The 144,179-nt window shown below is 39.1% G+C and overlaps 2 protein-coding genes across 5 annotated transcripts; one reads left to right on the top strand and one right to left on the bottom strand.

Annotated features, from left to right (window-relative positions):
* Nucleotides 1–15,936: 15,936 nt before the first annotated feature.
* On the bottom strand, nucleotides 15,937–113,669 carry GALC (galactosylceramidase). 4 transcript variants are annotated; one of them, XM_057543202.1, is made up of 20 exons: nucleotides 113,392–113,669; nucleotides 96,723–96,791; nucleotides 96,399–96,462; nucleotides 88,923–89,036; nucleotides 86,791–86,930; nucleotides 84,856–84,894; nucleotides 80,732–80,862; nucleotides 73,023–73,178; nucleotides 71,968–72,092; nucleotides 70,465–70,592; nucleotides 65,608–65,697; nucleotides 64,806–64,892; nucleotides 62,599–62,749; nucleotides 61,413–61,593; nucleotides 57,304–57,467; nucleotides 55,817–55,893; nucleotides 49,003–49,387; nucleotides 46,724–46,779; nucleotides 16,753–16,862; nucleotides 15,937–16,000 (listed from the first exon to the last, which is right to left on the bottom strand). In XM_057543202.1, the coding sequence occupies exons 1-17, from the start codon at nucleotides 113,584–113,586 to the stop codon at nucleotides 49,241–49,243; spliced, it is 2,058 nt and encodes a 685-aa protein (XP_057399185.1). In that variant the 5' UTR covers nucleotides 113,587–113,669; the 3' UTR covers nucleotides 15,937–16,000; nucleotides 16,753–16,862; nucleotides 46,724–46,779; nucleotides 49,003–49,240. The 4 variants fall into 4 exon arrangements, with proteins under 4 accessions (XP_057399185.1, XP_057399184.1, XP_057399186.1 ...); XM_057543201.1 differs by lacking the exons at nucleotides 15,937–16,000; nucleotides 16,753–16,862 and having other exon boundaries at nucleotides 44,950–46,779; XM_057543203.1 differs by lacking the exons at nucleotides 15,937–16,000; nucleotides 16,753–16,862; nucleotides 113,392–113,669 and adding an exon at nucleotides 113,156–113,308 and having other exon boundaries at nucleotides 44,950–46,779.
* A 13,405-nt stretch (nucleotides 113,670–127,074) lies between these two features.
* GPR65 (G protein-coupled receptor 65) lies at nucleotides 127,075–135,396 on the top strand. The gene is made up of 2 exons (XM_007188714.2): nucleotides 127,075–127,176; nucleotides 133,911–135,396. Exon 2 carries the CDS (start codon nucleotides 134,371–134,373, stop codon nucleotides 135,394–135,396), a length of 1,026 nt encoding a protein of 341 aa, XP_007188776.1. The 5' UTR covers nucleotides 127,075–127,176; nucleotides 133,911–134,370.
* The last annotated feature ends 8,783 nt before the right edge of the window (nucleotides 135,397–144,179 follow it).

The following is a 144,179-nucleotide window of genomic DNA, read 5'->3' on the forward strand; positions in this document are numbered from 1 at the left end:
GACCATTTACTGAGTACTTCTTGCAGAGAGGCAGTGGAGGACAGTGGTTAAAATCTGGGCTCTAGGGCTTCCCTGGTGGCGCAGTGGTTGAGAATCTGCCTGCTAATGCAGGGGACACGGGTTCGAGCCCTGGTCTGGGAAGATCCCACATGCCGTGGAGCAACTAGGCCCGTGAGCCACAACTACTGAGCCTGCGCGTCTGGAGCCTGTGCTCCCAACAAGAGAGGCCACGATAGTGAGAGGCCCGCGCACCGCGATGAAGAGTGGCCCCCGCTCGCCGCAACTAGAGAAAGCCCTCGCACAGAAACGAAGACCCAACACAGCCAAAAATAAAAATAAATAAATAAAAATTTAAAAAAAAAAAAGCTGGGCTCTAGAGCCAGAAAGGCTTTGAACACTCGAGATTTTGAGAAAGTTATACCCCTTCTCAGTTCCCTCATCCTCAAAAATGGGGATACATCCATCATAGAATATTTTGAATATTAAATGAGTTAAAGTATATAAAGTGTTTAGAACAGAGATGGTATACAAATGCTATATAAGTATAATAGGCCTGTCAGTTTTGGGCTAGAGAGTATAAAAGAGAGGAGTGTCAGAAGAATGGGAGAACCCCAAAAAGAGTAGGAGAGGGGCTCAACTGGCTTGTGGATTAGTACAAGTTGGCTGAAACATAACCCCAAGAAAATGCAATTACAGATAAAAAGTTTGCTGAGTTGAGATGAAACATTACAGCACAGGGCAGAGAAGAAAAGAGAAATTCTTTCATTTAGGGGTGGTACAATTTTCCCTATTGTCTTTCATTTATAATCAGTTTCTAAATGCTCACGTGTCCCTCCCAAATAGGCGTCCAGCCAGTACAAGAATCATGCTCTACCATTCCCCGCCCCCAAGATATCCATGCCCAAATCCCCAGAACCAATGAACATCACTTCATATGGCAAAAAAGGACTTTGCAGGTGTGATTAAGTTAAGGAGTTTGAGAGGGGGAGATTATCCTTGGTCATGCAGGTGGGCCCAAGGACTCACAAGTATCCTTATTAGATGAAGATCTGAATACAGAAATAGACAATTTGATGATGGAAGCAAGAGACTGAGTGCTGGGAGGAAGGGGTCACAAGCCAAAGAATGCAGGTGGCCTCCAGAAGCTATGAAAGGCAACAAAATGCATTCTCCCCTAGATTCTCCAGAAGGAACCAGCCCTGCCAACATCTGAACATTAACCCACCAATTACTTAAAATGGTTAAGTAATTTGTCCAAAGCTGTAAAGCTAATTCCTAGCCAAACGGGACTTCAAACCCAGTTTGAGTCCAAAAATAATTACATTGAATTTAACATCTAAAACTATGTAAAACTTAAATTTTCTCTCAGTGGTCTTTCTTATACTTTGGGAATCTATTATCACATGTCTCCTGGTGTGTGCTAGCAGAGGACCACACAAAAGAACTAGAAAGAATTGATATTAACAGCAAAACTCAGGATCATCAATGCCCAAGATGCAATTGCTTAATTAAAAACCCTAGGTATTTGGACCTGTAATTATAATGTTATCATGTTTTATGGAATGTACTGTTTTGTTATATTCAATATTTTTAAGCATTGTAAATGGGAACAGATAAGAGGTGACTTACATGCAAAGATGCTCATCATTGCTAATTATTAGAGAAATGCAAATCAAAACTACAATGAGGTACCACCTCACACCGGTCAGAGTGGCCGTCACTAAAAAGTCGACAAATAATAAATGCTGGAGAGGGTGTGGAGAAAAGGGAACCCTCCTACACTGTTGGTGGGAATGTAAATTGGTACAGCCACTATGGAGAACAGTATGGAGGTTCCTTAAAAAACTAAAAATAGAGTTACTATATGATCCTGCAATCCCACTCCTGGGCATATACCCAGATAAAACTCTAATTCGAAAAGATACATGCACCTCTCTGTTCATAGCAGCACTATTTACAATAGCCAAGACATGGAAACAACCTAAACGTCCATCGACAAATGAAGATGTGGTGTGTGTGTGTGTGTGTGTGTGTGTGTGTGTACATATATATATACATACATATAAAATATGGAATATTACTCAGCCATAAAAAAGAATGAAATAATGCCAGCAGCAACATGGATGGATCTAGAGATTATCATATAAGTGAAGTAAGTCAGAAAGACAAAAACAAATACCATATGATATCACTTATATGTGAAATCTAAAATACAACACGAATGAATTTATCTATGGAACAGAAACAGACTCACAGACATAGAGAACAGACTTGTGGTTGCCAAGGGGGAGGGGGAGTGGGGGAAGGAAGAATTGGGAGTTTGGGGTTAGCAGATGCAAACTATTATATATAGGATGGATAAACAACAAGGTCCTACTGTATAGCACAGGGAACTATATTCAATATCTTGTGATAAATCATAATGGAAAAGAATATATATATATGTATAACTGAATCACTTTGCTGTTCAGCAGAAATTAACACAACACTGTAAATCAACTATACTTCAATAAAATTTTTTAAAAATAAAAAAATAATAATAAGGTGTGCCTTTTGAGGTTGCCGTTTATGTAGAAGGCCCCAGGCCATGATAAACATTTAATTATAACAACTGTACAAATACACCAGTGATTTTTATTTTCCTCATTTTACAATTGGGGAAACTAAGGCTTGGAGAGCTTAAATAACTTGCTTAAAGTCACCCATTTTATGAGTGGCAGAGCCTTGGGTGGAACCAAGAGCAGTCTGCTTCCAAAATCCACTCCCTCTTCTGTAACCCCACTGAGCGGGGAGAAAACTATCAAACTCTATCTGCCTTCCCCTCAAAAAACTGTCGTCCAGAAAAGCGTTCCACCCCATCCTCAGTCCCTGATGATGACTCAGTTTGAGGGTAGCATAACAACTAGCTCTGGGGAGAGATGGGGCAGAAAGGCTGGAGGCAGAGTGAGAACTGCTCAGCCCGTCGTTTTGTGCTGCTCTGCAAAGAACACGATGACTTCTTGGGATGAGCTAGAAAAGCATTCATTTTGTTGAGCCCAAGTCTGTCTGCACATGACCTCAACCCCGTTCCCATTCCCCGATCTCTGGGGTCACAGAGGACAAACCTATGTCCCCTCCAGGCAATGCAGCATTCCTGCCTCCTCCCTGTTTTTCTTTGTCTCTGAGCTAATCACATTCCTCTTTTTCAACCACCCTTGGTGAGACCAGGTTTCTGTGTTAGGATCTGTCAGAACCGGAGATGACTCCCTAACTAACTGGCTTCCGCCTTGATTTGATTCCTGCCATCTCAGCAAGACAGACGCCTCAGGACACAGAGAGAGAAACTGGTCACAGATTTGGGGTTTGTTCTTCTTTTCCTTCAGTTACTACTCAAGACAGTGCAATGCAATATCTAGCTCTTCTAGTCGCTGCTTCCAGCCCAAGGTCAAGGGAGTGATGACTTGAAGGAAGGGCAGCCGTGGTCCCCTAAGCTGACACCGCTCACTTACACACAGGGGGCGACACACAGTGGTAGCCCACACCCCGCAGCCAACCCCATGCATGACCAGGAAGCTGCTTCAATGGGGTAGGGGGAGCATGACCTTTGGTTTCCTCCCCAGGGCAGAAACATTCCTGTCTCGTCCAAGGCATTCAGGGGAGGTTCCTCTCCATCTCCAGAGATGCAGGCAGACATAACTTCCAGGCACGGAGCCCCCTGTCGCAGGAACGCCATAAATATCCCAGGGGAAAGGCCCTGAGCAAAGGGATAGTGACCATGCTGGGTTAAGCCAATTTGTTCTCATGAAAAAGGAAGAGTTCTTCCTTCCAGGTGAGCCCCTGTGGGGTCTTCAGGCCCCTGAAGGGAATCTGACCCCTGATCTCCTATAACAGTTTCCATTTTCGCCATCTTGGCTCTCCTGTGGAGAATACCATTTACGATGCCCTAATTCACAAAGCAATACAATTGAGGTATTTAAGAAAATAAATGACTCATGTCGCTTCTTCTCTAAGAAAGGTGGCACCACCTCCTCCAAACAAAATCCCCTGAAGCATACCTGTGCTAAAAGAAAAGCGCATAGACTTGATCTGGATCTTATCACAAAACAACCGATTTCAACACACATTGACCTAGGATGATGCTACCACCTTGCAAACCAGATGCAGGGCTGCTGCCAAGAAATCTCTGACTTTCCAACAGTACGCTCTGGGCTCCAGGGTCCTCATGGACTTTGCTTCCGTAACCATTTCCACCAGGGTCTGGGAGCCCTGAGGTCTGTGGAACAAATAGAATCAGGAATCTGGGGCTCAGGTCCTGTCTCTGCTTGTTTTCATTCTGGGATTTTGCACAAACCCCTCAGGCTTCTGAGCTTTGACGACCTCATCTGTGGAACGACTATCACTTCCCACAGCAATACTTGCCCCCCGGGTTATTGTGAGAAGTAATGATGGAAGCACTGTGTCACACAAACATACCTTGTGGGATATGATCAAGGGGCAGATTCAGTTCTCACCAGCTCTATGGGTTCATCTCCCAGAACTGGTTTTTTCTTGCCCCTGTATCAGATTTAGGGCAAGTCTCATGATTCTTCCAGACACCTTAAAGTAATCAAACAAGTCTTGGTTGGGTAATTCATATCTTTGGGTCTGAATGGATAAATAAAACTTTTCACTTCTTTGTTCACTCACAGCTTCTCCGTGTTCACTGTGGGCAAGAAGGTGGGCTGCCTGCCTGGGAGGAGGTAGCGTTTGCCTTCTCTTTCCCATCTTGCACATTCATCCCTTCTCCTCAAGCTTGTTAATCATGGTTTCTGACCCTTCTGGATCAGAGCTTGAGGGAGGGAGAGAAGAAAAGGAGTTTCATCTCAGGATGACCTGGCGTGAACCCCTAGCTTCCCTCCTGGGGCTCTCCCTTGAGCCTCTGAAACATGCCCTCCCTGGCCCCATAGCTGGGGGTCGCTCTGCTGTAGTTCTGTTGACTTGGACAAATGCCTCTCTTCCAGCCGACATTCACGCATCCTGCTTTAGCCCCTGGAAATACAGACCCCCCACTCCTCTCTGGTGGGAGCCACCTCACCCCTGCTGGTTTTAACATCCTGGTTTAAACCTAAGACAGCCCCACCGTCCACAAGCTCGGCCCCATCTGCTCCATAGGGCCCACTTCCTTTGCCTAGAGAAGCGCTGGGAGTGCAGCTGACCCCAAGGCAGCCGCAATCTCTCCATCACTCCATCCTCTCAGCAACTGGCCAGTCTCTCACCCTCTGGGATCCTGGAGATGAGTTGTGTACCAGTCTGTGGTATCCACCAAACTGCCAGAGACACATAGTACATTCTCTGGGTAGACTCCTTACAGCCCTCCTCTCTGGACCTGAGGTGAAGCACCCTTATGAGACCAACTCACCACCCCCCAACAACTCCATCTTCAATTCTCTTTCTCATCTCCTACCCTCTTGCCCATCTTTCCAACCTCTTTGAGGCTGGAGGTGAGTGGTCAGGAGGAAGTCAGAACCCAAGTTTAGTTCACAGTCTTGCCTGTGGTTTTCCACCTTATTTTGGATGGTAGCCTCTATTAACAATAATAGTAACAATGGCAGCCAATACTGGTCACTAAGATGTACTGGGCACTGGACCAAGTGCTTTATGAGTATTCTCTCATTGAATCCTCACTACAACCCATGAGGAAGTTGTGCTGTTTGCCTCACTTGACAGATGAGGAGACTGAAGCTCAGAGAGGACCAGGTGACTTGGCTGGGATCACAGAGTCCATAAGGGGCAACGGTTGGATTTAAAAGCTCATTCTGAGGCCAGCGCCCCAATCACTCTCCTCATTAGACACTAGAAGGCTTGTGTAACCATCAAATCAGTCATTTATTTGATAGTCTATGAGAAAGCCTTTTGTAAAACGATAAAGTATTCTTCAATTATTTATATTGTTATTGTAGTTGTAAAAAACAGTAATTTTTATTATTCCCTTCTATTGGTATGGCTTTGGGCTGCTTATATAAGACACATTAAACACTCCAAAATGATTTAAACTGAGGCTGGGAATTGGAAGGTGATAGAATAAGTGTTACAGCAGCCATTAAAATGTCTTAAACATTAAGATTCCTAAAAATGGAATATTTAACTATATTAAGATCGCCAAGTGAAACTGGCTATTTTCCCAAGCACAATCTCTAGTAATTGCCACTTGACTGAATAGTGAACCGAACAAACTGACACGTAGGCAACACAAATGATGTTCAAGCCCCCCCATACACACACCATTAGGTACATGGAGCTTCACTGATTGTTCAGAAAAGATAACGCCTATGCTTTGTTTTGGATACATACAAACATCAGAAATATTTGCACAGGTTTCCCCTCTACCTAAAAGAATTTAAAAAGAAAGTTTTCCATTCAACCATTACATGGGTGAAAAGGATAATAATGTCAGCAGCTAACAGGAAATGAGTCGCTGCTCTTTGCCGGGCGCTGGCCTGAGCGCATCAAAAGAAAGGCTTCCTTCAACCTTCTCAATAATACTCTGAAGTAAAACCAGGAGGATTCCCTAGTTACAGAGGAGGCTTAGGATAGTCACCATGGTAGGCAGAATAATTCTCCCCAGAGATGTTCACATCCTCATCCCTGGAACCTGTGAGTAAGCTACATGGCAAAAAGACGTTGCAGATGAGATTAAGTTCAGGATCTTGACATGGGGAGATGATGATAGATGATCCAGGTGGTAATCACAAGGATCTTTGAAATCACAATGGAATCACAAGGAGACTTAAAATATGGAAGAGGCAGGCAGAGGGTAAAGTCAAATTCAAAGGCAGATTTGAAGATGTTACATTGCTGGCTTTGAAGATGGAGGAAGGGGCCATGAGCCAAGGAGTCCAGGCAGGCCCTAGAAGCTGGAAAAGGCAAGAAATGGATTCTCTGCCAGAATCTCCAGCAGGAACACAGCCCTGCTGACACCTTGATGTTAGCCCACTGGGACCCCTTTTGGACTTCTGACCTCCAGAATTCTAAGATAGAAAAACTGTATTGTTTTAAGCCACTACATGTGTGTAACTTGTTACAGCAGCAATAGGAAACTAACACAGTCACCTCACATTAATAAACGATGGAAGCTGGATTTGAACTCTGGTGTGCCTGACTCCAGAGTTCATCCTGTGCTTTCTCACTGCTGTGGTTTGTATTGTGTCCCCGCCTCCCTACCCTCAAAAAAAAAATAATAATAATGTTGAAATCCTAATCCCCAGTATCTGTAAATGTTACCTTCATTAGAAATAAGGTCTTTGCAGATGATCCAGGTAAATTGAGGTCATTAGGGTGGGCACTAATCCAAAGTGATTGGTATCCTTATAAAAGGGGGAATTTGACCACAGACGTGCACAGAGGTAAGATGATATGAAGAGACATAGGGAGAAGATAGCCATCTACAAGCCGGGGAACACCTGAGGCTACCAGAAGCTAGGAGAGATGCCTGGAACAGTCCTCACGCCTTCAGAGGGAGCATGGCCCTGCCAACAACTTGACTTTGAACTTCTGGCCTCCTAAACTCTGAGACAATAAAACTGAACTGTTCTAAGCCACCCAGAGTGTGGTACTTTGTTTCAGAAGCCCTAGGAAAATAGCACACCCACAGTGCAGGACAACCTCAAGGCACTTGAGTCTACAGTCTAAGGGAGACACATTCTCCACAGGCAGCATTAAGGAAGCTATTAATAAGAAACTGGAAACAATACCAACTTACTTGTGTGCATACGTTTTTATTTTATAGGCACTTTTTACCAGTATAAACTTATCTGATCATACCACAATCATGTAAGCAAGGCAAGGATTGTGTCTCTAGCATGGCTCTCCCATAGTAGTATGTATGTTTCAGACACCAGCCTTAGACTGTGCAAATCCTGCCCCAGTCACTGACTCAGGAAAGTTACTAACCTTTGATAATCCTTGGTTTCTTCATCCATGCAATAGAAATCATCATAATAGTTCCTGCCTCATGAGGTTCTTGAGATGGTTAAATTAGAGAACACATGTAGAGTGTTCATCCAGCCCCGAAGAAGCCCCCAGAAAACCCTTTTATATGATAGGAAAACTGAAGCTCAGAGAAGTTAAGTGATTTCCCTAAGGGCATTTGGCTTCTAAGTCACAAAACCAGGACTAAAATCCAAGGCTTCTAAATACTAAGGCAGGGGCTTCCCTGGTGGCGCAGTGGTTAAGAATCCGCCTGCCAATGCAGGGCACACGGGTTCGAGCCCTGGTCCGGGAAGATCCCACATGCCGCAGAGCAACTAAGCCCGTGCGCCACAACTACTGAGCCTGCCCTCTAGAGCCCATGAGCCACAACTGCTGAGCCCGAGTGCCACAACGACTGAAGCCTGCACGCTCTAGGGCCTGTGCTCTGCAACAAGAGAAGCCACCGCAATGAGAAGCCCGCGCACCGCAAGGAAGAGTAGCCCCCGCTCACCGCAACTAGAGAAAGCCCATGGGCAGCAGTGAAGACCCAACGCAGCCAAAAATAAAATAAATAAATAAATTTATAAATACCAAGACAGAACTCTTTGCACCATAGTATCCTGTCTCTCTATTACCTTTCATTTTCATTATTCTTTGGGTTTAAATAAATCTGAACCTTTTTATCTTTTGAGCAATTCTAAATTTAGTTCTGCTTCCCACGCCCACCCCATCAGTCAAGAAAGATTACAGTTTCTATAAACCACTAAGTCTTCTTGCCCAATTCTTTTACGAGACCCTTTATGCCAAGAACTAAGTCATCTTATTGCCCAACAGCAAAGTAGTTCTCTCAAGATAATGCCTTCTCTAGATAAGACACCGAGACGTAAAAAGATGGAAGACACCGCAGCCCCTGCCGCCAGCCCCCAAACTGCTGACTCCCCCAGACCTGCCATATTGTATTCCAGAGTCACCATGGTTTGGCAAGGCAACCCTGATAACTCACGAGTTCTTCTGGTGTTTGTAAATAAAGTCAGCACCCTGCAGATTGAAAAGCTGCCTTGGGACCTCACTTCCCCCTTATTACATTTTCTGCATTTATCCAACCATCTCAGAAAGTGGTTCTCCTTAAAATTATGAGATGCAGAATGAAAAACCCATCGGGATTTAATGACCATATTTCAGTATCTTATTGCTTAAAGGAACTTGGCTTTTTCAGCGCTTTTGCAACTGTGCAAACAGGAAGCAGATCAAAAAGGTACAGGGAGAATTTGATTTTTTTTTTTTTAACCTCCACAAACCACCCATCAAAGTTAAACTATTGATAGGGAGAAAGGAGAAGGTAGGAAGAACCATGGGTGAGGAGGATTGGAGAATATTAAAAAAGACAATCTCTCAGTCTAATAAAATACAATTAACTGAATTTCATCAAGGCCTCTATAAAAAATACACAAAGAATCAATATTAGGCATAAAATCCAAAAGTGGGTTGTTATCTCTAAACCAGAGAAAACATTTCATTAGGCTGAAGGGTTTTATACTCCCATTGGGAAAATTGCTTTTTCCTCACACCACTCCTTTGCTCGCTACAGAAACTCAATTGAAAAGTCAATCATCGAAATCACTTAGCAAATGTCAAAAGGTACTGCCACTTTCTAAATATATTTGTTTATGGAAAATTCAACCCCTAGAAACCCTGGCACCTTTCCTCTGAACTGACTCACACCCCTCCATCATTTTGCTGTTTTTACTTTTTTGCAGATTTCTTTTTCTGTTTGCTTGTTTTTGTTGTTGGAAACAGAAAGCCCGTTTTATAAGGTTATGGCGAACAGCTTTTCCCTCTAACACTTCAATGTTCTTTCATAGCCACTGCACCGCCGAGCCCTCCTGCTGCCCCGAGTTATAAATAAGCATCGCTCTTAAGTCCAACTCGCCACAGCAAGAAAAGCCTGTTCCAGGCTAATCACATGCAGGGTAGTCCTTCCATACATCTTCTCTGGAAAAACCTGTTGTTTAATTTACCCTCTGCCCAGTAACAGTGCTGGTTTGGTTTCAGGTCCTGCCAACCCCAGCTGGACAAGGCACGCCCCCTCCTTCACGACTCACCAAAACACAAGTGGAACAGATACACAGAGACCCCAGGAGCAGAATGTGAAGATCAGGCACACACACACAGTCAAAGCTAGAACTTAAAGAATCACCTGGAGACCTCAAGTCCTAAAGTCTTGAACCAGATAGAGCATGATGTAAGACTGCTATGCCTGGATACCAATGACCTGACTCCTAGTAAATAGTAGCCACAGTAAAATAGCAATTGATGGGGTACCTCCGATGGGCACTTGACATGTTTTATCCTTCTACTTCTGAATTCTTTCTTCACTGGCAGCTGGGGCAGATTGCTGCATTTTCTGGACATAGTGTTGTTAAACTCACATGTAATACATCTGAACACGCTTTATCAACTATCAAGTGCTTTAAGACAGGAAAGAATTATTTTGCCTAGCACAACTTGCTCTATTCGTCACCAGTCTGTGTGTGTATTCATTTATTCAGCTAACTAATTCACCAGACTGTCTACATATTTCGAACATTTTGCCTTGTCCATGTGGATGTCTCCTAAAGATGACAGATGGTGACAATAGCGGACAGCTGCAGGACAGTCCTGGCCCCTAAAGAACATGTCTGGTGTCAGTGTTCTCCTAATAATCCTTAAACTTGGAAAGCCACCTCTGATGCTGTCAGGTCCAAACCCTTTTCCTCATCACCCAGCTCTTTCCAAAAGAACTTTCCATCATCAACAGGGAAAGTATCTAAATCTTAAAAGGACTTGTAAAAAAGAATTTACTTAGTACTGAAGGATGTACTTTACCTACGTGTCGTGGTATATTTCATTAGCGTGTAACCGCCATGAAAACCTTGGTCTGCATTGCCAACAGCTCACACACGACCTGGCACTCAGTGAAAACATAATGACAACATATTGCATCCATGAAATATCAAAAATCGGACTATAGTTAATATTAAATTGTGGTAGAAAAAGAAGCAATTGACTACATCATACAACTGAGTGAAAATCAGGATTGACCAGTAATTAGCAGGATCACGGAGGTGTGGCTAATGTACACTAAAGCCATTTAATAAATTAGCATTTTAAGAACAAAGGCAAACGTTGGGATTATTCAAGTAAGGGTGGTGGCAGCCAGCAAAGGACTTTTAGTCATAGCATTAAACCTGCCTAAATCACACATGGATCTGAGTAATGATAATATGAATTATGGTAAGAAAGCCAATATGATACTTCACACAATAATAGTAAGAATTATATATTAGATATATGTAAATATATAGTTTAGTTTATAATATTTTAACAGCATATTCGTATGCATAAAACCTTTGACTTCCAACCTCTGATCAGAGTAATAAATGCCCTTTTCCATGCCAGAGAAAGCTACTGAGACTTTAACCATAGTCATGCTGTCATCTAGTGGACATCCCTTAGAACTGCGGTTCTTCCATCTCCTGGAAATTGTTAAGAAAGGATTTAAAGTGCTAAGGTTCATGTCAGACATCGCTTTTCCCTTAGGAGGCTAATTTGTGGAATTCCTTTATAGATTTCCTTGAGTGTATCTCAGAGAATTCTTACACTATCCCTTTCTCCTGTCTTGGTAGAAAGATATTTTCAAATATGTCAGTGACATTCGGTGAGTCAGAATAGAATTTCTGTTTATCTGCTTTTGTCTAAAAATGAGAAGCTTCTCACAAGAGAAAAGATGTCCCCTGGAAAGAAGCACCATCAGAGGGGCAATCGCCTGCCTTTTGTTGAGCTCCATGGCGTGTCTTTGAGGAGCTAGACTTCAAACGGAAACTCTGGCCAATCGCTTCTTCTTTTTTTTTTCTTTTTGTTGTTGTCCTGAGACATTTATGAACATTGTTGTGTGACAAAAGTGCTACTGTTTGGAAAGAGATGTTTTGCTTTAGCCCCTTTACATGCATGGCTGCAGGACTGGGGTCACACCACGGAGGAGGAAGGATGTGAATGAAAAAGCAGAGAAGCTGGGCTCCTTCCTCAGCTGTGCACCCTGAAGGAGTCATCTCTCCGAGCCTTAGTTTCTCCTTCTGCCAAAAGGGCAGGGGCATTAGATGATGAAAGTAACTCCTCGCTCAAAAGCACATTCAGGTACACCTACCTACATAGGTGAGCTTTACTGCCCTATGAACAAAGCAAGTACTGTGCCAGGATTACAAACATATATAAATAGATAAACATGTAATATGAATAAATACATAACATACACAAAGTATTAATTTATACATTGCTTGCTATACATAAAATAATATATAATGTATAAATATTTATATATATATGTATTTGCCAAAGTGATAAGCCAAAAAATGCTGTCTTTTTATTATTTTAATTAACCTATACATTTTCGTGATATCTCCTGTGCACTAGAGCAATGCAAGTCTCACATGGTGACCATCAGAATGCTTTGGTTGACTTGGTCTCCGCTTGGGAATGGCAGCTAAGGTGGCTTCCTTACCACAAACTGCTAAAAAGGCCCTTCTCCGTGGATCCTGCAGGCTTTGCAGAGGTCCTCAAGGGAAGAACTGTTTTACCCGCACACCCCGGGGTGCTCTGTTCTGAAATTCATCACCCTCCAAGGCAACACTCCTGAGGATGTGACCAACCACTGCTGAGCCCCTGGTGGCCATCTTGTCTCTGTTTGCTCTGCGGTGTCCCCATTCACTCAGCAGGAAAGGCGAGCTTTTGGTTTTAATTGTAATACAGAACTGGCCCTTTACTGGTCGAAGGCTGTTCACAGGACTCCCAGAGGCACTCAGATGGGTGCCCCTTAAGGATCTGCAGCTCCCAGCTTGGGGAAGCCTGGGGAGCTGCACACACACACACACACACACACACACACACCCAAGGTGCCAGCTTCTTGACTTGGGCTACTTACGCCACCTCTCTGTGCCTTACTTTCTGCAAATAGTACTTTACAGGATTAAAAGAGCTCACTTCGGAAGTAGCAGAAGCAGAGGCTGCCTCCAAGATGCTGAGTCCCTCTTCTCCTTACTGGAAGGAACTTCTGCCCCTGTTCCCTGGGTCTTTTCCTTCTCTGCTGAAGTGAGTAGGTCCACCTAGAAGGCAACCTTAAGGTTCCCTCTGCCTCTCTCCATAACCTGCAGCCTTGTATGCCAGCCCAGTGGGGTGTTCTCCTTTGGAAAGCCCAAGCCCACCCCCACTGCTGCTGCATCTAGAAGCACTCAGGAGCCCCAGTCTTCCCTCTTGAAACACCTCAGCTACAAAGCGCTCTGCCCAGCCCCAAGCAAAAGGACCCAGCTCTTTCAATTCGCCAAATCTAGACTCCCTTGACTCCTTCTACAAAGGATATTCATCTTAGGTGGCCGAAATAGCTCAGTTGGGAGAGCGTTAGACTGAAGATACTCATCTCTGCCATGTATATAAAAACCAGAAGCGGGCTTCCCTGGTGGCGCAGTGGTTGAGAATCCACCTGCCAATGCAGGGCACACGGGTTCGAGCCCTGGTCTGGGAAGATCCCACATGCCACGGAGCAACTAGGCCCATGAGCCACAACTACTGAGCCTGCGCGTCTGGAGCCTGTGCTCCGCAACGGGAGAGGCCGCGACAGTGAGAGGCCCGCGCACCGCGATGAAGAGTGGCCCCCGCTTGCCACAACTAGAGAAAGCCCTCGCACAGAAACAAAAACCCAACACAGCCAAAAATAAATAAATAAATAAAATAATTTAAAAAAAAAAAAAAAAAACAGAAGCAATCAAAATGACTAAAAACAGGGACTATTAGATTAGGGTCCACGACCTCAACTGAATGTAACATGGCCACTAAAAATTACAATTATGAAGCCACATAAAAATACAGTACATTTTACAAAATTGCAAACTATAGAATAATGCTTTGAAGACTGATTATGACGATGTCAAAATGTGCCTATACATGGGCAAAGGAATCCAGAAAGAGGAAAATTGCTTTGTTGTTAGGATATAAGTATTATGGCGAATTATTTTAAATTTTTAAAATGTCCTTTCCATTGTTATAATGTGTTCTTATAACAGATAAAATTTGACCTAACAAGCATGAAGAGCAGAATTTATTTAAAATTTCCATCTTAAATGGTTAAAATAAATAGAACACTAAAAATAACAGTGTTGAATTAAATACACGTACTACAAGTTTATAGTAATGATAGCTCTCATTTCCAGAGTACTTAGTATATGCCATGCATGCATAATCTCATTTAACCTGATAACCATACTTACAGGATTAATTTACCTAGTTTCACACATGAGGAACCTGCAGCCCAAAGAAGGGAAGTGTTGTGCCCAAGATCAGAGAACAAAAGGCAGAGGTGAGGGAGGTCTGTTTGGATTTCCAAACCCAACGATGGGGGGCAGGGGGCGGTCACTTATATTGCATAATTCATTGCTAACGCGGCCAAGCACCTATGGAGTATTAACATAAAAGTTTGGTAAAGTTTTCTGCATTGTTTAACAGTGCAAGCATGCCCAAATACTTCATTTGGGTAATTTATATTAGTGGAAAATGCTTAAAAGCAGATTACACTTTTCACTTTGCCTATCTCTGAAACGCAGTAAATGGGCTACAGGTAAACTATGTGATACTTATTAAAATGACTTTTATTGCATCCTAAATAGCTGTGGTAGCTTCACTGTGAATTTTAAATGTGCACTGCTTTTATTTTCACTCTGAAAATACAGTTTATATGATTCCTTGCTAATCCATTTCTTATCTGATTAGTATTTGATGACTCAAGTTCAGCGGCTGACACATACTAATGATTCTGTCTACAACAGTGGAATAGGGAAGGGGTGGTGTGACCCACATGAAAAGAGTGCCTGTGATGTTCTAGACTAATCCACATCTGCAAAGCCATTTAAGCCTTCAAGAAAACACTGTACTCATGTTTTGTCATTTGGCCACTCAGAACCTTGCATGAAAATATAATTCATCTTACACAACTGGTGTCCTAGACGTTCCAAGTAAAACAAGTTGCTGTTATTGAATTATACTTTTTGGCCCCCGAAAAGTATTGAAAGGGCCCTGCATCCCAAGCCACTACAGAAATCACACCCTCACCCCCAACAATTTTGTCTGCTAAAATTAGGTTAAAGTGTCTTTGATAAATGAGGAGACGGAAAGTTGTCATAAAGATGATAACTACAGAGGAATATAACGGTAGCAGAACAATCCAGATTATTTGCTTTGTTGAGAGTGGAGGGCAATTATGGTCAGATTATCAATCTTTTAGCCTCAGGCCTTTATATTCTACCAAAAGTTAATGGAAAATCCATAACACATGGATAATTCATCACTGGCATCACCATGTCCCTGATAATCCAGACAAGATTGGCTGTAACTCCCATTTCATTTCAACCATCCACAAGATTTCTGGGGATTCATGCCTTTCCACGGCCTCTGATTTAGAGTCCTGCTTCTGCCGAATTTGCTAAATTTCTGGATTATCTCCTCATCCGATACCTGTTCTGCTCGGCACCAACCCTCCCCGGGGACATCGCAGTTTCCTGCATCTGCACAAACCACCTTTTCTCTTTTTCTGTCTCTCTCAATTTCTCTCTCTCAGACACACACATGCTTACATACATCATACATGCATACACACAACCATGCCTGCATTCACATGCACACACATGCATGTATACACTCACACAAGCACACCACATAGAAAAAGCATACGCTTGTGTGCACAATATACTTCACCAAAGATTTCAACAAATTGGAAAGGGGGGAGAGCTACATTACTAACATGCAGCCCCTTGCTGTTAAGCATTTGTCATCTCTGTGCATAAAATCCCTTCGAGCTCCTTACCAACAGGGGTACCATGATGGTTAACTGTATGTGTCACCCTGACAAGGTCACAAGATGCCCAGATATCAAGTTAAACATTATCTTGGGGTGTGTCTGTGAGAAGGTTTCTCAAAGAGATTAGCATTTGAATTGATGGACTAAGGCAGATGGCCCTCCTCAGGTGTGGGCATCATCCAATCTGTTGAGGGCCTGCATAGAACAAAAAAGTGGAGAAAGGTTGAATTCACTCAGCCTGACTGTTTGAGCTGGGACATTGGTTTTCTGTCTTTGGTGCTCCTGGTTCTCAGGTCTTCAGACCTTGACTGGAAACTCCATCTCTCAAAGAGCAGATCATAGGATTTCTCAGCCTCCATAATTATGGGAGCCAATTCCTTATAATAAATCTCTTTCTAGATTTACATATACATGTACATGTACATATACATACACATCCATATCCTGTTGGTTTTGTTTCTCTGGAGAACACTGACTAATAGAATAGAAGCACTTCATACTTCTTTGGCCTCTGGCCCCCTCTCCAGCTTCACCCTCCCTTCTCCTTCTCCCCAAGTCCTGATATCTATACCCAACACTTTTGAAATTCCTTGGGTTGTCTTGACTCCTAAAAACCCTCAGTGCTTCCACCTTCATTCCCAGATGACTTCTCAAGATACTTTCCTAAAATAGCTCCCTTCCTGGGAATATTTCCAGTAGCAGATGTTAAAATAATACATTCTTTCCCTACATGCTTCTCTCTTCCCTACTTTTTTCATGCCTATTTTCTCCCTGACCTACTTTGTCCTGGTAGCCAGGACAATAAACAAAAGCCATATTCTGGATTTGTTAAAGCCCAGTAACACAAAGAATCATTAATTAAGTTTAAAACCATTCTATCTTTATGGGTATCCCACTAATCTAAAGGACTTTACTGGCCTAGGTTGTGTTAAACACAAAGAGTTTACCTGTATATTCCTTGGCTTGGGATCCAAACCATCCAGAATCCCCATCGATTCCATGGTACTCAGTTCTATTCAGGGACAGCTGGTCAACCCTCAACCACAAGATTTGAAGCCTAGAAGGCAGATGTTCAGTAATCCAAGAAGAAAGAAAAATTAAGAAAATAATTCCATTTACAACTGCATCAAAAAGAATAAAATACCTAGAAATAAATCTAACCAAGGAGGTAAAAGACTTGTACTCTGAAAACTATAAGACATTGATAAAAGAAATTGAAGATGATGCAAACAAATAAAAACATATATCATGTTCATGGATTGCAAGAATTAATATTGTTAAAATGACCATAATACCCAAAGCAATCTACAGATTCATGAAATCCCTATCAAAATATCAAGGGCATTTTCCACAAAACTAGAACAAATAATTCTAAAATTTCATGGAAACACAAAATAACCCAAATAGCCAAAGCAAGCTTTAGAAAGAACAAAGTTGGAGGTGTCACACTCCCTGACTTCAAACTATCAAACTATACTACAAAGCTGAAATAATCAAAAAAATATGGAACTTGGGGGGAACCTTCAAGATGGTAGAGGAGTAAGATGTGGAGATCACCTTCCTCCCAACAAATACATCAAAAATACATCTACGTGTGGAACAACTCCTACAGAACACCTTCTGAACGCTGGCAGAAGATCTCAGACTTCCCAAAAGGCAAGAAAATCCCCACGTACCTGGGTAGGGCAAAAGAAAAAAGAGAAAACAGAGACAAAAGAATAGGGACAGGACCTGCACCTCTGGGAGGGAGCTGTGAAGGAGGAAAAGGTTCCACACACTAGGAAGCCCCTTCACTGGCGGAGATGGGGGGGTGGGCGGGGGGGAAGCTTCGGAGCCATGGAAGAGAGTGCAGCAACAGGGGTGCAGAGGGCAAATTGGAGAGATTCCCGCACAGAGGATCAGTGCCGACCAGCACTCACCAGCCCGAGAGGCTTGTCTGCTCACCTGCCAGGACGGGCAGGGGCTGGGAGCTGAGGCTCAGGCTTCGGAGGTCAGATCCCAGGGAAAGGACTAGGGTTGGCTGTATGAACACAGCCTGAAGGGGGCTAGTGCACCACAGCTAGCCGGGAGGGAGTCCAGGAAAAACTCTGGACCTGCCTAAGAGGCAAAAGACCATTGTTTCGTGGTGCACGAGGAGAGGGGATTCCTCCCCTGTGTGCCCACAGAAGTCAGAGCACCGCCTAAACGAGCTCCAGAGACAGGCACAAGCCATGGTTATTAGCTCAGACACCACAGATGGGCATGAAATGCTAACGCTGCTGCTGCAGCCACCAAGAATCCTGTGTCCAAGCACAAGTCACTATCCACGCCCCCGCAGGAGCCTGTGCAGCACACCATTGCCAGGGTCCCATGATCCAGAGACAACTTCCCCAGGAGAACACACGGTGCAACTCAGGCTGTTGCAATGTCATGCCAGCCTCTGCCACCACAGGCTCACCCTGCATTCCAGTTATAACTACTGTACCCCATCCTCCCCCCAGGCCTGAATGAGCAAGAGCCCCCTAATCAGCTGCTGCTTTAACCCCATCCTGTCTGGGTGGGAATAGATGCCTGAGGGTGACCTACATGCAGAGGCAGGTCCAAATCCAAAGCTGAACCCCAGGATCTCTGCAAACAAAGAAGAGAAAGGGAAATTTCTCCGTGCAGCCTCAGGAGCAGCAGATTAAATCCTCACAATCAACTTGATGTATCTGCATCTGTGGAATACCTGAATAGACAATGAATCATCCCAAAATTGAGGCAGTGGACTTTGGGAGCAACTGTAGACTTGAGGTTTGCTGTCTGTGACTGATTTCTTTCTGATTTTTATGTTTACCTTAGCATAGTTTTTAGCGCTTGTTATCACTGGTGGATTTTGTTATTGGCTTTGTTGCTCTAAATTTTTATTTTATTTTTTAATTTTAATAATATTTTTTCTTTCCTTTTTTCTCCCTTTTCTTCTGAGCCATGTGGCTGACACGGTCTTGGTGCTCTGGCCTGCTGTTAGGCCTGAGCCTCTGAGGTGGGAGAGCTGAGCTCAGGACATTGGACCACCAGAGACCTCCTGGCCCTATGTAATATCAATCAGTGAGAGCTTTCCCAGAGATCTCCATCTGAACGCTAAGACCCAGCTCCACCCAACAGCCAGCAAGCTCCAGTGCTGGATGCCCCATGCCAAACAACTAGCAAGACAAGAACACAACCCCACCCATTAGCAGAGAAGCTGCCTAAAATCATACTAAGTTCACAGACACCCGAAAACACACCACCAGAAGCAGGCCTGCCGACCAGAAAGACAAGATCCAGCCAAACCCACCAGAACACAGGCACCAGCCCCCTCCACCAGGAAGCCTACACAAGCCACTGAACCAACTTCACCCATTGGAGGCAGACATCAAAAACAATGGGGAATATGAACCTGCAGCCTGGGAAAAGGAGACAACAAACACAGAAGTTAAAAAAATGAGAAGACAGAGAAATATGCAACACATAAAGGAGCAAGGTAAAAACCCACCAGATGAAACAAATGAAGAGGAAATAGGCAGTCTACCTGAAAAAGAATTCAGAGTAATGATAGTAGAGATGATCCAAAATCTTGGAAATAGAACGGAGAAAATACAAGAAGCGCTTAATAAGGACCTAGAAGAATTAAAGAGCAAACAAACAGTGATGAACAATACAATAAATGAAATTAAAAACTCCCTAGAAGGAATCAATAGCAGAATAACTGAGGCAGAAGAACGGAAAACTGACCTGGAAGAAAAAATTGTGGAAATAACTACCCACAGAGCAGAATAAAGACAAAAGAATGAAAAGAATTGAGGACAGTCTGAGAGACATCTGGGACAATGTTAAACGCACCAACATTCGAATTATAGAGGTCCCAGAAGAAGAAGAGAAAAAGAAAGGGTCTGAGAAAATATTTGAAGAGATTATAGTCAAAAACTGCCTTAACATGGGAAAGGAAAGAGTCAATCAAGTCCAGGAAGCACAGAGAGTACCATACAGGATAAACCCAAAGAGAAACACACTGAGACACATATTAATCAAACTATCAAAAATTAAATACAAAGAAAAAACATTAAAAGCAGCAAGGAAATAACAACATAACATACAAGGGAATCCCCATAAGGTTAACAGCTGATCTTTCAGCTGAAACTCTGCAAGCCAGAAGGGAGTGGCAGGACATATTTAAAGTGATGAAAGGGAAAAACCTACAACCAAGATTACTCTACCCAGTAAGGATCTCATTCAGATTTGAAGGAGAAATTAAAATCTTTACAGACAATCAAAATTTAAGAGAATTCAGCACCATCAAACCAGCTTTACAACAAATGCTAAAGGAACTTCTCTAGGCAGGAAACACATGAGAAAGAAAAGACCTACAAAAACAAACCAAAACAATTAAGAAAATAGTAATAGGAACATACATATCGATAATTACCTTAAATGTAAATGGATTAAATGCTCCAACCAAAAGACATAGACTGGCTGAATGCATACAAAAACAAGATCCATATATATGCTGTCTACAGGAGACCCACTTCAGACCTAGGGACACATACAGACTGAAAGTTAGGGGATGGAAAAAGATATTCCATGCAAATGGAAATCAAAAGAAAGCTGGAGTAGCAATTCTCATATCAGAAAAAATGACTTTAAAATAAAGACTATCACAAGAGACAAAGAAGGACACTACATAATGATCAAGGGGTCAATCCAAGAAGAAGATAAAACAATTGTAAATATTTATGCACCCAACATAGGAGCACCTCAATACATAAGACAAATGCTAACACCCATAAAAGGGGAAATCAACAGTAACACAATCATAGTAGGGGAACTTAACACACCACTTTCACCAATGGACAGATCGTCCAAAATGAAAATAAATAAACACAAGCTTTAAATGACATATTAAACAAGATGGATTTAATTGATATTTATAGGATATTCCATCCAGAAACAACAGAATACACTTTCTTCTCAAGTGCTCATGGAACATTCTCCAGGATACATCATATCTTGGGTCACAAATCAAGCCTTGGTAAATTTAAGAAAACTGAAATCGTATCAAGTATCTTTTCTGATCACAATGCTATGAGACTAGATATCAATTACAGGAAAAGATCTGTAAAAAAAAATACAAACACATGGAGGCTAAACAATACACTACTAAATAAACAAGAGATCACTGAAGAAATCAAAGAGGAAATCAAAAAATACTAGAAACAAATGACAATGAAAACATGACAACCCGAAACCTATGAGATGCAGGAAAAGCAGTTCTAAGAGGAAAGTTTATAGCAATACAACCCTACTGCAAGAAACAAGAAAAATCTCAAATAAAGAACCTAACCTTACACCTAAAGCAATTAGAGAAAGAAAAACAAAAAAACACCCCAAAGTTAGCAGAAGGAAAGAATCATAAAGATCAGATCAGAAATAAGTGAAAAAGAAATGAAGGAAAAAATAGCCAAGATCAATAAAACTAAAAGCTGTTTCTTTTTTTTTTTTTTTAATGGAAACATGCAGTATCTGTCTTTCTTCTTTTTTTTAATTAATTTATTTATTTTTGGCTGCATTCGGTCTTCGTTGCTATGCACGGCCTTTCTCTAGTTGCAGCGAGCGAGGGCTACTCTTCATTGCACTGCGCGGGCTTCTCATTGTGGTGGCTTCTCGTGTTGTGGAGCACAGGCTCTAGGAGCACGAGCTTCAGTAGTTGTGGCTTGCACGGTCTAGAGCACATGCCCAGTAGTTGTTGCGCACAGGTTTAGTTGCTCCACGGCATGTGGGATCTTCCCAGACCAGGGCTCAAACCCGTGTCCCCTGCATTGACAGGTGGATTCTTAACCACTGCGCCACCAGGGAAGCCCTAGAAGTTGGTTCTTTGAGAAGATAAACCAAAATGATAAACCATTAGCCAGACTCACTAAGAAAAAATGGGAGAAGACTCAAATCAATAGAATTAGAAATGAAAAAGGAGAAGTAACAAATGACATTGCAGAAATACAAAGGATCATGAGAGATAACTACAAGCAACTATATGCCAATAAAGTGAACAACCTGGAAGAAATGGACAAATTCTTAGAAAAGCACAACTTTCTGAGATTGAACCAGGAAGAAATAGAAAATATAAACAGACCAATCATAAGCACTGAAATTGAAACTGTGATTAAAAATCTTCCAACAAACAAAAGCCCAGGAACGGATGGCTTCACAGGCAAATTCTATCCAACATTTAGAGAAGAGCTAACACCTATCCTTCTCAACCTTTTCCAAAATATAGCAGAGGGAGGAACACTCCCAAACTCATTCTGTGAGGCCACCATCACCCTGATACCAAAACCAGACAAAGATGTCACAAAAAAAGAGAAAACTACAGGCCAATATCACTGATGAACATAGATGCAAAAATCCTCAACAGAATACTAGCAAACAGAATCCAACAGCACATTAAAAGGATCAGACACCATGATCAAGTGAGGTTTATCCCAGGAATGCAAGGATTCTTCAATATATGCAAATCAATCAATATGATACACCATATTAACAAACTGAAGAATAAAAATGATATGATCATCTCAATAGATGCAGAAAAAGCTTTTGACAAAATTCAACACGAATTTATGATAAAAACCCTCCAGAAAGTAGGCATAGAGGGAACTTACATCTACACAATAAAGGCCACATATGACAAACCTACAGCTAACATCATCCTCAATGGTGAAAAATTGAAACCATTTCCACTAAGATCAGGAACAAGACAAGGTTGTCCACTCTCACCACTATTATTCAACGTTGTTTTGCAAATTTTAGCCACAGCAATCTGAGAAGAAAAAGAAATAAAAGGAATCCAAATTAGAAAAGAAGAAGTAATGCTGTCACTGTTTGCAGATGACATGATACTATATATAGAGAATCCTAAAGATGCTACCAGAAAACTACTAGAGCTAATCAATGAATCTGGTAAAGTAGCAGGATACAAAATTAATGCACAGAAACCTCTTGCATTCCTATACACTAATGATGAAAATATCTGAAAGTGAAATTAAGGAAATACTCTCATTTACCATTGCAACAAAAAGAATAAAATACCTAGGAATAAACCTACTTACAGAGATAAAAGACCTGTATGCAGAAAACTATAAGACACTGATGAAAGAAATTAAGGATGATACAAACAGATGGAGAGATAGATCATGTTCTTGGATTGGAAGAATCAACATTGTGAAAATGACTATACTACCCAAAGCCATCTACAGATTCAATGCAATCCCTATCAAACTACCAATGGCATTTTTCACAGAACTAGAACAAAAATTTCACAATTTGTATGGAAACACAAAAGACCCCAAATAGCCAAAGCAATCTTGAGAAAGAAAAACGGAGGCGGAGTAATCAGGCTCCTGGACTTCAGACTATACTACAAAGCTACAGTAATCAAGACAGAATGGTACTGGCACAAAAACAGAAATACAGATCAATGGAACAGGGTAGAAAGCCCAGAGATAAACCCACACACATATGGTCACCTTATCTTTGACAATGGAGGCGAGAATGTACAATGGAGAAAAGACAGCCTCTTCAGTAAGTGGTGCTGGGAAAACTGCACAGCTACATGTAAAAGAATGAAATTAGAAGACTCCCTAACACCATACACAAAAATAAACTCAAAATGGATTAAAGACTTTTAAGGCCAGATACTATAAAAGTCTTACAGGAAAAAATAGGCAGAACACTCTATGACATACATCACAGCAAGATCCTTTTTGACCCACCTCCTAGAGAAATGGAAATAAAAACAAAAATAAACAAATGGGACCTAATGAAACTTCAAAGCTTTTGCACAGCAATCGAAACCATAAACAAGATGAAAGGACAACCCTCAGAATGAGAGAAAATATTTGCAAACGAAGCAACTGACAAAGGATTAATCTCCAAAATTTACAAGCAACTCATGCAGCTCAATATCAAAAAAACAAACAACCCAATCCAAAAATGGGCAGAAGACCTAAATAGACATTTCTCCAAAGAACATATACAGATTGCCAACAAACACATGAAAGAATGCTCAACATCATGAATCATTAGAGAAATGCAAATCAAAACTACAATGAGATATCACCTCACACCAGTCAGAATGGCCATCAACAAAAAGTCTACAAACAGTAAATGATGGAGAGGGTGTGAATAAAAGGGAACCCTCTTGCAGTGTTGGTGGGAATGTAAATTGATACAGCCACTATGGAGAACGGTATGGAGGTTCCTTAAAAAACTAAAAAGAGAACTACCATACAACCCAGCAATCCCACTACTGGGCATATACCCCAAGAAAACCATAATTCAAAAAGAGTCATGTACCACAATGTTCATTGCAGCTCTATTTACAATAGCCAGGACGTGGAAGCAACCTGTGTCCATCGACAGATAAATGGATAAAGAAGATGTGGCACATATATACAATGGAATATTACTCAGCCATAAAAAGAAACGAAATTGAGTTACTTGTAGTGAGGTGGATGGACCTAGAGTCTGTCATACAGAGTGAAGTAAGTCAGAAAGAGAAAAACAAATACTGTATGCTAACACATATATATAGAATCTAAATAAAATTTAAAAATGGTCATGAAGAACCTAGGGGCAGGATGGGAATAAAGACGCAGACTTACTAGAGAATGGACTTGAGGACACAGGGAGGAGGAAGGGTAAGCTGCGACAAAGTGAGAGAGTAGCATTGACATATATACACTACCAAATGTAAAACCTATAGCTAGTGGGAAGCAGCCGCATAGCACAGGGAGATCAGCTCGGTGCTTTGTGACCAGTTAAAGGGGTGGTATAGGGAGGGTGGGAGGGAGACGCAAGAGGGAGGAAATATGGGGATATATGTATACATATAGCTGATTCACTTTGTCATACAGCAGCAACTAACACAACATTTTAAAGCAATTATACTCCAACTAAGATGTTAAAAAAAAAAGAGGTACAAACCGCTTATAATAAATAAGTCACAGGGATGTAATATACAGCATAAGAGATGAGTTCAATAATGTTGTAATAAGTTTGTATGGTGACAGATGGTTACCAGACTTATCATGGTGATCATTTCATAATGTATGCAAATGTCAAATCACTATGTAGTACACCTGAAGCTAACATATATTATATGTCACTATATTTCAATTTTTAAAAAAGACTTCAGGTATTAGAAATATCTGGTAAAGAATATAAATTATATTTGATGTTTCTCTAAAAGTAGGAATTGAAACATAAATAAGAATAATCTAACAAAATGACCAGCATAAAATTTTTTAAATAAATTAAGAATATGCTCGTACTATTAAAAATATTACCTTGTGATGATGGATGTTCATACATTAGGTTTAAAAATAATCTTCTCTCCAGAAAGCAGTTTAGTTTTATTAATTTGGGGGGGAAAAAAGCATCCCTGTAATAGTTTATTTAATGATTTAAAAGATAAAATTCCAATTTTCATTTGTTTCTTTAACTTGCCAGCCAAAGAAACACATAGCTGTTACATTCGCTTCTTCATAAGTATGCCAAAAGTAAGTGTATTGGATATAAATTGAATAGCCCGAAATACTGAATTTAACGGAAGAGATTGTTTTAAACAGGAAGACACGTGATTATCTTCTGTGAGCAAGCTTATGCTTTTTTCCTTTCCTGTTCTATTGTCAGAAACGTTGTCCCCAAACACATGTGAATTCTACATCTCTGACCAAAGACCTAAACTCTTCTCTGTTTACAGAGAAATAATTCCCTAGGTTAATGCCTGCAAATTACATTTATTAAATCAAAAAAAAATCCAAGAAGACTGTTGGGGGGCATGGAGTGCCAAGTGCATGATTCCGTGTCAGAACAGAAGGCTGCCCCAGACTCTTCTTAGGGGGAACCAGAGGGGATCATGGCAGCAGGAGGGGTTTCAGGATAATTCAGGAGGAGTGGGCATGGAGGGGACAGCTGGAGTGTCGCTTTCAAACCTCAGTCCCTCATGCCAGACACCCGAATAGAACAGAGTAGGAAAAAATAGAACAAAAGCATGAGCAGATGTGAGCCCAGAATGCCAGGTGTCATCTTTGCTGTGATGGAAAAAGGAGAGAGGAAGGAGGGGACCGACTCCCTGGATCCATGACCTTAAACATGGGGCCAGTTCTCGGTCACAGATACTCAAGATGATACACAAAAAGCCTGCCACCTCCAGTTTCAGGGGTTTTGCCTCGGTCTTTCTCCTCTCGCCGGCCTCCTCGGGCCCCCGGGCCCTTCTCTCTCACCTCTGTCCACCCTCCCTCTCACCCCACATTTGCTCTGTGCACACGATCACAGGCTCAGAAAAGACCATTCCTGTTGCTCCTGCCTCCGTGGGAAACTGAGGAAGCTTCCCACAGCCCTCAGGGGAGCTGCGTTTTCACCCTGTAAGGGGAAAGCTGCTCTCTTGGCCAGGAGAGTTCACCCTGCCCCAGGGCATAGGGAAAGGGGGTGGAGGGTATATGATGTGCCTGTAGTTTTGTTAGAAAATGTTCCTCTTTGTTCCAGAAATCATTCTCTGGCTCTGCTGGCTTCCTTTTTTCAGTACAAAAGGAGTCAGCTTAGCCAAGGATTATGAGCAATTTGGGAGGTACGATTTCTCTGCCAAGTTGCAAAGAAAATGCAACTGGTGAGGCAATAAAAGGATCAGGGAAGAGTGATGGCCCGGGAGTTTGCTGAAAGCAGCAGCCAGAACCACAGGGGGACATGAAATGCAGAGTCCAAGAGGCAATGCAAAGAGCTGTCCGGCTGAGCTCCAGCATCTAATCACAGGAAGCCCCGGGTGCAGGGCTTAAGAAGCAAATGTTCTCAGCCTGCATCCCGGTAGCCCCACCAGCAGCATCGGGCATGCCATGCATGTCCCCCGCCCTGAGCCGGCTCTCCCTTGCCTCTCTGCTATCACACTGCCCCCCCACCCCACCCCTCAGCCTCCTTTGCTGCTTTCTCCTCTCCCTGCTCTCCTCTTCCTGACCTCCAAACTCAGAACATCCCAGGGCTCAATCCTTGGACCTCTCTTCCACACAATTCTCACTCTTTAGTTGATCTCATCCACGCTGCAAGGACCATCCACATGCTGATGACTCTCCCCTTAATCCCCGACTCATCTATCCACCTGCCTGCTCAGCAGCTTTATTTGGGTGTCTGACAGGCATCTCAAACTTAATATGTCCCAAACAGAACTCTTGGTCTTCTGACCAAAGCCCATACCTCCTCCCCTCTTATTCATCTCAGTAGATGGAAAAACCATTCTTCCAACTGCTCAGACTAAAATCTTAGAGTCATCCTTGAACTTCCCTCTTTTATTTAGACCATCAGCAAAGCCTACTGGTCAACTTCTAAGTCAATCTAGAATGCAACTGCTCGTTACCACCTCATCACTCCCATCCCGGTACCAACCTCCACCCTTCTGCATCTGGACCATCACAATAACCTTCCTACTGGTCTCCAAGTTTCCACGCTTTCTGCAATGTGCTCCACTGGACCTGGGAGTCAGAGCAGACCTTTTCCCTGTTTAAATCTTCCAAGGATTTCCAATCTCACTCAGCATAACTTCCTGCACAATCTGTCCTCTGCTGTCCACCATGTCTTGTTTTTATTCTTAGCACTTTGTCATACCTGCCATGTTAAATATCTGTTTTATTGTCTAGAACAGGAATCAACAAACTACAACACCCAGGCCAACCATCTGTTTCATAAATAAAGTTCTGTTGGAGACAGTCATATCCACTCATTTATATTTTATCTATGGATGCTTTAGTGCAGAAACAGCAGAGTTGAGAGTTGTACCCAGAGACCCATGGCCTGCAAAGCCTAAAATATTTATGGTCTGACCATTTACACAGACCATAAATATATTGGCAGACAGCCCCTCATACAACTCCCAGAATTCCCCTGGGGAGGGGACGCCTATGGCTTAGACAGTGCAGAACATTACAGTGTGGGTACTTGAAAAGGAAAACATGACCTTATTTTGGATCACACCTTTGAGACCAGGACATTTAGCTTATAATAAAATTAGCAATTTAAAGGTTATTATTTTAATGATCACCATCGAGTATTCATGTATTTATTCATTCAATATATATTGATTGAGTGTCTGCCATGTGCCCATTATTGGGCGGGTAACAGAGATAGAATAATAAGCCCAACAGACATGGCTGTGTTTTGGGAAGCTTGTGGTCTAGTGGAGAAGGCAGACAAAAAACAGAAATTAAACAAATGTTTATGTGCTTGTAAATTCTACAAAGGAGAAGCACAGGGAGGGAAACACAATGAAAGAAAGAGAGGGAGGTAGGAAGGAAGGGAGGGAGGAAGGGAGGAAGGAAGGGAGGGAAGGAGGGAGGAAGGAAGAGAGGGAGGGAAGGAGGGAGGAAGAAAGGAAGGGAGGAAGGAAGGGAGGGAGGGAGGAAGGGAGGAAGGATGGGAGGAAGGGAGAGAGGGAGAAAGAAAGGAAGGAAGGGAGGGAGGGAGGGAGGAAGGAAGGAAGGAAGGAAGGAAAGGAGGGAGGGAGGAAGGGAAGGGAGGAAGGAAGGAAGGAGGGAGGAAGGAAGGAAGGAAGGAAGGAAAGGAGGGAGGGAGGAAGGGAGGAAGGAAGGGAGGGAGGAAGGGAGGAAGGGAGGAAGGGAAGGAGAAAGGAAGGAAGAAAGGAAGGAAGGAAGGAAGGAAAGGAGGGAGGGAGGAAGGGAAGGGAGGAAGGAAGGAAGGAGGGAGGGAGGGAGGAAGGATGGAAGGGAGGAAGGAAGGAAGGAAGGAAAGAAAGAGAGACGAGAGATGGAGAGGAAGGGAGGAAGGGAGTAAGAAATGAAGAAACAAGAAAGAATGGATTCTGCAACTTCTCCACACTCCTAATTTCATCCGACCCACTGTGATTTTCTGGTCTAAGGAACGTGCCCTATTCATAGCTAATTGGCTGGGTAACTCCATCTTACATTCCTAATCAATCTCCTTCCTTTGATCAGGAAAAGGACCCCACTCTTTGCAGGCCCCCAAGGCCCATTCCACACAATCATGACACCACACCCATACAGTAAGGAGAGATCTTCTCCTCCCAACCTCATTCACCAGACCGGGTGACTTCTAGGGGACTTGCTAAAAATGGGAAGATGATCCAGCCTCCCAGCAGCCTCCATGACCATGACAGTACAGTTCCATGGATTCATTAGCTGTTTTATAAATATATCCAAAGAAGCCAATTCTCTGGTGGTCCCACTCAGTGGTGATACGAACATGGAATGGACTTATTTTCTCCAGTAACTTCCCTGCCCAAAAGAATCTGCTCTGCACATATCTCCCTGCTGGAGAAGGGGACTGTAATAATATCTCAGGCCGTTCCATCACTTTTTGGTCACTTTTCAATTATTAGAACAATATAGTTCCAGTTCCTGAAGACTCAATCTTCATTTTAACTCTTCAGACTCATACTTGATTCAAAGCCCTCTCTGCAAGGCAGCCTAGACCCTCTGCCCTGTGGGTCCCCCCCCCCCACTCTCTCTCTTTTCTGTTTCCTACTGCTGTGGTGTTGGAAGAGGAGGACAGAGAGCTGCCTGGGGCCGAGGACCAGCCCCTCTCAGTTGGTGGCCCCTGTTTCTCTGTCAAAGCCTGACTAGACATCAGTCATCTCCAGGGGATGGGGCTTCAAAACGGACTCTCAGGAGCACATTTGTGGATTCTTGTGAGGGAGAGTAGTCCTCAGGGCCTCTCCCCCCAGGAAGTCCTGCTGGGTCTGTCCTTATCCCAGCTCCCTCAGCACCCCCAGAGGAAGCACCCCAGGGGAGGCTGCAGGGACCCATCTCCAGTAGGTACTCTCTCTCAGGGAGATCTGAGAAAGGCAGCCAGCCACCCCTTCTGGGGCATGTCCTAGAACAAAGGATGTCCCTGCCAGGCCCACAGAGGTTGTGCAGGCAGCTTCAGCGGAGCTGTCTCTGGGAAGTCCACCTGCACAGCCCAGCAGCCTGGGAGCCCAGGCGGAGGAGACCACTAGTTCCCACACTAGTGGGAGATGGGATGGTTTAGACTCCTTCTTTGGATTTGGGAGCCTCCTTCCCCTTATTTTGGGAAAGAAAGCAAAAGGAATACTCTCTCTTCACCAATAATGCTCACATACATATACACATCAAGAGGCTGCCTCTTCCTTGCCCCCAGCCCCTCTCCACAAGGAGAGGGTTAGGGCGACAGGATAAGGCCACTTTTCCAGCTGGTGTTCTCTTGGAAAGCCCTGCAGAGAGGGGCTGGGTCCACGTGCTAGCAGTTCTCTGAATATGGAACATGGGGTCCTTAGCATCATTGGGTGTCAGCCGTGGGGCTTTGTGGGCAATTCTAGGGAGAGATGATTGCACTCCACGGCCAACACCAGCCTGTTACACTATTTTAACAGCTCAAGACCAAATGGGTGAGAGCATCAGAATTCAAACATATCACACTGAAAAGATGGGAAAAGCCTAAGGGGGGACCCCTGGTTCCCTGGTTGGAGCCCTCAAAGCTCGGTGACATCTCAGCTGGTGACAACTCATCTCTCAGCAGCTCAACCACACACTCACTAACAACCAACAGAACAGGAATGTCACCTTAGGTGGCACCAGCAGGGGCACCAGACATGGGGGCTTGTCTCCCTGTTCTCAGTGCCAGCCACACCGATCATTCGACAGTTACCGAGTCCCAGAGTCGGATGGGCACTTGAGAATCAAAGATGGACGGCACCCCACCACCACCACCTTGAGTGACTGTGAGCCTTAGGGGGGAAATGGATCCAACAACAAACCCCCTCGCCATAGGGGAAGGCGTCACAGCAGAGGCTGGCAGCTCCTAAGAGAACCAAGGAACCTTCTCAGAGGCATAGCATATGTCCTGATTTTTGAAGCATAGCTAGATCAAGAGGGAAATGTCAGGAGGAGATGAGCCGAGGAGACAATACATCAGCTTTTCAAACAAGACCATAAGGGGGTGTCTGCTTCACCTTCACATGCCCAAGACCTGAGGACCCTGGAAATCCCCTCCACAGACAATAAATGGATACCATTATCCAAAATGGTCCATGCCAGCCACCTTTCTGTATTTGAAAAGCTTTGGAGTGGGACAAGAATTACACTGTCTGGGAGTTGATTCTGACCTAGAATTAGAAACAATTGGTGGCAGTTCTAGAAAGGCAGATTTGGGGCTCAAAACAACTAATTTCTAATGATTGTAACTTTCCTACAATGAAGACATCTCCAGGCAAGTAGGGACACCTATCATTAGAGGGGTCAGGCAGAAGCTAAACCATCACAGGTCAGAGCTGCGAAGCAGGGGTTCTCCTCTCATCCAGCCTCCGAAGCACCTTCCAAGTAACTCGAAGATTTGCTGATTCTGTTCTGAAGAGAGTACCACTCGTTTGGATGCCTCATTTCCAACACGTGTATTGAACAGTAATCTCTAGAGTCCACAGATCATCAGAACAGGAAAAATCTGCCAAAGAGCACTGTTTATGAAAAGAGCTTATATGTCAAATTATTCATTATTTGTCTGCACCTATGGCCAAAGGACTGGAATTCTTGCTTTGAGGCTTCAGTGATGGAGGAAAGAAGGTTGCTGTCAAAAATAGTAAAAATATAACTTCTTATTTTTATGTCAGTAATGATAAAGAGAGGTGCTTTCTTCCCGCAAAACTACTTTTTTTAACTTTCCATTGTGGTTGCCATGGTGATTTGAGCTGGTGCCTGACTCCTGCTATGAGACCCTGGCTCCCTGCTGTGGTCCAGCGTGTTCATGGCTGACACTCCCAGTTTCTCTTCAGGGACCTTGGGGTTCTGTTTGAAACGCTACATGGTACATTATAAACACACATACATACACATACACAAATACAAGACAGTGCAAACTAAGTAAAATCGCCAGAAATCCCATTCAAAGAGGACTTCTGTTAATATCGTGAACATACTCTGGAAAATTCTCTTGTTGCCTCTATTATTTAATGTGTGTGGGCTCACGTGTACACTGCTTTTTACATAAAATGGATCATAATGTACTTGATCTTTTGAAACCTTAATTTATCACTTGAAATGTCATGCGATGGTCATTGATCTTGAGCAACAAACATAATAACATCTAATATTCACTGAGAGCTCAAAAGGAGACATTGTATTAACTCATTCAATTCTCATAAAACCCCAGCCAAGAAGGTTATCTATTATGTCTACTTTGCTGTTATTATCTCTATTTTTCAAATGGCAAAAATGAGTACATTCCAAGATCTCAAAGCTAGTAAGTGGTAGAATCGGGGTTCAAACCCAGGCTCTCTAGTTCCAAAGCCTGTGCACTTAATTGCCACATGACACTGTCCCTGAGAATGCCCCTCTTCTTCAAAGGCTATTTTGTGGTGTAAATGCACTGCCATTTATTTCCTCAGTCCCCATTTGATGGGCATTTAGTTTGCAATATTTTGCAACTGAGAGCAACACTCTGATAACAGTACTCTGATGCTTGGATATGCCTCCTGTTACCATCATGAGATGATTTCCTTCTTTGGCAGAGACTCCTCAAAGCAGGATTGCTAAATCAGGGGATTGACCTGCCTTTTACAAAGGTTTTCTGACCTTACAGTGGAATGAGAGTGCCTCTTCCGCCCACATCCTGGCCGATACCAATTTTGTCATTGGTAATTTCAGTTGCAGTTTTTGACTGTAATAAGGTTGACAGCTTTTCATTTCTATTGACCTCCTGGTTTTCTTCTTTTGAGTTACATGTCTTTTCCTTTGCCTGTTTTTTAAATTAGCACCCTTATCTTTTCCTGGTTAGCTTCTCACAGCTCTCACTGTGTACGTGCCAGGGGGCATCATTATGGGCAGTAGATTGGCTCCTTCAGCACCTACCCTAAACTCCTCCTGTTCCAGGGGAGCTGAAAACCACACTTTCCAGACCCCCTTGCAGCTAAGATTGCAAATCTGCTATCGTGCTACCCGTGGGACATGCTGGCAGGAAACTTGGGAAATTGAGTCGGCACACCAGGCACATGTGGCACTCACGTTTGTTGCTCTGGGGTCACTGGGCTCCATGGGGCTTGTGAATCAACAGTGCTGGCTAAAGCTTCCTGATCTTTGTCTCACAACGGTGACCCTGGGATCCAGTGACCATGACAGGAGACAGCAGCTTCCTCTGCAGCTTCCTGGGTGAACCAGAGCAGCAGTTGCCCTGGCAGGCCAGCTCTGAGATCTGCCCTCCCAACAATTCAGGAACCGCTTAATTCCTTGTGTTAAATCCCTTCCTGCTTAACGAGCCAGAGTGGGTTCTATAATCTGCAACTGAACCACTAAATGTTAAACCATGCTAAACATGTCTTAAAATATTTTTCCAAGTTTGCCATTTAACTTACAATACTGTTTCTGCTGTTCCCTTGCCATTTAAACAATATTTTGTTTGTAGTCATATTTTAAAACACTTTATCTTCATTTATGGCATCCCTGGAAAATGTTTTTCCATGGCAAGTTGATAAATGCTGTATTTTCTTTCAGTACAATTATTACTTACTCTTTGCAATTTGTATGTGTGTATTGGAGGAGAGAGGGGCACAAGAACTATGAGAACTGCTGTAATCAAATAATCCCGGTGATTTTTAAATGTCATCTATAGACACTTGAATGCAGACTTCATTCTATCACAAGGGTTGGCAAATTTTTTCTGTAAAGGAACAGACAGTAAATATTTTTTTGACTGCTCAAATGGTCTCCGTTGCAACTACTCAGCTCTGCCTTTGTACCATGGAAGTTGCCATAGATTATATGTAAATGATGGGCGTGGCTGTATTTGGCCTGCTAGTCTTAGATTACCGACCCCTGTTCTACATCCCCTATTTGTTTATTCCTGGGCCATTATCATGCTCACTGCATGACTACAACTTTAAGTTCTTTCTCATTATACTTCTTTACAAATCTGTTCTGGCTATTCTTGAATATCTATTTCCCTAGAGGAACTTTAGAATTGTTTTTTCAAGTGAAGAAAATCTTACCGGAATTACAATCAGAGAATTGCTTAATTCATTAATAAATTTAGAGGGAATGTCATCCTTACAAAATTATCTTCCAATCTCCATTTATTCAAGTCTCCTATTATCAAGAATTTTGTTCCTAAAGGGGCAATGTAGGCACAAAGTCCAGTCCTAGTTCTATCACTTCCTGGCAGTGTGACTTTGGGCAAGTTACTTCTCTGTGCTTTTATTTTCTCATCAGTAAAATGTGAATAGTAGCATTTCTCTTGCAAGGTGTTGGGAGAATTCAATGATTTGCCTGGAACATAGAAAGCACTGTTCACCTGGTGCTCTAAACTTGTTGTCACATCTGTTAAATCATAGTGGTTATTGCTGTGGGCATCCCATCTATTTCTAACTTTAAAAACTGGTTCTAGTGTTTCACCATCAAGCATAATGAAAACCTATTGAAATTTCCCTAATATGATCTATTACTATTTTACTGTTTTGTTTATCCAGAATATATATTGACTTTTATCAAATGCCTTTGCCACATCTATTGAAATCACCATACTTTTCCCTCTTCTTTATCCATCAAAATAGACAATTACTTTAGCAGATTTCCCCTATTGATCCATCTGTGATTTGTTAAAATGAACCTCTCTAGGCCACGGTGCTAACCTTTTATGCATTGCTATGCTTTAGTTGCTTATGCTTTATTTGGGAATTTTATATCAATGTTCTTAGGAAAGATTAAATTGCTTAACTAACTTTTGGGTTTTTTTTAAACATATTTATTGGAGTATAATTGCTTTACAATGGTGTGTTAGTTTCTGCTTTATAAAAAAGTGACTCAGCTACACATATACATATATCCCTTTACTAACTGTTTTTAAGAGATACCCTCACCCATTATTTTATACCAATGGTGTGCTTGCTTCAGAAAGATAATTCAGAAGCTTTACTTCTTTTTCTCTGTTCTAGAACCCTTTTAAACAGCCTTGGAACCATCTGGTCCTCAATATTTTAAAATTATCCAAGCGGACACTGTTTGTGTCTGATGTTTTACAGCAAATGGCTCAATTTCTTCCATGATAATTGATCGCTTTCTTTTTTCTTTTCAATTCATCTTGAGTCAGTTTTATTAAGGTCATTTCTTACAAAAGCATTCATTTAGCCTATTTTTTCCACTTGTTAGAAGATAATCTGTGCTCAGATTTACTGGTTACAGAAAAGCCATAAAAATTTTCTAGTTCACATTTGTTTAGCTTTAATTATTTCTTTCCTTAGGTTTATTCATTAAGTTTTAATTAAAAAGAAAAATAGCCCACTGTTATATATACCTCACTCTGTGATTTCATACAAGCCTTCCGTGCCCTGTCCTCCGCACCCCAACCGAATGCACAGTCTTTAACAGTCCTTACAAATGCCGCCCAATATGAGCAGAAGCCCCCAGACTACATGAGCCAGGACACAGGAAGGGGAGAAAGGCAAAGAAAAACAATGGTCACTGGGGCAGGAGCCTACAGAAATGACTCTCAACGCCGACTACACATCAGAATCACCTGGGATGCTTTTAAAATAAATGCCAGGGCCTGGACCTCTCTCCAAACTAGTTAAACCAGACCCTTAGGGGTGGAACCTGGGCATCCATATTTTAGGTCTCCTCAGATGATTCTATGTGCACCCATGGTTGAGAACAACAAGGCTCTAGAAATATGGAGGGAGGGAAAAAATAAAACCTTTAAAGGAATGTGGCATTATGGTCTCCAACCCACATCCACTCAAAGACTTGAGCCCTAGATCAAGTCAGTCCCGTGGATCAGCTTTAGGAGTTCTGTTCCAGACACAGTGGCTTAGGTCTCGCCGTAGGAGCCTGAGAAACAGGATCTCATCCTCACCACCTAACACAGACTTCTGGCATTAGTAATGCCTCAGGGGGAAAATAAAAACTCCCATACACAAAAATCGAAAAATTCTGTCCCAACAAGGTGGAAGAGCAGTGCCTGAGGCATAGAAACCAGAGTCAGTTCTTGGGGCTCACTGCTCTCCTCTGCGTCTGCGCAAAGGCACCATTTCCTCTGAAAGGTTTAGCATCATGGGAATAAGCCCTGGAAATAAGATTTCAATGTCTCTCATCTATGATCTAGAAGTCATACGCCACAGGATGGCATTTTCAAACGGAACGTACGGTTCAGAAGAAAGTCCCTTGACTCTCAAACAAGATAAGGTAGAAACTTTATTGCACAATTATTCTCCACTCAACCTCATTCTTTTCCTCCCCAAATACCCAACCATCTTTAGCTAACCCAGCAGGTCAGTCTTTTCCTATTTTATTCTTCCATTATTTTTTAAGGCTCAGTAACTTATCTTTAGTGCTGGATAACATGTCAGCTAGTCAGGCTTTAAAAATTCCCCATATTTAAGCTAACAGTAGTTTTATACATTTCATATGATAATCAATGGCAACCCTGAAACCTCCAGCCTCCGTAGTATTTCAGGATGGAGTCAGACAGAGTAATCCAGGTCCTAACACTCACTATGTTTGTATCCTTGGGCACGTTTTCAAATTTTAGTTTTAAATATTACCTACCTCATGGGATAGTTATGAAGATGGAATGAGATAACTCATGAAAAGTGCTTCACACAGTGCCTGCCGCCTCGTAAACACTACGTCCACTCATCCAACAGCTATTTATTTGTTGTGTTCTGTAGTACGCATCACGGACTGGGCTAGGCACAACGGATAGAGTGATGAGGAAAATCAAACTTGATCCCTGCTTCCATGGAGCTTACAAACTAATTCTCAATAGATGCCGGCTTTTATTATTTCAAGATGCTAAGAGTGGGAATGATCCTTTCGCTGCTAAAAATAAATGGTGTGAGCGGTACAGCAAGAATTTGCAGCTTTTTACTTGGGCTTGCTTATTCCCAGATGGCAGGTATTTGTAGAGTTAAGTTTCATGGAAAGAAACAAATGCAGCCCTGAAGGGCTGGATAGCTTTCTGACTTCGATTAAACTTGAAATGACAGGGTTTGGGGCGGGGGGTGGGTATAGGTAGAGGCTGAGACAACCAACTTCCTGCTTCCAAGAAGTCTTCGCAGTGCATTATAACTTTTAAGTCACTTCGCGTCTCTGTGCTTTAGTTTCTTCCTCCGCCAAATGAAGATAATGTGCCAGACTCTAAGATCCCTGCCAGCTCCAACATTTTCCAGTAATTTTAAGTGTGTGTATGTGGCTTTTGTTTTACCCTAAAAACAATGATGATTCAGGTCTGCCAGATTTAATATAGCAGTACTGAAAATCACTAGGCAAAATGCTTTTCCACAGATTGAGATCTTAAATAACACTAACAAAGATAAGCACCAGGTGGCAGAGGCTGGTAGCTGTTGGCCCCAATATTCACTTGCCCTTTCTCCTGGGCAACTGAACCTAAATTTATTTGGAGTGTCAACATGCACAGCTAAAAGACCTTAATTCCCAGCCTCTCTGGTGACTCTGGCTAGAATGTTACTAAATTCCAGTCAATGACATGTCCATTGGTCTTTCCAGTACATCTTCTCAAATGGGAAGGGCCAGGCCCTTTTTCCCCTCAGGAAGAGCAGTCAACAAGAAGCATATATGGGAAGAAAAATGCTACTGAAACATGCAAAAGAGTAATTTTCAAAAGTCAATTATTTTTAGCAAGCTTTTTACTTAAACATCACCATAAGCCAACAAGCCATATGCACTCTCTTTAGAGGATTAGGTAAATGGTTCTTACACCCTTTATACTGCTAGGGGAGGGAAATGTCATCACAGAGTAATTGTAGGCTTTTCATTCGACTTTCATTCACAAATGTTTATGATCATTGAAGGTTTCCCATGCACTCTTCTATCCTCTATAAAAAATAGCCAAAAACCCTTGTGTCTTAAGTTACATTTTTATTAGAAAATGTAATGCAGTACTCCAAATGGAAGATTTTATCTACTTCCATTTAAGAATGCCAAAATGCACTTCTATGATAAAGGCATCTCTATTAGAGCTCTCCAGAGAAACAGGACCACCATGATGTATACATCTAGAGAGAGAGATCTATTTTAAGGAACTGGCTCACACACCTGGGAAGGCTTGGCAAGTCCAAAATCTGCCGAGTAGGCCAGCAGGCTGGAGACCCAGGGAAGAGTTGCAGTTTGAGTCCAAAAGCCATCCACTGGCAGATTTCCCTCTCCTTCAAGGAAGTTCAGTCTTTTTTTAAATTAAGGCCTTCAGCTGACTGCATGAGGCTCACGCACGTCATGGAGGGTAATCTGCTTCACTAAAAGTCTACTCATTTAAATGTTCGTCTCATCTAAAAAATACCTTCACAGAAACATCTAGAATAATACTTGACCAAATATCTGGGTATCATGGCTTAGCCAAGTTGACACATAAAATTAAACATTCTAGCATCTTAGGTAATTTTCTTTGCAAACCTTAATTATTTGCAAAGGTAATCACAGTTTATGTAAATCTGTCACAGAGGGTATGCAGGAAGAGACTCTGGGAGGCTCTGTGGCCTGGACTGGCCAGGGGAGGCTATACCTGAGAAACTGATCTTCAACTTACCCAGTCTTACAGGAAATTCTCAGATGATCCTGGGGTTCTTACCAGTTACACAGAAGGAGTAGCCAGGCACACCTCTAGTCTCCAGAGCAATTGGAAAGAGACAAGAGCGTAGAGATACCCTGAATCCCATTTGTAAACAATCTGACCATATTCCCACCCGTTAGACAGTATCACAAGCAGCTGAGAAATCTTATGAGCCTTCAGGGCCAGAAAGTGTGCAATCCCACCTGGGAGGATGCCATAGTGTCCCCCACACTGAAGAGCCATACACAGGTAAGTTTACTATCATTTACGTACTTTAAGGGAAATTGTATCCTCTGCCTATGTCTAGTAGGGTCTTGCAATTGATTGGCTGACAGCCTGTTTGTTATCAAACAGAGCAGTAAATCCACTGCAGCAATATCATAAATGCCAAAGTCCACACTGATTCCCAAAGCACATGATACCACCTTGCATATCAATCTTTAACACGGGCTTAAAAACACTCCCCACATTGTGTTCAATACCTACCGCACAATTCAAAAACATTAATCAATGCAATCTGTTAAACAGATGCAGAAAGTAATAAACTGTCTTTCCAGTATAATCTTCAAATCGCTGAATTTCATGCTTCCCTCCCTCAGTGAATGTGAAAATCATAAATATCCTGTTGGAATAAAATCACTTCAAGCTTCTCGCCCAACAATCCCCACAATTCCTCAAAGTGTTTGCATTTTTTTCTAGTTGAGTAACAATTATCAATTATATGGAGCATCAAGTTCAATTTTTTTGGAGAAGGAAGGAAAGAGGGAGGAAGAGAGAAGGAAGGAACAATAAGGTGGAAAAGGAGGGAGAAGGAGGAGGAGAAGGAAGAGGAAGGAGAAGAGGGAGGAGGAGGGGGCTGAGGAAGAAGGATGAGGAGGAGGAGGGGGAGGAGAAGGAGGATGATGATGACGTGATGATGAGGAGGAGGAAGAGGAGGAGGAGGAGGAGAAAAGGAAGAAGAAGGAGGAGGAGAACGTGTTTTAAAACAGTTTCAAACTATCCATGGGCTAGAATAAAGCAAAAAGGCTATTTTCAGAATAATACAATCAAATTATAGTACTTCCAACATACAGCGAAAACAAGTAGTTCTTTCAAGTGAAAGAAAAATATCAAGATAAGAGAAAAATCAAGTGTTAGAAAGAATCCACCTATGAGCAAAACTGGGGCTTCTAAATCATGCCTCTTGATTACCGCTTGACTCTAGTCTAACTTACCACAGTGTTTGGACGCCATGATAGTTTGAAATATTACTAATAGTCCTGTGAGAATGATAAACTAGCCTTTTTTAAGGTCACATATCTCGAAGAATGGCATCTGCCACAAAGCTTATCTATATTACTTTAGGATGAAGTAAAATACCATTTGCAAAATGATTTCACTCGAGGAAGCCATTTTGCTGGAGTGAAAACGTACAAGGCATTGTATGGTCATCTGCACTATGGGAAACAATGGATAGCAAACCGTACTGATTTGGAAAAAAAGTTACCTCTTCAGGTAAGCAAGATTTGAATTAAATAAAGAAACGCAGATTTACAAGCCACAGAATTACAGAGCAACAGCTGGAAGGAGTCTCAGCAAGCAGCCTCGCTTCTCTGCTTATAGAAACAGCAGCTTCAGCCCAGAAGGCTTAAGAGATTCAATCAGCCAATGAGTAAGAGAGCAGGCGTTGAACCCAGACCTTAGGACTCACGTTCAAAACCGTTATCGTGGCGCTCCTCCAAGTGTGACTTTTAGGTGCCTGCTATGATCTGAATGTTTATGTCTCCCCCAAATTCATATGTTGAAATCCTAATGCCCAATATGATGGTATTGGGATGTGGGGCATTTGGGAGGTGATTAGGTCATGAGGGTAAGGGATTATTATTTTCATAAAAGGGCTCCAGAGAGATCCCTAGCCCCTTCCACTGCATGAGGACTCAGTGAAGAGCCGCTATGAGCCAGAAGGGGAGCCCTCACCAGAAGGGGAGCATGCTGGTGCCTGGATCTTGGACTTCGCAGCCTCCAGAACTGTAAGAAATAAATGTTTGTTGTTTATAAGCCACCCAGTGTGTGGTGTTTTGTTCTAGCAGCCAAGTAGCTAAGACAGTATGTGAAGTAACTTTAGCCATTTACAAAGTGTTTTCATCTAGAGGCTTGGTTTGTCTGCTTTGATAAATACAATTCATGGTTCCCAGTACCCATATATAAACACAGTGTATCAAATCAAACCTGACCAGAAATCAAGTCCTTGCTGAGCACCTACTAATACTGTGCACCAATACAGGGAATGCAGAAGCATGAGACATTCCTCACCCAAAGGGTTAAAAGCTACTTGAGAAGATCAAGCTGCCACCTGAAACAGCGTCAAAGTTATAATGACATGTGGTTCATATTATTAGTGTTAAAAGATTTTGGAAAAGACCATGAAGGCTAAATATTAAATTAAATGAATTGAGAGTTCCATTTTCAGCCATGAAAGAATAGTAACTAGAAATGGACCAGTCCTTCTGCTGTAACCGGCTGTTTCAGAAAGTAGACAACACACCCCAGGACTGTGATCCCTGAAAGAAGGGAAATAAGTGAGGCAAGCCCTGTGATCCCCTATTTCTACATGGAGGAATTTATCAGATTCCAGTACACAGAGGGGAAATACAGAGTATGGGGGCGGGGTCTTATAGAGCCGTGGAGATAAGGTTCAGAGTTGAAGGAGGCTGAGACACCTGAAATTTGCAGTGCAGAGCACCTGGGAGAAGGAAGCTACGCAGAATGAGGTCCAGAAATCTGCAGAGGGGTTCATTTGCATCTTTGGCTCTAGGCTAAGCTATGTATTCATAGTGTGAATCTCCATGGGCCAGGCAAAGCATCACCAGGGAGAGAATAGTTACAAAGGACCTAGTAGCTGAACAACCATTAAAATTCTCACAGAGCTGGGAGATCCTCAAGATCTGAACTACAGTGGAGCTGTATAGTGGTGAACTCATTCAACTCCCAGAGAATTCCACGCTTTAAGAACAGGGCTACTCCAGACCTGGAGTAAAGGCTACTCTGGATCTGCCCTGACAAAGCTCTAAAAGCTCCAAAAGAATCAAACTGTCAGAGCTGAAAGGAGAAATAGAAAACACAATTGTATTCAGACACTTTAACACTCCCCTCTCAATAATTTATAGAACAAGTGGACAGAAAATCAATAAGGACATAGACTTCTTAAACAACACTGTCAACCAACATGACTTAATATTTTGAAACATTACAGTCATACACTGCAGAATCTGTATTCTTTTTCAAGGGAACATCAACTAAGATAAATTGGGTCACAAAACAAGTTGATATATATTTTAAATAATTGAAATCAAACAGAATATTCTCTAACCAAAGCATATTCTCTAACATAATTTAGTTAAACATCAATAATAAAAAAGAAATCTAAAACATTCTCAAATAATTGGAAATCAACCACCATGCTTCTAATTAACACAAAGTTCAAAAAACACAAGGGAAATTAGAAAACACTTTGAACTGAATGAAAATAAAAACATGACATATCAAGATATGGGAGATCCAGTTACATTAGTGGTTAGAGAAAATTTTAGTATTAAATGCCTATATCTAAGAAAAAGAGGATCCAAAATCAAAAATCTAAGCTGACATCTTAAGACGCTAGAAAAAGAGAAAAAGAGAAAATTAAACCCAAAGTAAGCTGAAGAAAATAAATAACAAAGGTACAAGCAGCAATCAATAAAATAGAAAATAAAGAAACCTAAGGAAAAAAATCTAAGAAACCAAAATCTGGTTCTTTGAAAGATAAATAAAATTTACAAAACTCTAACTATACTAATATAAAAAGAGAAAATGCACAAAGTGGCCATATCAGGAATGTCTTACAGACAATAAAAAGGAAATACTGTAAACCAGTTTATGCCAATAGACAATTTATATAAAATGGACAAATTCCTTGAAAAACACAAATTGCCAAAACTGACATAAGAAATTTAAAAATTGGAGAACCCTGTTTCTGTTACAGATTCTCAGCCCCAACTCCTCTTCTTTGACCTGCTTTGTGATACTGGAGCTGGGGCCTGTAAACACTTCTCTTTTGCCAGAGAGCAAGGAGGGTAATGCAGGGACATTCAGAGGAAAGGAGCTTTCATCCTTGAGACCATGTGCTTTCTTCTTCCTGCTCCTGTGGTGTGGGGCTAATAGCAGTCCTGGGGACACCCTGTGATGCACCCCTTCCAGTGAGGGCTGGGACAGCCAGTACTTACCCTCCAGTGATTTTCACCAACACTCCAAGAGCTTTCCCAGAAAGTTTCACCAGCACCACAAAAGGTAACTTTCTAGAGAGTTTCAGCAGCATCCCGGGAGGCAGTTTCCCAATGAGTCTCAAATACAGCCCAGAAGGCAGTTTCCTGCTTGCCAGACCCAGTGCTCACCATCCCAGCAAACTCCTATGCCATCCACAGTGCCACAGCCGTACCGCCTCCAATGAGATCTGAATCCTGGCCTTGCAAGGAAGCCCTCTTCCAAATGTGCTCCTGCCTTGAGCACTCTGCCCCAGTCAAGGAAGTGGCTGGTCTCTACGTTTGCCATTTCTGTATTCTTTTGAGGTCTCTTTACCCCTTAGTAGTTAATCCTGTTACTAGTTAGTAACTCTTTACGTTAAGTTTTTCCTAGTGTAGCTTCTGCCTCCTGACTGGACCCTGACCGATACAACTGATGGATTCCATCTAAGATTTAAGAAACTCACAAACTCTTTCAAAAAATAAAGAAGAGGAGGGAACACTTCCCAACTGATTTTATAAAGCACCATCCTGTTATCAAAACCAGACAAAGACATTATACGAAAAAAAAAAAAAACTAGACCAATATTCCACATAAACATAGACACAAAAACCCTTAACCAAATACCCAGAAATCAAATTCACTACTATATAAACAGGGTAATAAACCCCAGTTGGTCATGCTATATCTCAGGAATGCAAAGTTGTTTTAATATGTAAATATCAAACGTGTGATATACCACCTTAATAAAATAAAGGAGAAAAATCATATAACTATGTTATTAGGTATAGGAAAAGCATTTAATACATTAAATCTCTATTCATAATAAAATTCTCAGCACACTGTAAATAGAAGGTAACTTTCCTTAGATAAAGGGAATCTACAAAAAAGAAACTCTACAGTTAACATCACACTCAATGACAAGACACTTTTCTCCTAAGATCAGGAATAAGGCGAGGACATCTGCTCTTACCACTTCTTCCCTACCTTGTACTGGAAGTCCTAACCAGTGCAATAAGACAAGAACATCAGAAATAAAGCAGACATACTGGAAATGATAGGGACAGAGTAAAGGGACAAACCAGGTAATTAAATAGTTAATCCCATTAGGGTATTGTAAGTAAAAAGAAAAAGTATGGGAGGACCCTGTAAGTTAATGATCACTCAAGAAAGCAGGTTTACTTAACCACAAAACCAAGCAGGCCCGCCTAGCAGCAAAACCATGCGACAAAAGCACAAGACATGCCCCAAAACAATAAAACAATGGTGGCATGAGACCCACATCTTGCCCAGTGAGTTCAGTAAGTTAATGATCCCTAGGACATGCTCTCTGCACACATAAAAAACAATAATTTATGGAAAGGTGCTCATTGTACAGAGACCTGAAATAATTTTTACAGTCCTGGCTTGACCATGTAGGGACAAAAAAACTCCCCTGCCTAACCTGGAGGAGAAGCTGGTGATGAAAGCATGACGTCTACTCAAGAATGAAGAAGAAAGTGGTCTTTTCCCCTCCCCACTTTTCCTTTGATTATAAACCTGTAGCCCACCAAGTTCTCGGGCACAGCACCCTCTTGCCCGCCCACTTGTAAGCCTCAAAAGCATCCTGTTCTAATAAACCACTTCTTATCTATCACTTTGCCTCTCACTGAATTCTTTCTGCACTGAGACATAAAGGACTGGGCTCCTCAGAGCCCCCCGAAATGACACCTATATGTTTCAGAAAGGAAGAAGTAAAACTATCTGTATTCACAGATGATATTATTGTATATGCAGAAAATTCTAAGGATTTTATTTTTTTTTAAATGCTACTAAAATAAGTGAATTTAGAAATGCAGTAGGACTGCAGGTTGACAAAAGAAAATCAACTGTATTTCGATGTATGCAAAACAAAGAACTGAAAAATAAAATGAGAAAACACCATTTACAATAACATCAAAAAATAAAAGATTTAAGGATAAATCTAATAAAATATGTATAAGACCTGTACACTGAAAACTACAGAAATTGCTGAGAGATATTATAGAAAGCCTAAAAACATGGAGATGGAACATGCTCACGGATTAAAGGGTCAATATTATTAAGATATCCATTCTCCCCATCTGTACTTCCAGTGTGATCCCAATCAAAATTCCAAAAAGGCCTTTGCAGAAATGAGTCTAAAATTCATGGAAGTGTAAAGGACCTAAATTATCCAAAACAATTCTGAAGAACAAAGTTGGGGGATTTAAACTGAGTTCAAAATGTACTATAAAGCTACAGTAATGAAGACAATGTGGTATTTGCCTAAGGATAGACACACAGATCAGTAGAACAGAATAGAGAGTTTATTATTGGTTGTACACATATATGGTCAATTGATTTTTGACCAAGAAAGGTCTTTTCAACAAATGATGCTGGAAAAACTGAATATCCATATAGGAAAAAACTGAACCTCAATTCTCACCTCTCATCATGTACAAAAATAATGCAAAGTGGATCACAGACCTGAATGTAAAAGCTAAATATATTACACTTCTAGAAGACAAAAGAGAAAATCCTTGTGAACTTGGGGCATACAAAGATTTCTTAGGACACCAAAAAAACACCTACCATGAAAGGAAAACATGATAAATTGGACTTCCAAATTAAAATTTTGTACTCTTCAAAAGATATAGACTTGGAGAAAACTGACAAAATACATATCTGATTTAAAAGAAAAATTGCACCTGGAATGTATAAAGAGCTCTTACAACTCAGTAATAAGACAGAGAACCACATTTTTTAAATGAGCAAAAGATTTGAACAAAAAAAAAAAGAAAAAGATTGGAACAAACATTTCACAAAAAAAATATATGAATGAGAAATAAGTCCTTGAAAAGATGCCCAGCAGCTAATGCACCTACTACAAACTCACAAGACAGGGTTAAAATTAAAAAGAATAACAATAGGAAGCACTGTCAAGAATGCAGAGCAACAGAAACTCTCAAACATTTCTAATGGGAGTGTAAAATCATACAATTATTTTGGAAAACAGTTTGATAGTTTCCTATAAAGTTAAACATACACTTTCCAAAAAGATCAAGCAATTTCACTCCTTGGTATTTACCCAGAAAAAGTGAAAACATATGTCCACACAAAGACTTGTACACAAATGTTCACAACAGCTTTATTTGTAATACCAAAAATTGGGGGGACAAACTGTGGTATACCCCTTCAATGGAATACTCTTTGAAATTAGGAGCAAACCTTTGATATACTCAGCACATAAACAAATCTCAAACACTTTATGCTGAGTAAAAGAAACCATTCATAAAAGGGTACAAAGTGTATGATGCCACTTTTATAATGTTTTGGAACAAAGAAAACTTATCAACAGTAATAGAAATCAGATTGATGGTTGCCTGGGATCGGGGTGGGGATGAGGGGAAATGACTGCACAGGTATACAAGAGAACTTTCTGGAGTGATGGAAATGTTCAATATCTTGGTTATATCCATTTATCAAGACTCATTGAACTGTAAACTTAAAATGGGAACATTTTATTGTATGTAAGCTATACCTCAATAAAGTTAATTTTAAAAAATATGTAGGGACCTAAACTGGAAATCACTTAGACTTGGTTTAAATTTTAAAATTTTCTCTGTAATCTGATTTACTCTAATATTTAGCTTCTTGTCTCCAATAGTAATACAAAACTTCATGTCAGTTTAGTCTACATTAAATCACTACAAATTCCAAAATTGTAGAATTAGTTCAATAGCTTTAAACTTTCATTATAAAAAATTCCAGAATTTACTTTATCCACATGAATAATTGATTTGCTTCTAGGAGGTACACTAATGATTAGATATAAATTATACTGCATGAGAAATATGCTCACCTATACTTAAATATATTTGTACTTTAACAAAAGAAATGCTTCTAACCACACAAAATATTAGAGGATGATCCAATTCTATGAACTAGATAGGTGTTCCTTTTATTCCAGGCATGAGGAGATAAAAGTGTTCATTAGTTATTTTAGTTTGTCACCAGTGCCACAAGAGAAGACAGACCATGAAAGGCACAATGAAATGAAACACAAGAAAACTGCTACAATTTTACCTTTGGACCCACTCACAGCACTGGCTACATAGGGTTTTCTTCCTCCTTCCAGTCACCTGGGAAAATGATCACAGAGAGTTATAAGGGTCACGAGACTAAAAGTCAGACCCAAGAGAATTAAAAAATGCAGATAACCCAATTAATCTGCTAATATTTATTACTGTAGAAATAGCTTTAGAGGTAGTTTATTAATGGGGCATTTTTCAAATCATCCCACTCCTTATATCCATAATTCAAAAGCATCATCTTAAAAAGGAAAAGAAAAAAATACTTTTTAGAGTGTAAGCATAACATGTTGAAGTGGTTTTCAAAAAGCAGAATTTCCAAATTTCACAATTTGTATGGAAACATAAAGACCGCGAATAGCCAAAGCAGTCTTGAGAAAGAAAAACGGAGATGGAAGAATCAGGCTCCCAGACTTCAGACTATACTACAAACCAACAGTAATCAAGACAGTATGGTACTGGCACAAAAACAGAAATATAGATCAATGAACAGGATAGAAAGCCCAGAGATAAACCCATGCACATATGGTCACCTTATCTTTGATAAAGGAGGCAAGAATATACAATGGAGAAAAGACAGCCTCTTCATAAGTGGTGCTGGGAAAACTGGACAGCTACATGTAAATGAATGAAATTAGAACACTTCCTAACACCATACACAAAAATAAACTCAAAATGGATTAAAGCCCTAAATGTAAGGCCAGACACTATCAAACTCTTAGAGGAAAACATAGGCAGAACACTCTATGACATACATCACAGCAAGATCCTTTTTGACCCACCTCCTAGAGAAATGGAGATAAAAACAAAAATAAACAAATGGGACCTAATGAAACTTAAAAGCTTCTGCACATCAAAGGAAACCAGAAACAAGATGAAAAGACAACCCTCAGAATGGGAGAAAATATTTGCAAATGAAGCAACTGACAAAGGATTAATCTCCAAAATTTACAAGCAGCTCATGCAGCTCAATATCAAAAAAACAAACAACTCAATCCAAAAATGGGCAGAAGACCTAAATAGACATTTCTCCAAAGAAGATATACAGATTGCCAACAAACACATGAAAGAATGCTCAACATCATTAATCATTAGAGAAATGCAAATCAAAACTACATTGAGATATCATCTCACACTGGTCAGAATGGCCATCATCAAAAAATCTACAAATAATAAATGCTGGAGAGGGTGTGGAGAAAAGGGAACCCTCTTGCACTCTTGGTGGGAATGTAAATTGGTGCAGCCACTACAGAGAACAGTATGGAGGTTCCTTAAAAAACTAAAAATAGAACTACCATACCACCCAGCAATCCCACTACTGCGCATATACCCTGTGAAAACCATAATTCAAAAAGAGTCATGTACCACAATGTTCATTGCAGCTCTATTTACAATAGCCAGGACGTGGAAGCCACCTAAACGTCCATCGACAGATGAATGGATAAAGAAGATGTGGCAGATATATACAATGGAATATTACTCAGCCATAAAAAGGAACGAAATTGAGTTATTTGTAGTGAGGTGGATGGACCTAGAGTCCGTCATACAGAGTGAAGTAAGTCAGAAAGAGAAAAACAAATACCGTATGCTAACACATATATATGGAATCTAAAAAAAAGAAAAAAAAATGGTCATGAAGAACCTAGGGGCAAGACGGGAATAAAGATGCAGACCTACTAGAGAATGGACTTGAGGATACGGGGAGGGGAAAGAGTAAGCTGGGACAAAGTGAGAGAGTGGCATGGACATATATATACTACCAAATGTAAAACAGATAGCTAGTGGGAAGCAGCCACATAGCACAGGGAGATCAGCTCAGTGCTTTGTGACCACCTAGAGGGGTGGGATAGGGAGGGTGGGAAGGAGGGAGATGCAAGAGGGAAGAGATATGGGGATATATGTATATGTATAGCTGATTCACTTTGTTATAAAGCAGAAACTAACACACCATTATAAAGCAATTATACTCCAATAAAGATGTTAAAAAAAATTATTTTAAATAAAAATAAAATAAAGGTAATACGAACAACAACAACAACAACAAAAGCAGTATTTCCAGTGTTCTTCAGCTTCCTGTTACAGCAGCATTACCCACGACGAGGACACCAGCTCACTAGATACACAGTCAGCATGAATAGATACATCACAGTGATGATCAGGTCCTTGCCATCTGCATGATCATGTGCAAATAAGATGACGAGAGCTACCTCAGCATTAACACAAGCCTTCGAGGTCTGAACACCCAAACCACTCTGCAGGATGGGACCAACGTACCTAGTGTCCTATCTACGGGACGTATCAGGTCATATTAAAGATTCATCTGTTTCCCCTTGGAATTCTAAAAAAAAAAAATCTTCAAGATGATCAAGCAAAAATATATTTTTCTCCTCATTTACTCTTCATTATTTGTAGCTTCCAAAAGCCTCCTATATTGATCCATCAAAACCAGAAATGGCTCTGAACCAAAACCAAAAAGAAAGAAAATCCAGAGAGTGTTCTGTGGCACTCTGTATTAGTGTATGGCTTCCACACGAAAGTTATCAAACTGTGCAAATTCAAAGGAGTGAGTTCCAATCGCAGCCCAGCCATTCTTCGGGAAGTTCACAGAGACGTTCTTCCAGAGAGGCTTGCCATTCAGCGTGCCAGAAGAGAAACCACCCTGGAGTGGGGAGAAACACATCCCTTAAAAACATGTGAAACTGATCCTCTAAAGTCTGTTTCTTAATGGATGGCCCACCTACTTAGTGCAACAAATATCCTTCTCACTTAAGATTTACCACAGCAAAATGATTCCACAAGTTTGAGCAAAAGTTTGAAATACAGAAAAAATTTTCTCAAAGGAGATTCTTAACTATTTATATAAACAGTTTCCAAGGTACAAGAATACCTCAATATTTCCTTGTACTCCACCAAAATGCTGTAAAACCTGCAGAAATGTAACACTTTTCATAACATTATGATAAAATTTTAGATAAAAGCTCACTAAAATAAAAAAACATTTGTCATTTACACGTAGTAGCATGTACATGCATTGTATTGACAGCTTACAGCCACCAGCTCTTCAGACAGGACTGCTGGGGTCAAAATGTTTTATTTATTTATTTATTTTAAAGGCTTTTCTTATTTATTTATTTATTTATTCATTCATTCATTCATTTGGCTGTACCAGGTGTTAGTTGCGGCTCACCTGCTCCTTAGTTGCAGCTCGCCAGCTCCTTAGTTGTGGCATGCGAACTCTTAGTTGCAGCATAGCATGTGGGATCTAGTTCCCTGAGCAGGGATCGAAGCCAGGCCCCCTGCGCTGGGAGCACAGAGTCTTAACCACTGCGCCACCAGGGAAGTCCCTCAAAATGTTTATTTAAGGTCTTCATTAAGGAGCCTCATCCCAGCTGGGCGAGGAGTAATTAACCTTCGTTTCATTGTTTTATCCTCATGTACAGAATACCACTTCAAAGTTGTATCAAGAGCCTACCCTTAAGTTAGAAAAACAGTAACCATCAGTTAAACTGATGACTGGGGAGAGGCGGGGGGTTGAGTGGATAGAAGAAGAGAAATATCCACAGGAACAACTTACTAGTCACTGACAGAGAAAGATAAAAATAATGTCCTCCTCAGACAGCTGCCATTCCTACTCAGCTAACCTGGCACACAGCTCTTACTATCATTATTATAGCATGCTTATGAGCATATATCCACAGCACACTCATTCCAGCTACATTTAAAACTAGCTAATTTCAAAGGGTGAAGAGTGAAAGATCCAAAGCACTAGGCCAAGAATCAAAATAAAATCTGCTCTTAAGTCATAAAATTATAATGGAAGGGGCCTTCATTTACTTCTTTTATTTTACGGATGGAGACACGGTGACTTAATGAGACTAAAAATCAAAGTCACAGATTTACCAGCAACGCTAGGACTTGAATTTGAGTTGCCCAACTCCACATTCAGAGCCACATACATTTCTGTTACTACACACCTGCACAGCTACCTTCAGCTCCAGAAGTGCTTATTGAACATCTTCTGCCACTTAGGGGATAGTGAATATTAACACTGAGCCAAGGAGCTTATGTACACAAATTATATTAAACACTAAAGCTCATCCTCCCCCCGCCCCTCGCCCCCCAGGTGTCAGCCAGCCTAGCCTCTGGCAGCTCGTCACACAAGGCCAGTCACAGCAATGCCCTGTGCGCAGACCGCTCTTCCCACCACTCAGCTCTCGGCTCAAACATCTCCCACTTCAAGAGGTCTTCCCTGACCTCTCTATCTAGAGAATCTGGCAGGGAAGCTACTTTATCTCATTATCTCATTTTTCCTTCATAATTTTGTTTATTTGTTTATTTAGAGCAGGAGTGAGCCAACCATGGCCCACAGGCCAGCCACCTATTTTTATAAATTAAATATTACTGGAACACAGCTACCCCCATTCATCTACCTACAGTCTACGGCTCCTTTCTCACTACAAAAGCAGAGCTGAACAACTGCAACGTAGACCATAGGGCTCACAAGGCCTAAAATATTGACTCTTTGGCTCTTTAAAGAAAAAAAAAAGTTTAATAATCCCTGTCCTAGAAGAATACAGGCTCTGAGAGAGCTGGAACCTTGTCTGTCTTGTTCACTGCTGTATCCCCAGTACTTAGAAGAGTGCATGTAACAGATGCTATTAATAAAAATGTGTCGAATGAAGAATAAAAAACATCTAACTCTAGAACAACCTACAGAGCTTACCTCCATTTTACAGATAAGGAAACAGAGGCTCAAAAACTTGAAATAACTTGCTGGAAGTCTCAGCATATATCAGTAAGGAAATATGAATGCTGACCTGTCTGGTTCCTAACACACCTACCTACTCCTAAGAATATTAACTTGACTCATTAAAGTGCTCACCACATATTGGGTACTGTACCAAACTTTCATGTATATATATTTATATATGATACCATTCAATCTGCATAAGGGTGTGTCTTCATGAGATTATGATGGTAAAACAGAAGCAGAGCAACATAAAATAATCTGCAAGTGACTATTAATAGACTTCAAAGTTTATCGTTCTAACCCCCACGCAACAGCACTAAGATAAAGCATCTGATGTGTGCTGAGAAGAATTCAAAAATGGCCAATTTCAAAATCATAAAATCCTCATATTAGCAGTAATTTGGAAAATGAACATCATAAAAGATGTTGTTTTGTTTTGTTTTTCATTTATGCAACAAATATTTATATGCCAAATGTTGCTTAAATCCCTGGGAATTTAGGATGAACAAGAAAAACAAGGTCCCTGCTCTTATACAGCTTACATTCTAGTAGAAGGAGACACACAAACACACACAATACCTAAGAGCTAAGCGATAAGTGGCATGTGAAGAATTAAAACAGGTTGATGTGATGATGGGTGCCTCAGAGACCGCTCTGGATTATGTGCACAGAGTTGAGACGCAAGGGAGAAGCAGAATGCCCAGAGTTGGTGGAACAAGAAATAATGGGGTAGGGGGTGGAGCAGGTGTAAGTCACCAATATCCCCGTCCATCCCAGTAGCAAGAGCGGAGCTAATTTCTGAAAGTAGTAAATCACTTTATATAAAAGACATACCAGAAGAAAACAGCTGAAATAATTCAAAGTGGCTGTGTCAGAGGAGCAGAACACAGAATGGGGTGAGGCGGCAGGAACAGCCGTGAGGAAGGAGGCAGGTGTTTTCGATAAGCCCTTTTTTTAAAACATGTATGCAAAATATCTAATAAAATTAAGGAAATTTACCTTTTTAAATCCTATTCAAAATTTCAAAAAATTCATAAAATTACTAAAAATAAGCCTAACAAGTAAGGTGGAAGAACTACAAAAATAAAACTGAAGGACATAGTGGGAGATCTTAATAAATGGTAAGATGCAGCATGTTCTTGCTACCATGTTCTTGAATGGGGAAACACACTATTCTTTTTTTTTAGAAAAAAAGGCTTTACTGAATTTGTTACAATATTGCTTCTATCTTATGTTTTGGCCTTTTGGCCACAAGGCATGTGGCATCCCAGCTCCCCAAACAGGGATCGAACCCATACCCCCAACATTGGAAGGTGAAGTCTTAACCACTGGACCGCCAGGGAAGTCCCTGGAAACACATTATTCTAAAAGAACATATTATTTTTGCCCAAATTGATGTATAAATTCAGTGTAATGCTAGCAGCATTTTTCATGGAATTGAAAAGATGTTTTAAAAATTCAAATAGAAGATGGGCTTCCCTGGTGGCGCAGCGGTTGAGAGTCCGCCTGCCAGTGCAGGGGACACGGGTTCGAGCCCTGGTCTGGGAGGATCCCACATGCCGCGGAGCAACTAGGCCCGTGAGCCACAACTGCTGAGCCTGCGCGTCTGGAGCCTGTGCTCCGCAGCGGGAGAGGCCGCGATGGTGAGAGGCCCGCGCACCGCGATGAAGAGTGGCCCTCGCTCGCCGCAACCAGAGAAAGCCCTCGCACAGAAACGAAGACCCAACACAGCCAAAAAAAAAAAAAAATTCAAATAGAAGAGTAAATATGCTATTGAAATAGCAAAGGTAATTTTTAAAAAGAAATAATGAGGAACTTGCCTCACCGGATAGCCACTCATTCATTCTACAAGGGCTCTTGCTCTGGCTGTGTGTGCACCAGGCACTTTTCTAGGTGCCAGAGAGCCAGCAGTGAATAAAACAGACGCCTGTCATTAAAGGAGCCTGGTTTTAGTGAACGGAGCAGGACAAACACACAGCGATCAACAGAACATGTAAGATGTCAGGAGGTTAACAAGAGCTTCAGAGAAAAATTAAGGAAGGGAAGAGGGGCAGAGAGTGAGACGGGGTGCTATCTTATATAAGGTGGTCAGGAAGGAACTCTGAAGGAAGTAAGGGAGTAAACCATGTAATCAAAGACTTTAGAAAGTAAACACAATTTAAGGTGTGATGTTGGATAATAACAAACAAAGCAATTAAACAGAAAAAAGGCTCAGAAATAAGCCTATGTACACATGATGATTTGTTATGTCGAAAACATGGCTTTTAAATCATGGGTAAAAGGACAGTCTATGTAATAAATATGATGGCTATCCACTTGTTTTTAAAAAATTATGTTGGGCTCTTCTTATGATCCACAAATACATTCCAGATGGATTAAAGACTTAAACATTTAAAAAAATCCTAAACTTTGTTTGGTTTTGGGGAAAAAATGTTCCTGACCTTGAGAAAGGGGAAGGCCTTCTTAAATAAAACATAAAAGCAATGAAAAGAAGTGAAATATATGACAGTAGCAAAATTTAAAACTTCTATTCACGAAACATACCATAAGCAAATTGAAATACATATGACAGAATAGAAGCAAATATTTGTGACATATATAACAGACAACGAGTTACTACCTAGAATATATAATGAATTTATACAAATCCATCAGAAAAAGACAACACAATAGGAAAATGAGGAAAGAGTGTGAATGGGTAACTTCAGAGAAGAAAAAACACAGATAGCCAATAAACATAGTAAGATGTTTAACCTCCCTAATTATCAAGGAAATAAAAATCATGTCTATTAATTTGAAAAAAATCTTTAAAATCAGTAATATCAAATATTATTATAACTGCTATAAAAATTGATATAGTTTGGCTAGCAATAGGGGCAGGATCTGTTAAAATTTAAAATCCAATTCCAAGACCTAATATCTGCCTAAACAAATAACAGCACATGTGTACCCCCAAGAGGCACATAAAAGATGCCTCCCCTCTATCTGCAGGTAAGCCAGCCCTTACTGCCTCAGTTCACTGCAAAAGGGAAGAACTAGGAACAAGGTTATGCCCATCAAGTGTGGTTATAGTTATATAAACTGTGTTACACCCAAACTGGATTTTCAGTACATATTGTTACTGCCAGAAAAATTAGTACTGTCACTTTTGGTGGTTGAGTAAGAGAAGAGAACAAGTTCAAAAAGTTATTTGAATTCCATTTTTTATCTCTATTGTAACCTAAACAAAATTATGACAGAACTGTCTTGGCAGAGAGCAGTATATTATACAGAAGAATTTCTCTACACAGCATCCCTTGGAAGCATGTCAATCAATAACGCATGATCAACCAATAATTTTGACAAATATTTTTAGATTTCCATGATACTACAGTCAATCTGGTATCATCTCTCACAAAGAGTCATGGAAACTAACTTCTAAAAAAGTGTGCTTATAGCTGAAAACCAAATCATTCTTAACCATCAAAAAATAAATGGTATTTGTAATGAGGTGGATGGAGTTAGAGTCTGTCATACAGAGTGAAGTAAGTCAGAAAGAGAAAAACAAATACAGTATGCTAACACATATATATGGAATCTAAGGGAAAAAAAAAAAAAAAAAAAGGCCATGAAGAACCTAGTGGCAAGACGGGAATAAAGGCACAGACCTACTAGAGAATGGACTTGAGGATATGGGGAGGGGGTGGGGTGAGATGTGACAGGGTAAGAGAGTGTCATGGACATATATACACTACCAAATGTAAAATAGATAGCTAGTGGGAAGCAGCCGCATAGCACAGGGAGATCAGCTCGGTGCTTTGTGACCACCTAGAGGGGTGGGATGGGGAGGGTGGGAGGGAGGGAGATGCAAGAGGGAAGAGAAATGGGAACATATTGTATATGTATAACAGATTCACTTTGTTATAAAGCAGATGCTAACACACTATTGTAAGGCAATTATACTTCAATAAAGATGTTTGAAAAAAATAAAAAATAAAAAAATAAATGTATGTGACTTTGCTTATACCTATTAGCTCCAATAATAGTCTTGGTTTAAGAAAACTTGAAAAAAAAATAGTTCAATTATTGACTCTGCCAATTACTCCTGAGTTTAAAAAACAAAAACAAAAACAAACAAACAAAAAAAAACACTGGGGGTGATAAAGTCAGCTGCTTCTCAGGTGGGTTTACCCAGACACACACTATCATCCCAGGGACTGGTGGTTTGCTGGTATCACGGCAGACTCTCTGCCTATTTTCCACTATTTATCTTACTTTCCCCCTTTGATAACCGAAAACGTTAGAAAAGCACAAGAAAAGAATATTTTTACCTCAGGCATTCTGATCAGCAATACTTACATTAATAGTTAAAGTGAGTGTATACCATTTTTTTGCTGTAACGTCAGCATGTCCTGAAGTATATATGATCCATCCAGCTGTAACACAAAGAGATTATCCCAGTTGATGTATTTTTAAAATCTAAATCACAGAATCCCGAAACTCAGTGGGGGTTCTTAGGTGCATTTGTATGTAGTAAAGTCAGCCTTGATAAAGATCGACATTTCCATACCTACAATTGACTTAAAACAAAACATCCTTCATTCAGGCATCCATCCAGCATGCAGAGAGGTCCTACTCTGAGCCATATGTGAGCTCACAAGAGAACGAGCAAAATAAACTTACAAACCAAGCATGGTGCAATGACGCATTAGCATGTATAGTTCAGGTCTGCATGTACACCTGGTTGGATTGAATATGGAGGATAAGGAGGAAGAGTCAAAACCTACCATAAGATTTCCAGCTAGTGTACCTGGCTACGTGGTAATAGCATTCGCTGAGAATTAGAGAGAAAATAATAAGCTAATTTTTGAATGTATTACATTTGAATGCCTGAGAGAAAGCCAGGATGAGCTGTCCAATGGGCAGTTTAAGACACAGAGCAGTGGGGACTGAAGTCAGAGATTTAAATCCCTAGTTCCAATTCTGCCACTACCTCATTTTGGGACCTTGGGTAAAGCAATTAACCTCTCTGGCACTCTCTTTTGGATTGGAAAATGCAAGGTACCTTCCAGATCAGTCATGCTATGATTATGCAATTCCTATTCTAATGTCCTCATTACCCACTCCCTCTTTAATTTTTATTTTATTAGTGGACCCCTTTTCACCTTAGGAAGAGGCAAAGGGGAACAAACTATAGGAGAGAAGATTTTTTATTAATGCAGGACAAAAGTCAAGAGACTATGAATCAAGAAGAGTCACCACCAATAAGGTCTAGTTTCAACAGAGCGGTGTGTACCCAAACCAAAGTGAAGTGGATGGAATTCAACTTGAACGGATTCTAAGCACCTATTCTGGATAAAATACTATTCTACATAAGACAAGGACTGTTAAGATGAATGAGAAAAGTCCAGCTGTTTTCAAGTTATTGACTAAATTAGGAAATAGGAATTCTCCATCTTAAGCAAATCAATCCTTCCTTTTGTATTTCCATAAGCACACCAGCAACATTCTTATAGTCCTGCTTTTATTTAGTGTTTCCTGAGTATTCTCTCCCTACTACTACCACCACACCCCAATCTCTGGTAATCCTACTCTGACAGCCTAGCTCAACTCTACAATACCCGAAAAGCTTTGCACAATTTTCTCTTTCACTGAGCTGCCTCTGTCTGTACTAATTAACACTATAATTTTGAATCGTTTGGCATTGGCTTACACATGTTGAATCTCTTCTCAGTTAGATGTTCGAACACGATGAGGTATAAAGCTCCTTCATTACTCCCATAAGTAACAAACAGATATAGCAACGTATCACATAGTAACCATGTGCTATAGAAGAAGCCACTTACCTAGATCACCTGTAACTCTGTAGATTCCATTTGCAAATATCCAGAAGAAAACTCCCCTGGCACTTCTAATCAAAATACCACCTTTATTCACTCTTCCAGCAATGAACACACCTCCCTTCTCAGGGGTCTCTATGTACACATCACACTTTACAGTCAAATTGGACCTGCAGAATCAAAGTGTTAGTGCTTTTAATTATGTCATTTCAAATGTAGCACAAATGGTTCATTTCACAGTCACATGCTTCCAAACTTCTAATCAAGGTATGTGATTTGCTAAGTCCACACTTATAAAGGGATAGGCTTCATTGATGATGGTTTTTTTAAGTTTTACATGACTGAAGTCAAGTCATTTCATTGTCTCTTTTAATGACTTACTCTTGGAAAATAATATTTACTGTTTTTAAGCTTCTTAAGAATATATTTCCTATCTTTCTTAATAAAATAATTTCTCATTCTAAGAATATAAGAAGAAGCCATTTTTTCTAGGAATACGTAAAAGATAAGTTTCCACATAATTCTGAACAAAAAGGTTTATGACATTTCCATCAGCAAAGAGAAGCAGTGGAGACTATGAGGAGCCTCTGGGAGAACAAAAGCTGCTTTGAGGCTAATTTTTACATTTAACCCTAACAAGACACAGCCAACTCTATGTTGACTCTACAGTAGGGCTTTTCAGGCTTGGGCAGTATTGCAGTCACCCTGGAGGGCTTATTCAGTTCAGTGTGGGGCCCCACCCCTCAGGGTCCGATTCAGTAGGTCTAGGGTGGGCCCCTCGATGTGCAAGTCTAACAAACTGCCAGGCGATGCTGATGCTTCTGGCCCAGGAATCTCACTCGGGGGACCGTTTTCCCCTACAGAGTACCTAGGTCTGTGCAGAGGCAGTAAAACCCCGGATTTGGTATCACTGACAGGAGATCAAAGGACGAGAAAGGTTCAGCCAACCAGGAACTACCAGAGCTTTAACAATGAGATCTCCTCTGGGCTTCCTTTTACAAATGCTACTGGATTCCTTCTGCAATGATACAACCACCCCAATCCAATACGACCTCTGAAAATAATTCCCCTCCCACTCAAATTCTATGTGCAAATGGAAAAGAATTAGAAAGCTTGCACACAGTCAAGTAATAAAGCAAGCAATTTATCTAAAATAAAACTAAGAATGCCAAGAAATATATTTTGGAAATGGGGAGAAATTGGATCCAGAATTATGTGACTTTTACATTTATCGGAGTTTCCTGTCAGTGAATTTTGCACAGTGAAATTTTACTTTGTAAAGGAAAACATAAAAAAGAAGCACCTACAGCAGGTGCACAACAATCAGGAAAATCTACATTTAATCATTTAATCAAAGCTGGGCTACTTTACGGGAAAATCAAATGTTAAGTAACTAAAGCCCAGTCTCTCTTGTATGTTCTCCCACAGCAGAGGGAGTTTTTCTCTCTGTAGATTATCACCAGCATGAAACCACCAAGGATCAGCCTTGTTCCTTACATCCCCTACCTCCCTGCTGGCTCATCAGAAGTCTGAAAGTGCTACAGATCCTGTCAGCACCAAAAACTTATTCTATTTAGAGTCAGAGTGAGAGAAGATCAAATGCTTTCCTTTTTCACATCACAGTCCAGAATAAGTGATTCTTGCATCACAACTTACAGGCAATTTTATAGATAATGAATAAAATAGAATAAAAGTTTGGTTTAGTCTTCCACAGCCATAATCTCTTGGAAGTGCTGAGAGAACAAAAACCAGCCAACATAATGAAGCAAATTTGATCAAAAGGATGCAGAATTCAGGTCTGTGCAGCGAAAGATAATTTTGTGATTGTCCTCAGATCCCAACCAAAGCTTACTAACAAGATGGAAGTCTTTAACAGCTTTGGTAAAGTCTACCATTTATAGTCAAATTACCGTGCTGATACTTAACTAAATCTAAATATGAGAGAAGGTCTGTCGTAAACATAGTTCTAAGAACTGATGGCACTGTGCTCACATAGAGCCGATTTACTAGAATAGCACTATGGATAAACTCCACTAACTTACTGACTTTCCCTTTCCTACTCTCAGGAAGAAGACAATGATGAAAACAAGGTTGTGAGGTATAGTCCAAGAGCATGGGCTACAGCACCAAACAGACCTGGCCTCTTGCCCTGGTTCTGGAATTTAAAAGTATGGGATCTTGAACAAATCTTACCCCGAAGCCTCTGTTTCCCAGTCTATAAGGTAAAGAGGATGCTACCTTTGCCAAAAGGTAGCTATGGGAAGCTCATACCAGTGTTTAGTGTTACCCAGTTTTCATTCCCTCCTTTCCCTGCAATAAATGGGCATCACAGCCAGAGAACAGAAATGAACATGGGATGTGTGTACATCTCTAAACAGATCTGGCTCCCTTGAATCCAGGATAGGATAATGGCAAATAACACAAAATAAATAGGGTGAGACTAAATTTTAAAAGATCTTGGAAGTCAGGCATAGAAGTGCAGATCTGGTTCGGTAGCAGGAAAGAGTCACTGCATATTCTTGAGCAGAGAAAGAACACGATGAAAGTACGGCTTAAGAAAGACGAAAACAGTCCTTTCTTGACATGCATAATTGCCATTTCCTGGTTCTTTTTCTTTCAGAATATGTCACTCTTTCCTTCTCTCCCCACTTTCCCCCATCCTCCTCTTCTCCACCTCCTTACGCACTGCAATAGTAAAGATTGAGTATTGCTATTTAAATACTGCAAAACCTTCAAAGTTATGAAGAGTTTTGTTTAATCTGTAGATGGTGCTCTACATCATCTCTCTACTACTACAATGAAAGAGTCTCTCAGTTTTTCTGGAGTCCCAGCCAGAAACAATAGATTTGGGGTTCAGAAAGAGCCCTATGTAGTGTTCATGAGCGTGGGGGATATGGGCTGTCACAGAAACTTAAAGGTTTTCTATGGTGGCTGGCTTCCAGACCGGTGATCAAAATAACAGGGCCCATCCCTTAGACATTTAAACGCAGCCACCTGTCTTACTGTAAGACCATTAGTAACAAATGAGGAATCACAAACCCCACTGACATGACCAGAATGTCCAGATAAAGTGTCTGGTACAGAGATGCTGGGATAAACAGTATTTCTGTTGTATAAAAAGATAAGCCATTGAAGTTATTCTAAATTAGGCAAGAATTCTTTACTCTACCCCCCAATAACTCTCCAAGGAGCTGTAAGTGTTCTAGAAACTCTGGATAGGAGTTTCTTAAGACTTACTATCTGAGCTTGGGACTAGAATTGGGATTTATAACAGGGAGTAAGGCAATACAGAAAGGATAGAGACTTTCTGCAGCATTCTACAGATAAACAATTTAAAGCTCTTTTCCAAATTATCTTCCCTTCCCTGTCCAATTTCCAAGCTACAGATATGGCTATTTGGTGACCTGACATTAATAGTTACTATCACTAAGCCTGAAATGCTTGTGTTTTATGTTTCACAGTAGCATTATACTAGTTGAAAGAAAAAATAGGAAAGAAACACCTAAAACAGTTATAATTAGTCAGTACATTGGAATTCCATAACTGACTTCTCAGTTTTGCTTTGGCCATTATATTTTGAGTGAAGAATAAATACATCTTCTCTCTTTATCAAATGCCTAAATAAAAGAGTGGAATTCTCTAGCCAACTAAAAGCTGATTTGCTTTTTACTGTTGCCATCTACTGTCACCTGGTAAACAGATTTTCCACAAAAGCTAAAACAATGTAATTCAAGTATGAATCCAGCAGGTGGCAACACCATTTCAACAAATCAACTCTCCGGCAAAAACAAAAACTTAAAAACAACATGCAAATCACAAAGTCTGCTTATAAATAAATTTTAAATTATAACTGGGTCCAAAAGTCCTCAATTTTTATATTAAAATCAATCTGATCCTGCAACAATTACTATTAAATTGGGGCAAATCTGAGGGAAGGACACTTAGGCAATAAAACAATTGGCTGGTTTATGGCCACCACGATATTCAACAATTATAACACACCTATTAGGTTCTTGGACAGGAGAACTGTTGAAAAGTCCTGGCTTCAGAATGTACCTGACAACCTTACAAGGTTATTTCAGCCAGATCTACATAAGGATGTCAATTTTACATACCATTTGTAATCTCCTATAATACTGATGGTGTTGAATGCATCAGCAGCCCAAGTAATGGGCCTTTGATTGAGAACCTGGCGCAGTGTGAAGCGATGCTCTCCAGGGTCTTCAATATTCATAAAGTATTCAAATACACCAGTCTGATCAGCAAAATTTGGAGCTTCACTAAAAAATGGGTAATCTGTTCAGAACACAATAAATTCTTTGTTTAGTATCAAATCTTACAGAATCTCTCCTCTCTGATATTTTCTGGTACATTTTGATATACTTTTGAAAAGTTTTAAATAAGTAAATGATACTTATAAACAGTCAAAGCTTAGGGTTTAGGTTACTAAAGAGCTATTGACTTTTATACCATCTTTATTAAATATCAATGGGATCAGTTTGACCTACAGACATCACATACTTAATCCATGCAACTGCTTAAGAGGAAAGATCATGAGTTCTGGAATAAGTAGACCTGGGTTAGGATTCTAGCTCAGTGGGTTCCCCAGGCAAGTTGCTTAACGGCCCTGACAAGTTTTCAGCTTCTCAAAGGTACGAAAGCAGTTTGCATTCAGTAGAAACTGTACCTCAACTTCTGAACTTTGATCAGGATGCCCTCCTGTGACGCCGGGGAGTGGCAGCGAGCTGCCGTGAGCCACACCCCCGTCAGCCATGCAATCACGAGGGTGAACAACAGATACACTCAGAACCATTCTATACCCAGACAGACACTTTGCTTTTCACTTTCAGTACAGTCTTCAATAAACAACATGACATATGCCACACCTTATCAGGCTTCGTGTTAGATGATTTTGCCCAACTGTAGGCTCACGTAAGTGTTCTGAGCACAGGTAAGGTAGGCTAGACCGAGTTCTGAGGTTTGGCATTTTTGACTTATGATATTTTCAACTTACGATGGGTTTACCAGGACCTAACCCCACCGTAAGTTGAGGACGGCCTGTATAACTTTCATTCCAACGATAACCTCTACATTTTTTCTGGCACTGAAAATTACAGGACCCTCAAGTTGCGATTTATCTTGAAGTAACACAAAAATTAGTTCCCATTTACCACGCAGAGATTTAGAGCTAAATTAATGTAGTTCTCACAAACACTCCATCAGGCACCGGTTTGACAGGGAGAAATCTGCCCACGACTGCTGAAAGTGGAAACCAAGTTAAGTTTTAGCACAAAAACGTACCGACATTGAAGTCATCCTTATAGACGCGGGGAAAGGGCTGGGACCTCGGAGGCAGCGGGTCACTGCCTTTGCTGCCGGTGCTGAGCGTGGTAAGCGTGAGCAGCCCGTCCTCCTGCAGGTCCAGCGTGAAGCGGCCGCCGCTGTCTAGGAGCTGAGAAAGAAGCGATGCTGCGTTCAAGCCAAGGGCTTTGGCTCATCTCATTCGGGTCAAACAGCTTTTTAAAAAATAAGCTTAAGACAGGCTGAACTCATTTCTTTTAGAATTTCCTAACTACTTGTGAAGGACACACTCAATATCAAGGCCTTTGGAATCTTTTTTCTTAAGTTATTTATAAGACTTTATACAATTAAACATTCTAGAAAGGATATTAGAAGAATTTCTTTTCACAGAAGGAAGAAGGACTAGATGATCCCCAAATCCATTTCCATTACTCTGTCTTTTCCATTAGACTGTACTATCCTTAAAGCCTGTGTATAATTCAATACATGTAACTAAGAGATGTGCTTATTTATTTTTTAGGACTTTGCTAAGGTAGAAAAATCCATAAAATCTTATTGTTGACTCAGCTGTTAAACACAGAAAACGTTTACTATATAAAAAAGTCCTACTCATTACATGTTCAATATGTATTTCAATTAACAAATTACATTTATGTCACATTTATGACCTTGGCATATAAAGCCATAATCTCTTCATCTATAAAATGAGGGGAAGAAAACATACTTCATAGGGCTATTGTGAGGATTAAATGAGAAAATGTTTATAAAGTTCTAAGCTCAGTGAGTGACCTACGAGAAACCTTCCCTACATCATAGGTGTCCTATGGTAAAAGCAGGCCTCTGAAGACACTGAAGTCCTTTGCATAACTGACACAGGCACTAAACATTATGTCCACTTTATGAAATCTGAGTAGCTCTTTTTTTCTACTTTATATTAGAGGTTTATATCATACCTTTGCTTTAATAAATTGTTGGTCAGATCTATGAAATATCTAATACCATATTCTGGCTTAGGAAGAACTCCAAATGATATTATTTTTCCTATGGGGAAAATCAGTTTTATTATGCTATTTCTAGCAATGTGTTGTGCAAAAATTAGAGACTATTCCTTTTTTCAAATTTAATATACAATGGGCATTCAATTATTGATACTGACTAGTTGAGTCACAGAACTTTAATAATTACCATAAAAAGTAGCAGATTTGTGTCAGTTAGGTGAAGTGATGTGCTTGCATGGGCCAATTCATTCTTTGAAACATTTACTCATGAGAAACCACCATTTGCTAAGCTCTACACTAGGCACCGGGAAAAACAGGTATATAAGGCTGGGACCCAATCCTCGAGGCATCCAGTGTAGTGGGGAAAGTGTTTACTAGGTAAGTACATATCCCTAGGTGGCTATGACCTAAGACTGGTGGGGAAGGCTTCAGAGGAAGCAACACTTGGGCTGAGTCTTGAAGGATGACAAAGATACGAACAGAAGGCATTCTAGGACGAAGAAAAAGCATGTGCAAAGTCACAGAAGTAATTAATTTGGCATGCCATGCTCTGAAAAATGCAAGATGTTTAGTCTGTGAGGAAAGGTCAGTTTAGTAGGACATGCATCTAGAAAGGAAAGCAGTCTTTTACCTAGTGAGGTGATAACGTGGGTCACATGCCACACTAAGGAATGTGAATTTATAGGAAAAATCACTAAGGCATTTGAGCAGGGACTGACAAAAATCAGATCTGCATTTAGACGCATCATTCTGGTAGCAGTGTGATGGGTGGCGGGGAGACTGAAAAAACAAGAGATGGTTTCCGAAATCCGAGAGAGACGTAGTGAGGAACTGAAACAAGCAGTAGCCGTGGGAATGGAAAATAAGGAATGGGTAGGAGAAATATGTGGGTGATATTGTCTATACTTGATCACTGATGGTATACAAAGGGTGAGTGGGAATGACAGTCTCAAACGAGACTCAAATTTCTGACTTGAGACCAAGTGATGGTTGGTACCATTCACCAAGACAAACTAAATACCAAGAACAAACACATCTACTAAACCATACTGCCTTGAAGAGGGCTTCTATTTTAAAAAATGGGGGGCAAACTTTACCTCTATTATGCTTCAGCCATAAAATCAGTTATGAAATTAAAAATTCATTAATCAAATTTCTGTTCCCTTTACTGTTGCAATGCTCACACTATAGGAATTTATTTAAAACTACCCATAGAGAATCCAGTTGTTTGAAAAGAAATCTCTCCGATGGTTTTCCAAGTTTGGTATACCACACCTGCAGCTCTGGTATTTTACTCTAAGGAGAAAACACAAAGAAAGCATAGTTGAGTGATTCATCATCTCCTCTTTGAGAATTTCTAAAATTTGTACCAGCAAGAATGAACCAATGACAACGTGCATTCTATTTCTATTTACCGAAAGATCCACCTCAAATCTTAAATAGTAAACATTTTGCAAGTAGGAAGACATTATTCAAGCAAATACTTTATTTCCTAAAAACACTGCAGATTTTTGGCAAATGTTCAAAAAGATTTTAGTGTCTTTGCTTCAAAAATACTCATTATTATACCTATGTAAAAAGCTTTTTAAGAATTTTCTGGCATTAAAAAACAATTCTTACACGATTAGCAGAAAGAGCACTGTATTTCTGTATTCAAATCTAACAATAGGTAGAAATAACAAGAATCTTGACTCTTTTTTTTGTACAGAGTACTGTAAAGATCAATGTTTGAAAGTTCCCTCAACTACACAAATGATGCTCTACCAAAAAGGACAACTTTCTTGCAAGTGACCTTTGTTAGGATTCTTCAAAACCACAAAGAGCATTACCTCCTAGTGGCTTCTGTATGTTTGACTAAAACTAGTCAGCAGACATAAGACACCAAGGCATTTACCCACTCATATGCAAATTCTTAATCACCTGTAATGTAAGACTTCACTTAAGAACTGCTAGCCCGTGATAAAATATATAAATTCTCAAATCAAAATAAAAGTTCCACTTATTTACTTACAAAAGAACCCTTAAGAATGAAGGTAGCAAATTGTTGTGAAACATTGAAATAGGGAAGAAGTGGCCGTATACACATGGAATGCTTATGACTCTGAGTAGAAAAAAAAAAGAATCATGTAAGTTATCCGAATGATATACAAGCCATTTTGGGGGGAAAAAAACAAACAAACATTTAATGCCTATAGATTAGCAGAAATGACACATAATAGGTGACAAATAACAGTTTATTTCAAACTTTTAAAGACTTTTTTCTTAAAAACCTTTATTGAATGCCTATTGTGTATGCCAAGTCAAAGTAAAACTCAACGGCATTTTGACTGAATCAAACTTTGAATTCCAGTCATTTGATGGCACACAGATTAATTTTTATGTTCTGCTTTCCAAAAAAGAAGTACTGTACTTCCAAAAAAGAAGTAAATCTTGGGACATTTTCACTAAAAAGGCATCTCACCTATATATAACCTTCAAATACACAACTGAGGTCAGCTAAATACATATAACAAATCTCACTGCCAGCATCATTTTTTTCAAAATAATCACTACAATGGGCTGGGATCAAAAGAAGTCTGAGACATCATCCCTACTTTAGGGGATTCAACAATCACAGAGGACTTACAATATAAGGTTCTGGGACAGGCTTTGTGGGAAAATTTTAAATTACAATTATAGTTAGAGATTTCAATACCTTTCCTCAATAACTGATATACCACTAGACAGAAGATCAACAAAGACACAGGTGATTTGAACAACACTACCAAGTAACTTGCCTGGACTGACATCTATAGATCACTTCATCCAGCAATTGCAGAATGCATATTCCTTTCAAGTGCACAGGGAACATTTACCGAAGTACACCATAATCTTAGCCATAAAAGAAGTCTCCATAAATTCAAAAAGATTCAAGTCACAGAAAGTCTGTTCTCTGACCACAGTAAAACTAAATCAGAAATGAGTAACAAAAATCTCTGGAAAAATTCCAAAATATTTAAAAACTAAATAACAAATTTCTAAATAATTCATGTCTCAAAGAAAAAAATTAAAATAAAAGGTGAAATTGGAAAGAATTTTGAGCTGTATGAAAAGCAAAACACAACACATCAGGATTTGTGGGATGCCACTAAAAGAGTAGTTAGAAAAAAATGTATAGCACTGAACACCTAGATTAGAAATGAAGAAAGGATTTGAGACTTTAGCTTAAGATACTAGGAAAAGAAGAGCAAATTAAAACCAAAGTAAGCATGGGGTATGTATGGGATTAAGAGATATGAACTACTATGTATAAAATAGATAAGCAGCAAGGATATACTGTACAGCACAGGAAAACATAGACATTATTTTTTAATAATTTTAAAGGGAGAATAATCTATAAAAATACTGAATCACTACGCTGTGCATCTGAAGCTAATATAATATTGTAAGTTGACTACATTTTAATAAAAAAGTTTAATTAAATTTTAAAAAAAACAAAGTAAGCAGAGGAAAGAAAATAATAGAGATGAAAGGATAAATCAAACAAAAACCGGAAAAACAAGAGAGAATAATTGAGAAACCAAAAGCTGACTCTTTGAGAAGATTAATAGAATTGAATAAACTTCTAGCCAGACTAATTAGGAAATCAGGATAAAAAGAAAACACAAATTGCAATTATGAACATTAAGAAAGGTGACATCAATACAGAGTATATAGATATTAAAAGAATAGTGGGGAATAATATCAATAACTTTGTGCCCAGAAATTTAACAACTTAAACAGACAAATTTCTTTGAAGACACAAAAACCCAGTGCTCACTGAAGAAGACATGGACAAACTGAATAGCCCAATATCTGTAAAGGAAGTTGCAACTGTAGTTAAAAAGTTTCCCACAGAGAAAATTGTGGTCCCAGATGGCTTTACTGGGAAATTCAAGTCGACCTGGGAGCTTTGCTCAAACAGGAAGTAAGAGCTAAGGCAGAGTTGTAAACTGCCTGCCTGAGTATTGAGGTATGCCCCAACTATGCACACAGAGCCCATCAGCAAAGGCTGGAGCACTTGCTAGTTCCAAACATAAGGAAATCTGTACAATCATGATCTGACCACTAAGATAATTGAGCAGAGGCTTCAGTGGCCACAAATGATAAAGCTTACAAACTACAGAATTTGTTCAGGAAAGTCACAAAACAAATAAACAGCAACAACCATGACAAAGAGCAACAACCACAAATGCTAGATAGGAGGAAGAATCTGATCTCCAGAGTCTCCATGTTATTTTATGTAATGTGTCTAATTTTCAACAAATCATTATGAGATTTGCAGAGAACCAGGAAAGAATGGCCCATACACAGGCATAAGAGCAGTTGACAGAAACTATGTCTGAGAAACCCCAGTCATTGCTTATGAGATATTAGATTTCCTAGACAAAGACATTAAATCAGGTATTTAAATATGTTCAAAGAACTGAATGAATAATGAATAAAGAAGAGATCTGCTTCCAGAATGGCAATGGGAGGCGCTCCATGAACCTGCTCCCAGTGAACCTGGTGAAAATTATTTAAATAATAATTACAATAAAGTCTCTGGAAATGGTCCTAAGGCCTTGCAACAAATATAGAAACATTTATTCAATAAAATCTACTAAAACTCATGGCATTTAAACCATGATCCACTCCCTCCCTGTCCCTCTCAGCCTAGAGTGACAGAAACTCCATGCCAAGTAGGTACAGCCAAGAACATGGGGCTCCCTCACTCCCAGCCCCCAGGTGAAGACAACAATATCTTCGTGAGAGAAGCAGAATATCAGCATTTCTCTCCCCCCTTCCCCTCAGCTACCTGATGCTGAGGACAAGTAGCCATGAGTGTGGCCAAGAGGCTGAGGGTTCCCTTCCTCTGCCCAGGTTCCACTCACAGACTCACCTTAAACAAGGCACACTGAGAATATGGGGGTTCCAAACCCCCACCCAGCACCATACTCCTAAATCAGAGGTGTCACTAAGAGAGAAACGCACCCTTGTCCCCATCCCCAGCTCCAAGCTTCAGCTCAGAGATTTTGTCCAGGGAGAGAGACAGGTCATAAAACAAAGAGTTCAGAAAGTCTCCCCAAAGAAATTGATTGTACTTAATGCAGAGTGAAATAAACTTCACTAAATTACTCCAGCCAATCACTAAGCAAACAAGCAAGCAAACAACAAACCCCAGGAAAGGAGGGAATCAGTACCCAGAGTTACCACAATATATTATATAAAAGGTCTGGCTTTCAACATAAAATTAGGAGACATTCAAAGAAACAGAAAAGTGTGACCCATACACAAAAACTAGGCAACAGAAACCACCTATGAGAGCAACCAGATGCTGGATTTAACAGTTGAAGACTTCAAAGTAACCAATATAAATACATTTAAAGAACTAAAGGAAACAAGGCTTAGAGAAGTAAAGGAAGATATAATCACAACGTCTCATCAAGTAGACAATATCAATTAGGTGACAAAAAAATTTTAAAAGACCAAATGGAAATTCTGAAATTGAAAAATATAATAACTGAAATGAAAAATTCACTAGAGGGGTCAACAGTAGATTTGAAATAGCAGATGAATTAGAGGATTTGAAAACAAGTGATAGAAACTGTGCAACCTGAGGAACTGAGGGGAAAAAAAAAACCAAAAGATAAAGAATAATGAACAGAACCTCAGAGAAATGTGGGATACCATTAAATACACCAAAATATATACAATGGGACAGTAGAAAACAGTGGAGACAGAAAGGAGCAGAAAAAATATTCAAAGAAAAGTAGCTGAAAACTTTCCAAATTTGATGAAAAATATTAATCTACAGATCCAAGAGGCTCAACAAACTCCAAGAGGAATAAATACAAAGAGATGCACATACAGACACCCAGTAAAAATGCTGAAAGTCAAAGAAAAGAAGAAAATCTTGAAAGGAACAAGATCATTTACAAGGGAACCTCAGTAAGATTGATAGTTGGTTTATCACCAGAAACAATGGAAGACAGCACATTCAAGGAAAAACTGTCAGCCTAGAATTTTATATTAAGCAAAACTACCTTTCAAAAAATGAATATCTCACTGGAATGCAGTTAATATAAATCTGAAGTAGACTCTAATAAGTCAAGATTTCTACACTAAATCCTGGAACAACCACTTAAGAAAATAACTCACTAAAATATAGTAAAAAAATAAAATAAAATAATTTAAATATTACATCATAAAATATTGACTTATTGCAAAAGAAAACAGTAACAGAAGAATAGATGAACCAAAATAATGAGATGTATAGCAACTAAAAAGTAAGTTGAAAGATGTAAATCCAACTATATCAATATTAACATTAAATGTAAATGGATTAAGCAACTGAATCAAAAGGTCAGACTAAATTTTTCAAAAAGCAAGATCCAACTATATGCTGTCAAAAAGAAAGACAACTTAGATTCAAAGAAACAAACAGAGGAGGTTGGATCAAGATGGTGGAGTAGGAGGATGCGGAGCTCACCTCCCCCCACAAACGTGTCAAAAGTACATCTACCTGTGGAACAATTCTCAAAGAAAACTAACTAGGAACTGGCAGAAGAACTTCTATACAACCAAAGCTGCAAGAAGGATTTCCACGTAACTGGGTAGAATGGAAAAAAAGGCATAAGGTTGGGTCCCCCACCCCTGGGAGGGATGTGAAAGAAAGAGAAGGTTTGCTCTCAACCTGGAGAGTAAGCAGGTCAAGCCACAGACTGGCTGTCCCAGTCCTGGGATCCTATGCAGAGGAGAAAAGCTCCCCTGTTTTTTTTGTTTTTAAAAAGGTGTTCAGTTGTGTTTTATGCTATATTTTCCAATACTAACAAAGTGAATTAATCCAATAAAAACAACAAAGAATTACCATAGTTTCAATGATGATGGTGAGGTTACCTAAGCCGTCCGTCAGAGCTACATAGCTTCCTCCTTTTTCTAAATGGCCAACTGTCTTCAGGTAATACCAACCTGGTTGAGTAAACTGAGTGGTATGAGCTATAGACAAGCAGAGAAAGACCCAAATAAGATTAAAATTGTGATAATAGGATTTCATCAAAAAATAAAAAGCTGTTTACTGATTTGAGTCTGAAAGAAAACAGAACATGCCACCCCAAAATGTGTCACTTTAGCATGTGGATTATTTTGAGCTGATGGCAATCAAGACCTAGCAGACAAAAGAAAAACTTTTCTCTCTCCTTTAACTGCCTGAAAGAATTTAGATAGGGGACCTGGCACAGAAAGACAGCTACTACCAGACACAACTTCGTATCTGAAAGATTCACCCGCATGGCAGGGCAAACATCTGCTCTTCTCTTCCTGTGAACTATCTTCCTCCCCTTTGAAGCTCCAGGTCCCTATCCCATTCCTTAGCTCAGGATGGCATTATAAACCTCAATTGCCTGACTGCAAATTTAAGTCTCATATTTTTATGTACAAAATTAAATGTGGTTTTTTTCCTGGTGATCTGCCTTATATCCATTTAATTATTAGATTAGCCAAAGAACCTAGAAGGGTAGAAGGAAAACTTTTCCACCCCAAGTCTGATTGAGTCTAACAGCTATTTTCTATTTTGGAGAAGAATACTTGCCAGTCTCATGTTTCAACTTCTAGTTAAATGGTACAATTATGGGAATATTCTTAGAATGACTGGTGAAAATAAATGAACCACACTCTGTCAGTTCAAGACTACTGAGTAAACCTTTTTTTTCCAAGAGTAAAAAATAAAGTTATCCCCTCCCAACTTTTGATGATCTCTATTTAACCCATCCTAATATAACTACAAAGAACATGGTTTTTAAAAAGTTAACAAAATATTCCAAAAACTAAGCTTTATGGTTTCAAACAAGTTTATTTCCACAATACGTATTTATTGGGCACCTCCAAGGTTGGTCCTGAAAATGTACTGAGCAATATTCCTTGTCCATTTTGGGAGGTGACACAATTAATCGGTGACAAAATTAGAAAAGTACATTAGTTCATGTAGATAATGTGGGACCAACTATTTCAACATTTAAGGGGTTAACCAACCAGGATATACAAATCCAACTTAACATTTCCATATTTTTGAAAGAACAACCTGAGTTTAGAATAATGTCATGGTTACATAATGTCATGACTACAAATCTCTGAGAAAAATATATCAACTAAAAAAAAGCCTGGTCTTAGAATAATTGAGAATGGAATACAGAAAGTAGCCTAGTTCCCCAAATGATTCTTACAAAACACTATGACAAATCTTGCTTGAAACAGAGACACACTTAAAACTAACACACACGCACACACACAGTGTTCATATAATCCCCTCCAAGTGTTTCCTGCTTTGTCTCTTAGAGAGGAAGTTAGGGATTGAGAGATGGAATCTGAACCATACCTGCTATCCAGACAGGAGCTTCTACTACATAGTGCCCACTCCAGGGCTCCTGAGCAGTCATCAGTCCACAACGCCCGTACGGCAACTGTTCATAGTAACTAGCCACCAAATTCCAAGCAATTGTGCTAAAAGATTTGTTTGATAAAAAGGAAACACCAAAGCAGCTCGTAATAAAAATGTAAATATCTACAAGCCTATAGTAAAAAAGACCTTATCAGAGTTTACACAAATATATGTAAATGACAAAAAATTACCACCCAAAACAAGAAAATATATAAGTTGCCTAAAGTTCACCTACATTTTGAAAAATCAAGTGTTGGATGCATCTAAATATTTTTAATGGTGAATCATATAATAAAAAATACAAATGTATATGAGGTGTATAATTTTACTGACGAATGGTGTAACCAGAAGATGAATCATGACCTACCAGTACCAGACATGTCACAAATGTGAGTCAAATACAAATAAAGGCTTTATCCATACTTGGCTTTCCTTTTGACGGTCAGCATTCTAAGTGCCCCAATTTCAAGACATAATTTTATGAACTTCACTCTGAGCTGTTGCAAAGTTTTACAAATGAGAACTCTTAGAGTCAGACTGCCAGGGTTCAAATGATGGTGTAGGCAGATAGGGTAAGGGTTCCCCAGAGGAAGAGAAGAAGCCATTTTAGGCCTAAGCCATTTTGTGATCTAAGCCTGGCCACAATGCTTGCCCTTACAGAACAGGTCTCAGTAGTAAGTGATTTTAAGGGAGTAAAAGAACATAAGAACAAACAGCAATTATCAGGCCAGGGAGATAACTTAACCATATCTGAGACAATATATCAGACTCCAAATAAGCTCTATTATTTGCAGCGTCTTGCTTCTTTTTTTTTTTTTTTTGAGTTGACACAGCTTAGGTATAGATATAGGTATAGATGAAGAAAGTAAGGAAAATGTTTCCAATCATTGAATTTAGTTTGTGAGACTATGGAAGTCCACTGTACTTTTTTCTACTTATTGTGTTTTGAAATTTTTCAAAATAAAAACCTTTAGAAGTTTCTAATAACTTACGCAGTCATGTAGCCATTGATATAATTCTGATTCAATATGCGACCCCAGCAGCCTGCACCCACATCACTATTTAAAGTGCTAAAATCTTCAGAAGACCAAAGCTTCTTCCCAGTCAACCTAGCATCCTTTACTGTATGGGTCCCAGGGTAATGAGCTCTAGAAAAGAAAGGGTGGGAGGAAATGTAAAAAGGTCAGAACATGGCACTTACAACTATTTATTGAGTGAATAAAAATACATATCTTCTCCAAGATTTCTATTTTAAAATAATGGGCAGCTTCCAGGTGGCTGTCAGACTGTAAGCATCTTCTTCCCACCCTTGTGTCTCAGAACACCCTTAGAATGAGATAAACCTATAACACACAGAATGGGAAGGAAGATAGCAATGGATGAGAAATTTCTTTCTGGAAACCATAACATGGAGGGAAGCATGTTGACAGGTGGAGGCAGCAGAAGAGGCCTAGAACACTCCAAAGATGAATGAGGTGGAGACAGGATTTAGACTTCCCAGGGGAAATAGAGAGCTTGGACAGTAGGAAGGAAACCAAAAATAAGACTAATGAGTCTATTATGTAATGTAGTATCTCCTCCCCTGCTCCCACCCCTCGTAGACAGAGAGGCATTTATTGTTTATTCCCAGGTAAAAAGAAAAACACTAAAACAAAAATGCACAGAGAATTCTTCTTTGAATAAAAAGAATAAACTATCTTGGGAAAACTAGAAGTTATTATCCCAGAGCAGTGTGGTTCTCAACTTGAATGCTTTTTGCCTGGTGGAGAAGGCAGGGCAGGGCAGGATTTGCTATTGGCATCTAGTGAGCAGAGGCCAGAGATACTGCTAAACATCCCGTAACACCCGTGACAGGTCCCAACAACAAAGAATTATCCAGTGAAAAATATCAGTAGTGCAGAGGTTGAGAAACCCTGCCCCAGACTAATGAACCCCTCCCTTGTTCTAGCATTTGAGAGGAGTCAGCCTAAATATAAATGTATATTTATTGTTCCAAGCGTAAAATACTGCCATAATGATGATTGTGGAAGTGACTGATTATTGAATATAAAAACAATTAAGAAATTTCAAATGGAAAATAGAAAATAGACCAACAGTTAGTATAAGAATTAGAGAGCACATGAATCAAATAACTTTAGGGACAGGAGTGTATATTTTCTAGGCCAACAACTATTTACAAATAAGTTAACAATAATACAAGCAGAATAACACAGATTGGATTATATCATAATTCTAATCTTTGTCGTTTGGTGTACTAGTATTCATAACATTAAAAGAATGATTGTGAAAACCTATTTTAGTTTTTACTTATTTAATTCCATTTAGATCATGAATCTTTTAAGAAAAAAATATCCTACTTGGGAATTAATTATACTAGTAAAGACGAATTAAGGCACAACATTAATTTGGCATGCCAGGATTTCATAAGGAAGAAATGGATAAATAATAAAGAATATAAAGAATTAGGGAAAAAATGAGATTCCACCAAGATTTTGTTGAGTCACTGAACCCAGTTGAAAACAGGCATCTATTCAGTATTGTAAACATATACAACAGAGACCCCAAGAGCAAGCCAGCACCTAACAGGGTTAAGAAATTATTGTTTTGGTACTACAATTCCCAACTTGGAAAATCTGACTACTATTCTTGGAAATTATATAATTTTAATAAACTTTTACATTTTAGATTTATTCTATATCCCAGAACTTCATTCTATGGTCATGATATTTGGTTTTGACACCTCAACCAAATACTAGTAAGACTCATCTAGTTATCACTCAGCCAAATGTATATTTGGTGTGTCTCTGGTAAAAAATACTTATATAAAAAAAACAGGCTGGAAAGTAATATATTATGTTATTAATGATCTCTAGATATTAAGATTATGAGTAAGTTCTAACTCTATCTTTATGGTTTTCTACATTTTCCAAATTTTCTACAATGAGCATGCACTATTTTTAAAATCTGAAAAAGTATCTCTTTTAAAGTTACAGAAATAGGTATTATATCCCTCATTCAGAAAACAATGAAACTGTTACATTTTAAACCTGATTGATTTATCAAATGATCTGAGAAAAGAGGGGCAGAAATCCAGGTCTCTCCCAATGTCCAGATCCATAGATCAACAAAATGTAAAAGTTCTTTAAGAATATAATTTTTTTTTTTTAATTTTATTTATTTATTTATTTATTTATTTTTGGCTGTGCTGGGTCTTCGGTTCGTGCGAGGGCTTTCTCTAGTTGCGGCAAGTGGGGGCCACTCTTCATCGCGGTGCGGGGACCGCTCTTCATCGCGGTGCGCGGGCCTTTCACTATCGCGGCCCCTCCCGTTGCGGGGCACAGGCTCCAGACGCGCAGGCTCAGCAGCTGTGGCTCACGGGCCCAGCTGCTCCGTGGCATGTGGGATCTTCCCAGACCAGGGCTTGAACCCGTGTCTCCTGCATTAGCAGGCAGATTCTCAACCACTGCGCCACCAGGGAAGCCCCTAATTTTTTAAATGCATATAATTAGGCAAAAACATCTCTAACATTTCATGGCATGATTTTTCAAACTTTAAATGACAAGATTAAGATTAATTAAAGTAAACCCAAGTTTATCCTAACAGAAAAATATATGTGTATTAAAAGAAAAATAGAACTTATGAATGAGGTGGATCATGGTAGCCTACTTTCTGAAACTCCCCCAGCACTCCTCCTGAAACCAAACAAACCAACCTGATGACGGAAAGTAAAAACCCACAGACAATATCCGCATCAAAACTAGGTGACAGGGAATCCCCGCAAGCCTTGCAGCATCAGGCCTGGCCAGGATCAACAGACAGAATATGGAAACAGTGGAAGTGAAAGGGGACTAACAGGTACTCACCCACCCCCAGGAGCAGACTCTATCCTGAATGGAAGAATTGAGGACAACTGGCTAAAGTGAAAATGTCTTCACAGGCTTGAAATTGGGGCCAAGTGCCAAAAACAGTAAATTCACTAAGAGATTAAACACAATACTGTGACAGTTTAAACCAGATTTGTCCAATAGAAATGCAATGTGAAGTGTACAGATAATTTTACATCTTCCAGTAGCTAAATTTTTTAAAAAGCAGAAGAGAAATTTTAATTATATACTGTTTAACCCAATATATCCAAAATATTATCATTCAACATAAAATCAATATAAAAATTATTAATAACTTACTTTTTTATATTACATCTCTAAAATCCAATGTATACTTTACACTTATAACATACCTAAATTCAGACTAGCCATATTTCAAGTGCTCCATAAACACATGTAGCTAGTGGTTACCATATTGGACAATACAAGGGTTTACTTAACTATTTCAGAAATAGGTAGCAAACAGTCCTTTCTGCAATGGTAGAGTTTCACCTTAAGAATAAGCTGCTTAAATTAGAATCCAAATTGAATAAGACAGGAACACCTTAGGATGAGGGAGAGACAACATTTAGACAGTAGGGAGAATGGGGCCCAGAGGAAGCAGACCCCAGAAAGTACTGTAACTGTAAAACAAAAATCTGCAAACATAGTGCAGGTCAAGCACAACATGAATGGGGCAGGGAGGCATACTCTTTCTATGGAGGTGGGAGCCACAGAATAAATAAACATCTCCTAAACAAAATTCCATTGTACCACAATAGCCAAAAATTGGAAACAATCCAAATGACCTTTAACAAAGAATAGATGGATAAATTGTGTTATATTCCTACAACTGAATTTGAAACAGCAATTAAAATCAACATGAGTTAATCTTATAAATATAGTGTTGACCAAAATAATAGATACTCTAAGATGCCATTTAAATAGTTTTTAAACAGGAAAAATTAGTCTATGATAACAGAGGTTAGATTAGTAGTTGCCTTTGGTGCAAAATGAGAGGCTACTGATTAGAAAGATTTCCAAGAGGAGAGCTTCATAGATACTGATAATTTTCTATTTCTTGACCTAGGTGGTAGTTGTATAGGTATGTTCACTTTACAATAATTCATTAAGCTATACTCTTATGATCTTCTGTACGTATGTATGTGTGTGTGTTTGTATGTTATACTTAATACTTTGTAAGGAAATGAAATTATTAGACAACAGAGGTATATAAAACTAAAGTGAGAGAATTACAGAATAATTATTTTAAAAAGAAAAAGCATTTTAGAAATGAAGACTAAAGTAGAAGGAACACAGATTAGACACTGTCTAATAAATAAAGAGAGAAAAAGATTTGAGAGAAATATAGTAGAAAGAAAATATGCAAAGGAGATCCAATATGTGTAACTGGGCTTTCTACAAAGAAAACCAAAGTAATGGAGCAGGATGATTATTTAAATTAAGATTTAAGTAAAACTTACTGAAAAAAGAAAATACTGAAATATAGATTTTCAAAGGGTGCACACTACTTACTGGGAAATGGTAAACAGTATAAAAGTAGTAGACTCTGAAGTTACGGAGAAATATTCTTTGGACATACGAGAATTATGCCAAGTCATTTATAAGAAAAAATAAGTCTGGCATCAGAATTCTCAACAGCAACATTTTATGTAAGTAACCAACGGAGCAAATTTTATGATACTCAAGAATTAAGAAAATATGAGTCAAGGATTTTATACCCAGCCAAACTGTCCTTTGAGTCTAAAGGCCACAGATATATAGTAATAAACATGTAAAAGCTCAAGAAATATTGTTTCCATTAGCACTTTCTGAGAAATATAGCTCCTGACACTCAAGAGACTAAAGGAGATACTTCAGCAAAAGACTTACAGGTGAGCATTGAATATGCTTAACAGTAGAGCTCGACTAAAAGAAAAGGTAATTAAATAGTACATAAACATTACATTTTCTAATAATGTATAACTAATATAGTTGACACAAAATAAGAGGAGGAAAGAAAGTGAAATGTAAACTAAGTTTGCCAGTTAGCTGGGAGTAAAAGATTACAACTTGCAGCTGACAAATCAAGATCATACAAGCTTATGTTCATGTAAAAGCACAAAGATTAAGAAACTCTGGTAATTAAAATTCCATTGTAGGAGAGAGGGGGAGAAAGAAGTGGTTATAAAATAATTTTAATATTAATTATAGTAAATGAATAGACAATATCTAAATAGAGAACCAAGATTATCAATGTAGAGCAGATCTCAACTTCAGCACTACTGATATTTTGGCTGGATAATTCTTTGTTGTGGGGGAGTTATCTTGTGCATTGGAGGATGCTGAGAAGCAACCCTGGCCCCCACCCATCAGATGCCAGTAGCACCTACGCCAGTGACAGTCAAAAATATTTTCAGTTATTGCCAAATATTCTGTAGGAGGCAAAATTACCCCCAGTTGAGAACTACTGGTATAAAGGTATCAGCATAAATGTAATCAATAGAATCAAAACTTGTTAGATAACAAAAAAGACACTTCATTTAAAAAGAGCAAAGAAAACAAATCACATAGCAAAAGAATGTGTGTGGGGATGTATTATATATATATATAAATATATATGTATATATGGTACAAATCATTAAATAACAAACACAGTAGAAAAGAAAACAAAACCTTCAGTTTTATCAATAAATATAAATGAGTTAAACTCACTAAAATATGAAGATTTTTAGAACAAAATCTAAACCTATGCTATATATGCAGCATCACACCTAAAACAAAATTACCTTGAAAGGTAAAGAATAAAAGTATGGGCAAAGATCTATCAGGCAAATACAAATGAAAAAAAAAAAGGCAGAGTTCTCTATCTTAGTTACATGCCAAGCAAAATTCAACCAAGAAGCATAATATGAGACAAAGAATGACTTTTTCTAATAATAATAGCTACAAACCATAATAAAGATAAAACATTACTAATACCTATGTACCAAATAACACAGCAACAACTTTCAAACGGCAGAAATTTCATGAGATTGAAAGGAAAAATAGAAACTCACTAATAAGAGGAAGCTAACACTCTTAGTAACCTTGGATAGTTTAAGTGAACAGAATAATTAGAATACAGAATAGCGAAACAATGCCATCAGTAAGGTGGATAATATACACTCAGTTCTCGTATCCTGATAGAAAATATACCCTAATATAATAAGATAAAAAGAAGACCTTGGGAAATTTTATGAAAAAAATTAAATAATACATTCAGCATTAAATGACCACAATGCAATAAATTAGAAAATAATGATAAAAAAACAGACTCTATGAGATAGACCTAAAGCAGTGCTCAGAGAAGAATTCATTGCATAAGATACCAACATCAATAAAGATAAAATAAATTAAACATCCAACTTCTTCATAAAGATACAGTGAAACCCATACTTTCATTTATTTTTTCCTAGCCAAATATATTCAAGATCAACACAACTTTTTTCCCTCAAGATTTGAGCTATTTTTGCAAGTTTTAACAATAAAGGCAAAAATTACATTCTAATTTCAATGTATAAAATATTAAAATACATTTTACTTTTCTTGCCCAAAAAAAAAATAAATAAATAAGCCTAAATCTAATCTAATCACGCCTCTACCAATTTCCAACAAGAAACAGGATAGACGAGCATTTTAAACTTAACTACAAAGATGAAATCAGTAAAATCCAGACTGTGAGAAGATTTACAGGACAAACAATCCAGTTTCTTCAACAAATAAAAGGAAAAAAAAAAGAGATGGAGCAAGAACCAAAAAATTAGAAGAGACTTAGATATCAACTAATCATAATGTATGAATATAAGTTGGATCCAGATTCAATCAAATAAAACTATAAAATAATAATAACAGATATTTGATAATATCAAGAAACTCACATATTTAGATGTGAAAATGGTATTATTTATGGTGAAACGAAAGAGTTTTTATCTTGAGAGATAAATGGTAAAATTTTTATGGAAGAAATAATATAATGTCTGGGATTTGCTTCAAAATAATGTGAGGAGGAAGAAAAGAGGAATGGATAGGCATGTGAATGGAGAATTGTTCATGGGTTCATAGTTATGGAGGTTGAATGATGGGAACATGAATATCCACCATATTATTCTGCCTACTTTTGTGCACGCTGAAAATTCTTCGTTAAAAAAAAAGCACACATTGTTCAAGTAGAGCCTTCACACTGAATAAAGAACAAACTCCACATATATATGTATTCTATTTTTCAAATGTTTATATACATTATCATGATAGACAAAATTCAAATACACTTAAAAAAAAAAAATACTGCTGGAACCCAGTGAGGTCAAGGCCCCAAAGGCTGAATGGCAGAACTGGACTAAGGAGCAGGGTCAAAGCCATACTGCTAAGGATATGTGACAAAAGTCACGGTCAGTGATCATACCATACCATTTACCTAAGTGTTCATGAACACCCAAGCACAGGAAGTCTGAGGGTTAGGAACTAATTTCACAACACTGCCTTTATAATTTCTAAAATGTAAACACTACTCTGCCCCTTAATCTAAACAAAGCCATGTTTTATTACTCCAAACATTAAAACAATATTTTAAGTTACCAGTACATTATTCCATTGTCATAGAAAGATTCCCAAAGTATATACACTTCAAAGAAAAAAGGAATGAAATATCAGTCATACATGCTTTGGTTAAATAAATACAAGAAAGCTACCTTCTGAAAATATAATCAAATGGCGAGAAGCAGGCAAAAACAAAGGCACAGTCAATATCCACAGCAAGCAATCAGAACTGTTAGTTTTCAAAGTAAAACATTCCTTACCCTATAACATCAATCACCTTCAAGAGCTCAGAGTCAAGCAGCATAGAAGCAGAAATGGGCTCCCAGAGATTATCACTTGCTATGATTTTCACTTGCTGGAGACCTTGATAGTTCAGCATTCTTCTTAACACCTTTCAGAGAGATAAGCAGAACACAGGAAAGGTTAAAAATGAGTTTTCAGCAGCTGAATTACAACGAAGAAAGCTAAAATGTCTTCAAACTCAGCATCCTGGATGACAGTGTCAATATTATTTCTCAATAGAAATGTGCCTCATGATGGGGGGAAAAAGTATTATCACTAAGATAATCTACTTCATGGGAATGTAAGGAGAAAAAAAAAAAAACTGAAGAGGTAAAAATGTTTTAGAGGGATTTTTCCCTCTGAATTTAAAATTATGTTTAGCCATAGAAAATTTGGGTGCAAGGGTGGAAATTTTTTTTAAAAAATCAGAGCAGTACTACCCATAAAAAAAACCACTATTACCCTGGTATGCATTCTTTCATGAATTCTCTTATGCAGACACAATAAATTGGGATCAAATTAAATATACCATTTGGTAAATAAAATGCTTTAACTTAGTTTATTTTGAGTATTTTCCAATGTCTTTAAATATTCTGCCATTACTGAAAATATTACAGTTCTTAGTATTTTGTACCATACTAGAAGTAGAAATAAGAAATATTCTGCTGTTACCCTCAAGTCTTTAATAGGTATACACAGGACAGGCAATAAAGTCTGCCTGTAGGACTATCCACCCACCAGATTAAAAGTAACAAGCTAAACTGTAACAGGAAATAAATGAACAAAGCACAGAGTGCCTACTCTGGTATTTAGTTCTGTACCTGGGCCCCATGAGGACTCTAAAAAAAGCACAAGATGGGGTCCTCACCGTTAGGTGGCAAACACTCACCAGGACACTAAAACTAACAGAATGTCCTAGAAAATCAGAGAGTAGTATATACTGAAATGTATGGATTGCCAATATATAAAACAAGACAAGAGAAAAGAAGACATTATTTCACCTAGGAGAAGGAGGTTCAGATTTCGAAACAGAAGTAGTTTTTGTTTTTTTTTTAAATAGATCTTTATGGGAGTATAATTGCTTCACAATACCATGTTAGTTTCAAAACAGAAGTAGTTCTTGATGAATGGGTGTGAATAAACCCACTGCTATACCCCCAAGCACTCTGAACTGTCAGGTTCATAGTAGCAGATGCTCAATAAACATTGGTTGAATTAATTAAGATAAGAAAGAACAAAGAATTTCACAAGCTCTCTTTTCACTTTCTAACTTTTCTGAACTAAAGAAATTTCCAATTAACGTGCTCTTTTAGGAGGCAAATAATGAATCGATTCCACTCTGGAAGAAATCTGAACAGATCCTTAATAGTAAATAAAGACCAACTCTCAAGATTCAGTAGGATTGAGACTCCCAAGCTCTCTATTAGGAGACCAATCTTGAGTTTCATCACCCTGAAATTCTTTCTTATTCTTACAGAGAAGAAGGAGAACAAATTAGTCACATTTGCATTTATCGCAATATTATATCTAGTTTTTCTAGTGCTATTCCTAGACCATCACCTCTAAGATTGCTTACTTTTAAGTAAGTATATATTCAAATAATACTCCAAAATATACAAGTCTATAAGCTGTGTTTTATAATAGATTGCCAAAATCAGTATGAATAGCAGCATTCTTTGAGTAAAGTTTTATCTAATGTATTCCAAATGTTTTTGCTGTGGAACCCATCCCTTTCTGCCCCCTAAAAAGCCTAGATAGAAACCCTACCTATAAGATAAATGAAAAGCAAGCTGTTCTGATTGGACTGAATGAGGGTCCAGAGACTCACCCATCCATTTCCATCCACCACCCTCAGATCTTAGATGGGATTTTCCAGACACAATTTAAAAACATCACTGAAAACCAGAGTAAATCATAAATACAATGTAAATAGCAAAAATAAAAGAAATAATAGGCTTGCCACCTTTACATACATTGCTTGTTTGTACTGTATTTATTTCTACTCTTAAAAACAAATCCTCATTATTTCCAGGGGCCATCTTATTATACTATACGGAATATATATTCATTAAGCTTATCGAACCTGAACACCTACATTCATCTGCCATTATTGAACCCTTTCAATAGGCATTTTGACAAACAGGACACAGATTCCAATAAAATCTTGCTACAAAAATGGCAAATGCAAACTAAAAGTTATTTCCTGAGACATGTTACTGCAGGTAAACTAAAGTTTCAGGGAAAAGGAGATGAAGTCTGAACTGTTTGAAACACTGATGACGAGTCTTAGAACAGGAATTACAGTCTTTCAAATCAGGTAAGCTGAATTAGAATGCAAAGGAATCAGCAACAAACTCTTAAGAGTAAAAAAATAGATAAAATAAAATAACCACCTTAGTTGCAGACCATTGGTTTAAAAGAAAAAGGAAACTAAATTCTAATGCTTCTCACGCTTCCATCAAATGAAATGAACACAATTAAAGAGACATGTATAATCCCAAGGAGAAAAAAAAAAACTACGAAATGTCAAATTTGGGAAGAGGAAAGTCCATGACTGCAGCAACACGGTCCGCCTGACGACAGGGTCACACAGGACACAGCCACTGCCTTGGCTTCTGCTCTGTCCTCCTGCTGCTCTCATCAGACCTGTACTCACAGCAGTCATAACTGTCCATGAACAACTCTCGTGCTTCAATCTTACTTACACTAGTTCCACTGTCCCACCTCCACACCACCACACTCTCACCACTTCACTGGTAATGCCTACAGCATGGAGTTAACTTTGAGTTACCTGGCTCTGGCTGCATTCAGTCCTCTAAATCTATGCCTTCTCCTCCCCACAACTAGTGATTAAATTGTGCCGTGACTGCAGTGAACATAATGGCCTACTGATGGCTCAGTGCCCCCACTTGTCTAATCCATCTTTCTCCACTTGCTCTTCCCCCAAATCCCTTTACCTCCCAGTCTTCACTTCTTCTCAAAGGCATGGCCCTGCCTCAGCAACTTGGGGAGTTCCTATCCATCCCACCTTGAAGATTCCAACTAGTCTTCCAACAGAATTCCCAAATCCACTCATGCAGAGGTGTCAGCTCCTCTCTGTACCTTCTGACAACCCTGTGCATTATTGTGCCAAAGAAATTATAGCTGATATCTTAGTTGTTCATATGGGACTCTACAGTCCCCAGATGTTAACTCTTTTTGGGCAGAAACAGTACTTTTTATCCTTGTATTCCAAGCATGTACACAATGCCTGACAAACTAGGTGTTGAGTAAATACTTCCTGGCAGACTGAATGAATAAATAAATGAAAGAAATTTAGTGGATATTACCTGCTTAAAAACATAAGACACTCAATTTAAAGAAAAAGTTTTTTAAAACTGAAAGAAAATATAACCACAAAATTATATTTCTTGGAGAAAAGACACATAAAACAAGACAAATATAACCATAAAGTAAACTAAAGAATATCTCCACCTGAAAAGTTAAACTGCCATTTGTTTTCCAATGACAGAAGGGGTTATTATTCTCAGATTTTCCTTTTCTGAAAAATAGAAATAATAGTAGTTACCTCATAAAGGAGGTAGTAAGAATTAAATAGAGATAAATATTTAGGGAAAGTGGCTCAAAAAGTAACACACCTTGCAAATGTTAGTTGCTATCTATTTGCTAATCACAAATAGAAACATCCAACACACTCCAATATAATAGGCATTCCAAAGAAAACAAGAACAAGATTATATACTATAAATTTTGATATATGACAGTGAAAGAAAAATCTACATTTCTTGAAGTCCTAAAAATCTAAAATGATATAATTGTTTTTATAACGATTATCATAATTCCACAAATAATGAATATTTAAGTAGGAAAAATCAACACAACTCTACAGACAAAGGCAATTTGGGGCGTAAAGGGAATTACATATGCTTTAATCAGAAATATAAATATTATTAATATTTTGCTTAAATTTTATGTTATAACTAGCAAAACAAATAACTGTGCTATAAAAAAATATGGTGTTCCTACTACTAATTTCCATGGAACCATAAAGGAATTTTTCACTAATAACTTCAAGATAAAAAGATTTTAAAGTTGTACAGACCTTGATATAATTGATGTCAAATGCCCTCTCATTCCAAATCTGCAAAACAGAAAGTCAAAATGTCAGGATTGAAAGTTTTTGTGTCAGAAAGCAAATATTATCATTAATATTAACCTTTCCCCATTAATATTATCTCTCATCATCTTTCTTATCATCTGAAAATCCATTTTTCTTACTTAAGGGAATGTCCTGTTATTAAATTGATAGATATTTATAAGACAACATAATTTTTAATTAAAATATTATTTTTAAAAACCTTAAAATATTTGGTGGGTATTTTTCAAAAAGTCACCTAATTCCAGAGATTTCTAAAAATGGAATATCCATTCAATCATTCAACAAAGATTGACAAGGCAATGTATGCCAAGGACTATAGCAGGCACTGGAGACCTAACGGACACGGGATTGTTATAATAATTCTTATAAGACCCCTACACACACACCCAAAAGCCAAGTATTAATAAGGACAACGTACAGGAGTAATTTTTTTAGCGCACACAGAGAATCACAACGATGTGCTACATAACAAAAGCAAACTCTTAATGAAGACAGATAAAAGGAACATGCACAAATCTCTCAGGCTTAGAATCACGTAGCAGGAGGTTTTAGAGTTGAAAGAGAACTTCCACGACTCAGTTTGCAGCTGAGAGATGGGCCTAGCCTCCAGGTACTCTTTTCAGCCTCCACTGATACTGGAAAGTGTTCTTATCAAAGAAGCTTCCTCACCATAGCTTGTGATTATCAAGAGTCTAAAAGAGATGTGAATAACCCATTATTTACCAGAAACATTTTCTAAGTGTGACTTCACCATAATAGAATGCTGTTCGACCCAAACCTACATTTAGTTTCACTATGGGTTAAACATACCCTGACATTTAAGAAAGTTCTCAAACAATTTTGTTGTAATCTGGGGAAGGATAACAAAAACAAGTATATTCTTGCTTCTGGCTTCCTAGAGCCCTTGGCTCATCCTAATGTCCTATATCATGTCCTGTGATACTGTAGTTTATCTGTTCCAGTGTCTGCCTCTCTCACTGAACTCCTCAAGAGCTTATTAATCTTGGTATCCCTAAAACATAATAGTCACAATGCCTGCAACACAGTAGAAGCTCAATAACTGCTTGCTAATTGCACAAAAACTTTTAAAATCCGTTTTGACAGACAGCATATTAACAAGCAAAAGTGTATAGAGACCCACTATGAGTGTGTGTGAGGCTCTATGGGGTACAGTGCAGGGTGACGTATCCCTCCAGCCTGCCAACAGACCAGCTAGTAACACAAGATATCATGTCTTACATTTTTAAATCATTAAAAGGTGTTAAATAACTGTTTAGGAAACAGGTAGGCAGATTTCTGCCAGCTTGCCAAATCTGGCCCACCATTTGTACGTTTTACAGCCTGAAAGCTAAAAATGGATTTTAACAGTTTTAAGTAGTTACATTTTAAATGGTTACATAATTACCTACATAATACCCTTAATATTGCCTTTTGATCCACAAAACCTAAAATATTTACTCTCTGGCCCTTTAAGAAGAAGTCGGCCACCCTCTGGTTTAGGACCACGGAAGACTCATGGAGCAAAATGAGATTAATCATTCATTAAACTATATAGTAAACACAATATTGTTGTAAGAACTAGAGAAACTAGGGAAAGCTTGGAAGAAGGAGAATTTGAGCTGAGGTAGTACCAATAACAAAAACAAAGAAATAGTTCCGGGAGGCATATACTAAGTACAGTTTTCGAAAGTGGGAAGAATTTGGATGGGCAGAGAGAAAGAATAAATGGTGACATGTAGTTAATTTGTTAATAGACACCAATAGAACAAATTAGTCTCAAGACACAAAGTAGTCAATAAAGTGCCACAAATTACTTTAAAAAATTATAAATAAATGTCCAAAGGCTAATAATCATGTTCTAAAAAATATATTACTAACTCCAATATAATCAATGTCCAGATCATGATAATGCTTGGCACCCACAATCCAGGTCACGACATAGTAGGCAGTCAGCTGAAGATTTACATAAGGCCAGTTGAAACCCTTCCCCAGCCATCCAGGGAACGACCATGGCAGTCCTGCAGAGAGGAAGAGGCAAAGTTGGAGTAGGTATAACAGTGCTGGCACTATTAAAAACAAAGCAAAATAAATCAAAAAGAACGAACACAGGCTAAGCAAAAAGCCAATAAAGATCTGACTAAAGGAAAGATTACACACCATGCACAAATTCTCAAAATCCCTTCCAGTTTATGAACACAGTAATTCCTTATTGATCCCGAGAGTCAGGTTCCATAATTCCAAATGCTCTTTCAAGAAAAAGAAATAAAAACAAACACGTCTCTCAATGATACTTACCAATATAAAGAAATGTAACCTACAATTTAACTTAACTTCCCCACCTCCTGCTAAAAAGATACGCAATGTTCAATTTTTGTTCTCTAAGGTCAAATCAAAGAGTTTTGAAAGCTTATGCTTAACTATTTCTGTGAGGTAAGTACAATACAAATTCCTTATTCACTAGTACATCTTCTTACAACTTGAAGCTATTTAAAGACTAATTAGTCAGGTAATCAAATTTAACAAAACTAGTTTGTCCTATGTCTATACAAATGCCATTGACTCAATAGGGAAATATACCTTTGTTACACGATACAGAACAAATAATCCACATTCTTCCAATACCCCAGTTATTATTAATCAAAAAAAAAAATGAGAAGAGTAGAGAAGCACTAATTAAGATTCTAAATCCTAATTATCTTACTAATATATTAATATTAAAATAAGGTCAACATTAAGTTCCTTAACTGTTAATATATATTACCAATCTAGTTCACCACTGAAAAAAATTAAAATCAAAGTGACAAAATGCTTATTTTTCTAAACTCTAGAAGAATGCCTAAGTGTATCTACATAATAAATGTGACAATAATGGAATGTTTTAAAACAATGAAATGCCAAATACATTCTGAAGGCCCACCATGTGAAGTCTTTGTTAGGACATGGTTCAGCATGCCAGATTTTCTGCATTTAAATGAGAACTGACCTTGAAAACAGCACAGTGGGCAAGTATGTGCTGAAGTCAATGATGCTTTTTTACTGCTCAAAACATTTCTGGAATCTCTTACAGAAGTCCATTTAGAAAGAACACACTGACCTCCTCATTTTTTTTAACTTAGAAAAACTTATGCTTGTCCTTTAACTGGATGGTTGAAAATGATTTTAAAAATAACTTGAAATTAAGTCCTATAAAATGGATCTCATTAACACATGTACTTTAGCCTGAATGTGTAAGCCTGTTTAAAAAAATCAAATTCATTTCAAATGATAAAAGTAAGTCACCACTGTGTATGTGTGAAATCTTCTATAGGTCTGTGCACTGCTACAGGAGAACAGTGCAAGGAGTACAGTCCCATTTAAGAAACCATCCTGCCACCGGAATCTAAGCTCCACGAGGACAGGAATTGGGGGCTGGATTGTTCTAGGCACCCCCAATGCCTGGAACAGTGACCACCACATCCTTGAGGTTCAAAACAAACAAACATACAAACCAAAAAACACTTTTGTATGTACCTCATCTAGAAACGGGGTCTACTACTGCAGGTAGCACACAATTTCCGCAAATAGTTGGGATATACTGCTGCATACAGTATACAATTTTATAAATAGTATTGCCCTTTTACAAATTTTGATGAGAAATTTTGTTCAGGAAATTAGTATAGCACCACGAAAACAACAAAAAATCAAAAACAACAGAATAAGGTTCTAAACCTGATTCTGACATTTACTAATTTTCTGACTTTAAGTCAGTGGTATAAGCTCTCTAAGCCTCCACTGCTTCTGTAAAATGAGAAGAGTAATGTCTTACTCCAGAGGTATGATAAATATCAGACACAATACATATGAGCAAAGAAAGAATCATGCCTGGCATGTGCTTTGCTGCTGGTAGCATACTGGTAGTATTAACAACATTATTAATACTACAGTATTAATAGATACTCCACATACATGATTCAGAATTTAAAAATTAAAGGAAAACAGACTACAAAAGTACATCAAACTTCACTTCTTACCCAAGAGTGTGATATTAGGGTTCCGCTTCTTAGCTTCCTTCATTAACCACCACTCATATCCTCGGAAATAATTCTCGTCTAATTCATAGTGCATGTGGGAGGGCTCGGTGCCATCTGAATGGGAGAGAGCAAAACAGAAGGAAACTATCTGTTCATGGTGCTTTGTAGGCCACTCTCCCCTACACACATACACACATTTCAGAGAAGTAGTATCCCAGATCCAATCCTGACGTAGGGCACATAAGAATAATCTTATATAACTTAAGGATGGATGATCAAAGCATATTATTTCATTTTTTCATTACCATAAGCATCATAAAGGTCTTATATAATAAAACCATAACTTTCTATTGTAAGCAGTGTTAAGAGAAGTGTTATCAACTCATATAACTGAAAATTCCTAGGACTATATTCTGCTGGGATTTGGTCTCTCCGGGGTTTTCAAATCCCTATGTCCAACTTTAAGTTCAGATCACCTCAGCTTCCAGCTTCTCAATCCTAGATGTGAATCCTGGGCTCCAAAGCCCCAATTTCCATACCCCATGCCTTGAGCCTGTAACATGCCTTGTTAAATCAAGACAACAGAATTTTGAGAAAAAAAGGAACAAGTACACTTTCCCATTGTAAGAAAATTCTATACTAACCTCTACAGGGTGTCAAGGTAGGTAAGTGACATCAGTCCTCACGTGTTACCACGTTTCACAAACATCTGCCCTTGTTAAGAAGGGCCTCAGAAGGAGAGGGGCCCTAGCTCTTTTCTTCTTAAAGGTAAACATCAGAATTCACAAGAACTACCTGCTTCTGTATCTCTACCTCTAATTTAGCTTCAGCAAATGAAGATGGCCAGTCATTATCAATTCTGCAAAATAGGGTTTGACAATAAAATGCATGTCTTCTTATAATAGGTTGGGGATAGTTTTGTTATGGGATTTTCTTTTGTTTTTCATTTGCATTGTTTCTTTCAGCATGAATTAAATACCAATTCCACTACACAGATATATCTATTTAACAAAAGTCACTTCCAAGTCACTAACAGGTACACGGGTATATAGACAATACTCTAAGGTTCACTATAATGGAATCTAACTGATAAAAAATAAGTTATATACAATCACTGAGATAATTTTCTTCTTCCTGAAAACCAGAGACCTATAAATTTTTTAATTGACTACATGTACTACACAAAGCCAAAATTATGACAATGAAGACTGAAAATTTAGTGGTTAAAAATGATTTTATTTTTAAAAGACAAAAAAGCTGTATCTCTGAAATATCTCTGACATTACTTATATTTTTGCCACATATTTTATTTAAAGCTAATAACATCTTACATATTTTATACATTAAAATCTTTCTTTTTTTAACTTCTCAGTAAAATTCCAAACTCTCCCTATGCTCTGTCTAGTAAATATTAGTTTATAAAAAACTGTAGAGTTACAGAAAGACAGAGAAGATGAAAAGGCAGAGGGCTATGTACCAGATGAAGGAACAAGAAAAAACCCCAGAAAAACAACTAAATGAAGTGGAGATAGGCAACCTTCCAGAAAAAGAATTCAGAATAATGATAGTGAAGATGATCCAGGACCTCGGAAAAAGAATGGAGGCAAAGATTGAGAAGATGCAAGAAATGATTAACAAAGACCTAGAAGAATTAAAGAACAAACAAACAGAGATGACCAATACAATAACTGAAATGAAAACTACACTAGAAGGAATCAATAGCAGAATAACTGAGGCAGAAGAACGGATAAGTGACCTGGAAGACAGAATGGTGGAATTCACTGCTGCGGAACAGACTAAAGAAAAAAGAATAAAAAGAAATGAAGACAGCCTAAGAGACCTCTGGGACAACATTAAACGCAACAACATCCGCATTATAGGGGTCCCAGAAGGAGAAGAGAGAGAGAAAGGACCAGAGAAAATATTTGAAGAGATTATAGTCGAAAACTTCCCTAACATGGGAAAGGAAATAGCCACCCAAGTCCAGGAAGCGCAGAGAGTCCCATACAGAATAAACCCAAGGAGAAACACGCCGAGACACATAGTAATCAAAGTGGCAAAAATTAAAGACAAAGAAAAATTACTGAAAGCAGCAAGGGAAAAACGACAAATAACATACAAGGGAACTCCCATAAGGTTAACAGCTGATTTCTCAGCAGAAACTCTGCAAGCCAGAAGGGAGTGGCATGATATACTTAAAGTGATGAAAGGGAAGAACCTACAACCAAGATTACTCTACCCAGCAAGGATCTCATTTAGATTTGATGGAGAAATCAAAAGCTTTACAGACAAGCAAAAGCTAAGAGAATTCAGCACCACCAAACCAGCTCTACAACAAATGCTAAAGGAACTTCTCTAAGTGGGAAACACAAGAGAAGAAAAGGACCTACAAAAACAAACCCAAAACAATTAAGAAAATGGTCATAGGAACATTCATATCGATAATTACCTTAAACGTGAATGGATTAAATGCCCCAACCAAAAGACATAGACTGGCTGAATGGATACAAAAACAAGACCCATATATATGCTGTCTACAAGAGACCCACTTCAGACCTAGGGACACATACAGACTGAAAGTGAGGGGATGGAAAAAGATATTCCATGCAAATGGAAATCAAAAGAAAGCTGGAGTAGCTATACTCATATCAGATAAAATAGACTTTAAAATAAAGAATGTTACAAGAGACAAGGAAGGACACTACATAATGATCCAGGGATCAATCCAAGAAGAAGATATAACAATTATAAATATATATGCACCCAACATAGGAGCACCTCAATACATAAGGCAACTGCTAACAGCTATAAAAGAGGAAATCAACAGTAACACAATAATAGTGGGGGACTTTAACACCTCACTTACACCAATGGACAGATCATCCAAAATGAAAATAAATAAGGAAACAGAAGCTTTAAATGACACAATAGACCAGATAGATTTAATTGATATATATAGAACATTCCATCCAAAAACGGCAGATTACACGTTCTTCTCAAGTGCACATGGAACATTCTCCAGGATAGATCACATCTTGGGTCACAAATCAAGCCTCAGTAAATTTAAGAAAATTGAAATCATATCAAGCATCTTTTCTGACCACAACGCTATGAGATTAGAAATGAATTACAGGGAAAAAAACGTAAAAAAGACAAACACATGGAGGCTAAACAATACGTTACTAAATAACCAAGAGATCACTGAAGAAATCAAACAGGAAATAAAAAAATACCTAGAGACAAATGACAATGAAAACACGACGACCCAAAACCTATGGGATGCAGCAAAAGCGGTTCTAAGAGGGAAGTTTATAGCTATGCAAGCCTACCTAAAGAAACAAGAAAAATCTCAAGTAAACAATCTAACCTTACACCTAAAGAAACTAGAGAAAGAAGAACAAACAAAACCCAAAGTTAGCAGAAGGAAAGAAATCATAAAGATCAGAGCAGAAATAAATGAAATAGAAACAAAGAAAACAATAGCAAAGATCAATAAAACTAAAAGTTGGTTCTTTGAGAAGATAAACAAAATTGATAAGCCATTAGCCAGACTCATCAAGAAAAAGAGGGAGAGGACTCAAATCAATAAAATCAGAAATGAAAAAGGAGAAGTTACAACAGACACCGCAGAAATACAAAACATCCTAAGAGACTACTACAAGCAACTTTATGCCAATAAAATGGACAACCTGGAAGAAATGGACAAATTCTTAGAAAGGTATAACCTTCCAAGACTGAATCAGGAAGAAACAGAAAATATCAACAGACCAATCACAAGTAATGAAATTGAAACTGTGATTAAAAATCTTCCAACAAACAAAAGTCCAGGACCAGATGGCTTCACAGGTGAATTCTATCAAACATTTAGAGAAGAGCTAACACCCATCCTTCTCAAACTCTTCCAAAAAATTGCAGACGAAGGAACACTCCCAAACTCATTCTATGAGGCCACCATCACCCTGATACCAAAACCAGACAAAGATACTGCCAAAAAAAAGAAAATTACAGACCAATATCACTGATGAATATAGATGCAAAAATCCTCAACAAAATACTAGCAAACAGAATCCAACAACACATTAAAAGGATCATACACCACGATCAAGTGGGATTTATCCCAGGGATGCAAGGATTCTTCAATATACGCAAATCAATCAATGTGATACACCATATTAACAAATTGCAGAATAAAAACCATATGATCATCTCAATAGATGCAGAAAAAGCTTTTGACAAAATTCAACACCCATTTCTGATAAAAACTCTCCAGAAAGTGGGCATAGAGGGAACCTACCTCAACATAATAAAGGCCATATATGACAAACCCACAGCAAACATCATTCTCAATGGTGAAAAACTGAAAGCATTTCCTCTAAGATCAGGAACGAGACAAGGATGTCCACTCTCACCACTATTATTCAACATAGTTCTGGAAGTCCTAGCCACGGCAATCAGAGAAGAAAAAGAAATAAAAGGAATACAAATTGGAAAAGAAGAAGTAAAACTGTCACTGTTTGCGGATGACATGATACTATACATAGAGAATCCTAAAACTGCCACCAGAAAACTGCTAGAGCTAATTAATGAATATGGTAAAGTTGCAGGTTACAAAATTAATGCACAGAAATCTCTTGCATTCCTATACACTAATGATGAAAAATCTGAAAGAGAAATTATGGAAACCCTCCCATTTACCATTGCAACAAAAAGAATAAAATACCTAGGAATAAACCTACCTAGGGAGACAAAAGACCTGTATGCAGAAAACTATAAGACACTGATGAAAGAAATTAAAGATGATACCAACAGATGGAGAGATATACCATGTTCTTGGATTGGAAGAATCAACATTGTGAAAATGAGTATACTACCCAAAGCAATCTACAGATTCAATGCAATCCCTATCAAATTACCAATGGCATTTTTTACGGAGCTAGAACAAATCATCTTAAAATTTGTATGGAGACACAAAAGACCCCGAATAGCCAAAGCAGTCTTGAGGCAAAAAAATGGAGCTGGAGGAATCAGACTCCCTGACTTCAGACTATACTACAAAGCTACAGTAATCAAGACAATATGGTACTGGCACAAAAACAGAAACATAGATCAATGGAACAAGATAGAAAGCCCAGAGATTAACCCACGCACCTATGGTCAACTAATCTATGACAAAGGAGGCAAAGATATACAATGGAGAAAAGACAGTCTCTTCAATAAGTGGTGCTGGGAAAACTGGACAGCCACATGTAAAAGAATGAAATTAGAATACTCCCTAACACCATACACAAAAATAAACTCAAAATGGATTAGAGACCTAAATATAAGACTGGCCACTATAAAACTCTTAGAGGAAAACATAGGAAGAACACTCTTTGACATAAATCACAGCAAGATCTTTTTCGATCCACCTCCTAGAGTAATGGAAATAAAAACAAAAATAAACAAGTGGGACCTAATGAAACTTCAAAGCTTTTGCACAGCAAAGGAAACCATAAACAAGACCAAAAGACAACCCTCAGAATGGGAGAAAATATTTGCAAATGAATCAACACACAAAGGATTAATCTCCAAAATATATAAACAGCTCATTCAGCTCAATATCAAAGAAACAAACACCCCAATCCAAAAATGGGCAGAAGACCTAAATAGACATTTCTCCAAAGAAGACATACAGACGGCCACGAAGCACATGAAAAGATGCTCAACATCACTAATTATTAGAGAAATGCAAATCAAAACTACAATGAGGTATCACCTCACTCCTGTTAGAATGGGCATCATCAGAAAATCTACAAACAACAAATGCTGGAGAGGGTGTGGAGAAAAGGGAACCCTCTTGCACTGTTGGTGGGAATGTAAATTGATACAGCCACTATGGAGAACAATATGGAGGTTCCTTAAAAAACTAAAAATAGAATTACCATATGACCCAGCAATCCCACTACTGGGCATATACCCAGAGAAAACCGTAATTCAAAAAGACACATGCACCCGAATGTTCATTGCAGCACTATTTACAATAGCCAGGTCATGGAAGCAACCTAAATGCCCATCAACAGACGAATGGATAAAGAAGTTGTGGTACATATATACAATGGCATATTACTCAGCCATAAAAAGGAACGAAATTGAGTCATTTGTTGAGAAGTGGATGGATCTAGAGACTGTCATACAGAGTGAAGTAAGTCAGAAAGAGAAAAACAAATATCGTATATTAATGCATGTATGTGGAACCTAGAAAAATGGTACAGATGAGCCAGTTTGCAGGGCAGAAGTTGAGACACAGATGTAGAGAATGGACATATGGACACCAAGGGGGGAAAACTGCGATGAGGTGGGGATGGTGGTGTGCTGAATTGGGCGATTGGGATTGACATGTATACACTGATGTGTATAAAACTGATGCCTAATAAGAACCTGCAGTATAAAAAAACAAACAAAACAACTAATACTAAACTTTCATTGGGTTATTTGTATGGAAATATATTAATATAAATGTTTCAGACATTACATGAAATTTCTAAAAATCTTATATTTGTATTTGTATGGAAATATGTATGGAAATATGTTAATATAAATGTTTCAGACATTACATGAAATTTCTAAAAATCTTATATTTGTATTTGTATGGAAATATGTTAATATAAATGTTTCAGACATTACATGAAATTTCTAAAAATCTTTGTATTTGTATGGAAATATGTATGGAAATATGTTAATATTAATGTTTCAGACATTACATGAAATTTCTAAAAATCTTATATTTGTATTTGTATGGAAATATGTATGGAAATATGTTAATATAAATGTTTCAGACATTACATGAAATTTCTAAAAATCTTATATTTGTATTTGTATGGAATTATGTATGGAAATATGTTAATATAAATGTTTCAGACATTAAAAAAAAAAAAAAGAGTGCCCTCTTCTGTTAGTGTAAGTGCATGCAGCTCTTTTAATGGATGGTGTTTCCAATTTAGAAAGCTGCTATATTTGCCTTTTGGTTACATTTTTGTTGATTTCTAATAGCAGTTCTCTAAATAAATAAAATAAGCGTGCCTTTATTTCTCATTTATCAATAAAGATATTGTTTATTAAGTCATCTCCAAATGAGGAAATTAATATACTCAGTTATTCTTTCATGTCTCCATATCAACTAAATATGTATATTTTTATTTGTAAAAGCTAATAAATATTACACTAAGAAAAAAAAAAAACTGTAGATTTGTTTACTACTTAGTACTTCAACTAAATAAGCAATCTAAAGTCCACAAGCTGCTTTGTATGGAAAAAATGCATATTTCGATATAATATTTTAAAAATAATTAGAATGAAGAAGGAACAATAAAGAACAATCTAAGCAGTAATCAACATCAAAAATGTTGGCATTCTTTATATTCTGAAACCATAGTCCATAAGTTTAAGTATAGGTTTAAATATTGGGGGAAAACAATGCCATTCCACAAATACTCCTACCTGTTGTCTGTCCATCACCACCTATTTCAACTTTTAGAATATGCAAAGAGGCACCGAAGTTTGGCTGAGGAAAGAAGTAACAATATTAACACTGTGATTCATTGTATGAAGGACAAAACACTTTAAGACAATTACTAATCACTGCCTTTGGTTTTGCAGATGAGAAAACCAAAGCAAACCTTCAAATAAACAGCAACTTATTCCAAAACTAATTTGCCTAGTTTTTTAAAAACTAGAATTGTGAAGGTACTAAAGACTATTGGTGAAATTCACCACAGTTTCTAAGATATCACAGATACCATTAAATAATTATTTTCTCATTACCTTAAAGAGATAATCCAGTATTTGAGAACGATAGGGCTCTGGGTAATTTACTAGAAGTCGGGAGGTTGCCTAAAAAATAAAAGAAGTTTTCAAAAGTATGAATAAAACAAATCCAATCATGAACACCTTTTCAGAGTGCTTATGCATGCCATCTAGCATGCCCATATTTAGCCAGCTCTTGGGCAGCACTGAGCTCTGGAAAGTCATTTCCCAGGTTATCTGTTTGCCTGTCTTGGTTTTGCCCATCATTGGGCAAATACGGCTGCTGTCTGTCCCATAGCTAAGACATAGGCTCCAAGCAACAAGCAGGTCTCTCTTCTACTGAGATGAGGGTTGGCTGGGAGGTGAGCTTGCTAAGTCTATTGACGAATCTCATTATTACAAATTTTTCTTGAGGACCTTGACTCACAGAGTGGTTTTTAGAAGAAATGAAACAGTTTCTCTGTCTTAAGGCTGTCTGTCAACTACAATATCTGGGGGCCAGAATGGGAAAGATGAATCTCAGGTAATTTTTCCCCTCAACATCTTGCAAGAAAATATTACAAGCAGCACTGCTTAAAGGAACCTCCACTCTCCTCATTCTTATTAGAGATTTATAGGTGTTACCTCTTGCTATTAAGAATGACCACACAGTGATTCCCCAGGCCAGGCTATACTAAGGAAACCTCACACAAGACTTTCCATCAGAATGGAAAGAGAGAGGTGGAAGATGCAGGAAATAACACTTGATCACACCTAAACCATGGCTGATGACTGCTTGAACAAAGAAACCACAAAGTCAATAACCCAGCAGTTATGTATACTTTGGGGAGCAACAGGAGCTAGGGCAATAAAGAGATAGGTTTTAACATGAAACAACCAACACCTTGCCAGGTGTATGCCAAGGGCAAGACTTGACTTCCATGGGGCTTGATGTTCTATTTGACTCTCATATATGCTACCACTGACATTCTGGTGGTGTCTCAGACCCAGGACCTTCCCAGCCCCTGCCACTGACACACAGGCCCATGGAGCTACTCTCTAGCCACCTCAAGCTCAACACATCCCCAACCAAACATAGCACTTTTTCCTAAATCTGTTTCCTTCTCATGTATTTGCTATCTTAGTAAAGAACACCACCTGTCTGAGCCATAAATTTAGGGTCACCCTTTCATCAAACTTTCCATCTATCTTCAGTCACCAAAACCTCCTTAATACCTCTCAAATCCATCCCCTCATCTTCAACTCCACTACCTTCATCTAGGCTCTCCTCAATTATTAGAACAGCCTAAATGGTTTCAGGGTCTCCCATCTGCCTCCCCATATTTTATCCTCCATACTACTTGCCAGATTAATCTTCCCAAAACAAAAACCTAACCATGAAACTACTCTGTTTAAACCTGCCAAGACTTCCCTCCCCCAAGAGCTTTCAGGATAAAGTTCAGATTGTTCAGTTTTATACCCAAATCCCTTAATTATCTGGATTCTAACTCTGACACTTTACCCCTTGTCACCCTCACACCATCTATCTAGGTCTAACAAACTAATTTTTCTCTTTCTTCTGTCTGGAATGCATTCTACACCCTCATTTGGCCAAATCCAATTCATCCTTCAGCTTTCAGGTCAAACTCCACCTCTTCAAAGAAGAATACCTTCTGCTCCTCCCCATAAGTTTGATGTAAGTCAGGGGTCCCCAACTCCCGGGCCACAGACCGGTACAGTCGGTGGCCTATTAGGAACGGGGCTGCACAGCAGGAGGTGAGTGGTGGGCGAGCGAGCGAAGCTTCATCTATATTTACAGATGCTCCCCATCGCTCGCATTACCGCCTGAGCTCCACCTCCTGTCAGCATTATGGTGAGTTGTATAATTATTTCATTATATATCACAATGTAATAATAATAGAAATAAAATGCACAATAAATGTAATGCACTTGAATCATCCCGAAACCATCCCCCCTCCCCCGGTCCATGGGAAAATTGTCTTCCAGGAAACCGGTCCCTGGTGCCAAAAGGGTCGGGGACCGCTGACGCAGATTGGACTGTGGACTCCCTCGGCACAAGGTCCACGTGGCTACCGTAACTCTTCTGTCCCTGCACCCTCATCACTGCTTTACTTTTCTGTTTCACCTCTAAGTTCCTTGAGGACAAGGACTGTGTCTTATTCAAGTTCATACCCCAATTTATTCTATTATTCAATAACCATTTATTTAATATCTTTTATGTTATCATTTGTTGCACTGCACAGGCAACATAATATAGGCTTTGCGTCCGTGAAGCTGGTATCCTGATTACATCATTTACAAGCAATGTGACCAAGGGCAATTTATCATAAAGTGGGTTATCTTATTCATTCAGCTGTCCTAAGACTAAAATAAGGTATATGTAAAGGACTTAGCGCAGTAGCTGGCACATAGTAAGCTCTCAAGAATTGACAGGCACTGTATACACAAATTGTTTTTAAAAATAGAGTCACTTTCTCAAAGAGCTTACGGACTAGCAGAGGCTCAAATAGTAAAGTGAATGACTGCTGTATATGCACACTAACCTACCCTTGACCCCAGGTTAACAATGCTGCCTGCTCTGCATTATGCTAACGATATACATTGTTGTTAGAACAATGTATTTCACTGTTTGGGGGTTATTTTGCTCTCTGTGCTCTTCTATCCCTAACACAGAAAGTGCCAACTTTGAGTAACCACACCAACATCATTACTCTATTGCAAGCCTATAGTCAAACCCAATGCAAAAGCATTAGTCAATGGCAACAGTCAGTTAGGAGCAGTACAGCCAAACGTTGAAATGTACCATGAAGCAATAACAAATTACCAAATTACTAATCACGCTCCCTGAATAAGGCCTGGAGCTCTTTACAAGCAGCCCAGGAAGCCTTAGCACAGTAGCTGGAACATAGTAAGCTCTCAACAAATGGCAGGCATTGTATAACCAAACTGGAACACGTTTTTCATTTAAAATCCTTGGAGTAACTTCCTCCCCACTAATCTATAAAACAGAATGATATTAACCAAAATTAGTCATGTGACAGATGCCATCCTGTGCTTTGACATCTATCCTCACAATGTTCCTACCAGGTAGGTATCACTGTGTTCCCAGAAAAAAACCTGAGATACAGGGATGTTACATAACCTGCCCAAGGCTGTACAGTGAGTGGCAGGGCCCACAACAGATCCCTAGCAATCTGCTCTTAAGTCCACGTGCACCATACTGCCTTCCCTATCAAATATGAAGATTCCAAACACTTACTGCCACAAACTGTGCTAGGTACCAGGGACTTCAGAAAGAAGTTGAAAGTGGTGTACAAATATAGTGTTGCAACCATTTTCATTCAATCGGTATTTACCGAACTTCTAAGATGAGTGATGCATTACACATAAGGACACTATTAGAATAGATAACAGTCTGCTATTCTGAGTTATGAAACAATTCTTCTCATTTTAATAATTTTAAACTGAGTTAATAAACATAAAATAACAAAACATTTCCATTTTCAGCAAGTTAAACAATGGATTTAATATCAAAGTAAAGATATTAGGACATTGAGTCCTCATTTTATGAAATACTGGCTATTCCAGGTTTAAACCACAAAAATAAAAAGGAGAATGGTAGTAGTAAAGAATAAATACATTAGCCCATTAGTCTACTGTTTACCTTGAAATATGCACCAGTACCTATGAGTGAGGTTGCAACATTAGGAAATAAAAGTGTAAAAATCAGCTGGGTTAGGGAAAAGATTTTTTTTCCCACAGTAGAAGGTCAGATCTGTGATCAGACTACAGACCAAGTTATCCACTGGCTTTTCCTTCTTGTAACGCAAATGCATAACTTAAGCTCTGATCGCCGAGGCACCCACTTTTCAAAAATAATTATGTTTTATGGTATGTCTACTTAAAAATAGTCACCCAAATCTCGTTGGTAACTTGAAACCTTAGAGTTTTGCTAAGTTAACTGATGGAAATTCATTAAATATATAAATAATTTCCGAATAATATAAAATGCTGAAACATTAATTACTGAACATAGGTTTATCTACTTTTGGTTTCTTATCACAGAGAAACAAAAGATATTTAGATCTGTTAGTAAACATGTCTTGTGCTACAATGAAAAACTGTACAAAAAAAGAAGCATATGCTTCTAGAAGTTATAAAATGTATTCATAAATTTGCCAACCTACAGAATACTGGTATAACAGTTCACAATTGTTTACTTCCTAGTTTTCACTAGCAATTAAGGTTTATAAGAGTCAAGCATTCTAACTAATATATGTAATTAAAATACTAGAAATAATAAGGGAAACAATTCTATCAAGGAAAGTAGGATGTATTTTGGCTAAGAAAAGGTATGAGGTAGGGAGATGTATTTTTGTTAGGGAAATGAAAGTAATTTTGTCCTAAAATAGACAAAATGAATGGATATAGAAGCTGGGGAAAGAGAGAGAGAGAAGAAGAGAGGGAATTTTACCTGTGTAGTCAAGCTAGCTAAAAATGAAATAAATTTATTAGAAGGATTTTTTTAAATAAACTTTAATAGTGTACTTATGTAAAACTAAAACTTAATTATCTTTCATCTGCTAAAAAGACAAATTTTTATTAGACTATTGGTCTGCTCTTGATAAGCCTGTGAAAGGTTTTTCTTTACCTTTTAAGTAACCTGCCTAGGAAATAAAGATTCTGTGTTTTATCAAAATAATATTCTATGCTTCACATTATCTTTACTGAATCTTTAATTACTTAAAAGAAAAAACAAAAAACCTGAGTCTTCTCTATTAAAAGAGCTAAGGTTGTGTGTTTGGGGCGGGGGGGTGTTAAACTGGGATTAAAATAAGTAACTTTATGTATTTGCCTGTGAAGTTCTTGTCATTTTGGTTAAATGGATAACTAAGTATTATTTCACAGTGACCAACAACCCTATTTAATCAAGTGTTTTAACACCTTTTGATATTTTGACAAACTTCCCAAAATCAAATTCTAAATGAAGTCTTTTTGACCTCAAAATAACTTTGAGATTTTCCATATGGGCCCTGGAACATCTCAAAAGATGTGGTCTTTCTCCTTATAAAAAGACAGACATTAAACTAATTAGGCTTATTTGGTATGTTAAATTGCATGGGAAGCACTGTCAAAGACATAATGCTAAACCTTCTTTAGGTTATATTTGTATTGATATATGTTTTTCAGAAATTACATGAAATTCCTAGATACCTGCTATATCCTGGTATAATGTTATCACTTGTAATTCTAGTTATTATCTTAAAATGTTGTATGTCACAGAAATAACCTAATTTCCTTGTCATTTGCATTATAATAAACTTTATCAGATCTTTAACATGGTCGTGTTTAAGTCTTTTTGCCATTTACAGACAGTTATTGTTTTACCCTGATGCTTTTGCAAAAGTGTTCTTCGAAAAGCGCTTCATCTTCAAGAAGACTTGTGGAAAGGACTCTAACTTAAAGTACAGGATTCTGATAATTTTCAGATCATATTGCTCAACTGGGTAAGAATTTACAGAACTCTAAGGTAAAAAAAAGATTCATAAAACTGCTAACTAAAGATCAAGATCAATCAGAATTAATTACAAGGAACTGAATGAACTGATGAGGATAATTATAATTTTTATGATTTTTTATCTGAAACATTGTTAGTTCTTGAATGGTTTTTTATTTTCCCCCAGACTTAAGGAAAACTTTTTTTCTAAGCTGTCTATGACTCACAGCAATTTGGTAAAGTGTACCCTTGTAAACAAAGATAAAACAAATTTCTCCCTACCTGATCCCTTAAGAATTTAGAAACTCTTAGTGAGTATTCTCATTTTCATAGCAATATATTTACTTGCATAAGTTCCTAAGAATCTGTCCTCCTTGTAACAGGACACAATTGGAAACATTGATTATATTACCAAGGTTTTAACTGGAATGTCATATTTGAGAGAGATGCACATAGACTCAGATATGACCAGACAGAAGTAAGGAACTAAGGTTGACTTATGGAGCCAATAAAGCTCCTTGGAAAAATCAGCCTGGCAATTTGCTTACTGAAGCCTTACCAGGTGAGTAAGGAAGGTCGCTTCCTGGCAGATGTAGGAACCTCAGGATATTTGGCAGACCTCGAGAAGAAAGGAATTCACCCAAATCTATCAGTACTGCAGGGAAAGTCTGATGGTAAGCTCATAGCTTGGCTTCCTACCTTGAGAGAGACTTCTAAGAGTTCAATCTGTGATTCCTTGTGTGAAGGTACAGCAGAGCATACTTGAAAGACCTATATGGTCTATCACTATTCTTGTTGCACTTAATAAATAATAAATTAATTAATTATTAAATAATCAGGCCAGACTTATTTTGCAAGTAAATTAGCCTTATTTGGGTTATCTCTGATAAACGGTGGGGGGAAGGGGAAACTATAGGACACCCTGTGGATATCAGATTTTAGTCCTGTTAAGTGCCTTTGAGGTTTGTTTTCTACTTGTAAACTGGACTGAATACTGAATTCTTCTCACTTCCTCTAATATCTGGCTACAACTCTCCAGATATTGTTTCCAATTTTTTCCCACCTTTCTGACTTGGAATTATTGAGAACTAAAATTGCCCTTTTCCTGAAGCCATGCAAGCTAAAGTGGGACAACTAGATATAAACTCCAGAGAAATCACTACAACAGTTCATGTATGAACAATCTTTGTGCCTCTTGCTGTATGGACCACTCAGAAAGAACCCCCCCCCCACCACCACCAGAGATATTCAAACTACAAACCAGGAAAATCTATGATTGCCACCATCTGTCCCCACCCCGTCTGAAGATGCTTCAAGTCCTACATCTAGAAATCTCAACTGGCTACCCTCAGGACTCAGACTAGGTTTACAATCTGCTCCAACCACTAACCATTGTTTTTCTTTTGTTTCCGTAGAAATGCCTCTTAGGAAATAACCTGAATCAAATATTTGCACCATAGAGGCCTAACTTTATAAACGCACCTGCATTGCTGCCTCCTCAAATGAGACACAATCCTTTAATTGAACTGACCTATTCTAAGAGAGTGGTTGGGTGCGATATGGAGCAATCCACCAACTCAGCACAGATTGAAACCTACTTACACCAGATGTCCCAAGATGTTAATCATAACATTATCTAATCTTTGAACGGATCCCTAGGGCCTCAAGATCACTGACCTCGTTTCAAGGTGTGACCCTTTAAGCTTGGGTCAATGGCTACCAGCTGGATTTCAGGACTATTGCTTGTACAATATAATTATTATAGGAGTGCTACTAAAATCCCTTCTAGGTTACAACATGCCCTATCCCTGACTTTTAGTACATCAGCTGCTCAGGCAGTTAATGTCCTCACCACTGACTCTGATGCCTAGGCACCAAGGATGGGTTGTAGTGTAATCCCCAACAGTTGGTTTTTCCTTTTCTGTAATGGAAGGGCAGGACTTAAGCTTTGATTGTAAGGCATCCACTCCCGAGTTATCCACTTCAGAGACACCTATCTCAAATAAACACACTGCCAGCCACAGAACTAGATAAACAGCCAGGCTGGGGTTGGTGGGAGGGGGTGGGGGGAATTCTTTGTTTTAGAGATCTTGGTTGATTTCAATAACTGACCATCGTTAGGGTCACTTATTTTTTCTCTTCCTACACTTTAAATTTCTACTCTTAAGTTTTGAACTCACCAATAAAAAGTGAGCCCACAAAACCCTAGGCCTCACCCTTGGCCCTAATGAAAGCCGAACCCCAGGCCCACACCCCCCTCTCTACCTACAACCTCCCTGTGTGGCCCAGGTGTGCCACGTGCTTTCCAGGACCTGTGAGTAATGTTTTTATTTTCAAAGTTTTCTGACGGTCATCGCTGAGGGCATCTTGCAATCATAGTAAAAAGCACAGAGAGGAGCTTCAAGATGGCAGAAGAGTAAGACGTGGAGATCACGTTCCTGCCCACAAATACATCAGAAATACATCTACATGTGGAACAACTCCTACAGAACACCTACCGAATGCTGGCAGAAGACCTCAGACCTCCCAAAAGACAAGAAACTCCCCACGTGCCTGGGTAGGGCAAAAAAAAAAAAAGAAAAAACAGAGACAAAAGAATAGGGACGGGACCTGCACCAGTGGGAGGGAGCGGCGTGAACACAGCATGAAGGGGGCTAGTGGGGCAGAGCTAGCCAGGAGGGAGTCCGGGAAAAGGTCTGGAACTGCCGAAAAGGCAAAAGACTTTTTCTTACCTCTTTGTTTCCTGGTGCGTGAGGAGAGGGGATTAAGAGCGCCACTTAAAGGAGCTCCAGAGACGGGCGCGAGCCGCGGCTGTCAGCGCGGACCCCAGAGACGGGCGTGAGACGCTAAGGCTGCTGCTGCAGCCACCAAGAAGCCTCTGCATAAGCACAGGTCACTATCGACACCTCCCCTCCTGGGAGCCTGTGCAGCCCGCCACTGCCAGGGTCCCGTGATCCAGGGACAACTTCCCCGGGAAAACACACGGCGCGCCTCAGGCTGGTGCAACGTTACACAGGCCTCTGCCGCCGCAGGCTTGCCCCGCATCCGAACCCCTCCCTCCCCCCGGCCTGAGTGAGCCAGAGCCCCCGAATCAGCTGCTTCTTTAACCCCATCCTGTCTGAGAGAAGAACAGACGCCCTCAGGTGACCTACACGCAGAGGCGGGTCCAAATCCAAAGCTGAACCCCGGGAGCTGTGCGAACAAAGAAGAGAAAGGGAAATCTCTCCCAGCAGCCTCAGGAGCAGTGGATTAAATCTCCACAATCAACTTGATGTACCCTGCATCTGTGGAATACCTGAATAGGCAACAAATCACCCCAAATTGAGGAGGTGGATTTTGGGAGTAACGATATATACATTTTTTTCCCTTTTTCTCTTTTTGTGAGTGTGTACATGTATGCTTCTGTGTGTGATTTTGTCTGTATAGCTTTGCCTTTACCATTTGTCCTAGGGTTCTGTCCTTTTTTTTTTCTTTTCTCTTTTTAATAAACTATTCAGCACTTGCTATCATTGGTGGAATTGCTTGTTGATTTGGTTGTTCTCTTCTTTCTTTCTTTTTTTTTTTCTTTTTTTTTTAAATTACTTTAAAAAACTTTTTAGTAATTATTTTTTGTTTTTTATTTTCATAACTTTTTTATTTTATCTTATTTTATTTTATTTTATTTTATCTTTTTCTTTCTTTCTTTTTTTCTCCCTTTTATTCTGAGCCGTGTGGATGACAGGCTCTTGGTGCTCCAGTGAGGCGTCAGGGCTGTGCCTCTGACGTGGGAAAGCCAAGTTCTGGACACTGGTCCATCAGAGACCTCCCAGCTCCACATAATATCAAACAGCGGAAATCTCCCAGAGCTCTCCATCTCAACGCCAAGACCCAGCTCCACTCAGTGACCAGCAAGCTACAGTGCTGGACAACCTATGCCAAACAACTAGCAAGACAGGAACACAACCCCACCCATTAGCAGAGAGGCTGCCTAAAATCATAATAAGGTCACAGACACCCCAAAACACACCACCAGACATGGGCCTGCCCACCAGAAAGACAAGATCCAGCCTCATCCACCAGAACACAGGCACGAGTCCCCTCCACCAGGAAGTCTACACAACCCACTGAACCAACCTTAGCCACTGGAAGCAGACACCAAAAACAACAGGAACTACAGACCTGCAGACTGAGAAAAGGAGACCCCAAACACAGTAACTTAAGCAAAATGAGAAGACAAGGAAACACACAGCAGATGAAGAGGCAAGGTAAAAATCCACCAGATGTAACAAATGAAGAGGAAATAGGCAGTTTACCTGAAAAAGAATTCAGAGTAATGATAGTAAAGATGATCCAAAATCTTGGAAATAGAATGGAGAAAATACAAGAAATGTTTAACAAGGACCTAGAAGAACTAAAGAGCAAACAAACAATGATAAACAAGACAATAAATGAAATTAAAAACTCTTTAGAAGGAATCAATAGCAGAATAACTGAGGCAGAAGAACGGAAAAGTGACCTGGAAGATAAAAGAGAGAAAATAACTATCGCAGAGCAGAATAAAGAAAAAAGAATGAAAAGAATTGAGGACAGTCTCAGAGACCTCTGGGACAATATTAAACGCACCAACATTCGAATTATAGGGGTCGCAGAAGAAGAAGAGAAAAAGAAAGAGACCGAGAAAATATTTGAAGAGATTATACTTGAAAACTTCCCTAATATGGGTAAGGAAATAGTTAATCAAATGCAGGGAGCACAGACAGTCCCATACAGGATAAATCCAAGGAGAAACACACCAAGACACATATTAATCAAACTATCAAAAATTAAATACAAAGAAAAAATATTAAAAGCAGCAAGGGAAAAACAACAAATAACATACAAGGGAATCCCATAAGGTTAACAGCTGATCTTTCGGCAGAAACTCTGCAAGCCAGAAGGGAGTGGTAGGACATATTTAAAGTGATGAAAGGGAAATACCTACAACCAAGATTACTCTATCCAGCAAGGATCTCATCATTCAGATTTGACAGAGAAATTAAAACCTTTACAGACAAGCAAAAACTAACAGAATTCAGCACCACCAAACCAGCTTTACAACAAATGCTAAAGGAACTTTTCTAGGCAACACAACAGAAGGAAAAGACCTACAATAACAAACCCAAAACAAATAAGAAAATGGTAATAGGAACATATGTATCAATAATTACCTAAAATGTAAATGGATTAAATGCTCCAACCAAAAGACATAGACTGGCTGAATGGATACAAAAACAAGACCTGTATATATGCTGTCTACAAGAGACCTACTTCAGACCTAGAGACACATACAGACTGAAAGTGAGGGGACAGAAAAAGATATTCCATGCAAATGGAAATCAAAAGAAAGATGGAGTAGCAATTCTCATATCAGACAAAATAGACTTTAAAACAAAGAGTATTACAAGAGACAAAGAAGGATACTACATAATGATCAAGGGATCAATGCATGAAGAAGATATAACAAGTGTAAATATTTATGCACCCAACATAGGAGCACCTCAATACATAAGGCAAATACTAACAGCCATAAAAGGGGAAATCGACAGTAACACAATCATAGTAGGGGACTTTAACACCCCACTTTCACCAATGGACAAATCATCCAAAATGAAAATAAGGGAACACAAGCTTTAAATGATACATTAAACAACAGGAACTTAATTGATATTTATAGGACATTCCATTCAAACACAACAGAATACACTTTCTTCTCAAGTGCTCATGGAACATTTTCCAGGATAGATCATATCTTGGGTCACAAGTCAAGCCTTGGTAAATTTAAGAAAATTGAAGTCATATCAAGTATCTTTTCTGCCCACAATGCTATGAGACTAGATATCAATTACAGGAAAAAGTATGTAAAAAATACAAACACATGGAGGCTAAACAATACACTACTTAATAACCAAGAGATCACTGAAGAAATCAAAGAGGAAATCAAAAAATACCTAGAAATAAATGACAATGAAATCACGATGACCCAAAGCCTATGGGATGCAGCAAAAGCAGTTCTAAGAGGGAAGTTTATGGCAATACAATCCTACCTTAAGAAACAAGAAACATCTCAAATAAACAACGTAACATTACACCTAACGCAATTAAAGAAAGAAGAAGAAAAAAATCCCAAAGTTAGCAGAAGGAAAGAAATCATAAAGATCAGATCAAAAATAAACGAAAAAGAAATGAAGGAAATGATAGCAAAGATCAATAAAACTAAAAGCTGGTTCTTTGAGAAGATAAAAAAAATTGATAAACTATTAGCCAGAATCATCATGAAAAAAAGGGAGAAGACTCAAATCAACAGAATTAGAAATGAAAAAGGGGAAGTAACAACTGATGCTGCAGAAATACAAAGGATCATGAGAGATTACTACAAGCAACTATATGCCAATAAAATGGAGAACCTGGAAGAAATGGACAAACTCTTAGAAATGCACAACCTTCCGAGACTGAACCAGGAAGAAATAGAAAATATGAACAAACCAATCACAAGCACTGAAATTGAAACTGTGATTAAAAATCTTTCAACAAACAGAAGCCCAGGAGCAGATGGCTTCACAGGCGAATTCTATCAAACATTTAGAGAAGAGCTAACACCTACCCTTCTCAAACTCTTCCAAATTATAGCAGAGGGAGGAACACTCCCAAACTCATTCTACGAGGCCACTATCACCCTGATACCAAAACCAGACACAGATGTCACAAAAAAAGAAAACTACAGACCAGTATCACTGATAAACATAGATGCAAAAATCCTCAACAAAATACTAGCAAACACAATCCAACAGCACATTAAAAGGATCATACACCATGATCAAGTGGGGTTTATCCCAGGAATGCAAGGATTCTTCAATATACGCAAATCAATCAATGTGATACACCATATTAACAAACTGAAGAATAAAAGCGATATGATCATCTCAATAGATGCACAGAAAGCTTTTGACAAAATTCAACACCAATTTATGATAAAAACCCTGCAGAAAGTAGGCAAAGAGGGAACTTTCCTCAACATAATAAAGGCCATATATGACAAAGCCACAGCCAACATCGTCCTCAATGGTGAAAAACTGAAACCATTACCACTAAGATCAGGAGCAAGACAAGGCTGCCCACTCTCACCACTATTATTCAACATAGTTTTGGAAGTTTTAGCCACAGCAATCAGAGAAGAAAAAGAAATAAAAGGAATCCAAATTGGAAAAGAAGAAGTAAAGCTGTCACTGTTTGCAGATGACATGACACTATACACAGAGAATCCTAAAGATGCTACCAGAAAAGTATTAGAGCTAATCAATGAATTTGGTAAAGTAGCAGGATACAAAATTAATGCACAGAAATCTCTTGCATTCCTATACACTAATGATGAAAAATCTGAAAGTGAAATTAAGAAAACACTCGCATTTACCACTGCAACAAAAAGAATAAAATACCTGGGAATAAACCTACCTAAGGAGATAAAAGACCTGTATGCAGAAAATTATAAGACACTGATGAAAGAAATTAAAGATGATACAAATAGATGTAGAGATATACCATGTTCTTGGATTGGAAGAATCAACATTGTGAAAATGACTATACTACCCAAAACAATCTACAGATTCAATGCAATCCCTATCAAACTACCACTGGCATTTTTCAGAGAACTATAACAAAAAATTTCACAATTTGTATGGAAACACAAAAGACCCCGAATAGCCAAAGCAATCTTGAGAAAGAAAAACGGAGTTGGAGGAATCAGGCTCCTGGACCTCAGACTATACTACTAAGCTACAGTAATCAAGACAGTATGGTACTGGCACAAAAACAGAAATACAGATCAATGGAACAGGATGGAAAGCCCAGAGATAAACCCATGCACATATGGTCACCTTATCTTTCATAAAGGAGGCAAGAATATACAATGGAGAAAAGACAGCCTCTTCAATAAGTGGTGCTGGGAAAACTGGACAGCTACATGTAAACGAATGAAATTAGAACACTCCCTAACACCGTACACAAAAATAAACTCAAAATGGATTAAAGACCTAAAGTAAGGCCAGACACTATCGAACTCTTAGAGGAAAACATAGGCAGAACATTCTATGACATAAATCACAGCAAGATCCTTTTTGACCCACCTCCTAGAGAAATGGAAATAAAAACAAAAATAAACAAATGGGACCTAATGAAACTTCAATGCTTTTGCACAACAAAGGAAACCATAAACAAGATGAAAAGACAACCCTCAGAATGGGAGAAAATATTTGCAAATGAAGCAACTGACAAAGGATTAATCTCCAAAATTTACAAGCAGCTCATGCAGCTCAATATCAAAAAAACAAACAATCCAATCCAAAAATGGGCAGAAGACCTAAACAGACATTTCTCCAAAGAAGATATACAGATTGCCAACAAACACATGAAAGAATGCTCAACATCATGAATCATTAGAGAAATGCAGATCAAAACTACAATGCAATATCATCTCACACCAGTCAGAATGGCCATCATCAAAAAATCTACAAACAATAAATGCTGGAGAGGGTGTGGAGAAAAGGGAACCCTCATACACTGTTGGTGGGAATGTAAATTGATACAGCCACTATGGAGAACAGTATGGAGGGTCCTTAAAAAACTAAAAATAGAACTACCATATGATCCAGCAATCCCACTACTGGGCATATACCCTGAGAAAACCATAATTCAAAAAGAGTCACATACCACAATGTTCACTGTAGCTCTATTTACAATAGCCAGGACGTGGAAGTAACCTAAGTGTCCATCGACAGATGAATGGATAAAGATGTGGCACATATATACAATGGAATATTACTCAGCCATAAAAAGGAAAGAAATTGAGTTATTTGTAGTGAGGTGGATGGACCCAGAGTCTGTCATACAGAGTGAAGTCAGAAAGAGAAAAACAAATACCACATGCTAACACATATATATGGAATCTAAAAAAAAAAAAAAAAAAAAAAAATGGTCATGAAGCACCTAGGGGCAAGACAGGAATAAAGACGCAGACCTACCAGAGAATGGACTTGAAGACACGTGGAGAGGGAAGGGTAAGCTGGGACAAAGTGAGAGAGTGGTAGTGTATATATGGACATATACACACTACCAAATGTAAAATTGATAGCTAGTGGGAAGTAGCCGCCTAGCACAGGGAGATCAGCTCAGTGCTTTGTGACCAGCTAGAGGGGTGGGATAGGGAGGGAGGGTGGGAGGGAGACGCAAGAGGGAAGAGATATGGGGATATATGTATATGTATAACTGATTCACTTCGTTATAAAGCAGAAATTAACACACCATTGTAAAGCAGTTATACTCCAATAAAAACGTTAAAAAAAAAAAAAAAAGAAGCACAAGTGCCAGTCCCTCCACAGCACTGGTTATCAATAGGCTGAGACCAGCCCAAAACATCCACCCAGCAAGCAAGCATTCAAGCTGGTTCTGAATTGCATCTAAGGATACAAGCACCAATCTGACTCAACCCAACAAACAACCCATTCAACCCATTCAAGAGTTCTGCCTTACCATTTTCAAATAAAATCAGTTCTAGCTATGATCTGGGGTACAAAAAAGAAAATCCCTCTCACCCAAAGATCTGCCACCATGAACCTCATGGACCCACAAGCTATAAACACAAGGGGATAAAGCAAAGACAAGACAATGGTTACAAAGAGCATGAGACAGGACTAAGTAAATTGTTAGGAGCCAAGAACAATCATGGTACTGTGGCAAGCTCCCAGGCCTAGGAGCCACCCATCAGCATGACTAGGGAACTAAGGAAATTACCAGCTGTGCCCACACAGATTTTGCATTAACCTGGAATGGCCCTCATGTCTCCCTTAACATAAGTATTTGAGAATGCCCAGATAATACGAACTTATCCCAAGTGACACAGCCTAGAAAAGACTAAAGAGACATGCCAATTAAATGCAATTAGTATCCTGGATGGGATCCTGAAACCGAAAAAGAGCATTAGGTAACAACTAAGGAAATATGAAAGGAAGTACAGACTTTCATTAACGTAATCAATATTGGTTGGGACAAATGTCCCGTACTAATGTGGGATGCTGGTAACAGGAGAAAACTGGCTGCAGGGTATATAAGAACTCTGTACTGTCTTGGCAACTTTTCTGTAAATCTGAAACTATCTTTAAATTAAAATTTTATTTAAAAAACAAGAAACCGCTTGCTCCAGAGATCCTTGAATAAGGAAAATAGTTCTCTCAACATTTAGTATGAGAAGCCACTGGCGCATTTGTTAAAAAGCAGATTCAGGCCCCACTCCAGAACTGTAAAGTCAGAATGGGAGCTGGCGGGGAGGCCAGAGTCTGCATTTAAACAAACGGACCAGGTGATTCTTATGCATCTTAACGGTGGTGAGTCACTATCTTGACTGGTGACCCATCGTTTCCCTCTCCTCACACACATAAATAGCCACCAATGAGGCATTGCCCCTTCCAGAGGGCAACTCACCCCCTCAGGCCTTTGCCATCCGAGGGGAAAACAATCCTCCAACAGTAAACAATCCTAAACTATCAGTTGGTACTGGTGTAGCCTGCCATTAGAAAAAGAAAAAAAGTCCCAGAGAGTTTCTAGCCTCTCACCTTCCTAAAGAGGCCTTGAGATACCTGCTGTGCCTCCAAACAAAAACGTATCCGGTACTTGACCCTTTGAAAGGGCCCACCGCATCCTGCAGTACTGGTCCAGGACTCCCCGACCCCCCTCCCTAAAAAAGAAGAGGCACAGCCAAAGCATCCCACTGGGGCATCCTCTTCAGCAGACGGATGCTCCTCGGCTCCCTGGCCGTCTCTGGAGCGACCCTCCCAGGGTGCCCTCTCCAAGGCGAAGAGACCCCCCCACACACACACACAGGCCCCGCTGCCCAGGGAAAGGAAGGGTTTGAGCCCCAGCCTTGTCGCTATCTAGACCTGTCACTTACTCGGTGGACGCCCGGATCTGTTAAATCTAACTGGCTCTACAGGTTCATTCTAAACCAGCAAACGCAGGTTGCAGCCCCGCGGCCGGCGGGTCTGGACAGCCAGGCGAGGGAGGCCCGCCGGGAGCCGGGCCGCGACGGGAGAGCGTCGAAACGCGGGGCTACGCCGCGGGGGCTTGTGGGGCGAGACGGAGCGGTCCCCTGACGCCACCCGCGCGTCCCACCTCCCCGCTGCTCACCCCGCCACCGCTGACCGCTCCGATGCCGTCGAACTCCCGGCCCAGCCCGTCGGAGTCGTCGAGCACGTACGCACCGCCGGGTGCCAGCAGCGCCCACAGCAGCAGGGGCACCGCGGCTTGGCCCGCCGAACCCGCGGCGGCCGTCATGGCTTTCCCTCGGCGTTGCCGGGAAGCCTGGGGTAGGCGCTCAGCCATTGTGTCGGTCACATGACTCCGGCGCCCACGGAGGCGGGTCTGGTTACCGCCATGATGGAGAAGGGCAGAAGGCCGCTGGCGCCGCCGCCGCCATGTTGAGTGTGGGCCGCAGCTCGCTGACGCAGCCGCAGTAGTGTTGAGGGAGGGCTGAGCGAGGCTTTCCTAGTCGGCCCAAGTTCAGGGTCCGAGTTCAGCCTTCGCGTGTATCCGTTCGCTGCCTCTCCTTCGGCTTCACCCACTGGAGCACTTTATCGAAGGGGAGGTGGATGTCCGAGGCCAAGGGAGCAGGGCAGTGCATGGCCTACTATGGACCTCCCCGAACATCTCCGGGCGCTTCTGCCACCTGCCAGTGCGTGGCAGAACGAGAAAGAGGAGCAGGCTTGCAGTCTCTATCCTAGTCCGCGTGCAGCTGTCACCTTGGTGGAGTCACTTAGCTTTCTGAGCCTGAGTTTCCTCTTACGTAAGATGAAGCAAGAAGAGCAGCCGCATGGGGACATATGATTAAATGAAATACGAGTAAGGCAACAGGCAGGCAGTAAATCTTAGCTGAATGCGTTACACACTTAGCAAGCCTTAGCTGACATGGTTCTTCATCCTGGTAACAACTTCATCCTGGTAACAACTTCATCCTGGTTGCTTTATAAGGTACTTGCCGCTGCCAGTTGAAATGGTTCCAGGCAGATAACCCTAAATTGGCAGGGAAGTTGTGAATTGTCCTGGGATTCCTGCCACATCCGGCATTGGTCTGAGATTTCTGATTTCCTTGGTATTGAAGCAAATTGAAGAGACTACTGAGAGGCTTCAGAGAAAGCATCTCTGATCCCCAGATATGATTGTTTTGCCCCTTAACTGCAAACGTAAATTTAAGTGTCAAGACTACGATTATACCAGGAGGAAAATTTTATCTGGGCAGTCCCGTAAACACTCGTCAGGCCCTTACGATATCTCTAGGTTCTTAATGGACAGTATGCTTACTCTTTCCATCTTCCTAAATTACTATAGGTCTATTATGATTTACCAAGGACAGTCCCAGCTTGTGTCTATTGTCCTAACATAATTATTAATAGTATCCCTTTCACCCTCAAAAATGTTCTGGCTTGTATGATAAATTATATAGTTCCCTGTATATTGGCCACTTGTTTTCTTCCATTTCTTCTTTTCCCCATACAGCACTTATCTGAACTACCTTCCTTACAATCACCATTCTATGATTTAAGTCAGTAACTAGTCAAGTTCCATAGATTTACCTTCTCTGAACTCACTCTGATCCATCTGTTCTAATAAAATTTTAAACATGAGTGGAGCACCAGTGGATGCAAGACATGGCTGATAAATCAAGTAAATGCTAAGCTTCCTACCAACCCTGAGGTTTTATATCTGGGATATGCATGTAACGTCTGCATAATCATGTAACTAGAAGAAAATAGAGGAAAAAATACCATACAAGCGAAACTGGGAAGTTGAAACCAGAACCCAGCATATGTCATTCTGTAGCACACTGTTGCACCTTGTATTTGGAAGGCACACCACAAATATTTGTGCAATGTGTGATATTTGTAAAAGAGGAAACAGAATATTTAACAGTAAGTATGTACCACTAGTTCCTATTAGTTCATAACCAAAGTAATTCCTTACCAGGGAACATGTCTCTTGTTGCAAATTTCTAATCTATGCTAAGGAAACCATTAGACAAGAAAGTTTCTAATAAAAAAGCAGTAAATACAAGCTGAGAAAGAGACATCCTTGAACTGCTGGGCACAGCATTCAGATGTGCTCAAGACGTGAGATAAAGGGAAACGGCCGTTATCAGACAAGTGATTGTGTGTTCGGCTTCCCTTGCTTCTGTGGTTTCAGGGTCCCTGAAATACACCAGACAGTAGGAAAGAAGCATCTCGCAGTTCTCAAAAGTCAGATGAGTTTAAAAAGTAAGGACAGTTTTTCTCTTAAATAAGCAATGTTTCTGAGTATCATAGCTGTACTTCAGCCACGGCAAATTTCTCAGTTTTCTAAAGTGAAAAATGTGATCAAAATCAGATGGTCTTGAGAAAATTGAGCGATCTTGCCTTTTAATGAAACATTATTGATAAAGTCTGTTGTCTCACTTTAAGAAATGGCTTTACTTTTAGAAGTCTGAATTAGGCTGCCACAAGTTCAAGGCCAGAGGCCAAGTCTTCTTCTTCTTTGTACTTCTTAAGTGCAGTGTCCAACCCATGGTGGGTACTCAATATATATATATATATATTAGTTAAGTTGAACTTAAAGAAACAGAAATCACTGTGGTGATGGTGCCTTAAATCACTGGAAAAGGATGGGCTTTTTAAAACATGATATTGGGACAACTGGATAACTATTTGGGAAAAGATCAAATTTTACATCTATACCTCACACCACACATAAGTATAACCGCCAAATGGATAAAACTCTAAATGTAAATAAATGAAACTTTACAAGTTCTATTAGAAAACATGAGTAAATTCCTGTATAACCAGGGGTCTGGATAGGACTCAGTATCTTGACACAACAAAATAAAAGTTTGATTTTTAGAAGATGACTGAATAATCATATAAGGGGGTAAGAAAAAAGAATTATTTATAAAAGAAGTTGGAAACATTTCTTAAAGTAAGAGTCCTCTGGGGCCAAACGTATGAAGTATTTTCTTATCATGAACTATCCTGTAACATGTCATTTATCTGATCTTTTCAACTTGTACGTAAGTTGCTTGATTGCAGTTGTTAATTACATCACCCCCTATTCAATGACTTCTCTCTGTAACCTCAGGGCTTTATATATAAAGACAGTAAAGATGGTTCAAAGGACAGAACCCACATAATGGAATAAATTATATATTGCTTCCTAAACATCTTCTTAAGTATAACTACAGATAAAAATTGCTATAGTAAGGAGAAGTGTGGTATAGTAGTTAAACCATCAGCCCTGGAGCCCCTGACTACACAGCTTCAAATCTCTCCTACCACCCACTAGCTGTGTGATTTTGGCCAAGTTACTTTACTAATTTGGGCTTCAGTTTAACCATCCATAAATAGAGGTGATGATAGAGAAGTTGATATGAAGGTTAGCAGAATTAATATTTATGTAACATTTAGAAGAATGACCACCATATTTATATATATATATATATATATATATATATATATATATATATATATATATCACTGCATGCTATAAAAGCATTTATTATATAAATAATAACATACATAGAATACAGATTAACTATCGTGTAACTCTTGAGTTTATTGCTCTCTACAAAACTAAGGCAGTCCTGAGGAAAAGGATTCTTCCTGTCTTTGTACTGGTCTGAATTTTGTTTTCCGTTTTTGTTGTCTACACTCATCCAAATCCATGTCCCGTGTGGCTGATTCCCCTCATGTGAGTCTTGGTGGGAGGCAGATTCCACCTCTTTCAGGAGTTAAGGCACCACATTCTCTCTCTTCTCACCCCCAGCAGCATGGGCTCTAGAGCCCCAGTGACCCAGCTCCCTCAGTCAGTTCCCCAAACCTGTGACTTTGATCTTGGAAGAGTGATTAGATGTATGGACAGCTGAGAAAGCACCCTGGAGCAGTGTCAGAGTGCAGAGGAGGTGGTGGTATAGAGGCTCCATCAGATGGGCCTCAAGTGCCAGGAGCAGTAGGGTGAGAAGTGCCATCCTAACCATTGCTCAGGCAGGATGACCTGGGCTGTCTTTCTAGTCCTTTGGCTCTAGCCCATTTCCCAAGACGGGTTCTGCAGCCTCAGCAGCAATTCTGTGCCGTATCTTGATATCTTTCTAAGTCTTTCATTTTTGCTCAGGTTAGCCAAAGATGGTGCTGTTGTCTGCAGCTAAGAACCCTGACTTATACACCAAGTAATAATCAAGACCAGATGTGATCATCGCAAAGAATTCTCAGCCTCTGGGTCTGCATTTACCCCGCTTTAAACACTGCCTTCACCACCTGTAGTTCTTTTGTTGGTAATTGTATTTTTGGGTTTTTTGTTGTTGTTGTTTTTGGTTTTTTGTTTTTTGTTTTTCTTTTGGCCGTACTGCATGGCGTGTGGGATCTTAGTTCCCCCACCAGGGATTGAACCCACACCCACTGCAGTGGAAGCGCGGAGTCCTAACCACTGGACCGGCAGGGAAGTCCTTGTTGGTAATTGTTAATGCGTGGATTAGTTCCAATAAAGGAACTCCAGGAAGTTTTGCTGTCCTCCTGTTTCACCTGTGATATGTCTATTCTTCTTTGGATTGTCAATACCGCTTTCTGCACTCCTACCAGGGGAAGAATTCTAGAGTCCACCTAATTTCAAGTCTTAGGCATGAAGAAAATAAGAGTACAAGAGGTTCCCATGGCTCAAAAGATTTTTTTTAAACATCTAGTACAATTCTGTCCAACATATGTAAGGCAAAGCACATACATAATTTGAAATTTTCTAATAGCCACATTAAAGTTAAAAAAAGGTGAGATTAATTTTTGATGATACATTTTATTTAACCCCAGATATCCAAAATATTATTGATAAATATGTAATCAATATGAAAATATATTAATAAAAGATTTTGTGGAGTTTTTTTCATACGAATGTTTCAAAAATCTAGAGTGTGTTTTACACAGATAGCACACCTCAATTCGGATTAGCCCCATGTCAGGTGCACAATAGCCACATGTGGCCAGTGGCACTGGGGTTGGACTGAGCAGATCTCATGTATTCCAGGCCCTGGGTTAGGCACACTCAGTAAACTTTTGCCTCTGGCTGCTAAAGATGAGATTGAAGAATATCCACTCTTTGCTGGGGCTGCCATAACAAAATACAACAAAACAGTGGTTTAAACAACAGAAATTTATTTTCTCAGAGTTCTGAAATTCAGCATCAAGGTGTTGGGAACTTGGGCTTTTTCTGAGGTCTCTCTCCTTGGCATGCAGGTGGCCACCATCCCTCTGCGTCCTCACACGGTCTCCCCTCTGTGCATGCGCATCCCTGGTGTCTCTTTGTGTATCCAAATTTCCTCTTCTTATAAGGATACCAGTCAGATTGGATTAGGGCCCATGCTAACAATTTCATTTTAACTTAATCACATCTATAAAGGCCCTATCTCCAAATACAGTCACATTCTGAGGTACTGGGGTTAGAGCTTCAACATACGAATTTGAGGCGGACAAAATTCAGCTTGTAACAATATCTAACAGTGGTTCAGTTATAACAAACTGGTAAATGTCAGTTAAATGCTTTCCTGAGTTCCGAGAGCCATTCTGGCAAATTATTGAACCTGAGGAGGGTGTTGTGGGAATCCCCAAATTACAGCCAGTTGGTCCAAAGTACTGGAGACCGAAGTCTTGTGACCGGCATCTGAAGTGGAAAGAGTCCTGTGGGACGGAGCTCTTACCTTGTGGAATCTGGTTCTTACTCCAGGTAATTAGTGTCAGAATTGAACTAAATTGGAGGACATCTAGCTGGTGTCTGGAGTACTGGAGAACTGGTTGTTGGTGGAAGGAAAACCCACACACACGGGGTGTCAGAGGTGTCCTGCAGGGAGAAACAGAACAGTAGTGGCCAGTCGTCCCGGGCACCAACCTGCAGCAAACATAACCCCACCATGTGCATTCATGCCTATTTGTAAGAATTACCTGCCAGTATTTGTTCTACATTCACTGCTGTGATCTTCCTCCCTAGATTTCCGACTCCTGTCTCCATACTCTGACTGTCAGTATTGTTTTGAGCTCTCTCCCTCCAGTCACAGGCTACTTCAGCACCCCAGGCTTCTCACTTTGCTTAAATGATTTTGACACCAACAGTTTGGATGAAAGACCTCCCCCTCCTGCATTCTGACCCCAAGGAAGCCTCAGATGCTGTTTGGTTTCCATTCCCCACTCACTGCACTTCTCCCCAACCTCAGGAGAGGATAATTTGGACAACAACCTGCTTTCCCACCCCATCTCAGACTTTGATTACAGCCTAAATTGTTTCCCTCTAAAATTCATATGTTGAAGCCCTAACCCCCATTGTGACTGGATTTGGAGATAGAAACTATAAGGAGGTGATTAAAGTTAAATGAGATCATAAGGATGGGGCCCTGATACAATAAGATTAGGGTCCTTATAAGAAGAGACACCAGAGTGCGCTCTTGCGGGCTCTCTCTCCCCCCTCCCCCTGCCCTCGCATCCTCTCTCTCTCTCTCACTTCATCCCTTCTACCCCACCACCTCCACCATGTGAGAACACAGTGAGAAGACGGCTGTCTGCAAGACAGAAAAAGATCCCCTACCAGAAACTGAATGGCAAATACCTTGATCTTGGACTTCCAGCCTCCAGAAGTATGAGAAAATCAAGGCTTCTACTGTTGAAACCTCCCAGTCTATGGTATTTTGTCATGACAGCCTGAGATGACTTATACACCTACTGTCTGTCTGTACTGCTTGCATGTCTAAACCATAGGATTAAAATTTCTTTTTTTTTTCAGACAGTAGTCTTTTAATCAGCAATAAGTAACCATGATTATTAGGAAATTTTGTTTAAAATGAGTTAAGTATATGCCATAAACCCAGAGAGTTAACAGAGTATTTTGGTTATAAAAAGGGAAAATTTCTTGAATACTGACACTTGCCTGAATTAATCCCAAGTTCATAATTTATGTCTACATCAGACCACTGGCACCCAGTCTCCATGTCTCAACATTCACATCAATTCAATAATTTATATACTGAATTTGTTATCTGTTCCTGTGTCACAAAGTATCCAAAGTTCAGTAGCTGAAAGCAACAAATATTTAGTATCTCTCAGTTTCTGTGGGTCGGGAATTCAGGATCACCTTCACTGAGTGGTTCTAGCTCAGGATCCCTAGGGAGGTTACGGTAGGGACGTTAGCAGGAGCTGTAATTATCTGGAGGCTTGAAGATGTACTTCCAAGATGGTTACTCAGTACTGTTGGCTCACTCAGATCCCCACCACGTGGACCTTTTCTCACGACAGGGCAGCTGGCGTCCCTCAAGACCAAGTGATCAGAGAAAAAGAGAGCAGGAGGAGGAATTCACAGGATTATTCTGACCTAGTCTCCAAAATAGTGCACCATCATTTCTGCTTTATTTGCTAGGAATGAGTCATTTAGTCTAGCCCACACTCCAGGGGAGGGAAATAGGGCTCCACCTCTTGAAAGGAGGAGTGCCAAGGAATTTGTGAACATATTTTAAAATCACAACACTTACCCATGATGCATGTCAGTAAACCACTCATATGATGTAGTATTAAATATTGCAGTAACTAATATTTTGAGGGCTTATTCATAGAAATGAGTATGATAAAATGACATAAGGGATTTACTCAATTACTGCACATTTGCAAAGATACTTTAGCATCCTCTAAAAAAGCACCAAGGAAAATAAAGACTCTAGCATTATTTTCTGTAAAATGACAGGTATTCCTATCACTCTTGGATTTTCACTATAATCTCTGCTCTGCTCTGCTCATTCTATGGATTCTGGTATGACCCACAGCTTTGGGTAACAGAACCTGCCTTCCCCAGTCCAGATGCCATAGAACCCACAACACTTTAGCTGGCTTCAGATCCTCCCTCCTGTCTGTCCCTAGCCCCTCTGCCCCAGTTGACTCAATTTTTTGCCAATCATTTCTACTTCTCTGCCCTATCCTTTGGATTGAACCTCCTTAAATATTAGTGCATGTCTTGGTTAAACCTAAATTCATGAAATATTTTTTGGATCCTAAATCTTAAATGATTAGCTGGTTATCTCTACCATAAGCAAACTCAACAGATAATTCCACAAGGACTTACACTTATTATCCTGACTTTAAAAATTAAGCTAATCAGCAGTCTGCACATCCACAGTACATCAGAGGAAACTATTTGGAGTTAATCTTCTTAAATTTGGTTATTTCAATAAATGAGTATAACAAAGGCATTAAAAGGCATTTATGTAATTTACAGACATCATGAAATACATATTAGATCTTCTGAAAAGGTATTTAAGATATTAAAGACTCTAGTCCTTAGTTTGATAACATATCTACATTTTAACTGTTACTATACTTACGTTCTGACTTAAGCTTTAAGTTAAAATCATTTACAAGTCTGAAATGAGAGGCTGTATTAGCTCAACTTTTTTGAAAAGGACAGAGCCAAGTGAACTAATGGTACAATGATGCAGAATGGAATTTAAATACTGATGAAGGGATAATAGGGCTGTAGGGGAACAAAATCTGCCACCCCAAAATGTGTCTCTTTGGTATGAGGATTGATTTAGACTGACTATTTTTAAGAAACAGAAGACTTGGGAAGTTTTTCTTGCTACCTCCCCCCTTAACTGTCTAAGGGAATTTGGATAAAGGGCCTGTTCCCAGATTAGAGCTATCACCAGAGATATCTGCAAATATGGACTAAGTGTGATGGGGGAAACTCAGCAGAGCCTAGAGATCAGAGTCCGCTCTGTGCCCCATTGTCTCTGCACGACCCAGCAAACATTTGTTTACCAAACATTTGCTTTTCCATCTCCACATGAATTGCCTTCCTCCCCTTTGCAGTCCTGAACAACTACCCCCAACATCCTCTTTTGTCTTTAACTGAAGATAATACTTAAGGTGAGGATTTCAGCCATTTTAGTGAGTTACTCAGTTTTCCTGGGCCTCTCCCATGCATACATGCTATTAAATTTTTGTTTTATTTTCTCCTGTTAATCTGTCTCGTGTCAATTTCATTCTTGGACCAGCGAGAGGAACATAGAAGGGTAGAGAAAAATTTCTTCTTTTCTGACAGGGTTAAAGTACCAAAACCAAGCAAGAATTTGAACATAAAGTGTTTCCATACTCTTCCCTTTTTAGAGGTTCTGTTCTCCCTGCCTCTCCACCACCCCCCACCCCAGTCTCTTACCCAGGCAACCATCCTGTACACCAGTTGTTCTCAAACTTTGGGGCATCTGAGCCCACGTGGCACAACTACTGAAGCCCGCACGCCTAGAGCCTGTGCTCCGCAACAAGAGAAACCACCGCAATGAGAAGCCTGCGCACCGCAACAAAGAGGAGCCCCTGCTCGCCTCAACTAGAGGAAGCCCTCACGCAGCAGCGAAGACCCAACACAGCCATAAATAAATAAATAAATAAATAAATTTATTGTAAAAAATAACTTTGTTCCTTAAAAAAAAATTTTTTTTGGAGCATCAAAACTACTTGGAGGGCTTCCCTGGTGGCGCAGTGGTTGAGAATCTGCCTGCTAATGCAGGGGACACGGGTTCGAGCCCTGGTCTGGGAAGATCCCACATGCCGCGGAGCAACTAAGCCCGTGAGCCACAATTACTGAGCCTGCGCGTCTGGAGCCTGTGCTCCACAACAAGAGAGGCCACGACAGTGAGAGGCCCGCGCACCGCGATGAAGAGTGGCCCCCGCTTGCCACAACTAGAGAAAGCCCTCGCACAGAAACGAAGACCCAACACAGCCAAAAATAAATAAATTAATTAATTAATTTAAAAAAAAAAAAAAAAAACTACTTGGAGTGCTTTTTATAACGCACATCACTGAACTCCAGCCCCAGAGCTTCTGATTCCCTGGGCCTGGGGTGAGACTGAGAACTTTAATTCTCAAGTGTTCAGAGGTGACATTGACGCTGCTAATCCGAGAAGCATCTTGGAGAACCATTGATGTAAATGGATCTCGGGGAGCTTTGCCATGATGTAGAAGCCAAGTAAGGTTTTATCTGACAACTTAATATTCCTCCCCCCCAACACAAGGAATATATTTACATCTTTAGAAAGGAAGCCTGCTGGTAAAAGTTTCAAGACCCCCCCACAATAAAAGTCACCTAATCGTTACATTTTAGGCCCCTTGACAAGTAATGAGAAAAACAATTTTGCTCAGTAGTCCTATTCAAAGGCTTAATAAATATTTGTTGAATTACACCTTTTAGGTCAAACACATGAAGTGGATTCCAATCTCAGGCCATAATCAGAGATGCAAGAAATAAAATATTCTTTATCTTTCTGTAACTCAACTAAAATTCCATTTCAATACCCCATTCTACCAAACTGGTGGGCACTTAATCACACTTGTCAATTCAGGATCCTACCTCTTCTTCCTCTGGATTCTGCCTGTGTGTACTTTGCTAGGGCTGCCATTACAAAACACCACAGACTGGGTGGTGTAACCAACAGAAATGTATTTTCTCACAGTTCTAGAGGCTGGAAGTCCAAAATCAAGGTGTCAGTAGGGTTGGTTTCTTCTGAGGTCTCTCTCCTTGACGTGCAGATGTCTACCTACTCTCTCTGTCCTCACCTGGTCTTTCCTCTGTGCATGCGCATCCCTGGTGTCTCTTTGTGTGTCCGAATCTCCTCTTCTTATAAGGACACCACCGATCAGATTGGATCAGGACCCATGCTAACAGTTTTATTTTAACTTAATCATCTTTTTAAAGAGCCTAACTCCAAGTACAGTCACATTAGGAGGTACCAGGGATTAAGACCTCAACATATGGATTTTGGCAGAGAGGTAGGGGGATGCAAGTCAGCCCATAACACCATCTAGGATCCAGGGAGTTTGTATGTAGCTAAGGCTGGAGAGGTTTAGCTCAACCTCCAATTCTCAAGGCTGCCCTCTGTGCATGCTGGCCTCTCGTGAGATGTCCTCATTCCCTTCTGGTCCTCAGTAGTTAGCCCATGCAGGACTCACCTGGGTTGTCCCCATCAATGGGGACAAGGCTTCTTCTGTGACACACTGGGCCATTGGAAGTGCCATGAGGTGGGCTGAGGCCCTGCATCACTTCTGTGCGCCCCTCATGTGCCCTGACCAGCGCTGTGCTGGGCACAAGGGAATGTGGTAAGGCTGTCTCAGGCCTCTCACACATGTAGTCCTGAGACAGCCTCCTATCTGGACTTCACCCTGGACATGAGAGACGGGATCACCCTCCTCCCCACATCATGCAGTTCATCAGAGTGACTGTCACCCCACCCCCACCTCAGGAATTGCAGGGAGAGGGTACAGGCAGTCAGGATGCAGTGTCCCTGTGTCAGGCCACCACATCTGAACTCTCGTGACTTCCTTTCTCACAACCCTAAGCCCCAGCCCCGCCGGCAGGCAAAACCTTTTATCTGTTCTTGGGAGCCGGAAGCTTTGCTTTAGCTCAACAGATATTCTTCCGAGCAGATTGTCTGCACCTCAGTCCTTTTCATTCTCCTGAGTTGCATGAATCTTTTGAAACTCTAAGCCTAGGATTGTCTTCTCCTCCCAACCCCATATTTTTCTGCCAAGAATTCCTCCTCTTGAGGCAATAAATGCAAAATGGCTAATCGAGTGTGTGGGGGAATAGGGATGGGGTAAAAGGAAGTAAGGCTGGGGAAACAAATCAGTATTTCAGAGTGTCCCCTGCCATGTTTAGTCGCTGCTTTAACTAGTGAAATTGCAACAAGTGGAAAATGTGGATGCAAAGGACCCTTCGTCAGCAGATTAGATTCTTCCACTGTCTGCCCCACGGAGAAGTTGGAGCTGAGCAGGACCACATTCGCTTCCCCTTTTCCCCATGGGCAGCCCAAGTGCCCTGCCACAGGCCAGTGTTGGGGGGGCCATTCTGTGGCCTCAGAAAACCAGATACCGACATGCCAGGAACACCAAACCCCTCAAGGTAGTATTCTGAATGCTGCTAGTTGGCTTTTTCTCACCTTGGAGTTGTTTAAATGTCAGAGACTCAACGCTCTGAAATTTCCATCTCTTCATCAGCTGGCTCTGTGGTTGAAAATACAGTATTGTCAAATATTCTGGACTAAATAAGAAGCAGAGTTATTAAAGGTTCTTAAGTGTCTTATTATGTGGAACTGACAAAGTTTCAGCATAGGGTAGCCACAATTTTTCTCCTAATTAATCAGAAGTGAAAGTTTGCGTTTCCTGGGTTTTTTAACAACATCCTTTTTTTCTTTTGAAGAGCAAAATACATAAAAATCTGATGTGGATATTAAGATGCCATTTCCCTAAAAGCAGAAGTATAGTCTATTTAGGTAAAATAAGAAATTGTGAGTGTCATGAGACACCCATGTATAGAAGCCACAGATGAGTGGATGTGCGAAACCAGACAAAAATGAGAATTTTGTATTAGAGCGACGAGTAAACTGAAATCATTGCTTTCATTTTTTTTTTAAGGCTTGTCTTACTATTAATTTTCTACATTGCACTTAAATTTTTTATTATTTCAGTAAAAATAGAAAGTATACTGAATTTTTAAGTTCCTGTACGCTAAATTACTTTGCAAATGTACTTCATAAATCTAAATGATTACTTTTATCACTTTCAATAAAAGACCTACAGAGGAAGTATAGGAAACCCATTACACTCGGTACATCCTGAATAACCTCAAGGTTAAAAGTCTTGGTTATATCACGAGATCATCTTTTCCAGTTCTGTGGAGAAATTTTTAAAACCCTACCAACAGGAACTTCTAATGTCCTTTTACAAAGGCGGGCTCAAATTGTCATGATTACAGTTTTTAAAATGAAGTTAAATTTTTCCATCCCAAATTAATTCTGTCCTTATAAAGTAAAAATTTCCCCTTCATGTGTAATAAAAGTTTATTAAGGCAAGGTTCAAAAGTGATGTCTCTGGCTTTTTTATATCTCAAAAGTTCCAGGAGCTAATTTCACTTCACATTAAATCACTTACAGATTTGGCAACAACTGTCAAAGCGTTACTATACTAAGTGAATTTTCATTATAACATCCCATGTCTTTCTCCCATGTTCAAGTCTCATAAAATTATTGATTTGCCTAAGCCAGTTAGTTCAAGTGGCTTTAGCACGGTTTAGCAATTTCTGATGGAATCTTCTCTTCCAAGAGGAAAATCAAAGGAGAAAATGGTCCTACAATAAAATACTATACAGCTAATATATAATCCCTTTAAAAAAAAACAAAAACAAAAATAAAAAACTTTTACCTAGTTGGCTACCTTGACGCCACCATCATGCCATTAAGCAATGCACATGCTCTTTATACACACATCCGCATTCTCTCTCTGTTGTTTTTCTCCCAGGATGTTGATCACCCTGATTCCATCTACAACATCCTCTCCTATTCCACACATCCAACGACTCATCCTATCTTTTTGTACCTCTCTTGGAGTATTTATCCATTTTTACCATCGCATTGCGGTTATTAGTGCTTTCTCCTTCACTAAGTGATAAGCTCCTTATGGGTTAGGGCCAGGTCCTATATATCTCCCAGCACAGTGGTCTCTTAGGAGAGGAGGATAGATATATGTGTTGACAGATAAATGAGTGAGGGAGGGAGTGAATGAATGAATGAGATTCTAGTACATATTCTATCAAATAAAGCACATATAGTATCAGTATATAATTGTAATTAAGATGCAAAGAGAAGAGTGAGTAATAAAAATTATACTACAGTAAATAATACATAAAACATCTTTTAAAATACTTAGGAGACTTCTGTTGCTCAAACTTGGATAATGTACAAGCTTCTCATTAAGATGCTGCTTCCTCATTGGTTTGTGACGAAATATGAGTGCAATTTCCTGTCCCCTCAATAATGTTGGTTTCTCTTCTGGGTGCAAGCAGATTTATCTGGCTCCTCGGTCAACAAAATCATCATCCCAAGAAACATGGGTAAGTGTAAGATTAAAAAATAAGACTTTAAGTAGATAACATACTGTTGAATGATTGTCAGTAATATTTGCAACATTTTTTCTAGTATGGGCTGTATAAATGTGGTCATGCAAAGTATTATAAGACAGGGAGAAATGAGGATGACACATGGTTTCTCTACTTTGAGCAGTAGTAAAGGATGTCAAAATTTACATTTAGAAATAGGTAACACTATCAAAATATAAAAGAGGAATGTTTATGCTCCATTTCCCCTACAGGAAACAGTATATTGGCAAAATGAAAATTAAGTGGTTTGGGAAGAAATGTACCAACTCCTGGCTGTAGAGCTATCTAGCACCACTTCCTCATCAGTATAAAGGTCTAGTGATATGTTTTTATACCATCAGAAACTATGTGAAATTTGAAAATAATATTTCCAGTATTAATTAATAATATTTCTAGTATGTATTAATTAATTAATAATTCTTAATAGATGACTATCACATTGACACACAGTAGAGTCTTAATAAGTAGCTATTCAACTGATAAATGAAGGCAAATGTTTCCTATAACATTTTATCTTCTGATCATTGTCGTCAATGGTTGGTACTGTTTTAGGAGCTGTGGATTATCTTCTTTGGGCATCAAGTAAAAATTAAAATCAGAATTAAAAACTTATCCAAATTTCTCAGCACTGGATCTAAAAACAGTTTTCTCAAAATATGATTAAAGCGATCAAAATAATATCTGAAAAGATGTATGAATAATAAGAATTATGTATTCTGGTAAAATCTCAGATTCACACAAATTAATTTAACAGCTCTCCTCTGCAGCATTTGGTATCATATGTGAAATGTTATTATATAACTTATATTCTGAGTGCCTGTGGTTTCTCTGCTATGCTCTGGCTAGATGGCCAAACATGATCTGCTTTCAGGAAATGTAGGGGACAACACAGACTACCAGTGTTGTCATTAGAACAATATCAGTTAACATGTCATGAAGGCTTACCATGTGCTAGGTACTGAGCTTCATGTGTTATCTCATTTCATCCTCACAAGAATTCTATGAAATGGTTGCTATCTTACACCTGTGAAAATTGAAACTTACAGAGGTGAAGGAACACACATGGTCACAAATCCCCCAAGAGCTGCTGAGAGCCTTTGAGTCTCCAGAGCCCTGGAGTCACACATGTAACCACAAGCCTCCAGAAACACTGCCTCTGTTGCCCAACCCAGAAGACACCCAGTATCTGCTTCGTTAAACCATTCAGTCTTATGGTTGTTTTAGTTAAGGCAGGAAATAGTTCTACAGAGAAAGAAATTTATTCCACTGAGAATTTTGTAAGTCCTCTCAAAACTATTTTTCCATTTGACCCTTCTTATCTTTTTTTTTTTAAGATGAGTATTTGTTGAGTAACATGGACAAAGCAGGAAGGGGCACCTTCCTGCTCATCACCCAGCTCTCCCAGTCCTCCTTCTAAGGAAGAATATTTTCATGGTTTAAGTGTTCTTCCCCAGACGCATGAGCCTAGTGATAGACGTGATGTTGCGTAACCATCAGAGTTCCATCCTCTGTAGCTTTTTCCATTTTGTGCATCTCAGACATTTTTCGAGTGTCATTTTCCTTCTTCGCTTACGTTCTTTAGAAGTCTCTTTAATGAGGATTTTGGGGGTCAATGTTCTCAGTGGTAGTTTATCTTAAAATATTCTTATTTGTGCTCTCATTTTGAAATTTAGTTCTGTTGGGTATTCAATTATAGGATGACATATATTTTCACAACAATTTGGAAATATCAATCCACTGTCTTCTGGTTTATGTTATCGTTGTTGAAAATGTCTTTGTCGGTCGAAATTTCATCCTTTGTAGGTAGTCCATTTTTTCTCTCTGGCTCTTTGTTCCTTGGTCTTTGGTGATCTGCAGCTTGATTGCAATGTGACTAAGTATAGATTTCCATCTCTGTTTGTTTGTTTCTAATCTTATTTGGGGTTTACTGAGCTTCATAAGTCTGAGGATGCCATCTCTCAGTCAGCATCTTTTCTAATATCGCCTCTCCCTTACTTTCTCTCTTCTGTCCTTATGAACTTCAATTATACATATGCTGAACTTTTCACTTTATCCTCCATGTCTCTGTGGTATTTTCCCATCTCTTTAACACTCTGACAATTTTGTGTTATTTCTTTAGCTCTATCTTACAATATACTAATTTTCTCCTCAGCTGGAGCTAGGCAGTTGGTGAGCCCCTGTGTTAATTTTTAATTTTAAATTATTGTATTTTTTATTTCTGAAAGGTCTATTTCAATCTTTTAAAAAGTATGCCTAGTCATCTTTTATAGTCTCTTGACCCTTACTCATGTGTTCAGATTCCTTCTTTTATTTCTTTAAATGTATTAAACGTACTTGTTTTGTGTTATATATCTATTAATTTTATCTCTAAAGCTTTTGTGGATCTAGTACTCTTCTTTCTTGCTTTTGCTGAATCTCACACATAGCAGCTAATTTCTGTATGTGTGTGTTTAAGTGTATGTGTGTGTTTTCTTCTAGTGTGGTAACAGGATATTTGTTCTTTTTATCCATCTATTTTTAAAAGCGAGTGTGTTTAGGGTTGGGGTGTTTTAATCAGCTCATATTTGTTAGAACGCGATCTGTGAGAATTCTTTAAAGCCTGGGTTGAGGGAGCTTTCCTCAAGGCATGATCTGTATTTACTTCCTCCACGTACCTAGAATACTTATTCTTTCATATGGTAAACTTTTATTGTGGGTGAATTTATTTTCAGATTATTTAAGTTGTTTATTGTTTGTTTTGTTGTGTTTCTATAAATTACTTTTTATATGTCAGGAAAGAAGTGAAATCATATCATTTCTTAGGAAGACATATATGCTCTATCTGCAGGTTATTCAGATGTTAATTGTCAAGATTCTTTACATCTCATCTCACATAGCCTTTTGATTTCACTTTTTAACCTTAATTGCAATATAACCTGCATGCAGAAAAAAGGAACATATCCTAAGTGTACAGCATGATACATTTTTACAGACTGAACTTGTTCATGGCATCAACACTCATATCAAGAAACAAAACGTTACCCAGTTCTCAGAAGTCCTCCTGGTGCCCTCTTCCTGTCATCACTCACCCACCCACCCACCCCCAAAAGATAACAGCTACCTGACTCCTTTTTCTCTGTTTTTTTATAACAACTAAATGTTTAATATGACATTCTACATGGTTGTTTGCAACAATGTAGGTGGGCTTTGTTGAGAAGAAAGGGAATGCATGATGGTTCTTCCCACTTCCAATTGGTCTTATTTACATTTTTTTCATTACCACATTGTGAGTGGTGAAAGATAATTAATTTCGGCTTTAAAACAATTCACAGATGTTTCCTGATCTAAACAATAGACCCTTCAAAATTCAGCCTCCTGACTCAAAAAACTGGGAGATCTTCTCCCCCCGCCCCCCCGCCCCCCCGCCCCCCGTGGTAGCAGGATATTTGCTCCTTTTTAGCCATCTGTTTCTAAAATCAAGTACAGGAAAAATAAAAGCCTAAATAAAATTGTTGCCTTATCCATTATATAAATTACTGAAAAGGAACATGTTTAATCTTCCAAAGAAAACGTGTTGACAGATATACGGAAACATAAGGACACATTGTCAGAGTGTGAGACATGATGTAAGGTTATGATTCTCACAAGTTTATTTAGAGTCCACGCAGTTTAATAGAGAACATAAAAGTGACGTCTTTTAGAAAATGTAGGGTTGATTATTTTATATCTAGTTTGCAGAAATTTTCATTCACATCATTTTCTTTAATTAGAAGAGCTATTATAGTTGAAAGACCTGTACTAATCCATCAGTGCTACTATTTAGGTGGAAAGTAGAAAATATTCTCTTCCTTTTCAACAAAGCCAGTCTGTGCCGTTGCAAAAATACCTCAGACGTCTAAGGTATTTTTATGTAAAAGGCAGAAGACAAAATAGTTGAGTCAAGAGGCTTTAGAGTTAAACCTAGGATTGCAGCCAAGTTCTACCAAGATTAGACAGGCAATATGGGGCTAATTGCCTAATATGTGGCTCAATTCTTCTTTGTAATATAAGATTGTAATAAACAGCACAGAGTTACAGTAAAACATAAATTATAATAAATATGCACGCCATTTTACATGGAGTCCAGCACACAGAAAGCCCTCAGTAAATGGATTGCTACCCTGATTTCTGACAGCATAGATTAACACTACCTGGTTCTTAATCAGATAATATGTTCCCTTTCTGCCTGCCTTTTTCTATCCCTCTGCATTGTTTCTGAGCCTCAACCATGTTATTGCATGTAACAATAATTTGTTCATTTTCATTAGTGTATAGATTTTAATTGTGTTAATATACCACAATCTATTTACCTCTCTTAATGCTAATAGGCATTCCAGTTGGGGAATATTACTAATAGTGCTACTGTGAACATTCTAATTCTACCATACGTCTTTTGGGAACCACATGTATGTATTCCTGTTGAGCATATACCTAGAAGTAGAGTTGCTGAACCATATGATTTGCATAAGAGCCAAACAGTTTTCTAGCCAACAGTATATGAGAGTTTCAGGTGCTCTACATCCTCACTAAGACTTGGTATTTGCTGTCTTTTTCATTTCGTTTATTCTGGTGGGTGTGTAGTTGTATCTCTCTGTGGTTTTAGTTCGTAGATTTCTGACGACTAGTGAAGTTGAGTGCATAGATCCAATATTAATTCACTATTGGCCTGAAGTTTATGGAACCAGATTAATAGTATAGACTCAGACCCCATTCCCAAGTGAGGACAGCCAGAGGCCATGAGTACTCAGGGATTGTTTTTTTTTATGATAGCTCCTCACAGAAACAAAGCTAAGACAGGGAACTTGCCAACTTTCCCTGCTGTCTGTCTGCAAATATCTGTAAAGTTTGTTATTTTATTTTGTTTATTTTGATGGCTGAGGCTCCTGGATCCCAGCATGAGTGGGATGTCGAGGACCCCTTGCTACCTGTGTGGGCCCATGCTCTATCACCGGCCCATGCTCTGCCACTGGCCCGTGCTCTGCCACTGGCCCATGCTCTGTCACTGGCCCATGCCCTGCCACTGATCCATGCTCTGTCACTGGCCCATGCTCTGTCACTGGCCCATGCCCTGCCACTGGCCCATGCTCTGTCACTGGCCCATGCTTTATCACTGGCCCATGCTCTATCACTGGCCCATGCTCTGTCACTGGTTCTCTGCAGTCAAAGCTCTAGTTAGTTCCTCCAGATCCACGTATGCCTTAGGGTACCCAGAGCTTTACTGCTCACTTACCTCTCTGATCTTAGCTCCTGCTTCCGTTTTTTCCACTCTGGAAGGTTTCCCTATTTATTTAAAGGCTGTTTAAGAGGGAGAGGGATAAATTGGGAGATTGGGATTGGCATATAAACACTATTATATATAAAATAGATAACTAATAAAAACCTGCCGTATAGCACAGGGAGCTCTACTCAATACTTTGTAATGGCCTATATGGGAAAAGAATCTTAAAAAAAAAAAGAGTGGCTATATGTATGCGTATAACTGATTCACTTTGCTGTACACCTGAAACTAACACAACATTTGTAAATCAACTATATTCCAATAAAAATTTAAAAATAGAAATAAAAGGCTGTTTATTCATATTTTTAGGTATGGAAAAACTAGGTGATTTCAGGAATTTTAGTTCTCCATTTTGTGTTAAGAATGACATATCCTGTGGGCTCTGGATATGGTTTACTCTCCCAGCAGAATACTGGTGCCTTGTGGTGGCGGGTCTCTTTTGTGCTAAGGGCTTATCAACACTTGGAAGGGGGCGGTTTTGAGGTCCTGTAGGCCTCACAGCACACAGGAAGAGGACATGTCTTCCTTCCCCTACATGGTGACTCTACAAAGCTTTCTGTGAAGATTCCCCTCAAATAAATCATCCAAAGCACCAACAGGCCTCACTAGCAGAGGAATAAAGATAGTATTTCTCTATTCCAATATGGAGAGAAAGATGGATTCTCTGTTCCTACATGAATGTACATCAGACGTTTTTAAAAAACGAACCTAGTAAACAATCAGGTATAGATGTAGAAACTGATGATCACAAGATTTTACCCAGAATGGAGCACATACTGCCCTCTCTTTCACAAGAGTACGAGAAAGATAAAGTAAATTAGCCCACAAAGAAAGCAAAGGAGAAACAAATGAGGTAGTGTTGTCTAATTATTTACAAAGTTTCAGCAAGCTGCTATATTTTTAAGTGCTTCACTTTATCAAACTTCTTGTGACAACTTTTTCTTGGCTAATAAGCATATTTTGAAAATAAGTGCCTTATACATAGATTGCATATGAAATAAAAAATTTGAAGTCCTATAATCATACAGTTTACCATATACTCAAATGCATTTACTGATTACAAACAAATAATTGAATTCGCCATCTTTTTTAAAATTAGCTTCTAAAATGACTTTTAACTTTAGTTTTGTGTGCTTAGGTTGTGTCTAGTGAGAAACATAATTCTCTCTAACCTGGCATCCCTTGGATAATTCTTATTTGAAAAAGGTCAAATATCTCAGCCTGATTTCATTTACTGAAGTCAATTAGACAATTTTCCCTTTTTAAACACCTTCATTGTATGCAATTTAACGCATTTTGATATCCTCAATAAATGAAATAAAATCAGATTGTTTCAAAAATCATGATGTCTCTTTTAAGCATCCAAACTATTCTAGTTTGTCTTTCATTACAGAAACGAAGGCATTTTAAAAAGAGATGTCAACCTTTGTGAAAATAAAGCCTTATATAGTCACGTTTGCACCAATCTCCTCTGAGTTTCGTGAAGAAAACCAAACTGAAGACAGCATTCTATGAAAACTGATGGATAATGTGGCGAATCCTCCAGGGTTCTTCATCAGCAGGCCGTGAGAATAAGCACATGGACTTCTGCATATTAAAATCAACTGATCGCTTTAGTAACTGCCAGGAGGCTGGATCCTGACTTCCAGCCGTTGATATCTGTGTGAAAATTGATCTCCATTCATCCTTTAAGACCATTGATGAATCAATCAGAACTTTTGAAAGCAAAGGAAAACTGAAGAAATCTTAGTAAAAGAGAGTTAGGTGTTGAAAACAAACTACCAAGAGGCAAGACTTATTTTGCTACTTACCATCTAAGAACGAATATAAAATCAGCACCTAAAAAAGAAAAAATGAACAGCACATGTATTGAAGAACAGCATGACTTGGATCACTATTTGTTTCCAATTGTTTACATCTTTGTGGTAATAGTCAGCATTCCAGCCAACATCGGTTCTCTATGTGTGTCTTTTCTGCAAGCAAAGAAGGAAAATGAATTAGGCATTTATCTCTTCAGTTTATCCTTATCGGATCTGCTGTATGCCTTAACTCTTCCTCTATGGATTGATTATACTTGGAATAAAGACAACTGGACATTCTCTCCTGCCCTGTGCAAATGGAGTGCCTTCTTCATGTACATGAACTTTTACAGTAGCACAGCTTTCCTCACCTGCATCGCGATTGATCGGTATTTAGCAGTTGTCTACCCTTTGAAGTTTTCTTTTCTAAGGTCAAGAAGATGTGCGTTCATGGTGAGCCTTTTCATCTGGATATTGGAGACCATCTTCAATGCTGTCATTTTGTGGGAAGACGAAACAGCTGTTGAATATTGTGATGCCACAAAGTCTAACTTTACTTTATGTTACGACAAATATCCTCTGGAGAAATGGCAAATCAGGTTTAACTTTGCTAGGACGTGTGTAGGCTATATGATACCTTTGGTCATCATAATGGCTTGCAACCAGAAAGTCTACAAAGCTGTGCAGCAAAATCAAGCCACAGAAAACAGGGAAAAGAAGAGAATCGTAAAACTACTTGTTAGTATCACGTTGACTTTTATCTTGTGTTTTACTCCCTTTCATGTGATGTTGCTGATTCGCAGCGTTTTAGAGCATGATATGAACTTAGATGAACATATGTTTGACCATAACAAGCCTGGGAAGCAGAGTTATAAAATCTATAGAATCACAGTTGCATTAACAAGTTTAAATTGTGTTGCTGATCCAATTCTGTACTGTTTTGTAACTGAAACAGGAAGATCGGATATGTGGAATGTATTCAGAGTCTTTACCGAGAAGCTTAATAAATCAAAAAGACGAGGAAAAAGCATACTTTCTATGTCTACAAAAGATACTGTGGAATTAGACATCCTGGAATAGAACCAAGGTCTATTTTTTTAAAGATATGCAATATTAAACCATCAAGATTATATTTTCAAAAGGAAATCTCAGCAAGAGAGGGGACTAAAGGTTTTCACTGAGGGACTATTTTAATCCTCTCCGATGGAAATATTTTAAAAGTGTGTTCTATAGCTCCTTGACTTTTATTAAACAAGAATTAAACAAAGTTGAATATTTTCCTAATGACTCAGGATCATCACTGTAGAATGGCAGTTGCTTTTGTATCTGTGCTCTAATCTCTCAGCGGTCAGTAAGATGTACGGGACTGTGTGTTTTTAAATTGGTGAGCTTTGTGTCTGGTTGTTGTGATTTTTCTCACTCTTTCTATGGATCTCAGGCTATCATTTCTCCCAGCCAACAACACCAACTACTAAATACTGCTTCTAATCTTCTCATTAGTTAACAAACATTTATTGAGCCCACTCTATGTGCTAGGTTTTGTGGTAAGTACTGGGGTTACAACAGAAATGATCTCATAAGCCTTTTGAAGCTTATATCAGTTTGGAAACATAGCCACTGAGCTTGTAAGTGTTCTTTACAAAATAAAAGTAAATAGTCTCTGAGTGAGAGTCTGAAGGCCTCATCCATGATATAAAGGACATGAGCTTTGTGAAAGTTCTTTCAGTTAATCAGACAACTTTTTACTTTCTTTAAAATCACAATTTTTAAAATTTTGATTCTTTCAAACTTTGCTGTTGAGTACAGTATGGGTGAAATTATTAGAAGTTTAATGTTTAGACAAAAAGATATACTATAAACAAAAAAGACATTTATTATATTAAATCTTACATTCAGAGACTTCTTTGGGGACTCAGAGTATTTAGAGAATCTTGATATAATATATCCATTTATATTTATATTTTCTCATTACAGAAATTACTCTGCCTAGTTTTAAGTAGGCATCAGGTAAACATTTTTCTTAACCCAAGTATTTTTTAAGATTTTCGAAGATTTTTTTATCCTACTATTCTCCTTTTCTTCTTCTCTCCCTTCTCTTTCCTATCTTTTCCTTCTAGTCCCCAAAATCGATCAGATAGCAAATGTCTTGGTATCATTTGTGCCCTCATATTAAAAAACAAAAATCTGATAACAAAAAAGACAAATAATGAATTTCTAGATATACACTGAAAAAAATCAGTTAGTGCCCAAACTGACTCCGTTTTCTATTAAAGTTGTCCATGACTGACAGTTTGGGTACACAAGAGAAAACCACCTTGCTTTGAGGTCCTATGTGCTTTCTCTGTCCTTTGCACTTTTCTCATCGTAAAGTTTCTGGAGAATTAATAGACTGAGTCTGGCACCCTGAGATACACTTATACATACTTAAAGGCTAAAGATACACCAATGAAAAGAAAAGGAACTAAAATAGTTGGGGCTGTTCGATTCTTTCCTGATAAATTATTGGCAGCACATACATTGAATATGTGTGAAAGTAAAAGATCCAGGAACAATTTTGCCCGCATTGGAAACTCAGATGCAGGTTGTCTTGTCTGAGATCACGCAGTTCATTGGAAGCAGAGCCACATCTTGAGCCCAGAAACACCGACTTCCCTCCAGAGTTGCTTGTCCTCCTTCATGCTTTTTTTTTTTTTTTTTTGACATTTCTACCATTTCTTTCTTTAGGGATGCAAAAGACCTATGTACATGGATAGTTGTTCAAGATAGTCATTGGATTTAGATAAGAATAAGGAGGAGAAGGAGAGTTATTTCATAAATTAATACCTCTGGAAATAAAATAAGTCATATAGATAGCAATTAAGCTGATCTATTATAGAGAACTGGTTAGAACTTGACCTCAGTTGGCTATATCAAGAGATGTGGCAGATACAAATTCGTGGCCCCCTTAGTAAGAACGTTCTACTTAATAATTAACAGCAAAACCATTGATCTAACATGTGAGTAAGTTCCAAAATGAACCAGGCTGCCAAAACCTTTAAGCAGGGCCAACCATGGAGAACCCACATTAGGAAGATGCTCACGTGATTTAGGGCAAAGCACTCTAGACGTGATCTAAAATTATCGACAATCCCAACATTGGAAAGTTAATCCTTTAGTCTTGAACGGCTTTATAGGTTCCTGATTACGGTTCTCCATTAAACTAAAAGGATTTCTGGAAGGAATAAGACCTTGTAGCTATTATTACCTGGGACGCCTTTGTCAGAAGACCTAGATTAGAACACCAGCAATTATCCACTTATGAACCGTTTGACCTCAAAAAATGTTCACGTTCTCCCTAAGGCTCAGTTTCTATAAACAGCAGGGACAGTAACATCACTTGCTTTTAACAAGTAGATGTGAAAACACTTTGTAAACTATGATGAGTTTTCTAAATGTTTATTATTATCAGTTATTCTCATCTTCATCATGATTAGTGGATAGCTACCCACAAGATAGAACAGTCCCTGGAGGCACTCTGAGGGTAGGAATATAGCAGCGTGAGCTAGTAGGGGCTGGCTCTCACACACCACTGCTATGGTTACTTCTCCCAGATGGTTCAACAAGTCCATTACGGTCACTTAAGGGCCTTTATTGTTGCTTCCACATTCTCAACAGTGCCTGCTTCTAGGAGTTCACATTTCTGAGGAGACACATGCTATGTACATCACCATAAACAGGTAGAGATCCATTTTTAATTTAAGTCTTTGACCTTTTGTTCCTTATTCAGAATGTTGTTTTTTATTTCAATGAACTCAATTAGACATCTTGGATAGGTCAGTGAAGAGACTGAGAACAGCTTTTTAAAACCTCCATTTTCTCTACCTAGTCTGGGAGAAGCTTCACGGGTGAAGAAGTTAAAAGACATTAAAAAAATCACCTCATTTTGTTCAAATTACATAACATCACTTCCCTACGAGCATCCTGAGAAAGTTTGCCTCTCCGACCTGATTTATTCCCTTTTCTCTTTTTAATTTAAGCTAAATGTTCTCCCCAAGAAATTATATTTCCAATCCTTAATGTTATGATCAAATACATAATTATTTACCAATTGCTTCTGTTGACTTTGCCTGTTTTTAACTAGACAATACCTATTTTAAAATAGAATTTGTGATACGTAGCGTGTAGGCATTTCTGTTTAAAACATGTTTATCTTGCCCTGGGCTTCCTTTCTGCCCAGACATCATTGTCATCATTCTGTCATTGATGCGTGGGCCTCTCTTCAGGTGAAACCCATCCACAGGTTGCTATGGAAACACATCAGCTGCGATAACACCCTGACCCATAAAGGCCTTTGTGATTAGAGACTTCTTTTTCTAGGTCCATCAGGTGACCCTGCTGTGACTCAGAAGTCTGTTCCTCCAATAGATGTTACAACACACAAAGGACACATATTCATAGACTCCAACAACCTGCCTCACCTCACAAAAACAAACAAACAAAAATTCCTTGGGACCTTTTAACCTATGTTTGTACTCTTTTGCAATATGTCTAATATCAACAAGTAGAACACACACGACCTCTTTGCCTTCTGAAATGATGCACACGTGAGTGTTTTATTTTCTTGTTTACTGAGTCAGCAGCTGGGAGACACTGTTGAGATTCTTCCCTCCCCTTCCCTCCTCCCTTCTTTCTCCTTCAGCCAGAAGTGGCTGCCAAGGAAGCCATGGTAAGAAAACTTGTATCTGCATTGTTTCCATTGTTCTACTATTCTGGAAAAATCCAGTTCTGACTGGGATGTTTTATTTACATGTCCTGGGCAGACAACCTTTGGGGGAAAATAACAGAAGGTTAATTTAAACGAAAGCAGGGATGTCCTGTTTTATTCTTCGTTCATGGTATAAACACTTGATTCAATTCAAGTTAAAAAAAATTTTTGACCCCTATTATTTCTTTTATTCTTTCGCATTTCATACAGCTTACCCATCACGACAGGGTGATGGTCACATTTGTTAGTTGCATTAGCTGAATGCCCCTTGTTTGCAGGAATAAGGTGGCAATGGCAACATTGGGTCAAACCTGGGTGAGGGAAAAGTGATGTGGGAGCTAAGATTCCTCTTCTTTTCCAAAGATCTTTTTCTTACGACATCACTTGTTGCTGGCCAAGAAAAATCACACTCAAGACTTGTCTGTGACCACTAGGTGTTGATCGTGTTCTATTCAGAACCTTGTAGTTCACGGCTAGCTGCCACTCCCCAGAAGCAAAGAGGAGCTTAGAATGACATTTTTCCATCCAAGAAACAAGAAAGATTCCCTATGAATTGGAAATGAATGGGGGCAAATGCTGAAATTCAGTTTGCATTATTTATTTCTCTGCTTTCTAGAAAGCTCAGTAATCATCAGATAATTTCACTTGGTTTAAACTCCCTATGTCATTCTAATATATTTTTTTCCAGTCGGTTAAATTGGTCAGTCTACATGTGAGAGAACGTAGGCTAAATCATATAATTTCTGCAGGATCGTGGGTATAACATTGATGACTTGTTCTAATTCAGTTAACTTACCCACTGAAGAAAATACTGGCCACCTTTCCCATGAAGAGAAACATAAAACATATGAGCTGTAAGCGGTTTGCAATTTTGTCTACTGTGATGAAATTATAATCTATGAAAGTCAAGATGTAATTCAATATATGTATGACTTTCATTTCTAATTTATTATTGTTAGATCTCAGCACTAAAAACTTACATCTGTTATTTTGAATTGTTTAAATCTGTTCTTCCCCAAAGAACAGTAATACAATCATGTTCTAGTTTAACAGCGTTTGCATATCATTAAACATATAATGGCCTATAATCTAGTTTTCTTCTGCCTATAATTTTCTTAAGCTCTTTATGAAGCACCAGTGGGTTTTTACACATTTAAAAAATAGGTTATGATTCCTCGAATAATGTTGTAATTAGGTGTTCAAAAAGCAAGCCAATAAAGAAATGGGCTAGGGAAGTCTGCATGTCATTGTTCAGTACAAACTTTTAAATAAAAATACAAATTTCATTATCTAGGAAATGTGTGTTCAGTTAATTTCAAAATCAAATACAATCAAGAAATCTTGTTCTGCAATGACTGGACTTGCCCATGATATGAAAAATATTAACTTCAGTTCTCAGCATTTCATCAATCCTTCTTGGAAATGTGATTGAACTTGTAAACATCCTTCTAAAAGAATCCTTTTCAAAATTATTGTAAAATTTCTGGTCTTGCTTCTAAGACTATTGGCACTTACTAACAAATACATTAACTTGGAAACCCTGGTTTCTTTTGACAGTTAAATGGATCAAATCAAAGAATTGCACTAATGGACTAAAAAGTGCCTCTGTAGGAATGCCACAGAGTGGCGTACCGGAAACCTTAGAAGCATGTGCATAATAAGTGCCAGCTCTGTTAAGCTTTATTAGTGTTTTAAAAATATATATAACAGGGGTGGGATAGGGAAGGTGGGACGGAGACACAAGAGGGAGGAGATACAGGGATATATGTATATGTATAGCTGATTCACTTTGTTATAAAGCAGGAACTAACACACCATTGTAAAGAAATTATACTCCAATAAAGATGTTAAATATATATATATATATATATATATATATATATATATATATATATATAACAAAAAAAAAACTCCTCTGTCATACCACTCACCCATTCATGGAAGTGACACTCGCTGATGCTAAGGAAATCTGTTTTGAATCTTTGGGGCAACGCCTTCTGTGCTTCTCTGGCAGTTCACCCAAGAAAGGAGCATGTGACACCCTGTGTTCAAAAAGACTATGGGACAAAGAGTTCCCTGGTGGCGCAGTGGTTGGGAGTCCGCCTGCCAACGCAGGGGACATGGGTTCGAGCCCTGGTCCGGGAAGATCCCACATGCCGCGGAGCAACTGAGCCCGTGTGCCATAACTACTGAGCCTGCACTCTAGAGCCCACGCACCACAACAAAGAGTAGCCCCCGCTCGACACAACTGGAGAAAGCCCGCGCGCAGCAGCGAAGACCCAACGCAGCCAAAAATAAATAAATAAATAAATTTATTTTTAAAAAAAAGAAAAAAAGACTATGGGACAGAAAGACCTAATGCCTTTCAGCACTCATCCAGTTCCCCTTGGATGAAAGAATTGCCAAGCCAAATCAGGGTCTGGAATAAGCAGAGATTCTTTCTCTTGCTCTACAAATCTTGTTCTGACTCCTAAAAGGACTATTGTTAAGGATGTTCTCACTGGTAATTGGACTTGTTTGTTAAGTGAATAAAGTTCATTAACGGAATGAACTAAAAATGGTACAATTTCACTCTTTGTCCTAACCTCAGAGTTCAGTTTCTGAAACCCTTGGAACTATTTGTACTTCCAGTTGAAAAACTTTAAGATTATATGGGAAAATAAGGTTAAGGAGAAATAGTTTTAAGAAAGATTTTATTAATATTTCTTACATTTGTTAAAGTAAAATAGAAACAAATATTTTCAATGACATTCATTTTAAATTGGTAAAAACAGGTATTATATTGATTAACATCTATCATTCTGTGCTCATGAGAATTTTTTTTAGGTTGTTCTTCCCTTAAATTTTTAGTCAGCTGTTCATATATGGACTAAATTTTGTTGCAGACTATACAATGACATGACTGCCTCTATTCACTGACTCAGTGCTACAAAAAATAATTATAACTCCCAGCCCACATACCACCAAGCTATAGGAAATTCCTTCTCAGTCATTACTGGGCTGTCCTTTTTCAGGTTCACACCAGAATCAGGGAGGTTTACATGACGTTAAGAAAATGGAGGAGGGACCTTTGATTTCCAGTCTAACTATCACAGTTGATCAATGACATTATCTAAGCTTTCAGTGGTTCTTTGAACCTCAGTTATTCTTTGCTGCCTCCCTGATTATCCTGGGGCCCAGGGCTCATTGACAAGACTGACTAGAAGCTAACTAATGACCCTGAGTCCTGTGCATCAGGTCGACATTCTCTTCAAAATCCACGTGGTTTCTTAGGAGTGGCGCATGTACCTAAGTTAAGCCAATCAAAATAGATCAATCCCCTGGAACGACTGGTTCAGTGGTGTCCAGGTGGCTTAACCTGCTTAGAATGCTGGGACAAAGGCTCTTTGTTTCACTCTGGATGATGTCAAATGACGATGAGCTTCCTGGAATCTCCTGGCCATTTTGTGATCATGAAATAGCCAACACATGGAAGAAAGGAGAACTCAGGGAATCAGAGCACTGGAGCTGGGTCTTCTGAGACAATGATTCTCCGCACATGGCAGTTACGTGAACCACATCAGCCTCCTTATTCTGTAAATCAGTCTGAGTCAGATTTTTTTTCCTTTCTTGAACCCCAAAGGGTCCTAATGGAACATGGCACACGGAAGTGAGGGTGATGTAAGTTACAGACTAAGATTGTTGAATAGGGCTGAAGAGGTCTGAAGGAAAGGACAATGGGGACAGCTCTAGCTTATGAAGTTAGCAGCCCTTGTTATTTATTTTTCAACATCTTTATTGGAGTATAATTGCTTTACAATGGTGTGTTAGTTTCTGCTGTGTAACAAAGTGAATCAGCTATATGTATAAATATATCCTCCTATCTCCTTCTTGCATCTCTCTCCCACCCTCCCCATCCCACCTCTCTAGGTGGACACAAAGCACCAAGCTGATCTCCCTGTGCTATGCGGTTGCTTCCCACTAGCTAGCTATTTTACATTTGGTAGTGTATATATGTCCTTGCCACTCTCTCACTTCATCCCAGCTTCCCCTTCCCCTTCCCTGTGTCCTCACGTCCATTCTCTATGTCTGCGTCTTTATTCCTGTCCTGCCCCTAGCTACTTCAGAACCTTTTTTTTTTTTTTTAGATTCCATATATATGTGTTAGCTTACAGTATTTGTTTTTCTCTTTCTGACTTACTTCACTCTGTATGACAGTCTCTGGTCCATCCACCTCACTACAAATAACTCAATTTCGTTTCTTTTTATGGCTGAGTAATATTCCATTGTATATATGTGCCACATCTTCTTTATCCATTCATCTGTTGATGGACACTTAGGTTGCTTGCATGTCCTGGCTATTTTAAATAGAGCTGCAATGAACATTGTGGTACATGACTCTATTTGAATTATGGTTTTCTAAGGGTATATGCCCAGTAGTGGGATTGCTGGGTCGTATGGTAGTTCTATTTTTAGTTTTCTAAGGAACCTCCATACTGTTCTCCACAGTGGCTGTATCAATTTACATTCCCACCAAAAGTGCAAGAGGGTTCCCTTTTCTGCGCACCCTCTCCAGCATTTACTCTTTGTAGATTTTTTGATGATGGCCATTCTGACTGGTGTGAGGTGATATCTCATTGTAATTTTGATTTGCATTTCTCTAATGATTAGTGATGTTGAGCATCCTTTCATGTGTTTGTTGGCAATCCATATATCTTCTTTGGAGAAATGTCTATTTAGGTCTTCCACCCATTTTTGGATTGGGTGGTTTGTTTTTTTTGATATTGAGCTTCATGAGCTGCTTGTATATTTTGGAGATTAATCCTTTGTCAGTTGTTTCATTTGCAAATAGTTTCTCCCATGCTGAGGGTTGTCTTTTCATCTTGTTTATGGTTTCTTTTGCTGTGCAAAAGCTTTGAGATTTCATTAGGTCCCATTTGTTTAATTTTGTTTTTATTTCCATTTCTCTAGGAGGTGGGTCAAAAAGGATCTTGCTGTAATTTATGTCATGGAGTGTTCTCCCTATGTTTTCCTCTAAGAGTTTTATAGTGTCTGGCCTTACATTTAGGTCTTTAATCCATTTTGAGTTTATTGTTGTGTATGGTGTTAGGGAGTGTTCTAATTTCATTCTTTTACATGT

This window comes from Balaenoptera acutorostrata, chromosome 3, assembly GCF_949987535.1.
Source record: "Balaenoptera acutorostrata chromosome 3, mBalAcu1.1, whole genome shotgun sequence".
Taxonomy (NCBI): domain Eukaryota; kingdom Metazoa; phylum Chordata; class Mammalia; order Artiodactyla; family Balaenopteridae; genus Balaenoptera; species Balaenoptera acutorostrata.

Excerpts from the sequence above, each read along its gene's own strand:
- GALC (XM_057543202.1), bottom strand. The coding sequence starts at position 113,586 with ATGGCTGAGCGCCTACCCCAGGCTTCCCGGCAACGCCGAGGGAAAGCC. Across the intron at positions 80,863-84,855 it reads TTGACATCAATTATATCAAG|GTGTTAAGAAGAATGCTGAA; the intron begins GTCTGTACAACT and ends TCTCTCTGAAAG. Across the intron at positions 73,179-80,731 it reads AAGGTGATTGATGTTATAGG|AGCTCATTACCCTGGGACCC; the intron begins GTAAGGAATGTT and ends TTTCTTTTCTAG.
- GPR65 (XM_007188714.2), top strand. The coding sequence starts at position 134,371 with ATGAACAGCACATGTATTGAAGAACAGCATGACTTGGATCACTATTTG.